The 139,650-nt window shown below is 56.0% G+C and overlaps 2 protein-coding genes across 4 annotated transcripts; both read left to right on the forward strand.

Moving 5' to 3' along the window:
• Positions 1-9,172: 9,172 nt before the first annotated feature.
• UTP25 (UTP25 small subunit processome component) lies at positions 9,173-20,871 on the forward strand. Its single transcript, XM_016191726.2, has 12 exons — positions 9,173-9,391; positions 10,147-10,186; positions 10,448-10,709; positions 13,617-13,790; positions 14,864-14,952; positions 16,190-16,609; positions 16,720-16,939; positions 17,138-17,340; positions 19,039-19,221; positions 19,302-19,414; positions 19,866-20,111; positions 20,424-20,871. Exons 1-12 carry the CDS (start codon positions 9,285-9,287, stop codon positions 20,665-20,667), a joined length of 2,301 nt encoding a protein of 766 aa, XP_016047212.2. The 5' UTR covers positions 9,173-9,284; the 3' UTR covers positions 20,668-20,871.
• A 23,454-nt stretch (positions 20,872-44,325) lies between these two features.
• SYT14 (synaptotagmin 14) lies at positions 44,326-118,060 on the forward strand. 3 transcript variants are annotated; one of them, XM_060178338.1, is made up of 9 exons: positions 44,326-44,503; positions 58,701-58,748; positions 76,577-76,741; positions 81,606-81,821; positions 104,644-104,915; positions 107,414-107,863; positions 112,815-113,004; positions 115,348-115,404; positions 116,591-118,060. In XM_060178338.1, the coding sequence occupies exons 1-9, from the start codon at positions 44,491-44,493 to the stop codon at positions 116,902-116,904; spliced, it is 1,725 nt and encodes a 574-aa protein (XP_060034321.1). In that variant the 5' UTR covers positions 44,326-44,490; the 3' UTR covers positions 116,905-118,060. The 3 variants fall into 3 exon arrangements, with proteins under 3 accessions (XP_060034321.1, XP_060034322.1, XP_060034323.1); XM_060178339.1 differs by lacking the exon at positions 115,348-115,404; XM_060178340.1 differs by lacking the exons at positions 115,348-115,404; positions 116,591-118,060 and adding an exon at positions 115,657-116,569.
• The last annotated feature ends 21,590 nt before the right edge of the window (positions 118,061-139,650 follow it).

Below are 139,650 nucleotides of genomic sequence, written 5' to 3' on the forward strand. Positions count from 1 at the left end.
CTGGCAGCCCTGTACTTCTAGAGCAGGGACAGGGGCAGGGGAGCCCCACGATGCAGCGACACCCCACCACTGCCCTCACGGCGGCTAAGCTCTGGATCTGGGGCCCACGTGTGAGCTGCCCTGCTTGGGGACTTCCTGTGGTCACAGATGACAGGGGTTTGAGGTTTGGGGAAAATAAACCCCAAGTCAGGTTCTAACCAGCATGAATGAGTGGAGAAGAAAGCAAGGTGGCATCCGGAGCAGAAGATATTAGGAGGTCTTGTCCGCGAGGACTGTGGTGAAGGCCGGCTGAGGCGATTGGGGCCTCTCCCTCTGAGCCCCAAAAGGCAGGCTGACCACTTCAGAAGACGAGCTCCATGGGCAGGGGCACCCTCAGGCCCCTCAGCGGCTGATGACCGGGGCCAACACACGATGGCAGATGCCACTCAGGGAAATGGCTGTGCTTTCTTGTAAAACTCCTATTTTAAAGCATCTTATTTTAGGGCAAGGAGACAGCACAGTGGCTCTGCAGAAAGACTCTCCTGCCTGAGGCTCTGATGTCCCAGGTTCAATCCCCAGCACCACCAATGGTTCTGTTTTTGTTTGTGTGTTTTAGAATCTTTTTTTATTATTATTTTAATGAGAAAGAGAGACCAGAGTCCTGCTCAGCTCTGGCTGATGGTGGTGCTGGGGATTGAACCTGGGACTTCAGAGCCTCGGGCATGAAAGTATTTTTGTATCACTATTTCTGTCTTCCCAGGACGCTATCTCTCTTTCTTGTGAAAGGACACATTCTCACTATTTTATGGGGGAGAGGCCAGAACTCTGTCTGGCATATGGCAGGCTCGAAATGAGCTGAACAGGGCTCTGGCTGGTATCTATCTATCTATCTATCTATCTATCTATCTATCTCATTAAAATAAAGTAAATAAAACATTTTTTAGGAAAAGAGGTAAGTTTGAAGGCTGTTGGGAGAACTAGAGTGGTTATATATGGGGGTCAGGATGGGAACACAGACCTCTGGTGATGGGAGTGGTGAGTGGGGTAAAAGGAGATGTAGTGATATTATCCACTATATTCTTCAGTGTTAATTGTATTTTAACAGTGATTTTTGAAACATAAGAACCAGGGCGTTGGATGGTGGTGCACCTGGTTAAGCACACACAGCACTAAGCGCAAGGACCCTAGCAAGGACCTGGGTTTGAGCCCCTGGTTCCCCACCTGCAGGGGGGACGCTTCACAAGCAGTGAAGCAGGTCTGCAGGTGTCTGTCTCTCCCCCTCCCTATGTCTCCTCATTTCTCAATTTCTCTCTGTCCTGTCCAATAAAGTGGAAAAGATGGCCGCCAGGAGCAGTGGATTCACAGTGCTGGCACTGAGCCGCAAGATAACCCTGGAGTCAAAATAAATAAATAAATAAATAAATAAGTAAATAAATACCAGATTAAAAGAGAAAAAAAGAGTAAACGATACTCTTGAAATAATGCAAAAAATTGTTTGTATAAAGGTTTTTTGTTACAATATACATGTAATTTACTTCCTATGTGCACTTGTTGGTTATTGTCAAATTGTGAAGCCCTGAAAAAAATTTAAATAAATATTTTTTTTAAAAAAAAGTAGGTTGTGATGTAGACCCTAGAAAGGAAGACTCCTTCTAACTGAAGCTTGTGCTCAGAGGAGGAAGTGTTCTCAGAAGGTGGCAGAGACAGAGACAGAGAGAGAGAGAGAGAGAGAGAGAGAGAGAGAGACCTGTGTGTGGACTCCGTGGCCTGGACATGTGGGGCAGCTCTCCAGCCATGTGACCTGCAGGGGGTGGGTGTCACGTGCTGAACTCCCCTCAGTGCAGCCCCAGCTGCTTCAGGGGCGAAGGGGGGAGCAGTTTCCAGAAATGCTGAGAAGAAAAAGGGCTTCTGGAAACATCTCTGGCTTCTTGGTGGCCTCAGGGATGGGCCTTCGGATGCAGACCCTCTCCTGCCTGGTCCCCTATGGTTCCCACATACCCTGGGCCGCTCCCCAGGCCCCACAGAGATGTGTTTTAGCCTCTGTTCTAGAACTCTCTATGCAGACTCCTTCTGCAGCCACTCTGCCCCACACAGAGCAGTTGATCTGTCAGGCAGGGCTGACGCCTGGGCTCTTGGAATCCAGCAGAGGTGCTGGTTTTAAATGTTCTAATAGGATGGGGTCAGAGGGACAGCGTGGTGTCAGGGCAAAAGCCTTTTGTGCCTGAGGCTCTGAGGTCTCAGGCTCAATCCCTGGACCCACCATAGCCAGAGTTGGGCAGTGTTCTAGTCAAAAGTAAATACACGGGGCACGAAGCACAAGGACCGGCTCCCCGGAAGGGGGTTGCTTCATAGGCAGTGAAGTAGGTCTGCAGGTGTCTGTCTTTCTCTCCCCCTCTCTGTCTTCCCCTCCTCTCTCCATTTCTCTCTGTCCTATCCAACAACAACAGCAGCAGTAACAGAAATAACAATAATAACAACAAGGGCAACAGAAATGGGAAAAAGTGGTTTGGGAGGTGACTCAGTGGATAATGCACTGGATTCTCAAACATGAGGTCCCAAGTTCAATCCCCAGCAGCACATGTACCAGTGATGTCTGGCTCTTTCTTCTTATCTTTCTCATGAATAAATAAATAATTTCTTTTAAAAAGGGGGGGGAAGTTGGGCGGTAGCACAGCAGGTTAAGCGCATGTGGTGCAAAGTGCAAGGACCAGCGTAAGGATCCCGGTTCAAGCCCCCGGCTCCCCACCTGCAGGGGAGTCGCTTCACAGGCGGTGAAGCAGGTCTGCAGGTGTCTGTCTTTCTCTCCCCCTCTCTGTCTTCCCCTCCTCTCTCCATTTCTCTCTGTCCTACCCAACAACGACAACACCAACAATAACAATAATAACCACAACAAGGCCACAACAACAAAGGCAACAAAAGGGGGAAAAAACAGCAGGAGCAGTGGATTCACGGTGCAGGCACTGAGCCCCAGCAATAACCCTGGAGGCAAAATAAATAAATAAATAAATACAAAAATAAGTAAGTAAGTAAGTGTATATGGCCTGTCCAGACCAGCCCGTGGGAAAACCCACAGTGTGGGCAGCGTCCACTAGAGGGCGGGCAGGCCTGCGCCTCCAGCCCCACTTTCTCCTCAGGCCGACTCAGGGTTGGGGGGGTCTGCCTCATGGCCACGCAGCGTGATTCATGGCCACAAATGGCGGCAGACATGCTCATTAGTCCCTGCACCGCCCATGGGGCTCCTGGGGGCTCCTGGGGGAGTCTGAGAGGGGTGTAGCTGACGCCTCTGTGGAGGCTCCCGAGCACCTGCAGGGCTTTCCTCTCACGGGCGCCCACCCCTTCCCGGACAAGAGGCGCCTGGAGCTTCTTGCTTCTCAGACACATGCCCCTGTCCACCGCCACACACTGTCAGCTTCCTGTCCTGCGGCCCTCTGCCCAGCCCTGAGCACACACACAGCCTCACACAAAATCTCTCTCCCACACAGTCACACACACACAGTCTCACACTCATCCACTCACACTCTTACACAGTCACACATAATCTTTCACACACAGTCTCACACACAACCTCACACTCATTCACTCACACTCACAATCTTACACAGTCACACATAATCTTTCACACACAGTCTCACACAACCTCAAACTCATTCACTCATACTCACAATCTTACACAGTCACACACCCTCACACACAGTCACACATAATCTCTCACACACTCAGTTTCACACAACCTCACACTCATCCACTCACACTCACAATCTTACACACCCACACACCCTCACACAGTCACACATAATCTCTCACACACAGTCTCCAAAAACCTCACACTCATTCACTCACACTCACAATCTTACACAGTCACACACCCTCACACACAGTCACACATAATCTCACACACACACACAACCTCACACAAAATCTCTCTCACATATACAGTCACACACACACACAGAGTCTCACACTCATCCACTCACACTCACAATCTTACACACCCACACACCCTCACACACAGTCACACATAATCTCTCACACACTCAGTCTCAACCTCACACTCATTCACTCACACTCACAATCTTACACACCCACACACCCTCACACACAGTCACACATAATTACTCACACACTCAGTCTCACACAACCTCACGCTCATTCACTCACTCACAATCTTACACACCCACACAACCTCACACACAGTCACACATAATCTCACACACACACAGCCTCACACAAAATCTCTCTCACATATACAGTCACACACACACAGAGTCTCGCACTCATCCACTCACACTCACAATCTTACAGTCACACATAATCTCTCACACACAGTCTCACACAACCTCACACTCACACTCTTACACACCCACACACCCTCACACACAGTCACACATAATCTCTCACACACAACCTCACACAAATTGACACTCACAGTCACACGCAGTTTCAAACACACAGTCACACCTGCTGTGTCATAAAATTGTTTATGAAATGAAACTATTTGTGAAACCCCCCCAGGGTCAAGGTATTGGCAAGGCAAACACTTCCAGTCAGCGCCTTTCCACTGCCTGCCCTCCCTGCCCTCCTCTCGGTGATTACCTCTTAACCTGTCTATTGCAATAAACTTTATTTTTTTTTAAGATTTTATTTATTTATTAATGAGAAAGACAGGAGGAGAGAAAGAATCAGACATCACTCTGGTACATGTGCTGCCAGGGATTGAACTCGGGACCTCCTGCTTTAGAGTCAGTCAGTGCTTTATCCACTGCCCCGCCTCCCGGACCACACCCAATAAGCTTTATAAAACCTTTGCCGCTTCCTGGTTCTCTCTCCCAGATCCCCTGGGCACGGCCAGCCAGAAGGAGGCAGAACATGACTTCAACACTCACCCACTCACACTCCCCAAACCACACAGCCTCACACACTCAGTCACACCCTCACACAGGAGGGCAGCGGGCAGCTCTCCCCAGCGCCCGCCCGAGGGCCATTCCCACACCTGGGCCGCCCAGTCTGTGTGGGAGAGAGAGAGAGGGAGAGGAGAGGAGAGAGAGATGGTTTTCATTCGGGGTGGGGGGGCGCTTTCACTCTTGGTGTGAGCAGACAGACCTCCGTGTCACAGACAGACAGGGCTCCTCAGGTAGGGCGGGGGGGGGGGGGGGGGGCTGTGCCGGCCACTGTGAGGGTGGCAGGTCCCAGAGGCCCCAGGGCTGAGGGGGTGGAGTGGGAGGAGTCCCCAGACTCCACCTGCTGAGCGCCTGAACATAGCTAATGGCTTCCTGCGAGCCGCCTGGTGCTGATGGAAAGGACTGTGTCTCTGATCTGGAAACAGAGGAGACAGAGGCCCGTTGTCCCGCAGAAGAGCCACTCCCTGGGGCCGGCGGGCTGGGGCGCTGGCATCCGCACTGCGGGCGTGAGGCGTGAGCACAGGAGCGGCCCCAGAGCCTGGCCAGCTCACACCCTGGGCACGGGTGCCGCTAGGATGAGTCCTTGGGTGGTTTCTGTCTTTTCCCAGCAGTGCGATCTGGGACTTGATGCCTGCGTGATTTCACTGCTCTGGAAGGACTGTTGTTTCCTTGTTTGAAGCCAGATGGTGTGAGACAGAGAGACAGAGAGGGTGAGACACAGAGAGGAGACATAGCTCAGCACTGGCCCCATGTAGGTGCCCCCATGTGGTGGCCAGGGCGGGTTCAAGCCTGGGTCCCTGTGTACGGTGACATGTGGGCTCTGCGGGGTGAACCATCTTCTGGCCCCAGCATTTTTTTAAAATAGACAATAGGCTTGTGTTGGTGCTAGGAAGCCATGTCTAACTCTGGACAAGGAAGCCCACACACTTTGAAATAGCCGTACAAAATACAGAGACCTTCTACATCTCCGTTCCTCGGGCCACCATCAGTCGCAGACTAACACAGTATTGGCCCCCAGCCCCGCCAGTCTGTAGGTCCTCTGTCCAGCCTGATGACCTGACTGCCCTGCACAGTGACAAGGTGACCGGTCCACTTGGCCGTCCAGCCAGAACCTGCAGCCCAGGCCTCACCTCCGCAGGCGCAGAGGCTGGCTCCGAATGCTTTGCAAGTCGGACTTCCTGCACCACGGGAGGCTGGGCCAGCCAGCGTTTTTCCTGACACTTTCTTCTTCCTTGGAAACGTAGAGGTGCAAATTGCCGGCCTTTCTCTCTGACACTTTTTCTTCCTTTCCTGCTGTTACAGCTCTGTGTGTCCGTAAACGTGAGTCTAGTTTTTCAAAAAGATTCACTCATCACATGTGCCAACAACTGCACTTACTGTCGGCTGTGAACCACTACTCCTGCCAATAAATTAATTAATTTAAAAAGATCCATTCAGAGAGTCGGGCAGCAGCGCAGCGAGTAAAGCGCAGGTGGCAGGAGGCTCAAGGACCGGCGTAAGGATCCCGGTTCGAGCCCCCGGTTCCCCACCTGCAGGGGAGTCGCTTCACAGGCGGTGAAGCAGGTCTGCAGGTGTCTGTCTTTCTCTCCCCCTCTCTGTCTTCCCCTCCTCTCTCCATTTCTCTCTGTCCTAGCCAACAACGACGACATCAATAACAACAAAAACAATGAAAAAACAAGGGCAATGAAAGTGAAAATAAATAAATAAATATAAAAAATAAATTAAATAAAAAGATCCACTCACATGAGAGAGACCCCAGAGCACAGCTCAACTCTGGGAATCAGTGGTGCCAGGGGCTGGTGGGGCCTGGGGACCTGGGGAGAGTCGGCAGGGGCTCCAGCAGGGGAGCAAGGAGCTGCGTGGGCTCATCTCCCTCGCTGAGGGACTGATTGCTTCCCTGCGTGACCAGAGTCCGGTTGAGCGGGCCGCAGACCAGGACCAGTGCTATTTGGCCTGGGGCTGTCCGCACAGTCTCCGGGCCATATCGTTCCTCTCTGAGGTCCACTTCTCTCCACCGCTGTCACCCACACACATCAAAGTCAGCTGCTTAGGGCTGGTGACATAACACAGAGGTTCTGCAAAAAGACTTTTATGCCGGGAGCACCAAAGTTCCCTGGGTTCAGTCCCCAGCACCATCACAAGCCAGAGCTGACCACTTCATTCATCATTAGAGAAATGCAAATTCAAATTATGCAGAGATCCCACCTCACACCTGAGAGAAGGGCTTCCATCAACACACCAGGGAGTCAGAGGCGTGGGAGAGGCTGTGGAGAGAAGGGACCCTGCTCCACTGCTGGTGGGAACGCAGACTGGGCAGCCCCTCTGGGAGACAGGTGCACGGCCCTAGACAAGTAGACATGGAGTTTCCTTGTGACCAGCAGTCCCACTGTTAGGCCTTTATCCAGCGGACACTGAAACACTAATTGGACAACCACAGAGTGGAAGCAGCCTGAATGTCCATAGGAAGTTATGGGATGCATATTCCACGGAATACTACTCTGTGATCAGAAAAAATGATGCTGTGTCCTCTGGGTCAGGATGGATGGAGCTGGAGGTGATTATGCCTAGGGAAATAAGAGAAGAAAGACAACTACTGACCAAATGGTTTCACTCCTATGTGGAATCTGGAGAGCTGATTCACATGAACTTGCCAAAACCAGAAAAAAAAAAAAAAAAAAAAACAGAAGCAAGCTGCTGGTGATCTCTGGGAGGTGGGCGGGAGGGGACATGGTGGAGGGTGTGGTGTAATCTTACAGTCTTGTAACAAACCATTATAACAAACAACAACAACAACAACAAGCCGGAGCAGAGCAGTGCTCTGGTAAAATAATAATAATGATGCTGATAATAATAGTATCCCTCTCCGCCTCTAGCACAGTCTAGGAGGTTGTGGTGACTGTGCCGTCACATACAGTGGCCACCGGGAGCAGGACACAGCTGCCGCCCCGAGCTGCTCAGCCGGTGCCGGCACAGGGTGCAGACCCCACCCCACTTTTGTGAATAAGGGGGAGGTTCAGTCCCCAGCACCTCCAGTGCTCTGCTCTCTAAGATAGATGAATCGCTTTAATTTTTTTACTTTGAAAATTTTTTGTATTATTATTATTATTTAATGTTTATTTTCCCTTTCGTTGCCCTTTTTATTGTTGTTGTTATTGTAGTTATCGTTGATGTCATTGTTGTTGGCTAGGACAGAGAGAGATGGAGAGAGGAGGGGAAGACAGAGAGGGGGAGAGACAGACAGACACCTGCAGACCTGCTTCACCGCCTGTGAAGCGACTCCCCTGCAGGTGGGGAGCCGGGGGCTCGAACCAGGATCCTTACGCAGTTAAATTTTTTTATATTTATTTATTCCCTTTTGTTGCCCTTGTTTTATTGTTGTCGTTACTATTGTTATTGATGTCGTTGTTGTTGGATAGGACAGAGAGAAATGGCGAGAGGAGGGGAAGACAGAGAGACAGGGGGAGAGACAGACAGACACCTGCAGACCTGCTTCACCGCCTGGGAAGCGACTCCCCTGCAGGTGGGGAGCCGGGGGCTCGAACCGGGATCCTCACGCCGGTCCCTGCGCTTGGCGCCCCGTGCGCTTAACCCGCTGCGCCACCGCCCGGTTCCCGTATTATTATTTTTCATTTTTATTTATTGGATCGAGACAGGCAGCAATTGCTAGGGAAGGGGAGAGGCAGAGAGACCCCTGCAGCCCCGCTTCACCCCTCGCAAAGCTGCCCCCTGCAGGTGGGGCCGGGGCTCGAACCCGGGTCCCTGCGCACTGTGCCGCGTGACGGGGCGCCCCCGCCCGGCCCCACGGATGAATCTTAGGCGGGGCTTCTGGGGCTCGGGCACAAGCTGGACCCCGCTCCGGGAGCTGGAGGGAGGCCGAGTGCGCAGGCCCAGACAGCAGCCGGGGCCGCCGCCAGCTCACGCGGGTGTCAGCCCCGCTGTCTGCGGTCTCTGCCACGGCCGCGCACGCCCCGCCCTCCACGCGAGGTCCCGCCCACCCGCGCACGCCCCGCCCACCACGCGCGGCCCCGCCCTCCCGCGCACGGCCCGCCCTCCACGCGCGGCCCCGCCCTCCCGCGCACGCCCCGCCCTCCACGCGCGGCCCCGCCCTCCCGCGCACGCCCCGCCCTCCACGCGCGGCCCCGCCCTCCCGCGCAGCCCCTTCCCGGAGCAGGCCCCGCCCCCTCCACCTACAAAAGCCCCGCTCCGTGTAAGCCCCGCCCCTCAGAGGCCGGCGTGTTCCAGTGCGCATGCGTGTGTGGCACGCCCCGCTTGAGGACGCGGCGGAACCGGAAGTTCCGCCGAAAGCTCTTCCCGCAGGACTTGTGGTATCTCGGCTTTACGGACGGTTTCCGCCGTCGAGCGCGGCGGCGCCCCCACGTGAGGCCGAGAGGCTCCGAGGGATCCGCCATGGGCAAGCGCGGTCGCCGCGGCCGCAGCCAGCTGCTCAGCTCGCTGACCAAGAAGCAAAAGAAGCATCTGCGGGACTTCGGCGAGGAGCACCCCTTCCATGACCGGTGCGCGCGCGCCCCGCGGTGGGGGACCCGGGTGTGAGGGGATCTGGGGGAGTGAGGGGACCCGGGAGTGAGGGGATCTGGGGGAGTGAGGGGACCCGGGAGTGAGGGGATCTGGGGGAGTGAGGGGACCCGGGAGTGAGGGGATCTGGGGGAGTGAGGGGACCCGGGAGTGAGGGGATCTGGGGGTGTGAGGGGACCCGGGTGTGAGGGGACCCGGGAGTGAGGGGATCTGGGGGTGTGAGGGGACCCGGGTGTGAGGGGATCTGGGGGTGTGAGGGGACCCGGGAGTGAGGGGATCTGGGGGTGTGAGGGGACCCGGGAGTGAGGGGATCTGGGGGTGTGAGGGGACCCGGGAGTGAGGGGATCTGGGGGTGTGAGGGGACCCGGGAGTGAGGGGACCCCATCTCATGGAGCGTTTGTGGGGCACCCAGGTTGTGACGGCACTTGCCGGATGTGCGGCTACTGGGGTTTGTGGGGGACGGGCTGAGGGGCGGCCCTGAGTGCGAGGCACCGGGAGGGAGTTGTTGGGGTCCCTTGCAGCGTCTTGGATCTGCTGGTGTGAGAGTCGGGGACCCTGCGCGAGTGCAGGCCGGGACCGTGAGGGATTCTGGGTGGTGTCCGGGCGGCAGGGTCAGGGGCTTGTGGGCCCCCGGGCGGGCGGTGGGCTGAGGCGGGTCTGACCCGGTAGCTCCCCGCACCCCTGCGGGCAGGGCTGTCACCCGGCGTTCCCCCACGTGCCCTGTGCCTCTTCGCAGGGTGCCCGGAGAGGACGCCAAGCCCCGGCTCTGCCGCCCGGTGAGGCCCGTCGTGTGGAGGTGGCTTTTCGGGGGCGCCTCCGAGGGTGGGAGTCCCGGGAGCCAGGGTCCCGCCGCCCTGCTGCCCCGCCTGTGGTGCGGGCTCCCTTGCTCTGCGGGCCTGCGCCTGCGGGGAGAGAAGCCAGAGCCAGGGCCGCTCGGGCCGCCCCTCCGGGTGGGTGACCGGGTGGGTGGGTGACCGGCGCCGGCGGGGGGGGGCCGCCAGGAGGCCCGCTGTGTGTGGCTCGCTCCTTCCCGTTAGCCGGAGAGTTCCGACTCGGCGAGTTCGGAAAGTGAAGGAGAAAACGCACCCGAACGCGTTTCTGGCTACCACCAACTCCTCGCCACGTTAAAGAGCGCTCCGGAGGACGAGGACGAGGACGAGGACGAGGACGAGGAGGAGGAGGAGGACGAGGAGGACGACGACGAGGACGAGGAGGAGGACGAGGAGGCGGCGGCGGAAGCGCAGGGCGAAGACAGCGGCAGAGCTAGTGACGTGGAGGAGTCGGCCGTGGCGCAGGAGGGTGGGTGTCCGCACCCCGTCTTGACTGCACTGGCCCGGGCGGCCCGGGAGTGGGGCCGTGTGCGCGCGCGTGAGCACGTGTGCGTGTGCGCGCGTGTGTGCGCGTGTGCGCGCGCACGCCTGCTGGGCGGGGCAGCCGGGGCCAGAGCAGAGGAGCTGTTCGCTTGCACCCCGTTGCTTTCGGGGGGAATTGCAGAATCTGATGAAGCAGAGCGCTTGGCTAGAAAAATGCACGAGTCCTTTCAGAGTTTCTCTGACCGGAAGAGGACTCTAGTTTGGTGTTCGCACTGCCCTTAGCCTGTTACACGTTACTGTTCTGCATTCCTCTCTCTATTGACTTTTTCCATTAAAACCATTTTTTTTAGTTACCAGAATTAGCCCTGGGGCTCAGCGCCTACATGACTGCACTGTCTCTCCCAGTGGCTGTTTGTCTTCTTCTTTTCTCTACTTCTTTTCTTTCTTTCCCTAGAGGGGAGAGGCCGAGACTGAAAGGAAAGACACCCTCAGCAGCAGCGATGCACGGCTTGTGAAGCTTGTCCCTGGTCTTTCATGGTGACATTCGTGCTGCCAGCGGCCCCTCGCGCCCCTTTAGAGAGTCGAGTCCCTTTAGATAAAGGAGCGTTAGTTACCGTGCGTGTTCTCAGATTTGTAGGGACTAGTTCGGAGGGAGGTGAGTCGAGGAGGTGTGGAGGTGAGCTGGCACTGGACGCTTAAAGGAGCGCTGTCTCCTTTAGACTTTCTGTCTCTGACTGCTTTGTTTGTCTATACTTGCAGGCCAATTTTATCGAGGTCCGGTTTGTTTATAATAAAGGGTGCTCGGGGAGTCGGGCGGTGGCGCAGTGGGTTAAGCGCACATGCCGCAAAGCGCAAGGACCGGCGTAAGGATCCCGGTTCGAGCCCCCGGCTCCCCACCTGCAGGGGAGTCGAAGTATTTAAAAATAATAATAAAGGGTGATCATTCTAAGTATATACTTTGATGAGTTAAGACCAGTACATCCATCTCTCACTGACCAGAGTAGTGACAGAACATTCCCAATGGGTCCAGAAAGCTCCTTGTCATTGTCCAGTGGATTTTCCACTGCTGGCATCCTTGCCATGCTCTTGTTCAGTAGATGAGACGTGTCTGCTCCCCACTCAGGTAGGGAGGGCAGCCCGTATATCCTGGCAGTTTTGATTCACTTGTGGTGTCCAGTGATTTCTTGGGTTTTTTTTTTTGAACATTTTATTTATTATTTTAAAAAAATATTTATTTTCTTTCTTTGCCCTTGTTGTTTTAGTGTTGTAGAAGTTGTTGTTATTGATGACGTTGTAGCATAGGACAGAGAGAAATGGAGAGGGAAGGGGAAGACAGGGAGAGACAGACACCTACAGACCTCCTTCACTGCCTGTGAAGCAACTCCCTTGCAGGTGGGGAGCCAGGGGCTTGAACCGGGATCCTCATGCCGGTCCTTGTGCTTTGCACCACCTGCGCTTAACCCACTGTGCTACCCCCCGACTCCCGATTTCTTGGTTTTTATTGCCGGAGTAGCATTCCATTGTGTGAATCCTTTTGGGTAATTGTTTTTTTTTTTCTTTCACTGTTTCCTGTTTTCCTTAAAGCTGTTTCTGTCTCATCTCTAAGGTGTCACACAAGTTGCTATAAAAATTAATTCTGCCTCTGCCTGGGGAGATAATATTGTGGTTTCGCAAAAGACCTTCATGCCTAAGTCATGCTGGGCATGGCACACCCGGTTGAGCACACGTTATAATGTTTAAGGACCGAGGTTCAAGGCCCTGACCCCCACCTGTAGGGGGAAACTTTATGAGCATTGAAGCAGGTGTTTGTCTTTTTCGTCTCTCTCTTTTATCTTCTCATTCTGTTTTTTTTTGTCTTTATCTGATCAATAAATTTTTTTTGAATTTATTTATGAGAAAGATAGGAGAGAAAAAACCAGCCATCACTCTGGTACATGTGCTGCCGGGGATCGAACTCGGGGCCTCATGCTTGAGAGTCCAAAGTTTTACCACTGTGCCACCTCCCAGACCACAATTAAAAAATAACATGAAATACATAAAAATATATATATTTTAGAATTTACTTATTCATGAGAAAGATAGGAGGAGAGAAAGAACCAGACATCACTCTGGTACATGGCTCCCGGGGATCGAACTCAGGACCTCATGGTTGAGAATCCAATGCTTTATCCACTGTGCCACCTCCCGGACCACGATATAAAAATATTTTTAAATCGTTATTTCAGGAGTAGGGGAGATAGCATGATGGTTATGCAAAAAGACTCATGCCTGAGGTTCCAAAGTCCCAGGCTCAGTCTCCATCACCACCATAAGCCAGAGCCGAGCAGGGCTCTGATAAAAATAAATAAATATAAATCATTGCTCTGATTAGAGTTGGTTTTTTAAGTTTTCTTATGGATTTTCAGACATGAAAAGTTCGGAAGAAAATGAAATTTGCTTTTTCAGTTACAAAAAAAGTAGCATGTGTTTACCGTGAGAGCATGAGGAGGGCAGCGTAGATACACGGTGTCCTCACTGCTGTGAGTCTCAGCTGCGTGTCGGGGAATGTCTTTGTGGGTGCAGGTAGGTGCAAGTGTGGGAGTCACCGGAATCACACGTCCTGTAATCTACTGTTTCCTTAGAATGTGCCACAGACCTCTGCAAGTGTGGGGTCACGTTGGTTTCCATTGTATTCTGTTGTGAGTGATTTCTGGTCACGTCCCTGTTCCTGTTGGTAGGAACCGCAAGTTAATTTTTCTGTTTCAGTGCTCGAGGTGACGAGCGCACATGTGCATTGACTTGGTGCAGGGCTGGGCCAACAGGCTGGTGGGGGGGGTGGGGTGGGTAGCTAGAATCTCTGCCTGCTTGGAAGTTCGGAAGGAGATCACTTTCATACTGTTTCTTAAAATTGCAGATAAGACCTTCCCTGATGACCCTGAGGAGGAAGCCGGGGCCGTCCCCACTGGTACCTCCCAAAAAGAGTCCCAAGAGGAGTTTACAGACGCAAAACATGAGTCACTCTTCAGCTTGGAAACCAATTTTCTAGAAGAGGAAAGTGGAGCCACCTGCTCTCCAGAGACGTCCCCAGGTCAGAGCACGGTGTGGTGCGTGCGTGCGTGCGTGAGTTCTGGGTGCTGTGGGCTGGCGCCTTAGTGAGCTGCAGTACAGACAGCAGCTGCAGCTAGACCAGAGCAGGGACAACTCTGCGTTCTGTTGCCAGTGGTCGCTCTTGGGGGGAAATGAACAGCTGGGAAAGATAGCAGGCAGCTCCCCAGCTTCACTTGTCAGGGCTGCCTTGGGAGAAACCATTTCTGAGGAGCTGTAGGGGACGCAGACTTGGTCTTCTCGCTCGGCCGCAGCAGGACTGGCCGGGTCTGGGAGTCAGGAGGCTGCTTCTTGTTATCAGTCAGCTGCCCCTGGGCTCCTGTCAGCATTGTGACCTCCCGACCAAGTGGGGTTCGGTCACAGCTCAGGGGGTCTTAGCTGGCTGCCAGGCGACTTGGCCGTGTCATGTCCTGTCCTCCTCCTGCCAGTTCCCCACGCCCAGCTGGAGCTGGGGTTGCAGTACCCACTTGGTTCTGCTGGCGGTGAGCCAGAGAATCGGGCACAGACCTGTTTCGGAGCCGAGACAGTGGAGTAGCGCTGGTGGCACAGTGACTGTCCTGCATGGCCCGTGAACGCCCCTCTACAGGCCTCATGCTGACAGCCCTTTGGCCAGCAGGGTCCCCTTGGGCCTCGCAGGCCGCTCCCGCCTGGCTCCTGGGGCTAAGGGGGCTGAGACCCACATGTGAGGGGTGCTTGAAGCGTCGGGGTGTGTTTAGACTTGGGATGTCTGTGAACTCTGACACCGTAGCTTCTCGGAGTCGAGGCCGACACTGAACTGACATTCATAAACAAAACAGGAGAAGAGAGACTCAGAGAAAAGCTGCCGTGCAGAGCTCAGCTTGGCGAGCTCCCGAGTCTCCAGACAGAAGCAGCTTTGAAGGTTGAGCTGGGAAGTGGGTGACCGGAGGGGCCCAGGGCGACAGAAGCTGCTGGGAGCCGCCCAGGGAGCAGAGGGTGAAGTTGGTGGAGGGGTGCTAATTTGATCCCCGGAAGCTGGGCCCCTATGCCCTCCCTGCCCTTGGTGCTGAGATTCTGCTGTTCTCTGTCCCGAACTAGATCCGTTTCTGCAGCACGTGAGCAAGAAGCTGAAAGAAAAGGACGTGCAGGCTGTCGCCACAAATCCCAGAACTACCCACGAGCTGAAAGTGAGTGCCGTGGCGTCCCCGGCGCAGACAGGAAGGTGCTGAGCAGTGCGGGGTCTCAGCTGCCAGCGCTGAGCTCCTGGTGGAGGCCCAGCTGTGACCGGTGCCCGCCTCTAGGGAGATCCTGCCTCTTTGGTCTCCATGGTTCTCCTCTGTTGGGAAGGGCGCAGGGTGCCCACCTCTGACACAGTGCTTGGAGGAGCCACAGCTACGACTCTGCGGCGGCCCACGGCTCTTTGCTCAGACGTGGAGCAGCACAGGCTCCTTCGGCTTTGTTCCGAGGCTGTCGGAAGAGCGGGTCGTGCTGTTCTCTGTTGGGTTTCCTGAAATGAGGATTGTAGCTGAGCTGTGAGAACTAGCACCGGGTCAGCCGAGCCAGCCATTGTCCTGTTGCCTCCTGGTCAGCCTTGCGGTGCCGCCCAGAGCTCCGTCACTGCCCCTGGGCTGTGCTCACTGCTCTCTCCCATCCCCTCATGGCCTGGTGCGGCTCCAGCAGCCCCACACACATCCTGTCTCCTGCCCTGCACCGCCTGCCCATCTCTTCCCCACGCCTGAGCCTGGTTGGCACTACTCTGCTTTCAGTTCAGATTGGCCCAAGTCCCTGGCGATGTGTTCTAGTCAACACGTTTCACCAGTTTGTCTTTTTTTTTTTTTTTTTTTTTTTTAAGATTTTATTTATTAGTGAGGAGAGTAGGAGAGAGAAAGAAAGAGCCAGACATCACTCTGGCACATGTGCTGCCGGGGATTGAGCTCAGGACCTCATGCTTGAAAGTCCAAAGCTTTATCACTGTGCCACCTCCCGGACCACACCAGTTTGTCTTTTTACCACTGAGTTCTGTGGTTTCACGGTGCAAAAAATACCAGGCTGATTTTCCACATTAGTAAAGCTGTCTACAAAGAATGTGTTTCAAGTCCAAAGAAATTTGGAAGCAACTGAAGTGGAGCAGTTGTCCCCGGGCTGGGCAGGGCCCTGCTGTCTAATGCACGTTGGGTGTGAACGTGAGTCTCTGCTTGTGCCGGTTGGTGGTGAACGAGACTGTAGCCCCTTCTCGAATGACCTCTGGCTTCCCAAAGGTCACGTATCAGCGTGGGCGGGCCCCCAGGGCAGTGGGAACTCAGTGTGAATTCGCACCCTGTGCTCCGGGGTCCTCACTTCCACTCCCACCTGTGCAGGGGGTCTGCATCACCCGAGCCAGGGAAGCCTCCACTCCTAACCTGCCTCCGCCTTTTTCTCCCCCAGTGGCCCGTCCTGGGACAGCTCGTCTTTTCTTCCAAGTTTCAGAAGCCAGAAACGTTGAAACCTGCAAAGGACATTGACTTGAAGTCACTTCACCTCCAGAAGCCTCTGGAGTCCACCTGGACCAAGGCCAATAGCCAGTTCCTCTCGGGCACCTCCCCGTCCGGCAGCCCCTTCACACCCCTACAGAAAGAGCTCTTCCTGCTCATGAACTCCTACCGGGACCTGTTTTACCCGGAGAGGACTGCCATGAAGAACGGGGAGGAGGTCCGCCACGTGTACTGCCTGCACGCCCTGAACCACGTCCTCAAGGCCAACGCCTGCGTGCTGAGCAACAACAGCCGGCACCGCAGCCAAAAGCCGCAGAAGTCGGGGGCGGGGGACGACGAGGACTTCCGGGACCAGGGGCTCACGAGGCCCAAGGTGGGCAGCCGCGGGAGGGGTCCTGCGGGTGGGTGGGCCTGGACTCGTGCTCGCCTGACGCGACCTCCCGCCTGAGCTGGAGCGGAACCCAGACTTGTCCCATCCCGCAGGTGCTGATCGTGGTGCCTTTCCGGGAGGCGGCCCTGCGGGTGGTGGAGCTCTTCATCCGCCTGCTGGAGGGTGACGGCAAGAAGAAGATCATCGTGAGCAACAAGAAGAGGTTTAGGGGGGAGTACGGCTCAGACCCTGAGGAGAGGCCCCCCAACCTGAAGAGGCCAGAGGACTACGAAGCCGTGTTCGTTGGCAACATCGATGACCACTTCCGCATAGGTGAGCGCATTTCTGGACTGCTAAGGCGGCCTCGCTGAGTGGGGTTCCCAGCCCCATAGAATGGGCTGGAGCCGAGTTTTGAGGGCAGCTGGCGGACCCCGGGCCAGGCGGGGCAGGTCCAGTCAGGTTGACACGCGGGTGGGCTGTGGCTAGGGGACGGACGGGGACCGGACAGACAGCCGAGGGGTCCTCGTGCAGGCGTGGCCATCCTCCAGCGGAGCATCCGGCTGTATGCCCCCTTCTACTCCTCCGACATCCTCATCGCCTCCCCGCTGGGCCTGAGGACCATCCTCGGCGCCGAAGGCGAGAAGAAGAGAGACTTCGACTTTCTGTCGTCCATTGAGCTGCTTGTCATCGATCAGGCCGACCTCTACCTGATGCAGAACTGGGAGCACGTCCTGGTAATGCCCTCAGGCCGCAGGGACGGGAAGCTGCTGGGCCGTGGGCCTGTGGGATGCCGCTTTGTAGGCAGACTCTTCTCTGTCTTTCTCCTTCTTCATTTTTTTTTTTTTATTAGAGCTAGAAATTGGGCGGGAAGGGGGAGGTAGGGAGAAAAAGAGACACCTGCAGCCCTGCTTCACCTCTTGTGTAGCTTCTCCCCTGCAGGTGGGCTGTGGAGGCTTGAACCCTGGTCCTTGCACATTGTATCGTGCCAGAGGAGGAGACAGCAGGAGAGGCTTCACAGCTCCACCCCAGCGTCCGCCTGTTGCTGCGGTGTCGCCATGCAGTGGCACGGCCCCAGCACTGGGTTTGAGTCATGATGTGACTGAATCCAGCTAGAGACTCAGTCAGATTGGAATCGGGGAGACAGCTTACATTTCATTCTGAAGATTATTTCTTTATTACTGGATAGAGACAGGAATTGAGAGGAGGTGGAGGGAGAGAGACAGACACCCACAGCCCTGCTTCACCACTCGTGAAGCTCTCCCCCCTGCAGGGGGCCTGGGGCTTGAACCCGGGTACTTGCGCACTGTAATGTGTGTGCCACCGCCTGGCCCCCGAATCTCTCTTTTGTAAAGGCCTCTTGTGCCCCCTGCTTCCTCCCACTGACTGACCAGTCACTGTCCAGGGCAGGGACGTTCCCGTCGGTGCTCCTCAGCCTCTTAGGAGGACTCGCTCCCTCAGACTTGCTGTCTCCCACATTGCCACACGGCCCCTTCCCGCATGCTCTGGTCTCGCGGGCAGCGGGGCTGCTTCTCCCTCCCTGTCCACACTCTGCGGAGCTGCCAGGTTTCTGGAGCAGCAGCTGTGGAGGAATCACTGTCACGAAGTTGCCGTTGCTTTTCTTGCTGCCTGTGTGTGAGTCACCCACGGCCTCAGCCCGCAGGGCTGTGCAGCAGACGCAGGCCACAGTGACGGCCATAGTGACGCCTTTCACTGACTGTCAAAAGTGAGTGTCTGGTGGAGGTAGATAGCATAACGGTTATGCAGATAGACTCCTGCCTGAGGCTCCAAAGTCCCAGGTTCAATAACTCCCCCCCCCCCCACACACACACACACATTGTCAGCCAGAGCTGAGCAGGGGTGGGGAGGGCACTCCTGGTTGAGCGCACAGGTTACAGCGCACAGGACCTGCGTTCGAGCCCCTGGTCCCCACCTGCGGGGGGAAGCTTCACGAGTGGTGAAGCAGGGCTGCAGGTGTCTGTCTCTTCCTCTCTGTCCCACCCCCTCAATTTCTGGCTGCCTCTGTCTGATAAAGAGAATAAAATTTCATAATTTAGAAGACAGTGAAAGCACCACCAGAGCACAGAGTGGCGGCCGTGGTTGATTCCCAGCTCCGACTTGGGGTGAGGCCCAGCCGACCTGGTGTCTCGTGTTCTGTTTCCCCTCTTGTGGGCCTGAGGGACCTGTGGTGACCAGGTGACATTTCAGAAGCTCCCTTAAACTATTCCTTTGTTGCCATCTTGATCCCTGAGGGATGAGGACAGAGGGGTGCACACTGGTGACCGTGGGTCAGGCTCTTCCAGCTAAGCTCTTTGTCACATTGGGGTCTCTCCCAGCTGGGCCCCGTTTTGCACTGGGGTGCTAGAGCAGAGTCCTGCTTAGTGACTCGCAGGGCAGCGGCTGGTGTGACTGCCCTGGGCCTGTCTCCGCCCCAGCACTTGATGAACCACATGAACCTGCTGCCGCTGGACGCCCACGGCGTGGACTTCTCTCGAGTGCGCATGTGGGGCCTTAACAACTGGTCCAGGTACTACCGGCAGACGCTGCTGTTCGGGGCCCTGCAGGACGCCCAGATCAACGCCGTGTTCAACAAGTTCTGCCTCAACCTGCAGGGCCAGGTGGGTGCTCCTGCCAGCTGTGGGGTCATGGCAGAGGGCGGCCCTGGCGCACGGGGGCTCACCTGCTGTCCGCCTGCCAGGTGACTGTGAGGAGTGTCCCGACAACGGGCTCCATCAGCCTCGTCCTGGTGCAGCTTCCTCACGTCTTCCAGAGGATGGAGGCCAAGGACCTCATGGCAGTCATTGATGCCAGGTGAGCCGCCCTCCCTGGTGCTGCCAGGTGCCCAGAGCCGGGCGGGTGTTAGTGGAGCCCCGATGGGCGACCACCATTCGGCTCCTGTCTGGTCAGCTGGAGGAGACGACCCCGGGAAGAGACGGTGGCACAGCCTTGTCCTCGGGCGCCCGCCTCAGTGGCGGGGCTGGTGCTGCAAGCTGGGTCGTCCCCAGAAAGGCTGTTTCTTGAGACATCTCACCTTCCCCTGGCTGCTCTCGGTTCACTCAGAATGTGGAGTGGGCGGTGGGGGTGTGGTGTGGTGTGGTGTCTTCCTCCCAGAAGAATCCTCTGGTGCTGAGGAAGGGTTAGACGTAACCCTCCAGGGCTGTCCCTATGTGGTCTGTGCTGCCTGCAAATCCTCGGGGAGGGGCGTGTCCTGGACCCCCAGCCCGGCCTTCACGCCCTGACCGCCCCGTGCCGTCCCGAGCAGGTTTGACTTCTTCGTGAACAAGGTTCTGCCTCAGTACCGCGACGCCGTCATGTCACACACGCTCATCTACGTCCCTTCCTACTTCGACTTTGTGCGGCTCCGGAACTACTTCAAGAAGGAGGAGCTGAACTTCGCCCACATCTGCGAGTACACCCGCAGGTCTGACGTGTCCAGGGCCAGGCACTTCTTTCGGCTCGGGGAGAAGCAGTTCCTGCTGCTCACTGAACGCTTCCACTTCTACAAAAGGTGAGGCCTCTGGGCTGGGCCGGCTGTCTGTCCTGGTGTCTGGCTGGTGGGCTTCTTCCCGGGTGGGCACTTTGGGCATAGCAGGACTGGATGAGCGGGGAGCTCGGAGTCTTGGGCCAGGTCCCCCCGCACCCTCAGCCGTGCACCCCCATAGACGCACCGAGAGTCAGACACCACCCGGCCATCCTCCCTGCAACGCCCAGGCCCGTCGGGCGCACGCAGCCCTCTCGAGCTGGTTGGTGTGGGTGCTCTCCCTCCTGCCCCTGCGACCCCCCCCAGCTGACTGCCCCCCCCCCCACACACACACACCAGGTACACCATCAAAGGCGTCCGGAACCTGATCTTCTACGAGCTGCCCACCTACGCCCACTTCTACAGTGAGATCTGCAACATGCTGCGCGCGGCTGGCGGCGGGGAGGAGGCGGCCTGGACCTGCACCGTGCTCTACTCCAGGTACGATGCCCAGCGGCTGGCCGCCACGGTGGGCGTGGAGCGGGCTGCCCAGATGCTGCAGTCCAAGAAGAACGTGCACCTCTTCGTCACCGGGGAGAGATGAGACGGCGTGGCTGGCTGTGCCATGTGGGTCCTGGTGTGGGCCAGGGGCAGCTCAGCACCACACAGACACCTCGTCAGAGTTGCCACGGACGCTCCACGCGGGGCTGCTGGGACTCGAGTGGCTGGAAGGAGACGTCCACGTGACCTTACTGTAAACTGGATTTCTTGTGCTTCGAATCTAACTTATTACACTGTCAAGATGTTTTCCGGGCTGTTTGTTTTGTCTAACCATTTTTTAACTGAGGTAACGTTTGGGACTGTATGTCACACCACGTCGCCACCTGCCCTGCCTGTCCCTCCGGTTCCGGGGTGCGGCGTGTGCGTGCATGTATGCAGCTCGCCGCACACTGGTGGCCGCCCGTCAGGGTCCTGTGTGCCTGCTGCTCCGCGCCCCCTTCCCGCGCCCTCTGCCTCTGCCAGTCAGTTTCAGTCCGAGGCAGCTGGACGCTGAGTACTGGCGCACATTTGCCTGATATCTCTCACTTGCTCATATTCTCTTCCGTTTCTCTGACTGGGGAGAAGTTCACAGACGGTGTCCTAGAACTCAGCACTTTCTTTGTCCTGTGTCTTTGTCAGAGGCTTCAGGCCCTGTGATTGTGTCATTACCGCCCCAGTTGGTGCCATGGTGAGAGAGAGCCGCCTGCACCCTCTGCATGTGACCGTCCAGGTCCCAGCACCGGACGCTGAGGAGACTTGCCTTGCTCAGCTGAAGGCTTTGGACTGCTCGTGAATTCCTTGTCCCGCGTGGGGTTTACTTCTGGGCTTTTGGTTTGATGCCACTCTGGCTGGCTCCTCCTCTGGTGCCGTCCCGGCTGGCACCCAGCTTGGCAGCCGGGTTTGAAGTCTGTAAACACTGCCCGGTGGTTTGGTTTGCTTTGGCTTTTCCTCAGGAGTGTTCTGACTACTCAGCGTCTTCTGCGATTTCATTCAAGTTTGGGGACACTTTGTTCTATTTCTGGAAGGCTGTCGTTGGGGACTTTGTAGAGATGACATGCAACTCATTAGCCTCAGGTAAAATAGCCGTTTTGATTGCGTTGCTGTTTCCAGTGTGCTTTGAAAAGCAGTTTGACTGGCGTTTTCCTCAAGCGAAACGTTACAGTTCAGAGCTTGGCCGTCTGAGAGTAACTGAGGCCTATCTGGAGACCGGCCCTCGTGTGGCCTCCTGTAGCTGGGACTCTGTTGAGTCCGGAGAGCAGCGCTGCTCGCGGTTACCCTCTCCCCACTGAGCCCCAGCCCGGTTCTTCCAGATCCCCCCATCCTCCGAAATGGGGACGTGCCTGAGACCGTGCCCTGTGAGGGTCGGCACCCCAGCTCTCCCTTGGCCTGCGGCCTTGGCACTTCGGTGTTTGCTGGCCCGTGACCGGCGCGGCTGCTTCCTGCGGCCGGTTCGCAGGTGTTTTGGCATTTGGGGCAGACGCGGCGGGGGTGCGTCTCCCGTGTCCTCAGGTCTCGGCGCGGGTGACTCTTCCCCCTCTTTTCCATTTGCGGTGGTGCCGTCACTGGGTCCCGCCCTCAGCCTCCAGTGAGTTCCAGGCTGGCTCCGGACACTTCTCCGGCAGCGGGGCCCCTGGTCTGAGTGCGGGGCCACAGGCCGAAGGACTCGGCAAGGAGACAGCTCCCGTGCGTGGAGCAGACCCGAGGGGCGGGCGAGAGTGGCCCCCTTCTGAGAGACACGGCTAACGTGACTTCCCTCCCCACTCTCCAGGGAGCCCAGCACCCTCGCGCCCCGCAGGCGACCGCACGGCAAGCAGTCGTGTGGCCCCGGGAAACAGCCCCGTGGTAATTCCAAGTCCCCCGCCAGCGACGGGCACCTGGCACTCTGCTCTGGGGCGGCCGGCTGTGCCACCTCGTGCGCCGTCGTGTCCAGGGCTGCGAGTCGCGTGCACACGGCCCCTGAGGCGGGGTCCCGCTCCCGCCCAGAGCCCGGTGGGCCGGGGACCCTAGCGGTGGGAGCCCTGCCCTGCAGTCGGCGGGCTTTCTGCTGGGCGGCGGCAGGACGCGAGGGCAGCGGACGAGCGCGCCTTCCTTAGAGAGCCGGACGCGGCCTGCGTGGTGGGCGACGAGCGGGGGGCCTGGGGTGGGGACCCGCCTTCAGGTTCCCTCGCGGGAGATATTTGTGACCTCGCCGCCATTCTGTCGCAGACGTTTTGCTCACAGAAGCGAAGCTTTTTCTGGAAGCATAGCTCAACAGCTGTAGGCTCACGCTGACTCGCTGGTCTGGAGCCGCTAGTTGAGGAGCAGAAGCGCCACAGGCGGCGGCAGTGGGAGGGGGGGAGCCTTTCCCTGAGGCCCGCTCCCCTCAGCTCAGACGGCGGAGGAAGCAGGAGCTGGGGGGACACCCAGCCGGGGTGGGGAGACTGCAGCCACACCAGCTCAGTTCACCATGACGTCTGCCAGCTGGGCCTGGGCCTGGGCCTGGGCCTGGGCCGCTGCCTCCCCTCGTCTGTCCGCAGCCAGTCCTGAGACTCCCCTCCTGGGTGAAGAAGCGCCAAGGGCGCGAGAGGAGGAGGAGGAGGAGGACTCGGCGCCCAAGGACCTTGGCCGAGTCGTGCGGGGGTGGCCGGTCAGGTCAGGGCGCTGTGCCTCTTCATCCAGGAGGAGACCGACCGGAAGCTGAGGACTGGCTGTGGGCTGAGCACGGCCCTCCTGCGAAGCCGTCCAGAGGTCTGTCTGGTCTCGTGGGCTCCCTGCAGCCAGGGCCTCCTGTGCGCTTGCTCCGGCATCTAAAAGCGCGTTTCCCGACACCCAGGAGAGAGGTGGCAGTCCTGGTTCCTGCCCCTGGAGCTCCCGTTAGAGTTTGGCCTCAGCGGAAAATCCCACAGGCGGGGCCGCAGGGACCGGCTCCCCACCCGCAGGGGGGTCGCTTCCCAGGCGGTGAAGCGGGTCTGCGGGTGTCTGTCTTTCTCTCCCCACCCCCCCGTCTTCCCCTCCTCTCTCCAGTTCTCTCTGTCCCGTCCAACAACAGCAATGACAGTAATAACAAGGGCAACACAATGGGGAAAATGGCCTCCAGGAGCAGCGGGTTCTTAGTGTAGGCACCGAGCCCCGGCGGTGACCCTGGAGGCAAACAAGAAAACCCCGGTGTGTGTGTGTGTGTGTGTGTGTGTGTGTGTGTGTGGGTGAAGGCCGGCTCCGGCCACGCCGAGTCCACAGAGACAGGTGCCCGGAAGCTGCACGGCTGGGTCTGCGAGCCTGTGCTCATAGGTGTCGCGGCCCCTGCCCAGGAGGCCGTCTGTCACGAGTCGCCTCCATCGGTGGCTTTCTGGGGAGGAGAGTGGCTTCCGGGGCTCTCGGTTGCTCCCCGAGGGAGCTGGTCTCAGTGAGGCCTTGAGCGCGGCAGAGCGGCCCTGCCCAGCGTGGGCCTTGCCGCCGCTTTTCTCGCCGGTTGCCTCGCTCTTCCTGCCCGTGTTTCCCGTTTCTTCTGCTCTCTCCCCTCCTTCCTCTTGCTGGTACCCAGCTCAGTACATGACGAGGCGCCCTGCTGACTGTCCGCGGGTACCAAGTACCCCCAACGAGACCCCGAAGCTCCCCTGCCGCCATCTGCCAGTTCTGTCCAGGGGTAGAGACCCGCCGGTCGGCAGCGTTCAGGGTTCGTGAGGATTCTCGTGACAGTGAGACGACGCCCAGGACTGAGTCAGGCACTGCCGTAAGCCCGTCGAGAGAGAGCTCTGAACTGACAAGAGACGAGGGAAGGTTCATGAAGGAGTTGGGGCTACGAGCCCTGCCTGCTGGAATTTGGGGCTTCTGAAAGCACCTTGGGTAGCCCGAGGAAGCCAGCGCGGACCCAGACTAGGGCTAAGCTGACTTTGTTCCCGGCGGGCGAGGGAGGCTCTCGGCAGCTTCCCGCAGGAAGCCCCAACCTGACGAGCCCGCCTCCTCCCCAAAGGGCTCGCCCCAGGCGGTGATGATGGTGTCCAGGGGTGCCGGCTGAGTGGGGGATCCCTGGGGGGCGAGAGGTCGGGTTTAGGGTCCTCGAGGTCACTCTGCAGGTGGGAAGGACCCCGGGTTCCGTCGCCGGAAGCACGAGAGCAGCGTGGACCGCACGGGGGCTTCACGAGTGACGAGGTGGTGCTGTGCTGTCTGACGATCGAGAATGGGGTATTGAGACGTCATCCCACGTGCGGGAGACCTGTCTCTCAGAGTGGCAAAATAAATCGCTTGCGGTTTTTGGTCTCCAGTTGTCAGAGGTATTTGAGCTCAGGGTCTGGACTCCGAGGCACAAGGCGGACGTTGGCTTCAGAGAAACAGGATGGGGCTGTTTGGGGCAGGGGCAGGATGTGCTCAGGACGTGGGGAGTGCCGTCCCGTCATGGGGTTCCGGTGGTTCCCCGGGCCTCCCACCCACCTGCACAAGCGGGGACACGCGGCCCTGCACAGACCTCCCTCGGCCTGGCGCCCTGTCCCAGAGATCACCCTTCCTGGGTCTTCGCTGCTGCGTCCCAGAAACCCCACCCCACACGTGGGAGGCTTGGCTTGGTGGGTCTGCAGAGGGGCGGGCTGGCAGGGTGCCCCCCTCGCCCCCGGCAGCGTCTGTGGACAGGAGCGAGCCAGGGCGCCGTACAGCTGGACGGCACAGCCGGCACTGGTGCGGTCAGCGTGCGGCCGAGCTCCTGCGGGAGCCGTGGTCCCAGGGAGGCTGTCGGGGTTCCCACCCTGCAGCCTGGAGCTAAGGATTCCGCCCCTCCTGGGGAGCACCCAGCACCAGGGAGCAAGCGGAACTGACACCCACCTCCCTCAGCTACCCTGCCGGTCAGCGACTGGACAGGAGGCCTCAGGCGGCGCTCGGGGAGCAGGGCCAAGCTCCGGGGAGGGCCTCGGACACCACTGCTCGCCTCACAGCGTCCTCCCTCCCGCCCAGCCACCGGCCTCACGAGCGCCCCTGCAGCAGGATGGGATTCCTGTGAGGCGATCTGATGGGAAGCGGGCTCGGGCCTGGCAGAGGGGACACAGACCTTGAGAAGCATCTGGGGCCAGGCCTCTTCCCTGTGGAGACCGTGAAGCCCCCCCCCTCTGTCCCTGGGGAGCTGGGGATCTAGGACAGCCTGACAGCCGGTCCAGTTCCTTCCTGCGGCGTGGGGGCAGGGGCGGGACAGCTCTCGCCAGTCGGCCCTGACTTTGTAGGAAGAGCCCACAAAGGAGAAAGGGGCAGGGCAGCTGGTGCTCTGCGCTGTGCAGTGACCGCGGGTGCCCACGACACTGCAGGGAGACCCTGGGCAGGGGTGTTGCTGGCCCCTCATACGCAGGGCCTAATGAGCTCTGAACAGACGCTGGCCAGAGCCTGCGAGCTTGACTGCGGGACGCCCCCGGCTCCGGGACTCGGGCCAGCAGTGACGGAACAAGGCTCCCGCAACCCCAGGGCTCAGCCCAGGGCCTGTGTGCTGAGGTGCTGGCTCTGCGAGGCTGTGGTAACATGATGTTCTTGGGGGGCCTAGGGACAGGCAGAGGCACCTGGCCCAGAGGAAGGAGCACGATGACCGTGGGGCAGGGCAGGGACTACACTAATGTCAGCTACGCGCACACACATGTACACGCACACGCACACACTGGACTGCTCCTGGCCACCAATGTCAGCTACACACACACACATGTACACGTACACACTAGACTGTTCCTGGCCACCGCTGTCAGCAACACGCATGCACATGTATGCGCACACACACACTGGGCTGCTCCTGGCCTCCACAGCTACGCGCACACACGTACACGCACACACACACTGGGCTGCTCCTGGTGACTGCTGTTAGCTACGCGCATACACATGTACACACATACTGGGCTGCTCCAGGCCTCCATAGTCAGCTACACACACACACACACACACACACACACACACTGGGCTGCTCCTGGCCTCCATAGTCAGCTATGTGCACACACATACACACACACTGGGCTGCTCCTGGCCTCCATAGTCAGCTACGCGCACACACATGTACACACACACACACTGGGCTGCTCCTGGCCACGGCTGTTAGCTACGCGCACACACATGTACACACACACTGGGCTGCTCCAGGCCTCCATAGTCAGCTACACGCGCACGCACACACACACACACACTGGGCTGCTCCTGGCCTCCATAGTCAGCTACGTGCACACACTGGGCTGCTCCTGGCCTCCATAGTCAGCTATGCGCACACACATACACACACACCGGGCTGCTCCTGGCCTCCATAGTCAGCTACGCGCACACACATGTACACACATGCGCACACACTGGGCTGTTCCTGGCCACCGCTGTCAGCTACGTGCACACACATGTACACACACACACACTGGGCTGCTCCTGGCCACCGCTGTCAGCTACGCGCATGCACATGTACACGCACATGCACACACTGGGCTGCTCCTGGCCACCAATGGCAGCTACGCACACACACATGTACACACACATGCACACACTGGGCTGTTCCTGGCCACCGCTGTCAGCTACGCACACGCACATGCACACGCACATGCACACGCACACACTGGACTGTTCCTGGCCACCACTGTCAGCTACACACACGCATATGCACGCGCACATGCACGCCCAGGTCTTCTGGGATGCAGGTACCAGCCTGCTTCTTCAGAGCACACCTTTTGTCTGCCTCCGGATTCTGGGGATGAGAGAGAACGTTGCCTGTGAGACCCCTGTCTCTCCCCAGTTCACACTCTGGGGAAACCCGTCCCCGTAGGGCATGGCAGTGCTCCGGCTGCTGATGCTAGAGCCACCCCCATGATGTGCACCACAGAGCTGCTGGTGGAGTCGGACTGATTTGTCAGTCTGCATGTAGACGCTCACAGAGGCCCTGAAATTACACGCCTTGGACATGTGATGATCTTTTAATGAAAGAAACTAAGCAAGGAAGATAAAGTGTTCTTCAATGAATAACATGGCTTATACCTCAAACAGTGATTTTTTTTTTCTTCAGTGCTGGGGAATGAACTTGAGTCTTTCGTGCCTGTGTGTGGAGGCCCTGGGGCTGAACTCCTCATTCTTTACTTTGGAGCCAGACCAGACTGCTCAGCTCTGGCATGAGCTGGTGCCAGGGACTGAACTTGTGACCTCTGAGCCCTCAAGCCTATAAACTTCCTGTGCTGGAGCTCTGAACTAACTGACCTGACTCTCGTCTCTCCAGTCTCTCCTTCATTTCTTTCTTAGCTTTCTCCTACCCACTCCCCCTTCCCCTCTCCCCCCTCCTCTTCCTCTGCCTCCCCTTTTTCCTCTCCCACCTCCTCTCAGGGGCTAGGGAGCAGAAATGCAGGCACAACCACTTGGATATACACCCTGTCCTTCACACGCGCACGCGCACACACATGCACGCACACACGCACACACGCATGGCAGGGAGAGAGGGAATTCAGAGCCTCATGCCCACGCGCGCGCACACACACACACACACACACAGGCATGACAGGGAGAGAGGGAATTCAGAGCCTCATGCTCACGCGCACACACACACACACACACACACACAGGCATGACAGGGAGAGAGGGAATTCAGAGCCTCATGCCCACGCGCACACACACACACACACACACACACACACACACACACACACAGGCATGACAGGGAGAGAGGGAATTCAGAGCCTCATGCCCACGGACACACACACGCACACACACACATGCATGACAGGGAGAGAGGGAATTCAGAGCCTCATGCTCACGCGCACACACACACACGCACACACAGGCATGGCAGGGAGAGAGGGAATTCAGAGCCTCATGCTCACGGACACACACACACACACACACACACACGCATGACAGGGAGAGAGGGAATTCAGAGCCTCATGCTCACGCGCACACACACACACGCACACACAGGCATGACAGGGAGAGAGGGAATTCAGAGCCTCATGCCCATGCACACACACATACATGCACACACACACACACACGCATGACAGGGAGAGAGGGAATTCAGAGCCTCATGCTCACGCGCACACGCACACACACACGCATGACAGGGAGAGAGGGAATTCAGAGCCTCATGCCCACACACACACACATACACGCACACACACACACACACACACACACGCATGACAGGGAGAGAGGGAATTCAGAGCCTCATGCTCGCACACACACACACGCACACACACACGCATGACAGGGAGAGAGGGAATTCAGAGCCTCATGCCCACGGACACACACACACACGCACACACACACACACACGCATGACAGGGAGAGAGGGAATTCAGAGCCTCATACCCTCGGGCGAACACTAGCCCACTGAACCTGGGACCGCCAGCTCATCCCCATCACTTTGGCTCATGTCTCTGCCAGCTGGGCTCTGAGCCTCAAGTCCGAGGCCCTTGGCCGCTTCAATCATTTCTGAATGTCTTCTGCAGAAGCGCTGTGCTCTCTCCCCGGCGCTCCACCGCATTCCGGCTCCCGGTCGCCGCGACGCCTTTCTCAAAGAAGGCTCTGGTCACTCCGTGTGAGACGGCTGCCCAGGAGAGAGGGGTGCACTGCAGCACTGCCCCGGTGCCTGCTGGGAGCGGCACGCAGCGCCTCCCCTCTGCCCGCCGAGTTCTGTGGAGAAAATGATGGAGAAACTGTGACTGGGAAGGTTGGTTCCCAGCAAGAGGCTGTGGGCCAGATGGCCGTCTCAGTCACTTTGGAAGCCCTTAGGATCTGCAGCGAGACAGAATGAAGAGTCCAGGCCGTCTTTTCAAGGTTTACCCTTGGCAATGACAGAGGAGGAGACAGAGAGAGAGAGAGGAGCGAGTACTAGGGCAGTGACAGAGGAGAGAGAGAGGAGTGAGTACTAGGGCAGTGACAGAGGAGAGAGAGAGGAGCGAGTACTAGGGCAGTGACAGAGGAGAGAGAGAGGAGCGAGTACTAGGGCAGTGACAGAGGAGAGAGAGAGGAGTGAGTACTAGGGCAGTGACAGAGGAGGAGAGAGAGGAGTGAGTACTAGGGCAGTGACAGAGGAGGAGAGAGAGGAGCGAGTACTAGGGCAGTGACAGAGGAGAGAGAGAGGAGTGAGTACTAGGGCAGTGACAGAGGAGAGAGAGAGAGAGAGAGAGGAGTTAGTACTAGGGCAGTGACAGAGGAGAGAGAGAGAGAGAGAGGAGCGAGTACTAGGGCAGTGACAGAGGAGAGAGAGAGGAGTGAGTACTAGGGCAGTGACAGAGGAGAGAGAGAGGAGTGAGTACTAGGGCAGTGACAGAGGAGAGAGAGAGGAGTGAGTACTAGGGCAGTGACAGAGGAGGAGAGAGAGGAGTGAGTACTAGGGCAGTGACAGAGGAGAGAGAGAGGAGCGAGTACTAGGGCAGTGACAGAGGAGAGAGAGAGGAGTGAGTACTAGGGCAGTGACAGAGGAGAGAGAGAGGAGTGAGTACTAGGGCAGTGACAGAGGAGGAGAGAGAGGAGCGAGTACTAGGGCAGTGACAGAGGAGAGAGAGAGGAGCGAGTACTAGGGCAGTGACAGAGGAGAGAGAGAGGAGTGAGTACTAGGGCAGTGACAGAGGAGGAGAGAGAGGAGTGAGTACTAGGGCAGTGACAGAGGAGGAGAGAGAGGAGCGAGTACTAGGGCAGTGACAGAGGAGAGAGAGAGAGGAGCGAGTACTAGGGCAGTGACAGAGGAGAGAGAGAGGAGTGAGTACTAGGGCAGTGACAGAGGAGAGAGAGAGGAGCGAGTACTAGGGCAGTGACAGAGGAGAGAGAGAGGAGCGAGTACTAGGGCAGTGACAGAGGAGGAGAGAGAGGAGCGAGTACTAGGGCAGTGACAGAGGAGGAGAGAGAGGAGCGAGTACTAGGGCAGTGACAGAGGAGAGAGAGAGGAGTGAGTACTAGGGCAGTGACAGAGGAGAGAGAGAGGAGTGAGTACTAGGGCAGTGACAGAGGAGGAGAGAGAGGAGCGAGTACTAGGGCAGTGACAGAGGAGAGAGAGAGGAGTGAGTACTAGGGCAGTGACAGAGGAGAGAGAGAGGAGCGAGTACTAGGGCAGTGACAGAGGAGAGAGAGAGGAGCGAGTACTAGGGCAGTGACAGAGGAGAGAGAGAGAGAGAGAGGAGTGAGTACTAGGGCAGTGACAGAGGAGAGAGAGAGAGAGAGAGAGAGGAGCGAGTACTAGGGCAGTGACAGAGGAGAGAGAGAGAGAGAGAGGAGTGAGTACTAGGGCAGTGACAGAGGAGAGAGAGAGAGAGAGAGAGAGGAGTGAGTACTAGGGCAGTGACAGAGGAGAGAGAGAGAGAGAGGAGCGAGTACTAGGGCAGTGACAGAGGAGAGAGAGAGGAGCGAGTACTAGGGCAGTGACAGAGGAGAGAGAGAGGAGTGAGTACTAGGGCAGTGACAGAGGAGAGAGAGAGGAGCGAGTACTAGGGCAGTGACAGAGGAGAGAGAGAGGAGCGAGTACTAGGGCAGTGACAGAGGAGAGAGAGAGGAGCGAGTACTAGGGCAGTGACAGAGAGAGAGAGAGAGGAGCGAGTACTAGGGCAGTGACAGAGAGAGAGAGAGAGGAGCGAGTACTAGGGCAGTGACAGAGGAGAGAGAGAGAGAGAGAGAGAGAGAGAGAGGAGTGAGTACTAGGGCATCGCTGGTAACGGGGCTGCTGGGGTTTGAACTCGGAACCTCCCGCTGAGATCGCAGCTGGGCCGTGAGCCTGGGCCTCTTAGTCAGCTGAGCTGCCGCTTGCTACCCGAGGGCCCTGGAGCTCGGGCGGCTTTGCTCTCCCCTCATTTGCTCCTGTGACAGGAACGATGTAGCGCCACGGTGCCGGGCCGGGGGTGACGCCGTCGGGGCCGGGCGCCTGAACGGGCTCATGTGAGGGTGAGCCCAGAACCCGGGCCCCAGGGGCAGACCGTTGAGGCCGTGGCCAGCAGGAAGGGCACAGACCTGGGCCGTTGCCCTGCCGCACTGCCCTGGGCTCCGGGTTGCCGCACACGGCGGGGCGTTGTCTGCCCACAGGGGCGGCTTCTGGAGCCTTGCTCTGTGACGGGCGGCCTCTTGCAGGTCTCTGGTGTATAAGCGTGTTTGCTGGAGGGCTGTGAGCGCCTGTGGCGTGCGGAGAGCAGGACTGAGCACCCACGCACCATTCCCTCTGCGGCGTCGCGTAGATGCTGAGGACGCGACCGGGAGGCTCCTCCAGGAAGCCATCTGCACGGCAGCCAGGTAACTGGAGCATCTCCCGCATGGGGAGCAGCCCTCCCAGGCCGACGGCTCCCCAGTAACCTCTCTTCCTCTCTCCGTGCTGTTTGTGGGATATTTCTTTTCTTTCTTTTTTTAAAAATTATCTTTATTGGGAGTCAGGCGGTAGCGCAGCGGGTTAAGCACGTGCGGCACAAAGCACAGGGACCGGCGTAAGGATCCCGGTTCGAGCCCCCGGCTCCCCACCTGCAGGGGAGTCGCTTCCCAGGCGGTGAAGCAGGTCTGCAGGTGTCTGTCTTTCTCTCCCCCTCTCTGTCTTCCCCTCCTCTCTCCATTTCTCTCTGTCCTATCCAACAACGACGACATTAATCATAACCACAACAACAAAACAAGGGCAACAAAAGGGAATGAATAAGTAAATATTTAAAAAATCTTTTTAAAAGAAGTGACAAAGGGTCTTATTTTACGAGAGCAGAGAGAGTCCAGAGCACAGCTCTGGTACCTGCAGCATCGGGGATCGAACCCAGAGCCTCGCACACTCACACACTGTGCTCCACCCACCGAGCCACCTGTCTCCATTTCCGCTCTGGTAAGACTGCACCTACTCGAGCAACTGGTTCTCACGCGTCCGCACGTGCGCACGCCCAGCACTGAGCGCTGGGCCAGCATCTGCTACAGTGGCGGTGACCCTGGCTTCACGCACACAGGCCGTCTGAACACCCAGCCCCAGACGTCAGTCCAAGGAGTGACCTCCTCCTCTCCAGTATATGCGTGTGGGCTGCTGAGTCTTTGTTTCTGCCTCCAGGTTGCTCGCTGGGGCTCCGTGCCGGCTCTGTGAATCCACTGCTCCTGGCAGCCTCCCCCCATTTTACTGGAGAGGACAGAGAGTGACGGAGGAGGGGGAGACAGAGAGGGAGGGAGTCAGACACGCGGATCCGTGCTCGCGCTTAGTGCTGTGCGTTCAGCCAGGTGCACCCCACCCGCGCCTTGCCTGCTCATCTTTATTTTTTTACTCCTGAGAGAGGAGGAGGAGGAGGAAGGGCCAGTGCAGTGCAGGTGCCTGGCCTGTTCGTGAACTTGCCCTCGCGGCTGAGGGCCCGGCCTCTGTGTCCTGCGCCCCCTCCCCACTCACACTTAGTTGTGACTTCGGATTCCGCCGTGTTTTTTTTAAATTATTTATTTTGTATTTATTTATTTATTTATTTTCCCTTTTGTTGCCCTTGTTGTTTAACATTGTTGTGTTTACTGATGTTGTTGTTGGCTAAGACAGAGAGAAATGGAGAGAGGAGGGGAAGACAGGGAGGGGGAGAGAAAGATAGACACCTGCAGACCTGCTTCACCGCCTGTAAAGCGACTCCCTTGCAGGTGGGGAGCTGGGGGCTCGAACCGGGATCCTTCTGCCTGTCCTTGCGCTTTGCGCCACCTGCGCTTAACCCGCTGCGCCACCGCCTGACGCCCGGATTCGCCGTTTTTTGAGTCACTTCGGACTCACTGCCGGTGCCTCCGATGAAAGACACGCATGGTAGTAGCGACCAGTGGACTTGGGGCGCGGCTGGGGAGGGAGCCGGAAGCTGCTCCCGACTGCAGGTGGTCTGTCTCCAGCTCCTCTCCTGGCGTCGGCCTCACACCCACCCCACACCCCTGGCGTTCCCACGGGAGTTCCCTCAGGACTCAGTCTCGGCCCACATTGCGCACGGTGGCATGCATGGTGGCAGCACTTTCGGCACGGGGTCCTGTGCCCTGTAGCCACAGGACACAGGATGATGAGGACTCTCCTGTGGGGGGGTGTTGGAATCTCACTGGACCGGGGGAGGGGGGTTGTGGAGCAGAGAAGACAGCTGCAGGAGGGAGGGGGTCGGGACACGCAGAGCGGACACAGCAGAGGGGACGTGGGGACAGAAGGCGGGAGACAGACAGCCTCCCTCCCGCCTGCCTCCCCAGGCCTGTGAGCAGGGCTCTCTCCCAGCAAGTCCGCTTACTGTGGCATAAATCCAATTACCCAGCACAGTAGAGCCGGAGGGCTCAGTGGCTTAAGACATGATCGCCCGGGGCCAGGGCTGTGTGCGGGCTGCCTGCCCCCCTCCAGAGAGGGCAGAATAAGCTGGAAGCTTTTGCTCTGGTCACATCCGCCAGATACTTGCAATGGGCTACTGCGGGACCCTGGTCGGGTCCTGCACAGAGAAACAGTGTCAGCCTTTTTTATTTTTTTTGCCTCCAGGGTTACTGCTGGGCTCAGTGGCTGCACCACAATCCACTGCTCCTGGAGGCTATTTTTTCCCCTTTTATTGCCCTTGTTGTTCTATCATTGTTGTGTTTATTGTTGTTATTGTTGGATAGGACAGAGAGAAATGGAGAGAGGAGGGGAAGACAGAGAGGGGGAGAGAAAGACAGACACCTACAGACCTGCTTCACCGCCTATGAAGCGACTCCCCTGCAGGTGGGGAGCCTGGGGCTCGAACCAGGATCCTTAGGCCGGTCCTTGCGCTTCGCACCACGTGCACTTAACCCGCTGCGCCACCGCCTGGCCCCCACAATGTCAGCTTTTAACGTCCTACCGAGATTGATCAGAAAGGTCTTGCCGTGAGCTTCCCATAGGTCTCTCAGCCAGGCTGAGGGTGCTTTGTGGTGACAGACAGAGATAGACAGACACCCAGCTGTGGCCGAAGACCTACTTCACGCACAGAGATTCCACTACTCTGAGGAACTAAGGGCTTTCTACTCACATCCCTTGTTTCTTTTTATTTTATTTTATTGTTTCTTTTTCTAAGAGTATTTATTCAGCGTGAGTGAGGAGAGAGCTGAAGCGTCACTCCGGTACGTGCAGCTTTCAAGAGGGTTAAACCGGGAACAGCTGCTGGCTATGATAACATCACCCCAGAACTCATTCTTAACCTGGGCCCCGCGGCAAAGAAGTGGCTCGCTTCATTCCTGTCCCACATCTTGGAATCTGAGTCTGTGCCCAAAGTTTGGCGTCCTGTGAAGATTATAGCGGTTTTGAAACCAAAGAAAGACCCAACACTGGCCGCCAGCTATAGACCAATTTCTCCCCTCTCCGTGTGTTACAAACTCCTTGAGAGGCTGCTTCTGTCACGTATTTCTCATCTTACAGAGAAATTCCTATCACCCGCCCAAGCTGGTTTCCGCCCAGGAAGATCTACCTGCGAACAAGTCCTGGCCCTCTCAACTTACATTGAAAATGGACTCCAGAAGAATTTAAAGATGGGTGCTGTCTTTGTTGATCTCACAGCAGCCTATGACACGGTCTGGCACCGTGGTCTCCTAGTCAAGATCTCAAGATGCCTGCCTCCATGGGGGGCCAACACTATATCGTTTCTTCTCCAAAACAGAAGATTCCGGGTGCATCTGGGTGACAAGTCTAGCAGATGGAGACTTGTCTCAAGTGGCCTCCCCCAGGGCTCTGTTCTGGCTCCTACGCTATTTAATATTTACATCAATGACCTCCCAGAAACTTCTTCAAGGAAGTTCATCTACGCCGATGACATCTGCTGTGCAACTCAGGCATCCAAGTTCGACATCCTCGAGGAAACACTCACAAAAGACATGTCTCTGATATCTGATTACTGTAAAAAATGGCGACTAATCCCTAGCACTGCAAAAACGGTATCATCTGTTTTCCATCTACACCATGCCTCGGCCTCGCGTGAGCTTAATGTGCAGCTTGGCGATACGAGAATCCGGCATGAAGCCCAGCCAGTCTATCTCGGCGTTACTCTCGATCGCACCCTGTCATTTCACGAACATCTCATAAAAACTGCAGCAAAGGTGGGCGCGAGGAATCACATCATTGCAAGACTGGCCAGCTCCTCATGGGGCGCGAGCGCTTCCACACTGCGATCATCCTCTCTGGCATTATGCTATTCCACTGCAGAATACTGTGCCCCAGGATGGTTCCGTAGCCCCCATGTCCACTTGGTCGATTCCAAATTATATTCCTCCATGAGGATAATTTCTGGAACCATCTGTTCCACCCCGGTTCCATGGCTGCCAGTCCTTAGCAACATCGCCCCGCCAGATATTCGTCGGGATGCGGCATCATCTAAGTTCATTTCCCACGTCTACGCTCGACCGGACCTGCCAATATACGCGGATATCTTCGCCCACCCTGTCCAACGCTTGACGTCTCGTCACCCAATCTGGTCCCCTACGCTTACACTGAACTTCTCTGTTCCAGACTCTTGGAAACAGAGTTGGCAGTCAGCTGAGGTCAAGAACAAACACCTCATCACAGACCCCTGCGAGCGTCAACCCGGCTTTGACCTAGCACGTTATGATCGGGCCCTCCTCAATCGCTATGGAACAGGCCATGGCTGGTGCGCCGCTATGTTCCATCGCTGGGGAGCCAGAGACGACCCGAACTGCCCCTGCGGCTCCAGACAGACTGTGACCCACATAGTCAATGACTGCCACCTCTCCAGATTCAAAGGAGGTCTCGAAACTTGACATCAGGCTCAACCTGACGCTGTTGACTGGCTACGGAAGAAGGGCAAATGCTAGAAGAAGAAGAAGCGTCTGGACAGTCAGAAGCAGATGCTTGCAAGGCTCCTGCCCTACCACTCAGCTCTCTCCGGAATGCGGCCCTTCTGTGGGCAAGGTATTTTCATGACAGGTCGGGGGCCAGCTCACTGCTCAGCTCTGGCATAGGGTGTCCTGGGGATTGAACATCGGACCTCAGACAGGCAAGCCCCATCCCCACCCCACGCTGACCACAGAGCTACCACCCCCACCCCCGTGTCGCCTCTGACCGAGATCCTCTCTGTTCCATTTCTGTTTGTTGGAGAACAGTCGCCAGGGTTTGTTAATGAAACACATCTCCAGTAACGAGGACCCAGCGGACACGGAGCAGTGTCTCTGCTCTGGGACCCACGAGGATGCGGGACCCGGGCTGGGGAGGGGCGCAGGCCGTGCTCAGGTGTGGGCAGTGTAAACAGCAGTGCGGTGTTGGGCAGAGTCCCTGCCCTATCCCCTCGGGCTCAGTGCCCTGGGAGTTTGATTTTTCCGTCTTTTTAATTTATTTCTTATTGGCTAGAGGCAGAGAGAAATTGAAATGGAGAGGGGAGGATGCCGTAGGGAGGGACAGAGACACCTGCAGCCCTGCTCCACCACTCGTGAAGCTTCCCCCTGCAGCTGGGGGCAGGGGGCTTGAACCCGGGTCCTTGCGCACTGTAATATGAGCGCTTCACCAGGTGCGCCCCCACCTGGCCCCAGGTTTAACGTTTTTCTGTTCTCCCACGTGACCCTTCAGGCAGCTGGGGAAGGAAGAGTCCGGAACACGGCCAGGTGAGGGAGGCGAGAGTCCAAGATGGGCTCCTGCGCCTTCTGGGGGGCACGCTGTAAGGACGGGAGGTGCCTGCGAGCCAGCCCGCCCTGGCTGGCGGTGTTTGTGTTCGGGGCTTCTGTGGGCTGTGGGTCCTCGACACCCTTGCCCAGCTCAGTCCTAGAACCCCTCCCCCCGGCTGCCGGCACGGTATCTTGGTGTCGTCCTGTCAACTGCGTGTGGCTCTAGGTGAGAGAGAACAGCGCCTGCGTGTTCTGGAGGTCGGTGGCAGGTGTGTGCAGCGAAAGTCACGTTGCCACCTGGGCTTTACTGGGACTTTACACCTGCTGATTCCTCTGCTCCTGCCAGTCTCTCTCTTTCCCCTCCCCTCCCCTGCCCTCTCTTCCCCTCCCTCCCTCCTGTCTTTCTCTCCCTCTCAGTCTCTCACCCTCTGTCTAAAACATCATGAAATGTCTTTGAGGAGCAGAGGAATCTTGCCAGCACAGAGCACTCTCAGTTATCCTGGTAGCAAAACAGAAAGAAAGAAAGAAAGAAAGAAAGAAAGAAAGAAAGAAAGAAAGAAAGAAAGAAAGAAAGTCACAAAGCCCACACCAGTGGCCTGAGGGACCCAAGCCCTCAGCCTGCACCGTCTGTCCCTGAGCAGGTCGGGGGCTGTCCTTTGGCCCTGAACCTTGTGTTTGGTGAACAGAGACAGTGAGCAGTGAGCGTGTGGATGTGCCCGTAGGGACTCTGCACCTCAGAGAGTCACACCACACGGCAGGCAGATTCAGAGGCGGGAAGGGCATCTCCTCGATTCCTCCCGTCTCGACTCCTTCCTGCAGAAGCTCCTTGCAGCCCTCCGCCAGCTGCCACGAGTGGCACACGAGTGGCCACTCACTAGCTGCGTATCTGGGTTGTGGAGTGCCTCTCCCTCCCTCCCTCCCTCCCTCCCTCCCTCCCTCCCTCCCTCCTTCTCTCCCTCCCTTCCTTTCTTCCTTTTTTATTTTTAGTTCTTTCAGCAGAGCCCTGCTCAGTTTGGCTCTGGGGCACCATGGATTGAACCTGGGGCCTCAGAGTCGCAGGCAGCAGAGTGGCGGGTCGCTCTGCCCTCCCTGTCCTGCAGGTTTTCCTTTTGCGTCTGAGTGAAGGCTGAGAGCTGTCACTGCGCACTGTGGAGACACCTGGCCGGCCGTGACAGTGCAGCCTGACTAAAGCCAAGAGCCCCCAGAGCAAGACCACGTACTGCTTTGCTGTGAGCGAGAACGTCCTCGCAGGCGCTTGCCGGGCATCTCGCTCTGTGCGGCAGCCCCCACAGTCCCGACAGCTCCCTGTCCGTGCTTTCAGCCACGAGCAACACGCAGTGACCAGGAGGGAGTCACAGGGGCCGGAAGTTAGCTCACCTGGGCGCTCGGCTGGGGTTCAAGCCCCGGCATCACATACAGTGGCGCTGGGGAAAACTCAGGTGCTGTGGATTCTCTCCCTCCTCCCCTCCCTCCTCCCTTACTCCCTCCTCTCCCCTGCTCTGTCCTCCTCTCCCCTGTACTAAGGATCAAACCCAGGCCTTGTGTAAGCTGAGCATTCACATCACCACTGAGCCTCTCCCCAGCCTCCTGATTTTGTCTAGTTGGCCGCTTCACCAGGAGGCGACTGTGCGTGCGGTGTGCGTGCGCGATCACCAGACCCTGAGACATGGTCCTGCCCTGAGAGTGGCCCCAGAAGTGTTTCTCAAGCACCATGTGGCTCCTAGCTCTGAGACCGTGCCGTCTGACACAGGGGACACAAGTGCCCTCGCACTGCTCAGCACAACACAAGCCTGGCGACTGAGTGGCCTCCTCCAGGCAGGCTCCCCTCAGAGATTCCTCAGGGAGGCCGCCCGCTGCGCAGGGGAGGGAGAGCTCGGAGGCAGAGGCCATGCTGGGGCCCTGTAACGCTCTTTCTGATTACTTCCCGTTTTCATCGAGTCTGTTCACGTGCAGTTGTGCTCTCTGGCAGTTCGCGGGATAAAGAGCTAGTGCTCTGTTTCCGTGGCGTTAGGATGCTCGGAGAGGGTGTGGGATTCCTGTTTGATGGCACAGTGGGCTCCATCTCGCCAGGTGGCCGCCATCGCCAAGACTGCACACAGACACAGAGGCCCCTGGGTAGCCCAATGTCCAGAGGTAGCTGACTTTCTTAAATTGCTTATTTGAGAGAGAGAGGGAGAGGGAGAGGGAAAGGGAGAAGGAGGGAGAGGGAGAGGGAGAGGGAGAAGGAGGGAGAGGGAGAGGGAGGGAGAGGGAGAGGGAGAAGGAGGGAGAGGGAGAAGGAGGGAGAGGGAGGGAGAGGGAGAGGGAGGGAGAGGGAGAGGGAGGGAGAGGGACAGGGAGGGAGAGGGAGAGGGAGAGGGAGAGAGGGAGAAGGAGAGGGAGAGGGAGAGAGGGAGAGGGAGAGAGAGAGAGAGAGAGGGAGAGGGCGCCTAAGCGTCTCTCTAGCAGATGTGATGCTGGGGATTGAACGTGAGACCTCGCACATTTGACCCTTTGTTCTGTCACTGAACCACTCCCCCAGCCACAAAATATCATCACCGGAACCGGCTGGTGGCCCACCTGGCTGATTGCACATGTTACAATGCACAGGGACCCGGGTTCAAGTCTCCAGTCCCCACCTGCAGGGGGAAAGCTTTGCAAGTGGTGAAGTAGGTCTGTGGGTGTCTGTCTGTCTCTCTCCTTCTCTATCTCCCCTACCCTCTCAGTTCCTGGCTATTTTCGTTCAAAAAATAAAGATAATAAAATTTTTAATATAATTACTATTTTAAAAATTAATTTGAATTTTTTAAAAAAATCATTTATGAGAGGAGGGTCACCAGAGCGCCTCTCTGGCATATGTGATGCCGCATGAGCTGGGCCCTCCTGACGGGATCACCCTTCCGGGCCGTGACGTGGCCCTGTTTTGAATAGGCAACTTGTGCCCAGTCCCCTGATTATGTAGAGCTATGTCCTCTGATTATGTAGATTATTGTTGAATTCCATCTTTAGGCATTCAGCTGTGAGGTGCGGAATTGTAGCCTTTCGATTATCTTAGTAACTTTTTCCTTTTCAGTCCAGCAACTCAAAGGCTCCAACTCTAGGAGTCATCTATTCTTTTTTTTTTTTAATTTTTAATTTATTTTTTTTAACCAGAGCACTGTTCAGCTCTGGCTTATGGTGGTGCGAGGGATTAAACCTGGCATGACAGTCTGCTTGCATAACCATTATGCTATCTACCCTCTGCCCAGGAGTCATCTATTCTGTTAGCGTCCACTGTGCTGCTGTCAAGTTCAACTCTGCACCAAGGCCGCACCTCTGCTGACAGCGGCGGTCAGCTGTTCTGGACATCCCATAGCTGCCCGGCCAGTGTGGGCGGGACGGTTCCCACTGTCCACTCAGGGGTCTCCTCACCTGTTCACCTGCAGGGCTGAAGCAGCAGACCGCTCAGGGGAGCCAACTTTGCAGCCTTCCTGGAAGTCAGTATCCTTAAGCGTTTCTAGCACTTGGGAGACAGCGTTGTGTATCTGCAAACAGACTCTCCTGTCCGAGGCTCTGAGACCCCAGATGCAGCCCCCAGCACCGCCGCCTGCCAGAGCTGAGCAGGGCTGTGGTAGCAAGAACAGAGTAAGATATAATCAAACACAGTTCTATGAGACAAGGAGACAGAGCTTAAGTCACCAAGAGCCACATTTCTTCGCCACAGGAAGGGACCTCGGGGCCTCCTCCACCTGAGCCCACAGCTTCCGTGCACAGCACACGGTGGGCAAGTTAGAACCAGACTCGCTGTGGGCTCACAAACTTGTTGCTAATTCTTAGCACAGAAGGCTGAGAAATTACCATCTTGAGCCTCTCAGTGTGAAAGGTCTGTCAGCTAGGAGAGTCTAGCGGTAGAAAGTCAAAATCATAAAAGTCATAAGAAACGTGAAACATTTAGATCATGAGTAATTAAATGACAAACACAGGAGTCAGACGGTAGCGCAGCCGGTTAAGCGCAGGTGGCGCAAAGCACAAGGACGGGAGTAAGGATCCCGGTTCGAGCCCCCCAGCTCCCCACCTGCAGGGGAGTCGCTTCACAGGCGGTGAAGCAGGTCTGCAGGTGTCTGTCTTTCTCTCCCCCTCTGTCTTCCCCTCCTCTCTCCATTTTTCTCTGCCCTATCCAACAATGACGACAATAATAATAACTACAACAACAATAACTACAACAATAAAACAAGGGCAACAAAAGGGAATAAATGAATGAATGAATGAACGAACGACAAACACCAGACCCACGGAGGGCTTTAGGGACAGTGTGTGTATGGACTCAACTATGACCCAGGTGCCTCCAGGTGAGTTCCGGAGCCGAGAAGCCAGGTGGTTCTGGCCAGTGGGTCTCAGAAAACCGGCAAATAGTGTTGAGGGTATGAATTCTAGTCCAGGAGGCGGGGTGTCACCAGTGTGGAGTCATCTTGCCTCAGATCCCCAGACCGGACACATTGGTCCTCAGCTTCACTACAAGGACATGGTTTTTGTTGTTGCTGCTGTTTGTTTTTGTTTTAGAACATTTAGTTTTTAAATTATTGTATAAAGACAGAGAAATTGAGAGGGGAGGGGTAGATAAAGAGGGAGAGAGACACCTGCAGCCCTGCTTTGCCACTCCTGAAGCTTTCCCCCTGCAGGTGGGAACTGGGGGCTTGAACCCGGGTCCTTACACACAGTAATATGTGAGCTTAACCAGGAGTGCCTCCACCTGGCGCCGAGACGCGTTCTTCAATGAAAGCTGCGGACTGGCGGAGGTAGGTAGCAGAAAGGTCATAAAGTGACTCTCAGGCTTTGAGGCTCCAAAGTCACAAGTCAATCCTCCCACACCACCATCAGCCAGAGCTGAGCAGGGCTCTGGTAAAAATTTTAAAAAGCTGTGGACTGCTCACCTGGCTTACGTGGCCATGTTCAGAGTAGCGTGTAGTTGCAGGGGAAAGGAAGACTGTGTTTTCTGCCCCTTTTGTGCCTCCTTAGTTACTGCTGGGACTCAGTGTCAGCACTATGAATCCACTGCTCCTGGGTGCGCCCCTGTCCATGGCCCCGGCTCCCCAGCCGCGGGTCCCTCACACTGGGTGCGCCCCTGTCCATGGCCCAGGCTCTCCAGCCGAGGGTCCCCCACCCTGGGTGCGTCCCTGTCCATGGCCCGGGCTCTCCAGCCACGGGTCCCTCACCCTGGGTGCGCCCCTGTCCATGGCCCCGGCTCCCCAGCCACGGGTCCCTCACCCAGGGTGCGCCCCTGTCCATGGCCCCGGCTGGAGCCTCGGGTCCCCCACCCTGGGTGCGTCCCTGTCCATGGCCCCGGCTCCCCAGCCGCGGGTCCCTCACCCTGGGTGCGTCCCTGTCCATGGCCCCGGCTGGAGCCGCGGATCCCTCACCTAGGGTGCGTCCCTGTCCATGGCCCCGGCTGGAGCCGCGGGTCCCTCACCCTGGGTGCGCCCCTGTCCATGGCGCCAGCTCCCCAGCTGCGGGTCCCCCACCCTGGGTGCGCCCCTGTCCATGGCCCCAGCTCCCCAGCCGCGGGTCCCCCACCCTGGATGCGCCCCTGTCCATGGCCCCAGCTGGAGCCGCGGGTCCCCCACCCTGGGTGCGTCCCTGTCCATGGCCCCAGCTCCCCAGCCGCGGGTCCCCCACCCTGGGTGCGTCCCTGTCCATGGCCCCGGCTCCCCAGCCGCGGGTCCCCCACCCTGGGTGCGCCCCTGTCCATGGCCCCGGCTGGAGCCGCGGGTCCCTCACCCTGGGTGCGCGCCTGTCCATGGCGCCAGCTCCCCAGCTGCGGGTCCCCCACCCTGGGTGCGCCCCTGTCCATGGCCCCGGCTGGAGCTGCGGGCGGGTCCCCACCCTGGGTGCGCCCCTGTCCATGGCCCCGGCTGGAGCCTCGGGTCCCCCACCCTGGGTGCGCCCCTGTCCATGGCCCCGGCTGGAGCCGCGGGTCCCCCACCCTGGGTGCGCCCCTGTCCATGGCCCCGGCTCCCCAGCCGCGGGTCCCCCACCCTGGGTGCGCCCCTGTCCATGGCCCCGGCTGGAGCCGCGGGTCCCCTACCCTGGGTGCGCCCCTGTCCATGGCCCCGGCTGGAGCCGCGGGTCCCTCACCCTGGGTGCGCCCCTGTCCATGGCCCCGGCTGGAGCCGCGGGTCCCTCACCCTGGGTGCGCCCCTGTCCATGGCGCCAGCTCCCCAGCTGCGGGTCCCCCACCCTGGGTGCGCCCCTGTCCATGGCCCCGGCTGGAGCCGCGGGTCCCTCACCCTGGGTGCGCCCCTGTCCATGGCCCCGGCTCCCCAGCCGCGGGTCCCCCACCCTGGGTGCGCCCCTGTCCATGGCCCCGGCTGGAGCCGCGGGTCCCCCACCCTGGGTGCGCCCCTGTCCATGGCGCCAGCTCCCCAGCTGCGGGTCCCCCACCCTGGGTGCGCCCCTGTCCATGGCCCCGGCTGGAGCCGCGGGTCCCTCACCCTGGGTGCGCGCCTGTCCATGGCGCCAGCTCCCCAGCTGCGGGTCCCCCACCCTGGGTGCGCCCCTGTCCATGGCCCCGGCTGGAGCTGCGGGCGGGTCCCCACCCTGGGTGCGCCCCTGTCCATGGCCCCGGCTGGAGCCTCGGGTCCCCCACCCTGGGTGCGCCCCTGTCCATGGCCCCGGCTGGAGCCGCGGGTCCCCCACCCTGGGTGCGCCCCTGTCCATGGCCCCGGCTCCCCAGCCGCGGGTCCCCCACCCTGGGTGCGCCCCTGTCCATGGCCCCGGCTGGAGCCGCGGGTCCCCTACCCTGGGTGCGCCCCTGTCCATGGCCCCGGCTGGAGCCGCGGGTCCCTCACCCTGGGTGCGCCCCTGTCCATGGCCCCGGCTGGAGCCGCGGGTCCCTCACCCTGGGTGCGCCCCTGTCCATGGCGCCAGCTCCCCAGCTGCGGGTCCCCCACCCTGGGTGCGCCCCTGTCCATGGCCCCGGCTGGAGCCGCGGGTCCCTCACCCTGGGTGCGCCCCTGTCCATGGCCCCGGCTCCCCAGCCGCGGGTCCCCCACCCTGGGTGCGTCCCTGTCCATGGCCCCGGCTGGAGCCGCGGGTCCCTCACCCTGGGTGCGCCCCTGTCCATGGCCCCGGCTGGAGCCGCGGGTCCCCCACCCTGGGTGCGCCCCTGTCCATGGCGCCAGCTCCCCAGCTGCGGGTCCCCCACCCTGGGTGCGCCCCTGTCCATGGCCCCGGCTCCCTGGCTGCTTCAGGCCTCCCTTGCGATCCGGTCCCGAGCCTCCTGCCCGGCCCGATCCCCTGGGCAGGCCGGGGTTCGAGTCCCGCGCGAGGCGGGCGGGGCGCGGCAGGGACGTGCGGTCACGTGCGGCGGCCCGGAAGGTTCCACCCGGCGCCGCGCTGCCGGCCGCCCCCCGCGCTCGGACCCCGGCCCTGCCCGGCCCCGGCCACCCCCGGCCACCCCGCCGCTTGGTGCGGTCCATGGCGGCGCATCATGGCGATCGAAGGTAGGTGGCGGCGCCGGGGACAGGCCGCGCCGGAGGGCCGCCCTCGGACCCGGGCCGGGGCCGCACCCCGTGTCCACACCGCAGCCGCCGGCGCCTGGCTGGACCCGCGGGGGTTGGGGCGGGTCGGCGGTCCGAGGCCTGGGGGCTGTGTCCGCAGGGTCCTCTCCGCCCGGCCCCCGCGCTGCCCCCGGCTGTGTGTCCCTGGTCCCCCGCCCTGGCAGCCCGGCCCACCCATCCCGGGGCCCCTGCACCCTGTGGGGACCAGGACCCTGAGGGTGCGGCTGGTGTCGCCGCGCGCTCTCCCAGCAGCAACAACTGCCTTTCCTGTCCCTGGAGTCCTACCTCCTCCCAGCAGACCCGCCGCCTGCTCCTGTCACCTCGCGGTCGGTCGCCTGTCCCCGGAAGCCGGCTCCTGGCTGAGGCGCCTGGAGAGCACGGAAGAGTTTCTTGGGTTCCCAAAACACGTCGCCGGGAACCAGGTGTCCTGACTGTGTCTGTGCCAGAGGCCTGAGGGCTCGTCCCATGGGGCTGGCGTGTCGGGGTGGGAGATGCCCCCTTAATTCACAGGAAGGGAGCAGTTTGCAAAGTTTCCCTGTGTGTGTCCCTGTGTGTGTGTGTGTGTGTGTGTGTGTGTGCACCTGTGTGTGTGTGTGTACCTGTGTTTGTCCTTGTGTGTGTGTGTCCCTGTGTGTTTGCACCTGTGTGTGTCCTTGTGTGTTTGCACCTGTGTGTCCTTGTGTGTGTGCACCTGTGTGTTTGCACCTGTGTGTGTGCCTGTGTATGTGCACCTGTGTGTGTCCCTGTGTGGGTGCACCTGTGTGTGTGTCCCTGTGTGTGTGCACCTGTGTGTGTGCCTGTGTATGTGCACCTGTGTGTGTCCCTGTGTGTGTGCACATGTGTGTGTGTCCCTGTGTGTGCACCTGTGTGTGTCTCCCTGTGTGTGCACCTGTGTGTGTGCACCTGTGTGTGTACACCTGTGTGTATGTGCACCTGTGTGTATCCCTGTGTATGTGCACCTGTGTGTGCCCCTGTGTGTGCACCTGTGTGTGTCTCCCTGTGTGTGTGCACCTGTGTGTATGTGCACCTGTGTGTGTCCCTGTGTGTGCACCTGTGTGTGTCCCTGTGTGTGCACCTGTGTGTGTCCCTGTGTGTGTGCACCTGTGTGTCCTTGTGTGTGTGCACCTGTGTGTGCACCTGCGTTTATGTGCAACTGTGTGTATGTGCACCTGTGTGTGTCCCTGTGTGTGCGCACTTGTGTGTGTGCACCTGTGTGTGTCCCTGTGTCTGCACCTGTGTGTGTTTCCCTGTGTGTGTGTCCCTGTGTCTGCACCTGTGTGTGTTTCCCGGTGTGTGTGTCCCTGTGTGTGTGCACTTGTGTGTTTGTACCTGTGTGTGTCCCCCTGTGTATGTGTCCTTGTGTCCTGTGTGTTTGCACCTGTGTGTGTGTCCCTGTGTATTTGTACCTGTGTGTGTGTCCCTGTGTATTTGTACCTGTGTGTGTGTCCCTGAGCAGGGCTGATGGCACATTCGCATCAGGAGTCCAGTTGTCTGTGCTCCCTCCCTCCCTCCCTTCTTTTCTTTCTTTCTCCTTCCCTCTCTTTCTTTTTTTTTTTTTGTTTACCTTTTTTAAAAATTTTATTTATTTTCCCTTTTGTTGCCCTTGTTGTTTTATTGTTGTAGTTATTGTTGTGGTTATTGATGTCGTCGTTGTCGGATAGGACAGAGAGAAATGGAGAGAGGAGGGGGAGACAGAGAGGGGGAGAGAAAGACAGACACCTGCAGACCTGCTTCACTGCCTGGGAAGCGACTCCCCTGCAGGTGGGGAGCCGGGGGCTCGAACCGGGATCCTGACGCTGGTCCTTGTGCTCTGCGCCACATGCACCTAACCCGCTGCGCCACCGCCTGGCCCTGGCCCCTGCTTCTTAGATCTTACCCACTGTCTGGCTCTGCAGAAAGACTTTGGTGCCTCAGGCTCAATCCCCCACCACTGTGGGTCAGTCACAGTGCAGACATAGGATGTCTGCTCCTTGAGGCGCCGAGCGGGAAGAGAAGACGGGTGCCGCCGGTAAACTGAGAGGCAGCCCCGGTGGGGTGGCAGCAGGGTGTGGGCGGCCCTGTGGGTCTGTCTCCGCACTTCAGTGACGCTGGCACAGACCCACAGCTTTGTGATAAGAAGTTTGAAAACTGCACACCTGAGGAAAAAGAGCGAGCAGGTCTTGTCCATCCTCTGCACCTAGCAAGCACTCAGGGAAGGCCGAGTCCCCACAGCCACCCTGGACAGCGTCTCGGGGACAGCGTCTCCGCTCAGACTCCTTCTCTCCGAGTCTCCGCACACAGCACTTTGTGCCTTCGGTTCGTCACCACTGCTTCTGGTAGCCATTCGTTTGAGATTTTTCCCATTTCTTTTCAAACAGAGACAGAAATAGAGAGGGAGGGAGGGGAGGAAGGAGAGAGAGAGAGAGAGAGAGACAGTGACAGCCCTGCCCCACCACTTGTGACCACCACTTATGCACCTCCCCCTCTGCAGAGGGGGCTGGGTCTTGAACCCCGGGATTTGTGCTGCCTGCCAGCCCCTCCCCTCGGCAGCTCTTTATCTGCTCACAGCGGTTCTGTTTCCTGGAGGAATAAATCAAGCCCAGCAGTTGAGGAGCTGAAAGCGCACAGGCGTCCGTGCCCAGCTTCCGTTTCCAGAGAGGTGGAGTGCCCGCCCGCAGCGGTCCCAGGGCGTTGGTTTGGGGACACTTGGAATGTCCTGAGTCCGTCTCCGAGCCAGGAGCCCACTCCATGCAGAGGTGCGTGTGAGTGGCTTCCCAGGAAACAGTCATCTGAGGGTGTGTGGGGACCAGCGGGTCAGCCTCGTCTCACCCTCACCGGCCCCGTCCAGCCCACAGGCACTGGGTCCCGCCGCCCTCACAGTCTGACCAAGGAGGTCAGCGCTTGTGTCTTGGTCTCGCTGCCTGCCTTCTGAAGCTTCTTTCCATCCTGTTCCGGGTTCTTGCCTGCTGTCTTTGGAAAATGCCAATCTGAGAGATTTTAAACCTCAGGATAAAGTTGGCCTTCAGTCATCTGCTCTCTGCCATCCCTCAGCCAACCCCCATTTTTAAAAATTATCTTTATTTATTGGATAGAGACAGCCACACATTGAGAGGGAAGGGGGTGATGGAGAGGGAGAGAGAAAGACACCTGCAGTTCTGCTTCACCACTCACAAGGCTTTCTCCCTGCAGGTGGGGACTGGGGCCTTGAACCTGGGTCCTTGTGCTTTGTAACATGTGTGCTCAGCCAGGTGCGTCACTGCCCGGCCCTGCTTGTGAAGCTTTCTCCCTGCAGTAGGGACCGGGGCCTTGAACTCAGGCCCTTGTACATAGTGACCTATGCATTCTACCAAGTGTCCCACCACCTGGCCCCAAAACACTTTTTATTTCTTGCTCCCAGGGTTATTGCTGGGCTCGGTGCCTGCACCACGAATCCACCGCTCCTGGAGGCTACTTTTCCCCCCTTTTGTTGCCCTTGTTGTTTTATCATTGTTGTGGTTATTATTATTATTTTAAAAACATTTTTTTAAAAGATTTTATTTATTTATTCATGAGAAGTTATAGGGGAGAGAGAAAGAACCAGACATCACTCTGGTACTTGTGCTGCCGGGGATTGAACTTGGGACCTCATGCTTGAGAGCCCAAAGCCTTATCCACTGTGCCACCTCCCAGACCACAGTTATTGTTATTGTTGTTATTGGTATTGTTGTTGGATAGGACAGAGAGAAATGGAGAGAGGAGGGGAAGACAGAGGGGGGGAGAGACAGACAGACACCTGCAGACCTGCTTCACCGCCTGTGAAGCGACTCCCCTGCAGGTGGGGAGCCGGGGGCTCGGACCGGGATCCTTCCGCCGGTCTTTGTGCTTTGCGCCACGTGCGCTTAACCCGAGGCGCTACTGCCATACTCCCCCAAAACACTTTTTAAAAAATGTATTTATAAGATAAAAATTAAAGATATCAACAAGACCATAGAATAAGAGGGGCACAGTTCCACACGCTTCCCACCACCAGAGCTCCGTATCCCAGCTCCTTCCTTGGCATCTTTCCTATTTCTTTATCCCTCTGGGAGTATGGACTCTGGATCATTATGGGGTGCAGAAGGTGGGAGTTATTTTTTATGTAATTTTTATTTATAAAATGGAAACTCGGGTCAGGCGGTAGCGCAGCAGGTTTGGTGCACATGGTGTAAAGCGCACGGACCGGCTCAAGGATTCCAGTTCGATCCCCGGCTCCCCACCTGCAGGGGAGTCGCTTCACAGATGGTGAAGCAGGTCTGCAGGTGTCTGTCTTTCTCTCCCCCTCTCTGTCTTTCCCCTCCTCTCTCCATGTCTCTCTGTCCTATCCAATAATAGCAACAGCAATAACAATAATAACCACAACAATGATAAAACAACAAGGGAAACAAAAGGGGAAAAGTATAAATAAATAAACAAACAAATAAATAAATAAATAAAAGGAAACACCGACAAGACCAGAGGATAAGAGGGGCACAACTCCACACAGTTCCCACCACCAGAACTCCGTATCCCATCCCCTCCCCTGACAGCTTTCCCATTCTCTATCCCTCTGGGAGCATGGACCCAGGGTCACTGTGGGATGCAGAAGGTGGAAGGTCTGGCTTCTGTCATTGCTTCCCCGCTGAACATGGGTGTTGACAGGTGGATCCATACTCCCAGCCTGTCTCTCTCTTTCCCTAGTGGGGCAGGGCTCTGGGGAAGCGGGGCTCCAGGACACATTGGTGGGGTCGTCTGCCCAAGAAAGTCCAGTTGGCATCCTGGTAGCATCTGGAACCTGGTGGCTAAAAAAGAGTTAAGATATAAAGCAGAACAAATGGTTGACTAATAGGAATCTAAAGGCTGGAATATTGCAGATGAAGATTTGGGGTCTCTGTTTTGGAGAAAGCTAGTAGGTCTATTTTAGGTCTATTCCAAGGGCCCATGACTTTACTAGTTTTTGCCTGAGCCTGACAGCTAACATGCAGGTGGACCCAGGTTATTGTCTGGGGAGATGATGTCATGGCTGGAAAAAGGCCCAGAAAGCTGGATCAGAGAAGAGAGTAGCTCCCTAATATGGGAAAGGTGTATAAATATTGTTGACTGTAAACCCCATCGATGTGATCTGGGGCCCATACTCAGCTTAGGAGCCTGTGTGACCTCTGCATCCCTGAAGATCTGAGCTCACACTCTGTGGTCATGAGCAGGAACGTTCCAAGCTGCCCCAGTTTCAGGACCATCTTCCTCAGGTGGTAGGTAGAGTGTGTTATCCAACCTCCCTTCAGAGAATGGAACAGTCTCTACCACTACTGATCCACATTGAGAGCAAGAATGTCCAATAGGGGCCCACAAAGGGCTCCACTATGTGTTCCTGATGGAGATGACCAGTGACAGTGGAGAGAGGGATCTGTCAGAGGTCTAGGCCCATCATGTCTGTGTGGGAATCCCAGGGCTCCCCAACTAGGGCCCCGGGTGATGGGGTGGCCTGGCAGTGACTAAAGAGTCATCATGAAAGTCTGCCAGTCTCTCACCCTCACTCAGCTTTTGTCGTCCTTACTTTGTCTGACAAGGTTAGCTTTGGAGTGACTGAGGGAAGTGTAATAGAAAGTAGGTGAGGAGGGGAAGGTGGGAGTTCTGGCTTCTGTCACTGCTTCTCCGCTGGACATGGGTGTTGGCAGGTGGATCCACACCCCCAGCCTGTGTCTGTCTGTCTTTCCCTAGTGGGGCAGGGGTCTGGGGAGGGGAGGCTCCAGGACACAGGGGTGAAGGCGTCTGCCCAGGGAGGTCAGGGTGGCATCATGGTAGCATCTGCAACTTGGTGGCTGAATAACATTAAGATATAAAGCAGGACAAATTGTTTAATAATCAGGAACCTCAAGGTAAGAAGAGAGCAGATGAGATTTGGGGGGTCTCCATTTTGGAAAAAGCTAGGAAGTCTATTTTAGGTCTATTCCAAGGGGCCCATGACTTTACTAATTTTTGCCTGAGCCTGACAGCTAACATACAGGTGGACCAAAGGTATCGTCTGGGGAGATGATGTCAGAATTGGAAACAGGACTAGAAAGCTGGATCAGGGCAGAGAGTAGCTCCCAAATCTGGGAAAAGATTATAAATATTGTTAACTGTAAACCCCATCGATCTGATCTGGGGCCTCTATTCCGTGCAGGAGCCTGCGTAACCTCTGCAGGCCTGTAGGTCTGAGCTCGCATTCTGTGGTCATGGCCAGGAACATTCTAGGCTTCACTCATTGCAGGACCCGTCTTCCTCGAGTGGTAGAGGATTTTGGCCCAACTTCCCTTCAGAGAATAGGGTAGTCCTTACGATTACTGCTCCACATTGAGGGCAGGGTCCTGTAGGGGCCCACAAAGGGGTCCATTATGTTGTTCCTGGTGGAGATGACCAGTGACAGTGGAGAGAGGCATCTGCTAGAGGTCTAGGCCCCTCATGTCTGTGTGGGAATCCCAGGGCTTCCTGACTAGGGCCCCGGGGCGATGGGGTGGCCTGGCAGTGACCAAAAGAGCCATCATTAGAGTCTGCCCTTAGTCTCTTGCCCTCACTCAGCTTTTGTAGTCCTTACTGTGTCTGACAAGGTTAGCCTTGGAGTGACTGAGGGACGTGAAGTAGAAAGCAGGTGAGGAGGGTGTCTAGGTCTAAGAGAGACTATCTGATCAGGTCCTTTATGGCGTCTTTTTATAGAGCTTTCTCCATGCTTGCTGCACGTTTTTGGTCACCACAAACCACCACACACTTCTGCTTTAAGCTGCGTTTCCCCCTAACTTACGGACACATGTGCACATGTGCGCTCTCTCTCTTGGGCCCTGGTTCGTCCGAGGTGCTGGGGCTTTGTTAGGAAGGGCACCGCTCGAAGTGGAGTGAAGCAGTCCTGCGAGCTAGGAACGGTCTCATCAGAGTGCTGGAACCCTGGAGGGCTGGCACTGCAGGCCTGGCGTCTGCGGACACAGTCTGAAGTGAAACGTGCCAAGGTGGTGCTGGTCGCGTTGGTGAGGTTGCGATCGGCAGATGCGGGGTCAGCTGGTATTGGTTCGAGGGAAGCCTGCTGGGAAGTGAGCCCTGTCGCAGATGTCCCAGGACTGGGAGGAATGTGGGTTTTATAGAGAGTGGGGAGCATTCCTGCTGCCTTAGAGTTTAAGAAGGCAACAGGTAGTTATTATTTTAAAGATTTTTAAAAAAATTATTTATTTATTTATTTTCCCTTTTGTTGCCCTTGTTTTTTATTGTCATTGTAGTTATTATTGTTGTTGTTGTTGATGTCGCCATTGTTAGATAGGACAGAGAGAAGTGGAGAGAGGAGGGAAGACAGAGGGGGAGAGAAAGACAGACACCTGCAGACCTGCTTCACCGCCTGTGAAGTGACCCCCCTGCAGGTGGGGAGCCGGGGGCTCAAACCAGGATCTTTACGCCGGCCCTTGGGCTTCGTGCCACGTGTGCTTAACCCGCTGCGCCACCGCCCAACTCCCAGGCCGTTATTATTATAACCAGGTTATTTGGACATTTGGTTGACCTTGAAAGTCTCATTGTTAGTGAGTGTTTTCTGTATCGTACGAGACCTCACCGTGATCTATGTCATTTAACGCTCTTTACGCATAGCTGGGTAGTGATGCAACCTGTTGCTCCTGGTCTCTCTTGTCTAAGGTTATAGGTGATTTAATTACTTCAAAGAAAACACATTATTGGAATGTATTAACAGTTTAATCCCACTGTTAAAATTCAATCAGTTTACCAATTTGAAGCCTTAAGTGCTTAGATTAAAGGAAGATACACTTAGAACTGGGGCCTGTGCATCAAAAACTTTGAGTCATTGTCTGTTTTCCCCTCTCCTGTTGATTGAATAGCGATTTATAAGACTATCGGTTAATAGGAGTGTATATTAACACCATTCCCACCACCAAAGGTCTGTGTGCCCCCCGTGAAGCTGGGCATCTACCCTCACCCTCCATCCAGAGATTCTTACTTTGGTGCAATACTCCAAACTCAGTCCAATTCTGCTTTGAGTTTCTCTTTCTGTTCTTCTTTCTCAACTTCTGTTTATGAGTTCAGGATCATCCCATACTCGTCTTTGTCTTTCTGACTTATGTCACTTAACATAATTCCTTCTAGCTCCATCCCGCAAGTGGTGACGTCTGCATTCTGCTGGTGGGCTGTATTTTAGCCCCTGACTGAGGCTTAGTAACTACTCGGCTGTGGGTGCACCTGGCTGAGCGCACATGTTACAACCCACAAGGACCCGGGTTCAAACCCCCAGTCCCCACCTGCAGAAGGGAAGCTCCTCCAGTGGTGAAGCAGGGCTGCAGGTGTCTCTCTCTCTCTCTCTCTCCCTCTCTGTCATCTCCTTCCTCTCAGTTTCTGGCTGTCTCTATCCAATAAAGACATAAAGATAATAAGAAACTAAAGAAATAAATACTTCCCTGAGTTGTTCAAGCGCCATGGCAGACAGTACAGAGGGGCCTCCAAGCCTTTCAGGCGGAACTGCCCCTGAACTACTAGCTGCACTCCTGGGAAGATGCGCTTGTGGGGAATCAAACAGCGGAGCAGGGGACTCGTGCATCTGCTCTCACTGAGACGTCAGTCACAGCAGCAGAGGATGGATGGACAAAGAAGTGGGGGGGGGGGCAGGGGGGCTCAGTCTTAGTTCTAGAAAAAGTCCAGACTGGCCGCAAGTCCTACCTCAGCAGGCTTCAGTTCAGACTGTGTCCAGAGACGTCAGGCGTGGAACGTCAGCCCTTCAGCCTCATTACTCGGGTGAGACCTTTCCTTTCATAGGATTCTCTAATTCCATTCCAGGTGGTTCACTTCCTAACAAAGTCCCCAGACCTAGATATAGACCAGGTCCCGTGAGCTAGGGTATATGTTCACACCTATCCATAAACCAGGGCAAAATATACACCTGAAAGCAAAAGTACACAATAGTCTGCAGTGAGTCAGTTTGAAGTTCATAATGAAATAGTGTAGGGGCTGGGTGGTGGCACACCTGGTTGAGCGCACATATTACAGTGCACGAGGACCCGGGTTCAAGCCCCTGGTCCTCACCTGCAGGGGGAAAGCTTTGTGAGTGGTGAAGCAGGGCTGCAGGGGTCTCTCTGTCCCTCTCCCTCTCTATCTCCCCTCCTCCTCTCAATTTCTGGCTGTCTCTATCCAATAAATAAATAAAGATAATTAAAAAATTAAGAGAAAAAGAAATAGTGTCTACTTAGATCTAGATACCCTCCTCACCTACTTCCTGTTTCACTTCCCTCACTCATTCCCAAGCTATCCTTATCAAAGCAAGGACCGCAAAAGCTGAATAAGGGCAAGAGACTGGCAGACTTTGATGATGACTCTTTAGTCACTATCAGGCCACCCCATCAGCTGGGGCCCTAGTCGGTGAGTCCTGAGATTCCCAAACAGACATGATGGGCCTAGATTTCGAATAAATCCCTCTCTCCATTGTTACCAGTCATGTCTATCACAACACAATAGACCCCTTTGTGGGCCCCCACAGGACCTTGCCCTCAACTTGGATCAACAACGGTAGAAAATGTTCCATCCTCCGAAGGGAGGCTGGACAACATTCTCTATGCGACACCTGAGGAAGATGGTCCTGATATTGGGGCAGCTTGGAACGTTCCTACTCATGACCACAGAATATGAGCTCAGATCTACAGGGATGCAGAGGTCACACAGGCTCCTAAGCTGAATATGGGCCCCAGGTCACATCAAATCTATGGGGTTTACAGTCAACAATATTTATACCCTTTTTCCATATCTGGGAGCTACTCTTCCCTGATCCAGCTTTCTGGTCCTTTTCCAGCCATGACATCATCTCCCCAGACAATAACTTGGATCCACCTGAATATCAGATTTCAGGCTCAGGGAAAAACCAAACCAAACAAAACAAAAACACTAGTATAGCCGGCCCTTTGGAATATAACTAAAATAGGCCTACTAGCTATCTACAAAATGGAGACCTCCCCAATTCTTCAACTGTACTACTCCTGCCTTTAGGTTCATGATTAGTCAACAATTTGTTTGGCTTTGTATGTTAACTCTCTTTTCAGCCACCAGGTTCCAGATGCCAGCATGATGTCAACCAGACTTCCCTGGACAGACAACCCCACCAATGTGTCCTGGAGCTCTGCTTCCCCAGAGCCCTGCCCGACTAGGGAAAGAGAGAGACAGGCTGGGAGTATGGACCGACCAGTCAACACCCATGTTCAGTGGGGAAGCAATGACAGAAGCCAGACCTCCCACCTTCTGCAACCCACAATGACCCTGGGTCCATGCTCCCAGAGGGATAAAGAATAGGAAAGCTGTCAGGGGAGGGGATGGGATACGGAGTTCTGGGGGTGGGAACTGTGTGGAGTTGTACCCCTCTTATCCTCTGGTTTTGTCAGTGTTTCCTTTTTATAAATAAATAAAAAGAAAAAAAAAGTACTACCAAATAAAAAGAAAAAGTCCGGACTGGTGACATGACTCCCACTAAGCTGTCGCCATCGCCTCTCGCCTGCCGCCTGCAGAGAATGAGCCTTAGCCGTGTGCGATGAATCCTCAGTCCCCGAGAGGCGAGGGCAGTTGGCCTGGGCACTTTGTCCTTGCCTGACTGCCGCTTCTTACTCCATGTGGTCGGGCCGCTGTGACTGCAGGAGCCTTGGGACCTCCTGACCAGTCCTCGCAGTCAGGGAACGAGCACCTTCTCCCTCTCTCTCTCTCTCTCTCTCTCTCTCTCTCTCTCTCTCGCCTTGCTGGCAGCTGCTGCCGTTCCCTCTCATTGCTCATGGGTGCTTTGCTCCGTCACCCCTCCCTTCTCTGAACCACCCCGAGCGAGCGAGGTCTCCCTCATGGAGCCCGCCTTTGCGATGAGTAGGGAGGCTGGCTGTCGCTTGCAGGGCCAGACTGACTGGGGCTCTAACCTACTTCAGGGGCAGAAGGCGGAGTCTCCAGTTACCTAGCTTCTCAGATGACCTGCTTTTCTGTAAAGTAGATGTCGTGGTTTTAATTTCTCATTCTTGCCACAGACAGTTGCTTTTTTTTTTTTTTTAAAGTAATCTACCTATTCGTAATAAGTGCTTGAATGAGCTGAGCAGATGAAGTATCCAGTATTTCCACTCTGAAGTTTAAGAATAATTCTCAGCACAGTAAGGTGAGGTGTAGGTAAAACAGTCCAAAAATCTCAGCCTACATTCCTTTATTTATTTATTTCTATTTTTGTTATTTCTTTCTCTTTTTTAAAAATTCATTTAATTATCATCAACAAGTCCGTAGGGTAAGAGGGGTACAATGCCACAAAGTTCCCACCACCTGAGTTCTGCATCCCATTCCCTCCATTGGAGGCTTTCCTGTTCTTTATCCCTCTGGGAGCCTGGACCCAGATTCTCTATGGGGAGCAGAAGGTGGGAGTTCTGGCTTCTGTCATTGCTTCTCCACTGGACATGGGTGTTGGCAGGGGGATCCACACCCCCAGCCTGTTTCTGTCTGTCCCTAGTGGGGCAGGGCTCTGGGGAGGGGAGGCTCCAGGACACATGGATGAGGGCGTCTGCCCAGGGAAGACAGGGTGGCATCATGGCAGCATTTGTAAAGATATAGAGTAGAAAAAATTGTTTAATAATCAGGAACCTCAAGGTAAGAAGAGAGCAGATGAGACTTGGGTTTTCCATTTTGGAAAAAGCTAGGAAGTCTATTTTAGGTCTATTCCAAGGGGCCTATGACTTTACTAATTTTTGCCTGAGCCTGACAGCTAACATGCAGGGGGGCTGCGAGTGGGGAGATGGTGTCAGAGTTGGAAATAGGACTGGAAAGCTGTGGGGCTGGTGGTGGCACACCTGGTTGAGTTCTCATGTCACAATGCGCAAGGACCCAAGGTTCGAGCCCCAGGTACCCACCTGCAGGGGGGAAGCTTTGAGAGTGGTGAAGCAAGGTTGCAGGTGTCCCTCTGTCCCTCTCACCCTCTCTGCCACCTGCTTTCCTCTGGGTTTCTGGCTGTCTCTATCCAATAAATAAATAAAGATGATTAAAAATATTAGAAAGCTGGATCAGGGAAGACAGTAGCTCCCAAGTATTGGAAAAGTATATAAATACCCTCAACTGTAACCCCATCGATCTGAGCAGGGGCCCATATTCAGCACAGGAGCCTGCGTGACCTCTGCATCCCTGTAGGTCTGAGCTCACTTTCTGTGGTCACAGCTGGGAACATTCCAGGCTGAGCCCATTTCCGGACCTGGCTTCTTTGAGTGGCAGAGTATGTTGCCTCACTCTGACCCAGACAATGGACCACTCATAAGCATTCCTTTATTTTTTATTTTCTTTGAAATATTTATTTATTTATTCCTCCTTATTGCCCTTATTGTTTTATTGTTGTAGTTATTATTGTTGCTGTTATTGATGTCGTCGTTGTTGGATAGGACAGAGAGAAATGGAGAGAGGAGGGGAAGACAGAGAGGGGGAGAGAAAGACAGACACCTGCAGACCTGCTTCACCGCCTGTGAAGCGACTCCCCTGCAGGTGGGGAGCCGGGGCTCGAACCGGGATCCTTCTGCTGGCCCTTGTGCATGGCCACATGCGCTTAACCCGCTGCGCTACTGCCCGACTCCCACATTTCTTTTTTATTTTCTTAAATAATTTTTGTTATTCTTAGTTTGTTACAAGATTATAAGATCACAATGTCTAGTCCCACACCCACCACCAGAGTTCTGTGTCCCCATCCCACCCCCAGAGATCGCCACCAGAGTTCTGACAAGTCTTACACTTTGCTTGCTTCTGTTTTGTTTGGATTTCTTTTTTAGGAATGTTCATGTAAATCAGGTCTCTAGATTCCACATGCGTGAAACCATCTTTCATCTCTTTACTGACTTCACTAGGCATCGTCACCTCTAGTTCCATCCATTTTGTCCCAGCGGACACAATACCATCCTTTTTGATTGCAGAGTAGTATTCCATGGAGTAGATATGCCATCACTTCTTTTGTCAGTCATCTGCGGATGGGCATCTTGGCTGAGCGCCCAGCCTACATTCCTGTAAGGCTGGGAGTGGCAGAGTGTTTTAGCGTGAAGATCATACCTGTTTCTGTAGTAACTAGTGAGACATTGATCTTTTGATGAATTAATCTTTGACCACCCGAGGATGAAAAAGCCTGAGTTCTGGTCTACTTGAGACTGATGAGCGTGAGGGGCCTGCCAAGCCCACTCCCCTGGACAGTGTCGGCTTTGCCATCCAGGTGCCAGGCTCCAGCTCGGCCCCATGACACTGGAGGGAGGTTGGTGCTGTGGTTCCCCCCCCCCGATCGCCACCACCCGTTTCTCTCTCTCCCTCCCTCTCTCTCTCTCTCTCTCCCTCTCTCTCTCTCTCTCTCTCTCTCTCTCTCTCACTTGTTCTCTGTCTCAACAAGTCAGACTGGGGAGAGCAATTTCAGGTCCTGGTGCAAGTGTTTTGCAGAAAACTGAGAAATATCACACATGTACCAACAACTGTATTAGCGTAAGCCATGAATCCCGCAATAAACAAAACAAAGCAAAATCAGGCTGCGGGAGGTCAGCCCAGGTGATGGCACAAAGACAAGCGTGGGGCATTAGAGAGCGGGGCTGCGTCTTCTTCCTCTCCTTGCTCTGAGGGTACAGGGACAGATGTCTTCTCACCTGTGCTTTCTCTCTCGCGTTTCCTTCCAGAAGGTGTGAAGGGGGCTGGGAATGGTGGGTAATTTCCCGTTAGAAAGTGCGCTGTTGTTTTATTTTTTTAAAGCTCTTAGTATATACATTATTTACTTATTTATTGGATAGAGACAGGGAGAAATTGAGAGGAAAGGGGGAAGACAGAGGGGGAGAGAAAAAGAGAGACACCGGCAGCTCCGCTTCACTGCTGAAGCTTCTTCCCCTCTAAAGGTGGGGGCCAGGGGCTCGAACCGGGGTCTTTGCGGATTGCAATGTGCGCTGTTAACTGGTGCACCCCCGCCCAGCTCCCAGGCAGCTTGGCCCCTGAAAGTGCGTTACTCCGCTGCATTTCTTCAGGGCTTTCTAACGCCCTGACTCCGAGCCCCGGGGAAGTTCTGGGCGTCTGTAGTGTTCGTTCAAAGAGAGGAATCAGGAAAAGTTGCGAGGTCAAGACTAAACACAGCTTTGTTCTTTTTTAAACAGTCAGCTCAGGTCATTTTGTCTTTAGCTTCTGTTATCTCTATTTTTGCCAGGTGGAGAAAGAACCTGTGGCGTGCACGAGCTCATCTGCATTCGGAAAGGTAAGTGGCTCCGGCGGTGGCTCAGGGACACGGATTGAAGTGGGGACAGGTTGAGAGACGTCAGAACACCACTCCACCGTCCTGCAGACCGTGCACAGCGCTGACACGGATTGAACCCAGGACCTCACGTGTGGGGTGTGCACTCCCCCTGCTGCCCAGCCCCCAGACCGCTTCTGCCAGGCAGGACCACGGTGATGAGCAGCCGGGATTCTGGGAAAGTGGTGTCCTGACATCACCTGTGACTACTTCTTTTTTAAAATTTATTTTCCCCTTTTTTGCCCTTGTTGTTTTATTGTTGTTGTAGTTATTGTTGTTGTTGATATCGTCGTTGTTGGATAGAAACAGAGAGAAATGGAAAGAGGAGGGGAAGACAGAGAGGGGGAGAGAGAGACAGACACCTGCAGACCTGCTTCACCGCCTGGGAAGCGACTCCCCTGCAGGTGGGGAGCCGGGGGCTCGAACCGGGATCCATACGCCGGTCCTTGAGCTTGGCATCATGTGTGCTTAACCCGCTGCGCTGCTGCCTGACCCCTCACCTGTGGCTTCTTTTGACCTGATTGGTTCCTTCTCAGTCACCTGTGCGGCCTCTGGACACTGGGCTGCCCTGGGGTCTGTTCTGGCCTTGCTTCATCCCCCCGCCCCCGTTTGCTTTGATCTGATTCTGTTGTTTCAGACGCCACACACCTCGCTGAGTCAGCTCTTGTCATCCTCATTCGCCCCGTCTGCCTCGCCGTTCCTCGCCGATTCTTCCCGGAGTCTGAGAGGCTGGCAGCCTGACGTGTGTCTGAGGTGTAATCCTTGTTTTCTGCCGCCCCTCAGATTCCCCGCTCAGCCAGCCAGGGGACAGTCACTGGCTGTCCTCCCCGAGGAGACAGACGCCTATGTTTCTGGGACCCCAGCTCCTCTCAGCTCTGCCCGGGCTCGGAGTCTGAGTCTGTCCTCTCTCCTCCTGCGGCCTGAGTCTGATCTGCCCCTCTGCCCAGATCACCGGCATGGCTCCCCGCTGCCATCCTGCCTGCAGGCTGGTCGCACAGCCTCTGCCAGTGACTTTTTTAGTTTTGACTGGAGCACTGGCCAGCACTGGCTCCCGGTGGCCCTGGGAGTCAAACCGAGGCCTCTTGTGTGCCAGTCCTGGGCTCTGCTGCTGCTCTGTCTCCCTGGCTCTCCGCCAGTGAGCGGTCACTAGGATGTACGTCGGGTCGGGTCACCTTGCTCCTGTGGGTGTGCATGGCGTCTGGAATGAAGTCGGACGCCTTTTTCTGGTATAGAAAGAGTTCCTCGGGGCATCTGCTCAGAGTCCAGAAGGCCTTCCGAATTCCAGCTTGCAGTCTCCTCACACCCATTTCCATCAGGTGTGGCTGCGCCGTGGCTCCCGGCCGTCCTGGCTCCCCTCGTCTCCATCTGGAGATGTGGAGCCAGCCCACAGGCTGCCTGTCCTCAGAGTGTGAGGGTGGCATCAGAGGGCAGTCACCCCAGCACGAGGACACGGGTGGGGGGCTGTTGCTAGAAGCAGGCGGTCCTGAGAGACACTGGCCTGGGGTGGAGCTTAGGACCTCACGCCTGAGGCCCCGGCACTGTACCCACTGTGCCACCCCCCAGGCTGCCACACGCTTTTGAGGTCCAGCTGGGAGGATGGTGCCAGGTGGCTGGGGAGGGCTGTGCGTGGCTGCAGCCTGCAGCCTGCTCTGCTTACAGACGCCCCCGGGCCTCCTTCCTTTCATGAATGTGCATGTGCGCGTACACGTGTGTGGCTGTGCGTGTATATAATCTATCCGTGTGCCTACACGCAGAGTGGTCCACCAGCCCGCGTCCTGCCTGTGGGTCTGCGGGCCTGAGACTGTCAGGCTTCCCGCCAGCCTCTGTGTGGCCTGAGGATCCGAGCTGTTAGACAGGAGGCTCTGCTTTGAGCTTCTGCTTCCCATCTGAGCAGGGCGTGAGTCAGGCCTCAGGTCTACAGGGCCCTGGGCACCAAGTCTTGGAGTCTTGCTCAGGCTGGGGCTGGGGCTGGGGCTGGGGAGGCGCTGGGGAGCTCAGAGCAGCCCCCTCCGGCAGAATCCCTGGTCTCAGCACCACTCGCCATCTGGACCAGCTGGGAGCCTTCCAGATCCCCAGGACCTCCTGGCTTCTCATTCTCCCCCTGCCTCCCCGTCTCTCTCTCCCCTTTCACGTGTCACCCGAGGAGCAAGGAGAAGCTAGGCCTCCCCGTCACGTGGAGATCTGAGCTGATCCCCAGGTCCGCGGCCTCGGCTCCGGCTCTCTGTGCAGCCCGGGCTCAGTGTCCGCAGCCCAGCTGGGCGTCTCCACGCAGCCCGCACGTCCTCCATACCGGCCTGTTCCACTTCCTTGCCAGCGGGGCAGGGACTGTCCACGGCTCTGTAGGCCTTTTCAAGTCTCTTCCTCCTCCTCCTTACCCTCCTCCTCCTTTTTATTGTCCCCAGGGTCATCGCTGGGGCTTGGTGCCTGCACGGCGAATCCTCCACTTCCAGCTGCTATTTCTCATTTCCCCCCATTCCTTTTCTATTTTATTTGACAGGACAGAGAGCAATTGGGGGGGGGGCAGAAAGGGAGAGAGACAGAGAGACACCTGCAGCCCTGCTTCACCACTTGTGAAGCTTCCCCCCCGCAGGTGGGCACTGGAGATTTGAACCCGGGTCCTTGCGCACGGTGACGTGTGTGCCCGGCCCCCTAATTTATTTATTTATTTATTTATTATTTTCCCTCTGTGTGTGGTGCTTGGTTCTCTTAGAGCTTGAGTGGCTTCTCCAGTCCCAGGTCGCGCCTGCATTCTGTTTGTTTTGGAGAGAGAGAAGTAGAGTCACCGTCCAGCAGGCCTCCCCCAGTGCCCTGCACCACCTCGTGGTGTTGGGACTCGCACCTGGGTGCTGTGCCTGGCGAGGCCTGCACCCTGCATGCAGTGCTGTCTCCCGGCCCTCTGCAGGCCTCTAGGTGCTGGCTGGCTGGCTTCCTCGGCCGGCCGCAGAGTCACCGGCTCCACACTGCGCGCAGCCTTTCCCATCACGCTGAGTTTCCTCCGTCTCCTCAGGCGCGGGACCTGTTGCCGAGCGCTCTGTGCTGTTGGGCGCCTGCCTCTGTAGCCCCCTCACCCTGCGGCCCTTCCCCCAAAGCTGCTGTGACGTCTGTGCCCTCTGGCGACCTTGGAGCCCGAAGCCCAGCGTCCTCCCTCGCTCGTCTCTGGGGGCTAGCGGGCTCCTCCGTCCTCCGCACCCAGGCCCTGCTCCCTCCTCCCTGCGTCCTTCTGCTCCACATCCTGGTGCCGAACAGCTGGGCTTGGTGGTGCGGTTCTCAGGGGTTCTGCTTGGTGTCTACCCGTCACTGAGCGGCTTCTGTCACGAGCGGACAGGATTTCTTTTATCCTTCCCCTCAGCAAAATGTGTTGTAGACGCCGCAGAGCCTGCCTGACAATCGCAGTGTAGGGCACGCCGGGTAGACGAGGCCCCGGCCGTGCCCTGGCTGCTCTGTGCCCACTGGGCTTTAGGGACATTTACTGAGCTAAACACTCAGCGTGGACGTTACTTGCTTTCTGGCATCTCGCCAGTGAAGTGTGGCCGGGTGAGGCCCTGGCGCCGCCTCCCTGCCTGTTTCCTCAGGCCTGTTTTTAGGTCAACTCTGAAGGCAGTTACTGAGTCAGAATAATTCTCACAGAATTGCATTTCAAATTGCAGATTCTCATCCCTGCACCACACCACCAGGAATGTGTGAGCCCACTGCTCTGCCAGGGTGTCTCATAGTTTGGATCTTTAAAAGACCTGGGAGTGGGAGGCGGGTGGTGGCACAGCAGGTGAAGCACACATGGCACAAAGCACAAGGACCGGTGTAAGGATCCCGGTTTGAGCCCCCGGCTCCCCACCTGCAGGGGAGTCACTTCAATTCACAGGTGGTGAAGCAGGTCTGCAGGTGTCTGTCTTTCTCTCCCCCTCTCTGTCTTCCCCTCCTCTCTCCATTTCTCTCTGTCCTATCCAACAATAACAATAATAACAACAACAACAATACTACAACAATAAAACAAGGGCAACAAAAGGGAATAAATAAATAAATATTATAAATAAATAAATAAATAAATAAGAGACCTGGGAGTGTGGGCAGGGGTGATAGCAGAACCACTGATGGAGAGGCTCCCACCTGAGACTCCAGAGCCAGAGCTGAGCAGTGCTCTGGAAATAATCGACAGACAGACAGACAGACAGCACGAAGTGAGCACCGAGGCCCAGTACAGCAGCTCTCATTTCTCCCGGCAGTGAGGCCGAGCTCACCCACGCCAGCTAGCAGAGTCCATGTCCTCCAGGGGACCCTGCTGGTGCTCCCTGGCGTTTGCAGAAGTTAGGGTCCACGTGATGGGTAGAAGCTCCTGCAAAGTGTGTCCTGTGGGGAGGCAGGTGGGGAGTCACGCCAGGCCCCAGCATCTCGGGAGGGCACAGGGCGGACTTGCCTCCTGGTGCTCTCGGGTTCCCCGGGGGGATGGTGGGCCCGAGCCCTGGGGGGCAGGGATAGTGGGCCGGAAGGCTTGGCACTGGGAACCACCCCAGGTCAGGCCTGCACAGGACGCTGTCACACGAAGCCGTGACTGGTGAGATGTGGCCACAGCAGAGGGGCCACCGCTGGTGAAGGTTTCTTTTTATATTTATTTTTCCCTTTTTGTTTCCTTTTTAAAAATTATTGTTGTAGTTATTATTGTTGTTATTGATGTTGTTGTCGGATAGGACAGAGAGAAATGGAGAGAGGAGGGGAAGACAGAGAGGGGGAGAGAAAGACAGACACCTGCAGACCTGCTTCACCGCCTGTGAAGCGACTCCCCTGCAGGTGGGGAGCCGGGGGCTGGAACCTGGATCCTCACTCTGGTCCTTGCTCTTTGCACCACGTGTGGTTAACCCGCTGCGCTACCGTTACCGCCAACTCCCGAAGGTTTCTTGAAACCACGAGGGTCAAGCCAAGCCCTGGGAAGACCCCCTTCAGCCTTGTTTCTTAGCTGTGGCCAGTGACGGGCTCTTTCCCCAGCGCATCAGCTTCAGCTCCTGGCCTGCGATGCCGCGCCGTCTGGCTTCTCCTTGGTGCAGCGCCCTGACTGCTAGACAGAGCCGCTAGCAGGTGCCCTTGGCCCCAAGGACTAGCAGGGCTCGGTGACCTCCTCGGTGGAGTCCATTTTCTTCCGGCCATCTCCAGCGCTTCCATACTCAAGGCTGACTTTTTCAGAGAGACAGACAGACAGACAGACAGACAGCATCAAAGGTGTTGGAGACCTGGTCGTCCCTACTCAAGTGAACTACTCTGACGGCGGCCCAGTGTCCTGCGCAGGCCGCGTGCGCTGGCCAGCCGGAATGGGGACCAGCTCCTGGTCCTTGTGCCACGGGAGTGGAGGGTCTCCCCGGGGCTTGGCCTCAGCTCCCTCTGGCTGAGGTTTATGACGGCAGGCTCAGGAGGACGCTGAGCTGGGCCGTGGGGGCACACGTGGGGCCTGCGCCTCTCCTCGCCGCTCCTCGCCCTCTCACCTCTCCAGCACTTGTCTTCTCCTGCCCTCCTTCCCTCCCTCCCTCCCTCCTTCCATCTCCCCCCCCCCCCTCCTCTCTGTCTTTTTCTCTCCCACCGGGGCTTTTGCTGGGGCTTCATGTCTGCAGGATCCCACTATCCCTGACATTTTTGACAAGAGAGCGCCAGCCCGCAGCACTGCCCCACCGTCTGAAGCCCCCCAGGTGCTCCCATGTGGTGGTTGGGGGCTTGAGCACAGGGCCAAGTGTGCTCTCTGCCGGCTGGCCTCTCTTCCCCCGACCTTTTTTAAGGTAGCCGTTCTGACAGGCGTGAGCTGGCTTTGTTGTCACTGAAGGCTCCCTACTCTGGGCCCACAGAGGGGCGTCAGAGGGGGAGAGGCACCGAGGTACCCAAGCTTCCCCTGTGCCCCGGGGCAGCGGCTGGGCTGAGGTGGCACTGGTGGCTTCGCTTGGTTTATCTTCCCCACAAGGGGCTGTTGGTCAGCTGTTTCTTGGCCACCTGTCTGCATCTCTGGGAAAAAGCTCTCCACATCCTCTGCCCAGTTTTTAAAGTAGGTTTTAAAATTTTATTATCTTTATTTATTGGATAGAGACAGCCAGAAATTGAGAGGGAAGGAGGAGGTAGAGGAGAGAGAGAGAGAGAGAGAGAGAGAGAGACCTGCAACCCCGCTTCACAAAGCTTTCCCCGTGCTGGTGGGGACCAGGGACTTGAACCCGAGTCCTTGTGCGCTGTGACATGTGCACCACCACCCGGCCCCGATTGTTGGGTTTTTCCACTACTGATTAGCAAGTTATGGTCTGCACTTTTTTTTCTTTTCTTTCTACCCATAGGTGGCCTTTTGCTTTCATGGTGGGCACTGCCTTGCTCCGGGTCTGGCCTGGTCCCTGTTTCCCTCAGGCCTGGTGGGGAGGTGCTTTTCTCAGCCCCAGAGCCGCCTGCCGAGGACACGGAGCTCGTAGGCGGGCGGTGGGTGCAGGTCAGGCTCCCTCTGCGCAGCCTCTGGAGTCAGGCCCCTGCTCCTTGGTGCTGCCAGCTCAGCTCCTCAGCTCAGGGCTCGGGGCTGCCTGTCCATTCTCCGCAGCCTCCCCGCTCTCTCTCTCCGAGCTGGAGGGAGGGAAGTAGGAATTGCCCACTTCTTCCCAACCCGCCTCGGAGCCCCTTCCTGGGCCCTGCCTAATAGCTGCGTGTTTCGGGGTGGATCCTGTGTCCCCTGCCTGGGTCACTGTGTGGTGAGCTGTCCTGAAGTCTGAGCACAGAGCTGCAGACACAGACCGGAAACTAGACATGGGGCAGAGGCCCGGGGGCAAGGCTGGTGAGACTCCGCTCAGCACTGGGCCACCCGCAGGCACGCGGGCCCTGGACAAGCAGCTCGTGGGCGAAAGGCGGCACCGAGGGAGACCACCAGGGAGGGCTGGCTTCATCCCTCTGACATCCTTCATCCGCTGACAGGAGCACTTGCTCTGCTCCCGGACACCGGCCCTCTGGTGAACCGTTGTGGGGTGTTTTAGGTTGGTTTCTGAATATTTCCTAAATTGTAATGGCCAGAAGTGCTGAAGCAAATGTACTTGCATGAGTTTACTTACTTTAAAATTCAGACATTGGGAGCCGGCTGGTAGCACACTCGGTTAAGCACACACAGTACTAAACTCAAGGACCTACGCAAGGTCCCGGGTTCAAGCCCCCGGCTCCCCACCTGCAGGGGGAAGCTTCACAAGCTGTGAAGCAGGGCTGTAGGTGTCTCTCTGTCTCCCCTCCTCTCTCAAGCTCTCTGTCCATCTAATAAAATGGAAAAAATGCTCACCAGAGCCTTGGACTTGTGGCTCTGGCACAGAGCCCCAGCGGTAACCCTGGAGGCAAAATAAAACAAAATAGAATTTAGATGTTATCCTTGATTAACGATACTGTGTATCATATTTGCTTAAAAATCAAGCCTACTGGGAGTCGGGCGGTAGCGCTGTGGGTTAAGCGCAGGTGGCGCAAAGCGCAAGGACCGGCGTAAGGATCCCGGTTCGAGCCCCCTGGCTCCCCACCTGCAGGGGAGTCGCTGCACAGGCGGTGAAGCAGGTCTGCAGGTGTCTGTCTTTCTCTCCCCCTCTCTCTCTTCCCCTCCTCTCTCCATTTCTCTCTGTCCTATCCAACAACAGCATCAATAACAATAATAACTGCAACAATAAAACAAGGGCAACAAAAGGGAATAAATGAATAATTTTAAAAAAGGAAAAAAATCAAGCCCACTTTATGGTGTTGGTGTTAACACATAGAAGTTTGAGGTACCTGTGGCTATGGTTATTGGTGGGTCCACAGCGCCACCTAGCGGCAGCCAAGGTGACACAACTCTATTCAGGCACTGAAATCAGGTCTCATTTCATCTGCAGCACTGGGCACTCGCCCGCACTACCCTTGGAGGCCTCGCCACATGGCGCATGGGCCCACATGTAGCGTGTTCTTGTCACTCTTGCTGTGCGACTTGCTAAGGACCTGTATGTTTTGTTTCAGCCTGCACACACAGATGTGGGAGAAGCTCTTCGATTATTCTGTTGGTTTTATCTAACGTACTTTGGCCGATGTCTTTTTAGCTTTATCCGTTCCTCTCACTTTCTTTCCCATTTTTTGTTTCCACGGAGGCCCAGAGGCCGAGGGAGTGAGAGGAGCCGCACTGACGAGCTTGCTTCGCTGTGGTGGAGGCCGGGCTCGAGCCTGGGCTGTGTGTACGGCTGAGCCAGCCCTGCCCGTCCTGGGCTTCTGCTGGGCTGTTTTGTTCTTTTTAAACTTTTGTTTAAAAGAGAGGTTTCAGGCATGTTATTTTTTAGATTTATTTTTATTTGACAGGACAAAGAGAAATTAAGAGGGAAGGGGGAGAGAGAGACAGAGAGACAGACAGACACTAAGGTCCACAGCCCTGTTTCACTGCTGGCGAAGCTTCCTCTTCCAGATTGGGACCAGGGACTTGAACCTGGGTCCTTGCACATGGTAACAGGTGCACTTAGCCAGAGGCACCATTGCCCAGCCCCTTGCCTCTTAAACTTTAAATTCATAAATGTCTTGTGATCTCCATTCTTGTGTGATCATGATGGTATTTAAAAACTGCATTATGTTTTTTTATTATTTTTAAAAATTTCTTTATTGGGGAATTAATGTTTTACATTCAACAGTAAATACAGTAGTTTGTACATGCACACCATTTCCCAGTTTTCCATGTAACAATACAACCCCCACTAGGTCCTCTGTCATCCTTGGACCTGTATTCTCCCCACCCACCCACCCCAGAGTCTTTTACTTTGGTGTAAGACGTCAATTCCAGTTCAGGTTCTACTTGTGTTTTGTTTTGTTTTTTTCTGATCTTGTTTTTCAACTTCTGCCTGAGAGTGAGATCATCCCACATTCATCCTTCTGTTTCTGACTTATTTCACTTCACATGAATTTTTCAAGGTCCATCCAAGATCGGCTGAAAACGGTGAAGTCACCATTTTTAATAGTTGAGTAGTATTCCATTGTGTGTGTGTATATATATATATCAACTTGCTCAGCCACTCATCTGTTGTTGGACACCTGGGTGGCTTCCAGGTTTTGGCTATTACAAATTGTGCTGCCAAGAACATATGTGTACACAGATCTTTTTGGATGGGTGTGTTGGGTTCCTTAGGATCTATCCCCAGGAGAGGAATTGCAGGGTCATAGGGTAGGTCCACTTCTAGCCTTCTGAGAGTCTCCAGACTGTTCTCCACAGAGGTTGGACCCATTGACATTCCCACCAGCAGTGCAGGAGGGTTCCTTTGACCCCACACCCTCTCCAGCATTTGCTGCTGTTACCTTTTCTGATGTATGACATTCTCACAGGAGTGAAGTGGGATCTCATTGTTGTCTTGATTTGCATTTCTCTGACAATCAGAGACTTAGAGCATTTTTTCATGTGTTTCTCGGCCTTTTGGATCTCTTCTGTGGTGAATATTCTGTCCATGTCCTCGCCCCATTTTTGGATAGGGTCATTTTTTTTTTTCTTGTTGTTGAGATTTGCAAGCTCTTTATATATTCTGGTTATTAGCCTCTTGTCTGATGTATGGCATGTAAAGATCTTCTCCCATTCTGTGAGGGGTCTCCTGGTTTGGGTAGTGGTTTCTTTTGCTGTGCAGAAGCTTTTTAATTTGATGTAGTCCCATAGGTTTATACTTGCCTTAGTCTTCTTTGTAATTGGATTCGTTTCATTGAAGATGTCTTTAAAATGTATGCGGAAAAGAGTTCTGCCAATGTTTCCCTCTAAGTATCTGAGAGTTTGCTGAATTATGTTTTGATTAGCCAATCAGCCTTTCTTTCCTTTCTTTTCTTTTTCCCATCCAGGATTATCTCTGGGGCTCGGTGCCAGCACTATGAATCCACTGTTCTTGGTGGCCATTTTTTCCCCCATTTTGCTGTTATTGCTGTTTTTGTCGTTGTTGGATAGGACAGAGAGAAATCATGAGAGGAGGAGAAGACAGAGGGGGGGAGAGAATGATAGATACTTGCAGACCTGCTTCACCGCCTGTGAATCGACCCCCCCCCCCCATAGGTGGGAAGCCAGGGGCTCGAACCCGGATCCTTACATGGGTCCTTGCGCTTCATACTATGTGCGCTCAACTGCCCCCCCCTTGTCTGGCCCCCGGTAGCCCATTTTCTTATCTTCACAAATGGTATTTCTGTACTAGCTTTTGAATGTCATTAAAGATCATTTTCTTTATCTTATTTCAGAGTGTTTTGTTCCAGGCTGTGGTAATCCAGGCCCTTCACAAACTCAGATCAACACCCCATGCATCTTCTTCTCTGGTAGAAAATCGCACTGTTCGCAGGGGGACTTTGACTGCATATGCGGTTAATAGATAGTTGTTTCCTTGGACCTTCTACTGTTATTTCTACTTTGTTTCTTTTTTAAAATCTTGACTTTTTTTTGAGGCCTGAGTTATGCACGGAGACCCCTCTGCCAGAGGAGCCTCCCTCAGTCTCACACTCAGTCTCCAGCACCACCATCGGGCAGAGCTGAGCAGGGCGCTGGGCAGAAAGTAAAGCAGAAAACTGCTGTGATTTCTCGTGGGTCACAAGATGCTGGCGCGACCAGATCCAGCTGCATAGCGCACCCCCAGCAGAGCTCTGCGCCCCACCTCCCAGCTGCTCGGTCAGTTTGTCCTGAAGTCGGAGACAGACTGCGGTACTGATGGTGTCTGACAGTGCAGGCCCAGGCTTGGTCTCACCGTCAGTAACTACACGGCAGCTTTTTGTTTGACTTGTATTATATCATTACTTTATTACTTCTCTCTCTCTCTCTTTTTCCTGACACAACAAATTCATTGAATTACTCCAGTGTTGGTCCCGCCACTCAGGTGATCTTGAGAGGATCCATGTGCACTGCCATCAGAGCACCGTGTGCAGCTCTGGGCCTGTGGGGAAGCAGCCTGCCTTCCACAGCCTCCCGGGGCTCTGCTCCGTCTCTCCGTGTCTCTGCTCTGTCTCTGTCTCTGCTCTGTCTCTCCGTGTCTCTGCTCTGTCTCTCCGTGTCTCTGCTCTGTCTCTCCGTGCCTCTGCTCTGTCTCTCCGTGTCTCTGCTCTGTCTCTCCGTGTCTCTGCTCTGTCTCTCCGTGTCTCTGCTCTGTCTCTCCGTGTCTCTGCTCTGTCTCTCCGTGTCTCTGCTCTGTCTCTCCGTGCCTCTGCTCTGTCTCTCCGTGTCTCTGCTCTGTCTCTCCGTGCCTCTGCTCTGTCTCTCCGTGTCTCTGCTCTGTCTCTCCGTGCCTCTGCTCCGTCTCTCCGTGTCTCTGCTCCGTCTCTCCGTGTCTCTGCTCCGTCTCTCCGTGTCTCTGCTCTGTCTCTCCGTGTCTCTGCTCTGTCTCTCCGTGTCTCTGCTCTGTCTCTCCGTGTCTCTGCTCTGTCTCTCCGTGTCTCTGCTCTGTCTCTCCGTGTCTCTGCTCTGTCTCTCCGTGCCTCTGCTCTGTCCCTCCGTGTCTCTGCTCTGTCTCTCCGTGTCTCTGCTCTGTCCCTCCGTGTCTCTGCTCTGTCTCTCCGTGTCTCTGCTCTGTCTCTCCGTGTCTCTGCTCTGTCTCTGTCTCTGCTCTGTCTCTCCGTGTCTCTGCTCTGTCTCTCCGTGTCTCTGCTCTGTCTCTCCGTGTCTCTCCTCTGTCTCTCCGTGTCTCTGCTCTGTCTCTGTCTCTGCTCTGTCTCTCCGTGTCTCTGCTCTGTCTCTCCGTGTCTCTGCTCTGTCTCTCCGTGTCTCTGCTCTGTCTCTCCGTGCCTCTGCTCTGTCTCTCCGTGCCTCTGCTCTGTCTCTCCGTGCCTCTGCTCTGTCTCTCCGTGCCTCTGCTCTGTCTCTCCGTGTCTCTGCTCTGTCTCTCCGTGTCTCTGCTCTGTCTCTGCTCTGTCTCTCCGTGTCTCTGCTCCGTCTCTCCGTGTCTCTGCTCCGTCTCTCCGTGTCTCTGCTCTGTCTCTCCGTGTCTCTGCTCTGTCTCTCCGTGTCTCTCCTCTGTCTCTCCGTGTCTCTGCTCTGTCTCTCCGTGTCTCTGCTCTGTCTCTCCGTGTCTCTGCTCTGTCTCTCCGTGCCTCTGCTCTGTCTCTCCGTGTCTCTGCTCTGTCTCTCCGTGCCTTCCCTCTGTCTCTCCGTGTCTCTGCTCTGTCTCTGTCTCTGCTCCGTCTCTCCGTGTCTCTGCTCCGTCTCTCCGTGTCTCTGCTCCGTCTCTCCGTGTCTCTGCTCCATCTCTCCGTGCCTCTGCTCCGTCTCTCCGTGTCTCTGCTCTGTCTCTCCGTGTCTCTGCTCTGTCTCTCCGTGTCTCTGCTCTGTCTCTGTCTCTGCTCTGTCTCTCCGTGCCTCTGCTCTGTCTCTCCGTGTCTCTGCTCTGTCTCTCCGTGTCTCTGCTCTGTCTCTCCGTGTCTCTGCTCCGTCTCTCCGTGTCTCTACTCCGTCTCTCCGTGTCTCTGCTCCGTCTCTCCGTGTCTCTGCTCCGTCTCTCCGTGTCTCTGCTCCGTCTCTCCGTGTCTCTGCTCCGTCTCTCCGTGTCTCTGCTCCGTCTCTCCGTGTCTCTGCTCTGTCTCTCCGTGTCTCTCCTCTGTCTCTCCGTGTCTCTCCTCTGTCTCTCCGTGTCTCTGCTCTGTCTCTCCGTGTCTCTGCTCTGTCTCTCCGTGTCTCTGCTCTGTCTCTCCGTGCCTCTGCTCTGTCTCTCCGTGTCTCTGCTCTGTCTCTCCGTGCCTTCCCTCTGTCTCTCCGTGTCTCTGCTCTGTCTCTGTCTCTGCTCCGTCTCTCCGTGTCTCTGCTCCGTCTCTCCGTGTCTCTGCTCCGTCTCTCCGTGCCTCTGCTCCGTCTCTCCGTGCCTCTGCTCCGTCTCTCCGTGTCTCTGCTCTGTCTCTGTCTCTGCTCTGTCTCTCCGTGTCTCTGCTCTGTCTCTCCGTGTCTCTCCTCTGTCTCTCCGTGTCTCTCCTCTGTCTCTCCGTGTCTCTGCTCTGTCTCTCCGTGTCTCTGCTCTGTCTCTCCGTGTCTCTGCTCTGTCTCTCCGTGTCTCTGCTCCTACTCTCTCCTGTCTTTGTGTCTCTGCTCTGTCTCTGCCTTCTGTCTCTGCCTTCTTTCTGTGTCTCTCTGTCTTTATGTCTCTTCTCTGTCTCTCTGTGTCTCTCCTCTGTCTCTGTGTCTCTTCCTCTTTCCCTGCTCTCTGAATAAAAAATGGGAAAACTGAGCCTGGGAAGCTATTCTTGCCACGGCTCCACTGGAAGACGGCGAGTTCAAACGTCAGTGTAACCCCCCCGCCCCCCCGCCCCCCTCACAGCCATGTGTATCCCTTTCCTGATTTACCCGTCTTTGTCCAGGTCTGCATCATTGTATGTTACAAAATTCTCAGGGGGACTTTCGGGGGTAGCGCCTGGATGTCACAGATGGAAGCTGAAGCACATGGAGTTTGATCTGTTACCTCCTGCATCATTTCTTGGCATCATGAATCGATTCTGTTTCATACCTAAGGTCCGGAACAAAAGAAACGGTGTCGTTTCCCAGTTAGCGTCTCAGAAACACGGAGCCTACCAGTGGGAAGCAAATACCGGTCTCTAAATAAAAGAGTTGGCTTCTCATATAGCCCACGTTTTGTTCAAGCGCTAGAGTTGCAGCGACGAGATGAATTATTCACGCCTGCCCGGCTCGCGGTCTGTGGGGAGACGCGGGTTCCGCACGGCGGGACCGGTCACGCGCACAAACTGTCAGTCGGCCTCTCTCCTCTGTTAGGACGAGCCCAGGGCCACAGCCGCAGGGGCTCCCTGCTGGCCTCCCCTCTGCCCCTCGGCCTGTGTCTTCTCCTTACCGGAGGACACCTGGAGAGATGAGAGGCACAGAAGAGTCTTGTCAAACTGCTTTTATGATCAGTATGTTCTGATACGAAGGCGTTGTATCGCCAAGAGAGCTGTACTGCACAGGTCGACTGACACCAACAGAGGCTGACCAAAAAGTAAGTCACCTCTCATTTGTATGTACTTCCTGGAATTTTTCTCATAAACTTTATATACACAATGTTCTTCTGTGACAAAGTGGAAATAAGAATTCTCCACTGCTTCCTTTTTGTACTTTTATTTCATGGGACAAAGAGAATTTAGAGGGACAGAGACCCACAGAGACTGAGACAGGCCTGCAGCACTGTTTCACTGCCCGCAAGCTGCCCGCCTGTGGGTTGAGACCGGAAGCTCAGATCTGGGCCCGTCTCCACTCCTGTCAAAGTAAAGGTGGACTTGCTCTTGCTTTTAATATGATTTTATCCCTTTCCCAAGACCGGCTGGCCTGTAGCAGTGCAATGAATTTTCACCAGCTGTTGAACCTGGTTACAGCCCTTCCCTTGTGTGAGTGCAGATCCATACTTGTTCCTGGGGGGTCGGGCTGTAGCGCAGCGGGCTAAGCGCAGGTGGCGCAAAGCACAAGGACCGGCATAAGGATCCTGGTTCGAACCCCGGCTCCCCACCTGCAGGGGACTCGCTTCACAGGTCTGCAGGTGTCTATCTTTCTCTCCTCCTCCCTGTCTTCCCCTCCCTCTCTCCATTTCTCTCTGTCCTATCCAACAATGACAACAACAACTACAACAATAAAACAACAAGGGCAACAGAAGGGAATAAATAAATAAAATAAATATATATATTAAAAAAAAGAGACTTCCATACTTGTTCCTGGTCAAGTGGGATACAGCCTGGTGTTTCATGGCCTGAAAACACTTCGCGCCAACGGGGCTGAGTGAGCAGGGAAGCTTGTCATTCACTTGTCTTTCTGATGCCGGTGCCGGTGCCGGTGTCCGCTGCATCACGAGCTGACACCGTGAACATTGGATCCCGAGAGGACCGCAGTGCTCACCGGCGTCTTCCTGCTGCTTTGTCTTAGAGTGCCGCTCAGTGCCTGCCCTGTCTTTCTGGCCTGAGTCCTTATTTTCAGTGACTGCGGACGTGGGTGGGACAGAACGGGAGCTGTGTAAATGGAGACCAAGCTACCAGGTATCCCCGAGAGTCTGACCCCCGAGCTGTGGATGGGGCTTGGCCGACGGGAGAGAGGATGCCCGCCGTCATTGCCGAAGCCTCACCGACACTGGGTGAGCTGGGGCACGCAGCCAGGCCTCTCCCCGAGTTTTCAGCGTCACGAGACCTGAGGGCTCAGCCTCACGCTTCACTCTGCTGTGCACAGACTCGCCGGCCCCGAAGCCCAGGGCCAGCACCCCAGGGCCTGCCCAGGCGACCCGCCATCCTCAGCTCTGTGTCCGGGCCACTTGGCGTTTCTCCCTCCCCACCACCACCCTGGGGACCCCTGCCTGTTTTGAACCCCCACCTGGCCTTCCTCTTGCCCTTGTACTTTTTTTTAAAAAAAAAATCTTTATTGGGAGATTAATGGTTTGCAGCCAACAGTGATACATAACAGTTTGTACACACGCGACATCTCCGCGTTTCCATTCCTCCCTCCAGGTCCTCCTCTGCCGCCATGTTCCGGGACCTGAACCTCCGCACCCCAGAGTCCTTGACTTTGGCGCAGTGCACCAGCTCCTGTCCGAGTGCCGCTTTGTGTTATTGTTGAACTTTTTTTTTTTTTTTTGTAAATGGATTCGTTTCGTTGAAGATGTCTTTAAAATTTAGACGGAAAAGCGTTCTGCCAGTATTTTCCTCTAAGTATCTGATAGTTTCTGGTCTAACACCCGAGGGCTGGTGAAGTCCCTGCTATTTCTGTTAGCACACTGCGGTGGCCCTTTCAGTGGTGACTGGTGTCTGTAGACGGCCTTGCCTTGGGCGCATAGGTGTAAGAACCGTTCCGTCCTCTTGATTGACCGACTGTTGTGCTTTTTGATGAGTGTTATGACCGGTCACTCAGGCTAGAAGTGTGGCGTCCCCCCCACGTGTCTCTGTCCTCGTCCTCTGCTGAGCAAACTCACCCCTTTTCTTCCACCAGTGCTGCCACCCCCACCTGCTTCAGGAGCCCCCTGCCCAGCCACCTGGCCGCAAGGCTCCTTGGGGGAGGGGAGGGTGCCCTCCGCCCTGCCCATCTGCAGGGCCTCTGAGGCCCGCCGTGGAGCCTCCCGGTGTGTGGTTTCCGTGCCACCTGCTTCCTCCAGGGCCTGCAGATGGGGTCCCCACCCAGCCGCCCCCCAGGTTCAGTTTAAAACTGGGGGGGAGACGAAGGAAAGATGGAGCAAAGGTGGAGGTGAGGGGAGCGGCCGGGACAGGCGGCCGAGTAGGGGACAGCAGGGTCACAGGAGGGTCGTCGGACTCCGTGCGGCCGGGGACGGGGGACACTGTGGGAGCTGGGCTCTCCGAGGCTCTTCTGACAGGGAGATGTGCGGTCTCTGGCCCCCAGCCCCGTGCTTACGGAGGCCATGGCGCTTCTGGCATTTGGGCTGGACTGCTTGCTGCCAGCAGAGTGGCACTGGGCTCTAAGTGGCGGGGCACCGAGCCTCTTCAGAGCTGAGCTGCACCCCCCCCCGGGCTGCTGGAGTGGCACCCCCAGCCTTCCCCTCCGCGCCCCATTGGTGCCACACCCCAGCTCCTCCCAGAAGGCCCCTTCCTGAGGGTGTCTGGGTTCTGAGGCAGGAGGGTCCAGGTGGGGCCTCCTCCCTCCTCTCTGCTCCCTCTCTGCTCCACAGTCCTCACCCTGCCTGGGAGGGGCTGCCCCTCCCCCGGAGCCTGGCCCACGTCCAAGGACCCACGCTGATCCCGTGGCCGACTGGGAAAGTCCCGGATCACGTGGGGGAACAGGGGGCGCTGGGGTGGGTGGGCAGCTGCTCACACTGGGTGTCGCTGGCGTGGCTCTGTGAGCAGGGGTGTGGTTCTGGGCGGTGGTGGTGTGGCTGATGACACCGACGCTTCCAGGGAAGCGAGGTCTCGGGGGCTGGAGAGACCTCTCTCTGGGGGGCGCTTCTGTGCCCCCCCCCCGTGAGTTACCCTGGGAGGCTGCCTCAGGTTCCTCCCTGACTCAGGGGGTTCCCCGTGGCCCTGGGGTTCACGGCACGAAGCTGAGCCTGCGTCTTGGTGCCCGGAGGTGGCCGGTGTTCACTCATTCTAAGGGGAGTCAAAGAGGCCACCCCTCCGAAGGTGCCCGCCAGCTTTGGGCACCGGAGCGGGTGAAGTGCACCGTGGGCGTGGCAACATCTCACACCGTCTCGATGAGGAAACGGGGGGGGGGCACTTGGCATCGGGTGAGGGGCAGCTGCTCCCACAGTCCACCTCGGCTGTGTGGTCAGTGGGCTTCGGCTCCCAGGAGACTGTTGTTTCCGGGCACAGGAAAGGGGCGTAGAGAGGTGAGGTGCCCGGTGCCTGGGTCCTGCGTCCTGCGTCCTGGGTCCTGGGCCTCAGGCTTTGGCCTTAGTGTGATATCAAAGAGAGGTTGAGGTCAGAAGTTCAGAGTTCGCTTAATAAAAGAGCCACCCTGAAGGGCGGAGGGTGGATGACGGCATAACGGTCATGCCAACAGGCTCTCCTGCCTGAGGCTCTGAAGTCCCAGGTTCAGTCGTCCCCCCCACACACACACACCAACTGGAGCTGAGCAGGGCTCTGGTTAAAAGAGAAAGCGCACGCCATGCTCAGAGATCAGGGAGGCTGGTGCAGGCACCCGCCAATCCGACTAAGCCACGCGGCCTTTCCTAATTCCTGGAATCCTCTTCCGGGGACTCAGCCCATGTTTCCTGTTGTATAATTCCTGCCTGTGGAGATCATCCCGGTACGGTTCACAAGGAAACTGAAGAAATGAGTGAATGAATGAATGAATGAAACCCACACTCCCTGCAGATCCTCACTCTCATGGTGGCTCTGCCGGGCGCGAGGGGCCTCGTTAGCCGAGAGAGGAGCCAGTGCTGACGGCCTGCCTTTCCTCCCCGCAGTCTCTCCAGAGGCGGCCGGGTTCCTGTCCGCCGTGGGGGTGCTCATTGTCTTGCTGCTGCTGCTGCTTCTCTACATTAATAAGAAGTTCTGTTTCGAAAACGTTGGCGGGTTTCCCGAGGCTGGGTCAGGATACAGCACGAGGAAGAACTCACAAGAGACGCTTTGTAAGTACCGTATCCTCACCGCGTTTTTTGCCTTTCCTGTTTCATTTTCAAACACGCCGACAATAAAGAGGCTGCTTCCGCAGACCAGACGCACACTCACTCACTGTTCTGTACGAATGAGATCTCTGAGGTAAGTCCTGTCGCCGTGAGTCCCTAGACAGGTGGACTGTAAGCCACCCACGCGGCAGGCGCCTCTGCGTCCACACGCGCGCTGAGTGGGGACTAGCAGCAGGCGTGATCGGGGAGAAGGGGCCGTCGTGGTCCTTCCCTCGGCTCGATCCGCGCCCAGACTGCCCTCCAGGGTCTGTTTCCCACGAAGCAGACTCCTTCTCCGGGCCCGCTGGGGAGCTCAGCGAAGGGCCTGGCTCAGCGGAGGACGCGTCTCCCCACCGGCGGGTGCTCAGAGGCTGCTGGACTGGAAGCCCCGGGGCCGCCTGCTTCTCAGAGCGTCCGGGTGCCGGGAAAGAGCAGGACCGCAGCCTCCCCATGTCTCCCGTGGGAAACTTCCTCGGAGCACCTCAGAAGCGGTGCCGCAGAGCTTCCTGCAGACGTCGGTCAGCCTTCGGAGGATGAGCAGAAATTCTGAAGGCAGCTGGGGAAACGGTCGCGAGAGGCTGTTCCAGCCCATGTGCCGACGCTCTCCTGCTTCAGGCCCCGCGGAGCCTCCTCCTCTGCAAAGACTTGGCGGCTGGTGGATTGGTGTGTCACGTGGTGGTTGATGTGTCACGTGGTGGATTCCTCAGGCCCTCGCAGTGGGGACATTGGTGTGTCACGTGGTGTTGACCCGTTCTCAGTTGAAAGTCCATTTCCCACACTTCCCTACAGCACGGCCCAGCTCTGCAGGTTCGGTCCTTCTGCTCTGATCTGGTCTCATGGCCCCTTGCCACCCTGAGCCCACCCAGGACCCCAGAAGCGACTGCTCACGTCAGCTCTGCTAATGGCTGCCATGTCACAAAAGGCGACAACATTTCCATCAGTTCATCTTGAAAAAGGTTACCCGTAAGGCTGTTATATGTCAATCTAAACATTCTGACTTTGGAAAAAGAGTGATGTTTCTTGGAAGTGAAGAAGTGTCAGGGTAAAGTGACACTGTCTCAGGTCGCTGTTCGTCTCCTCGGTGGCCGGCAGGGCCGGCAGGAAGAGCTGGGCCTCACCCCTGCTTCTGCGCAGCCTGCCAGGTGCCCTCTGGAATATGCCCAGTGTCCACCTGTGAGGCAGGGAAGCACCCCGGCCGTTAGAAACAGCACTGCGGCCGCAAGGAGTGTTTTTTATTTTGTTTATTTATTTATTTATTCCCCTTTTGTTGCCCTTGTTGTTTTATTGTTGTAGTTATTATCGATGTCACTGTTGTTGGATAGGACAGAGAGAAATGGAGAGAGGAGGGAAGACAGAGAAGAGGAGAGACAGACAGACACCTGCAGACCTGCTTCACCACCTGTGAAGCGACTCCCCTGCAGGTGGGAAGCTGGGGGCTCAAACCGGGATCCTTTTGCGGGTCCTTGAGTTTGGCGCCACCTGCGCTTAACCCGCTGTGCCACCGCCCGCCTCCCAAGGAGTGTTTTTTGACTGTCTGTCTCGCCCCCGGGGTTTAGTTCCAGCACTACAGGTCCACTGCTCCTGGCAGCCATTTTGTCCCCATTTAATTGGACAGGACAGAGAGAAATTGAGAGGAAAGGGAAAGAGAGGGAGAGAGAAATATGGACACCGGCAGACCTGTGCACTGCTTGCGAAGCGGCTCCCCTGCGGGCGGGAGCCGGGGTCCTGCTCTGGCCCTGCCCTGTCTGCCCTGCCCTGCCCTGCCCTGCCCTGCCCTGCCTGCCCTGCCCTGCCCTGCCCTGCCCTGCCCTGTCTGCCCTGCCCTGCCCTGCCCTGCCCTGCCTGCCCTGCCCTGCCCTGCCCTGCCCTGCGCCTCGCACCGTGTGCGCCTGACCCGAGGAGTGTTCCGAACGGTCCTGAGGCTTAGTGCTTCTCGTTCCCTCCTGAGACTGAGACTGAGACGGGAATGCCTCTGACCCCGGAGCCCCGTGACGTGGGCGAGCGCGCGTGTCGGGTGTGGGGAGAGGGCCGCCCGCCGCTTCAGTAGCTGTGCGCGGGCAGGGTCCTGGCACCTCCGCCGCCTTCTGGCCGCGCCCCGGAGCTTTGCACCGTCAGTCTCCCCCGCTGTGTTTGCAGAAGGAGGAGGAGGCACCTGCAGGAAGAAGGCCGGCCGGACGTGGCGTTTCTCAGAAGCCTGCAGCAGAGCCTGAGGCCGTCCGTGTCCTCTCCGGTGGACGCGATCGGCGGCGCCGTGGAGGACCTGACGGCGGCCGTCGGGGAGGCCGGCTGTGCGCTCACGGACTCCGTGGCCGAGCAGGTGACCGGCGCGCTGCACGGCTTCGGCTTCCGCGCACAGGAGGGCAGCCCAGCCGCGCCCGCCGCCCGACACGCGGCCCCGGAGGCCCTCCCGGCGGCGGCGCACACCTCTGCGGCTGCACACGCTGGCGGCGGGCGGCCACCTCTGCCCCGGTGCCTGGACCGCGGGGCCGTGGGATCCCCTCCTCCGGGACAGGAGGCCGGGGCCGGGCCCACCGGCGGAGACCCCGGTGCCGCCCGGTGCGGGAGAGCGGAGGCGGCATTGGAGCGGGCGGCCGGCCGGGAAGCTGAGGGACGCGTGGCGGGTCCGGGACCCAGCGGGCCGAGCGTGGGGGCTGCGGGCCGGGCGCCGGGGAAGGCCGGAGCCTGGGAGAAGAGCCACAGACAGGGCCGGGCAGTGCCCCGGGCCGGGAAGAAGTGAGGCGAGTGAGTGGGTGCGAGCTTCTCTTGCTTTTGCAAGTTGCGGAAACACGGGCCTCGCCTCCCGAGCTTTGCGGCGCCTGTCCCTCGTTCCACGGCCCGTCTGTCCTCGCTGCCACTCGGGGCCCGTGTGCCGGGGCTCTGGCCTTTCTGACTCTCCCGCCCCCCGAGGTGGTCTGCATCCTTCACTTGGCGTCTGCGTGCTGTGCGGTGCTGGGATTTAAGAACGGGTTGCAAGAAACTCTCACATCCTGTCCGTGACGCTGCTTCTCAGAATCACTTTCAGACGGCAGCTGCTTTTCCTGACGCTTCCTTTCACCCCTTGTGCGTTCACAAAGGCCGCGCCTGAGCATCTTGTCGCCCCCGTGGGTCCTTGCCGGAGACTCCGGCCGAGCAGCTGTCCCTCTCACCGGTCTTTGTGACAGTTCTCAAAATTGGCAGCTGCTGGTTGCTTGCTTCTGTTTCGGGATGTGGGGAGTTCCTAGTTCTGGGCAGCCCCTCAGCCTTCTCTCAGCTGATCTGGTCACAAGGACTTTGGCTTTTATTTGTTCAAAGCACACCTGGGGGGGCTGGGCGGTAGCGCAGCAGGTTAAGTGCATATGGCGCAAAGCGCAAGGAGTGGCATAAGGCTCCTGGTTTGAGCCCCCAGATCTCCACCTGCAGGGGGGTCGCTTCACAAGCTTTCTGTCCACCTCTCTGTCTTCCCCTCCTCTCTCAATTTCTCTCTGTCCTATCCAATAACAGCAGCTACAACAACAATAACAATAATAACAACCACAACAAGGGCAACAAAATGGGAAAATGGCCTCCAGGATCAGTGGGATCTTAGTACCCCTGGGTCTGCCGGCACTGTCTCGGCACTGAGTCGAGGGCCCAGCTCTCCATCCTCTCAGAGGCTCCTCACGTTGCTTCTTCATAGTGAGTCCCAGATGGTGCAGTTTCAGGATCTGTACCTTTAAAATATAAAGGAGGCCTGGCAGCGGCACACTCAGCAGAGCACACTCATCACAGCGCACGAGGACCCAGGTTCAAGCCTCTTCCCCACCTTCAGGAGGGAGGCTTCATGAGCGGTGGGACGGTGCTCCAGGTGCCTCCCTCCCTCCCTCCCTCGCTCTGTAACAGAGACAGGGAAAGAAATGGGCACTGGAGTGGCAGAGCTGTTGTACAGGCGCTGAGCCCCAGCAATAACCCTGGAGGCAGAAACAAAATAAGTCCAAACAGGGTAGTAGCTAGTTATTTTTAAAATAATATAAAGTCTGTCTGTCTGTCTGTCTGTCTGGTCTATCAGTAGATTGATCAACCTACCCGTCTACTCTCCTATTAACCTATCTTTCTACCTCTGGAAACTGTTTTTGAAATGTAAGCACATTTAAGTCAAATTTCCTTAGACATTCTACAGACCAGAAGTGTCAAGTTTGTTGTGTGTTCTACCAAACACTTCCTTTTATTTATTTTTAGTTATAAAATGGAAATATTGACAAGACCATAGGATAAGAGGGGTACAATTCCACACAGTTCCCACCACCACAGCTCCATATCCCATCCTCTCCACTGGGAGCTTTCCTGTTCTTTATCCCTCTGGGAGCATGGACCCAGGGTCATTGTGGGGAGCAGAAGGTGGGAGTTCTGGCTGCTGTCATTGCTTCTCCACTGGACATGGGTGTTGGCAGGTGGATCCACAGCCCCAGCCTGTGTCTGTCTGTCCCTAGTGGGGCAGGGCTCTGGGGAGGGGAGGCTCCAGGACACATTGGTGGGGTCGTCTGTCCAGGGAAGTCAGGATGGCGTCATGGTAGCATCTGGAACCTGGTGGCTGAAAAAGATTTAAGATCTAAAGCAGGACAGATTGTTGACTTCCAGACGTTCCTGTGTGCATACAGGAACACAGGCTGCACATAGATGGATCTCGACCACGCAGACATGAGCATGGGCTTTCTGTAAGACTGAGAATACAAGAAGCCTTGCGTTTCGGCAGCCTCTCTTTGCTGTTTTTTCTGTTACTGCCATCTTGTGGCTACTTCTTGCCTGTGACGCGTGCGTGCGTGCGTGTCTGCCCCGCTCTGTGCCTGACATGCTCCCTCGTTCGTCCCCGCAGATAATTCCCACCTGGACAGAGACGGGCAGGGCTCATCCTCTGAAAGCGAAGATGAGGCTCTGGGCAGATATCAGGAGGCCTTGTCCAGGACGCACCGTCCCAGGCTGCCCCTGGGGGGCTCGAGACACAAGCTGTACGCCTGGGAGACCAGACAGAAGTACAGCCCCCTGTCCGCCGAGTATGACAGCTACGGCAGCGAGGCCTCGCTGGACGAAGGTGAGTGGCCGGCACGCTGAGCAGGCGGTGGCGGAGTCCAGGAGCCCTTGGTGGCACTGCGGACAGAGGGCACGGGCAGCAGAGCCCCGTCTCTGGGAATGTAGTTTATCCCAGCGCACCTGCTGAGCGCCAACCCCCGAACGGCCGGTGCGGCCCCGGGCCCTTCCGCTGGAATCGTGTGGATCCCTGTAGGCAGAATGCATGCGGGCCGGCAGCACCTGCTCCCGAAGGCCCGAGACAGGCCGGACACGGGTCCCAGAAACAGTGTGCAGACACTGGGCTCCGGAGAGCAGGCACGTGCCTTTACACTCACAGGAACCGGATGCTCCGGGCGGGCGGCACATGGAGGGAGAGCGCCGGGGGCCGCAGAGAGCAGCCAGGCCTCCGAGTCCCTCACACGGGACACGGCGCGAGTCCGCCCCTGCTCACACCCAGGCTGCAGCAGACGGCACCGCCTTCCACTTAGGCTTCCCCTGGCCTGCGCTGTCCTCTGTCCACAGCTGCGGACTCTAGTCCGGCCCCTGAGCTGCTGCAGAGCCTGCCTGAGGCCCGAGTCCTCGCTGCTGTATCCCCTCAGTGCCCACCCAGCGGCCCCCTTCCTTTTTATTTATTTATTTATTTTGCCTCCAGGGTTCTCACTGGGGCTCGGTGCCTATACTTCAAATCCACTGCTCCTGGAGGCCATTCTTTCCCCATTGTTGTTTATTATTGTTATTATTGTTGTTGTTGGATAGGACAGAGAGAAATGGAGAGAGGAGGGGAAGACAGAGGGGGAGAGAAAGACAGACACCTGCAGACCTGCTTCACCGCCTGGGAAGCGACTCCCCTGAGGGTGGGGAGCCGGGGGCTCGAACCGGGATCCTGACACTGGTCCTTGGGCTTTTTGCTATATGTGCTTAACCCGCTGTGCCACCGCCCGGCTCCCTTTCATTCTTGCTGGTACACAGGCACAGGGAATGTCTGTGGCTGGCAGAGCACAGGACTCACCTGGTGGGGGCTCCAGTTCAGTCCTGGACGCTTTGTCCACCCCTGCCCCCACACCCCCGTCCCATATAAAATAAAAAGTACCATTTTAAAAAGAGAAATTGAGGGGGTGAGTGGTAGCGCAGCAGGTTAAGTGCACATGGCATGAAGCACAAGGACCAGCGTAAGGTTCCCGGTTCGAGCCCCCGGCTCCCCACCTGAAGGGGAGTCGCTTCCCAGGCGGTGAAGCAGGTCTGCAGGTGTCTGTCTTTCTCTCCCCCCTCTGTCTTCCCCTCCTCTCTGTCCTATCCAACAACAAGTACAACAGCTATAACGACAATAACAATAAGGGCAACAAAATTCAGAAAAATGGCCTCCAGGACCAGTGGATTCGTAGCACAGGTACCAAGCCCCAGTGATAACCCTGGAGGCAAAAAAAAAAAAAAGAAAAGAAAAGAAATTGAAGGTTTATCATACTGTTTGAAATGCTAGAAATAAAAAAAAAAATTGGGGGCTGGTATGGTAGGTGGCTTAATGGATAAAGCACGGGACTCTCAAGCATGAGGTTGAGTTCAATCCCCGGCAGCACATGTACCAGAGTGATGTCTGGTTCTTTCTCTCTCTCCACCTATCCTTTTCATGAATAACCAAGTAAACAATCTTTTTTATAATTTTTAAAAATTTTATTTATTTATTTTCCCTTTTGTTGCCCTTGTTGTTATACTATTGTTGTAGGTATTATTGATGCCGTCGTTGTTGGCTAGGACAGAGAGAAATGGAGAGAGGAGGGGAAGACAGAGAGGGGGAGAGACAGACAGACACCTGCAGACCTTCTTCACCGCCTGTGAAGCGACTCCCCTGCAGGTGGGGAGCCGGGGGCTTGAACTGGGATCCTTACGTCGCTCCTTGTGCTTTGTGCCACCTGCGCTTAACCCGCTGTGCTCCCGCCCGGTCTCCAAAAAGTAAATAATCTTAAACACACAAACAAACAAAATCCCAAATGCCTGTTGGGCATGGAAGTCCCCCTCAGAAGTAGCTTGTTAGCGTAGAGAAAAGAATGAGGCTGTTCCAGAGAGAACAGTGTGTTCAAGAAGTGGAGGTCACCTCAGCTTTTGGACCACCCTGCTCCAGGCACAGCCCTCAGCCCGGGAACAGCCCCCAGCCCAGCCCTGTGTCCAGGGAACCTCATGTCTCTGCAGCCCTGGGACCCTATGTTGCTGGAACCTTGTGTCCCATGAACCCCGTGTCTCTGGGACCTTGTGCCCTGGGAAGCCTGTGACTGAGCTGCCTGTCTGGGTACCTGTAGCCAGAAAGAGCTTGTGTGGGGGCCCGTGACCTATAGGGGTCTGTCCCCATCCCTGTCCCTGTCTCTGTCCCTGTCCGTCTTCTCTAAGTGGCCATGTTAGCTCAGTTTGGGGATTCCAGAGAAGTGCTTTCTGGGGGAAATAAGCGTGAAAGTGATCCACCACGTTGACTGTGCACAGCTTCACGTCTACTAAGTTGATATTAACGGTAAGGTCATTTCCCAGAAGCCCCGTGTGCCAAACAGTCTCAGCTAAAGGCAGGTTGTGGGGCCCTGGCTGCATTCGTGAGGCAGCGCAGCCTCTGACTGCACTCACAGGAAAGCCTGCGAGGGTTTAAACAAAAGTCAGTCTGCTGTGGCCCAGCGGAGCTTCCTTAACTGAGAGCTCTGAGAGCTTGTTGCTGTGGCTGCTCCGAGCTGAGGACTCTCCCCGTCCTGGAGTGAGGTGGTGCTATTGAGGCCAGATGTCTGGGGGGCGGGGGCAAGCTTACTTCAGACGTAGAATAATTTCCAGCCCTTCTAAGGCCCTGGGGTGTGGGGATCAGGTAATGCCGTGGTCCTCTGTCCTTCCTTCCTTGCTGCCTGCAGGCCCCGCATGGTTTATTCTGATCGGACCTTCAGTTTGGGGCCAGGAAAATAGTTGTCTCACCTTTTAGTTTAAATCTGAGTTTAGGATTGATCTGATACTTGAGAATGCCTGTGTTTTCCTTAATCACATGTTCTGTTTATTAAGTTGTTTTCTTAATTCCCACACTTTCTTTGTGAAGAGGGTAAGTACCTCAAATTCTATATTTTCGGTTGGACCCGACACTGGAATGGACTGATGTCTGAAAGCAGTGAATGTGTTTGACAGACAGACAGACAGACAGACAGACATCATGGCTTGTTTTCATTCCTGGTGAATTTATTTATTTTATTCTGTCTCCAGAAGAATTCTTTACCGGGTATGTGTGTGTCTGTCTGTCTCTGTGTGTATGTGTCTGTGTGTGTGTCTGTGTGTGTGAGTGTGTGTGTCTGTCTGTGTGTGTGTGAGTGTGTCTGTGTGAGAGTGTGTGTGTGTCTGTGTGTGTGTGTCTGTGTGTGAGTGTGTATGTGTGTCTGGTGTGTGTGAGTGTGTATGTGTGTGTGTCTGTGTGTGAGTGTGTGTGTCTGTCTGTATGTGAGTGTGTGTGTCTGTGTGTGTGTGAGTGTGTGTGTCTGTGTGTGTGAGTGTGTGTGTGTCTGTGTGTGTGTGTCTGTATGTGTGAGTGTGTGTGTGTCTGTGTGTGAGTGTGTGTGTCTGTGTGTGTGTGAGTGTGTGTGTCTGTGTGTGTGAGTGTGTGTGTGTCTGTGTGTGAGTGTGTGTGTCTGTGTGTCTGTGTGTGAGTCTGTCTGTGTGTGAGTGTGTGTGTCTGTGTGTGTGAGTGTGTGTCTGTGTGTGTGAGTGTGTGTGTGTCTGTGTCTGAGTGTGTGTGTCTGTGTGTGAGTGTGTGTGTGTCTGTATGTGTGAGTGTGTGTGTCTGTGAGTGTGTGTGTCTGTGTGTGAGTGTGTGTGTGTCTGTATGTGTGTGTGTGTGTCTGTGTGTGAGTGTGTGTGTCTGTGTGTGTCTGTGTGTGTGTCTGTCTGTGTGTGTGTGTGTGTGTGTGTGTGTGTCTTTTGCACATGGCCAGTCTGGGTACTACTGGAATGGAGTCTGTGTCAGTTCTTTATTTTTGCAGAATTCTTTGCGTGACTCTTTGTCATAATTTCATTTCTTATTTTAGCAGCTAACCTAGTTTTCTTGAGCGAGCTTCTTGGAATATCATGAGTTTTCTGTGAAGCATCTATTGTTTCTAAAAGGTCAGTTTGTGTGAAGCAAATTATCTTGCTTAGCTTGTCTTGGTTTCCTGGCAAACAGCACGCACCAGGGGGGACAGGGCCTTGCTAGTTTCTATGTAGATGGTAACTTACTAACCTCAACCTGCGTGCCTTTGATGTGAACCACATGACCTCGGTATTCACCATAGATGCCCGTAAGCGGAAGGGGGGGTCAGTAGGGGGTAGTTGGCCCGGTCCCTTACACTTTGGGGAGAGCACAGTCTCCGCCTAGTCTATCAGCTGCCCAAGGCGCCCTTGTGCCGTGGGAGGAGCCCAAGGTTCTTGTTCTCCTGTGTCTGTTCAGCCAGTTTGGTTCTGTACTTGTGACAGGCTGCCGTCCAGCCCCAGCAGCCTCTGCTCCAGCTGGGTGAGGCCGGGCGCCCGCCTAAGGGTGGGTCACCGGGCGTGGTGTCCGAGCCTGGGCTCGGTGCAGGCAGCAGACCTTGCTGTCTCCCTCCCTGGACGCAGCCGCTCCATGTCCCTGCGGCCTCAGGCACCGCCCCCCCTGCAGAGCTGCAGAGGAAGGCCGGCCCTCCCCCCCCCCCCACTCAGGCCCCAGGTTCTAAGAGGAGCCGGTAACCGTCCTCTGCGTGGTGGCCGTGATTCTGCACGTGCCTTGTCGAGCGCGCTGTAAAGAGCTTTACCCGACAGTGCTGCCTCCATGCTGGTTCACGGTGCAGGAAGGTTCTGGAGCACAGCGCCTCCCGTCTGCGTGTGCACGTCTGCGCCCCGGGCGAGCTCCAGTGCCGCCTCTTCATAGAAGACCCTCCCCCCGGCTCCTGTGGCCTCCCCTGCCCCCCAGTGGCACCATGCAAAGACACCCCCCCCCCCCGGCTCCTGTGGCAGCCATGGCTACTGTTAACCCAAGCTCTTGATACAGTTCTCGTCTTAATGGGTGAAGATGCCTCGGTGTGTCCACTCTGTCATCTGAACTTCAGTTCAGACTTTGCGTCTCTCCAAGAACACTGACAAAACCTGGGTTCTCTGTCTCCCCTGGAAGGCCTTCCCTGCCGTTCCGGTATCTCTGGAAGGCAGGCCGGCCACTTAGTCTCTTCCCACCTTCTCAGACACTTCCCACCGAGTCCGTCCCGCCGCCCCATCAGCCTCAGCCTTCCTGTGGCTGTGCCTTGACACCAGTGGGCCGTCACTGTGGAGGGCACTAAGCTGGGCTTGTCTGTAACAGTGAACAGGACTAATGGGAAGTTTTCGTAACTGAGTCGAGTTGCCTGAGCAGAGACGTTGGTCACATCTGGAGGCTTCTTTATAACGATGAGTCCAAGGTGAAGTTTCCGAGAGGAAAACTTATCAAAATGTACTCGCTTACTGACTCATCAGTCCCGTATCACTTCTGAAGCTACTAGTCAATACTGACTCTTAGTAGCCTCAGGACAGACCATCGCAGGCTAAGACCATGTTTTTCTTACTTTTTGGAAAAAGAAGCCAGGCTTCAGTGTGGAGTTTGAGAGGCTGGAGCTTGGTCTCGTCAATATTCTGGGTCGTGTCTTGACGCGCTTACCTGAGAAGACTCACTTGGACTTTGATAGACTGAAGCGATCACATCCACAGACACTACTTGCTATAGGCAGCCAGCACGGGAGTTCTGGTTTAAGGACCTCAGATGAAGCCGGCTTTGCGGATTCCAAAGCAGGGTCTGAATCTGGTGCAGAGTGGAGCCTGCAGCCACGGTTGGACTCCTGCCTCGCATCCTTGACTCTGGCTGGGCGCGCTTCCCGCAGGTGGGCCGGTCCCCCTCTGATCAGCTGCTACTGTCTGCACTTTGCTCTTTGAGTGTGGCTCAGCCTTATCTCTTTCACTTAGAATGCATTTTCTAAGAGTCCCTGCAGTTGCCTTATTTATTTTTTCAATTCTCTCTTTTCTCAGTAGCATAAAGCTCTATTATACGGCAGCTTTTGTGTTCCCGGCATTCCACTGTAGAAAGTATCAGTTTGTCACATAAACGGGAAAATGAGATCCTCTTTCTCCCTGGCTTTGCTGAAGGCGGCTCTGAGTGAGCGAGGCAGCCCGAGGACACCGATCTGAATATGCATGGCTGTCTGGGTGCCGCTGCACTAGCTGCCGGGAGGTGACAGAGACGTGCTCTGAATTTTAAGGCCCTGACAGTAGCTGAGTGGCAGGTTAGAAATAGCACTAATAACCAAGTGCGTATTTGGAGATTTGAGTTTTACAGCGTGAGCCTACAACGAGGATGTCTGCACATGCTTGACTGCCATGCTTGCATTGTGTTTCCAAATTCAAGAGACGCCATCTGATAAGTGCGCCAGGCCAGAGATTTTTTTTTTTCCCTAACGTGTTGGACTCTTGACAGTAGAAAACAAAAAGTAATGTGGACATGAACGAGGGGCCTGAGAGAGAGCAGACTGTGAGCGCATGCCATTCCCTCGCGAGGTTTCTAAAGACAGACAGGAAGCGTTAGTCACAGTGCCCGACCGTCAGCAGATCTGGTGTGAACCCTGGAACGGCAGCGGCTGCAGCCAGACGTTGACGCGCAGATGAAGTTTGGCATTCCAGTGCCCCAGAAGCCTTTGCCTCTCACGCCCATGGGAGCGAGCGAAAAGCAGCCAGCTCTCCGTCATCTCTGTGTCCGTGATACCTGTGATTCTTTCCACACTGGACTTTTCTCTACAGCTGCCTCTCACTGTGAACGCGCCAGCTAGTTCTAAGGTTTGATAGTAAGTGTCTTGGTTCCTGAAGCTGACGTCCCTGTAATAGGGGTGAGGGGACGTTGTTGTCTGCGACTGACGGCAACTTTGACTCCTTTCTGACTCGCTTTTTCGTTTGAACCGTGGAGGCAGGAGGACTGCTCTCACTGTGTGCAGAGAATGTCTTACAGCTGTTTACTGTCTGTCATGGACAATAATTTTCCAACCCAGAATTTTATTTTATAGATTAGGATTTTTCTTTTCCTTCTCTCTTTTTTGGCATCTCAGTTTTATTTTATTCACAGAAAGGCCTTTCCTATTGTGAGGTTTGGGAAAATTGTGTGTTTTATTCTAGTATATTTGGGGTTATATCTTTCACATGCTTAGCTGTTTGTCTTGTTTTGTTCAAGTGACATTGACTGTTACCATCACACAGGTTCCAATGTCCAGACTGCCGGTCAGTGTCAGAACTCTGGTGTCCGTCCATGTCATCGGGCCCTTGAGCCCACTCCCCGCCCTGCCTCCTTCCAGCTGGGGTTATTTTAATGTCAAGGCCAGAGAAGTCGAGACCTAGTTGGTTTCTGCTCGTGAAGTACCCCACTGTGCTACTTACTGAAAATGAACCTTTTGTAAGTACTGCTTTGAGGTGCCACTTGATCACAGACTAGCTTTCTTTTTGGGCTGATTCCTCAGCTTTGTCTTCTCTTAGTTACTTCCTCTTGTACCTTCTCCAAGGATATGCCATCAGACTGTATTCTCTGTCAAGTTGTGTTCGCTTTTCTACGCCGCCTCTCCCGCCTCTCCCAGGAGGATGTCAGCACAACTCTTGGCTGTTTATAGTGGGGTCCTGCTGACCTTAGCAGTCAGGGCATGTCCTCACGGCCCTAATTTTCACAGCCTGATCTCTGGTGTGACGTTGGAGGGGACGTCCTTCCGTCCCCTTATTCAGACTTCCCGCCTTCTTCCTTCTCGGCCTGTGTGTTAGACACCAGTTCCGCCCTCAGTGTAATGTGCAGGTGCTCACTGGAACCGTGCTGGTGTCTGACTTTCTAGATGCCCCGCCGTCACTCCAAACCCTCCGCCTAGCCCGGGCCGCTTTTGTTCTGTCCCTGCCAGCATCCTGAGGTGGTGCTTAGGGAGAGCGTGTGGCGGGCAAGTCTCTGTACCTCGTGGTGTCTGTCTGTATCTCCACAGATGTCCTCAGTAAAAGAATAATTTCTAAAAATATTTTTCTTTGTCATTGATAGTGGATTACAAGATTCTAAAATGACATAGGCCTAGCCCCACAGCCCCACAGCCCCACAACACAAAGCCCCACAGCCCACAGCCCACAGCCCCACAGCCCACAGCCCCACAGCCCCATAGTCACAACCCCACAGCCCCACAACCCCACAGCCTCAAAGCCTCAGATCCCACAGCCCACAGCCTCACAGCCCCACAACCCAACAGCCCCCACAGCCCTCAGCCACACAGCCCACAGCCCACAGCCCCGCGGCCCACAGCCCACAGCCCCTACAGCCCCCACAGCCCACAGCCTCACAGCCCCACAGTCTCACAGCCCCACAGACACACATCCCCACAGTCCCACAGCCCCACAGTCAAAGGCCCACAACCCCACAGCCCACAGCCACACAGCCACAGCCCCACAGCCCCACAGCCCACAGCCCCACAGCCCACAAAACCACAGCCCGGCAGCCCTCAGCCCCACATCCCCACAGCCGACAGCCCCACAGCCGACAGCCCCACAGCCCACAGCCCGACAACCCCACAGCCCCAGAACCACAGCCCCACAGCCCCACAGCCCCACGGCCCACAGCCCACAGCCCACAGCCCCACAGCCCACAGCCCCACAGCCCACAGCCCACAGCCCCACAGCCCCACAGTCCCACAGCCCCACAGCCACACAGCCCACAGCCCACAGCCCCACAGCCTCACAGCCCAAGTCCCCACAGTCCCCACAGCCCCACAGCCCCACAGCCCACAGCCCACAGCCCCACAGCCCACAGCCCCACAGCCCACAGCCCCACAGCCCCACAGCCCACAGCCCCACAGCCCCACAGCCCACAGCCCACAGCCCACAGCCCCACAGCCCCACAGCCCACAGCCCCACAGCCCCACAGCCCACAGCCCCACAGCCCACAGCCCCACAGCCCCACAGCCCCACAGCCCACAGCCCCACAGCCCACAGCCCCACAGCCCCACAGCCCACAGCCCCACAGCCCACAGCCACACAGCCCACAGCCACACAGCCCACAGCCACACAGTCCCACAGCCCACAGCCCCACAGCCCACAGCCCACAGCCCCACAGCCCCACAGCCCCACAGCCCACAGCCCCACAGCCCCACAGCCCACAGCCCCACAGCCCCACAGCCACACAGCCCACAGCCCCACAGTCCCACAGCCCACAGCCCCACAGCCCACAGCCCCACAGCCCCACAGCCCCACAGCCCACAGCCCCACAGCCACACAGCCCACAGCCCCACAGCCCCACAGCCCACAGCCCCACAGCCCACAGCCCCACAGCCCCACAGCCCCACAGCCCACAGCCCCACAGCCCACAGCCCCACAGCCCACAGCCCCACAGCCCACAGTCCCACAGCCCCACAGCCCCACAGCCCCACAGCCCACAGCCCCACAGCCCCACAGCCCCACAGCCCACAGCCCCACAGCCCACAGCCCCACAGCCCACAGCCCCACAGCCCACAGTCCCACAGCCCCACAGCCCCACAGCCCACAGCCCCACAGCCCACAGCCCCACAGCCCACAGTCCCCACAGCCCACAGCCCCACAGCCCCACAGCCCCACAGCCCCACAGCCCACAGCCCCACAGCCCCACAGCCCCACAGCCCACAGCCCCACAGCCCACAGCCCCACAGCCCCACAGCCCACAGCCCACAGCCCACAGCCCCACAGCCCCACAGCCCACAGCCCCACAGTCCCACAGCCCCACAGCCCACAGCCACACAGTCCCACAGCCCACAGCCCCACAGCCCACAGCCCCACGGCCCACAGCCCCACAGCCCACAGTCCCACAGCCCCACAGCCCACAGCCCACAGCCCCACAGCCCACAGCCCCACAGCCCCACAGCCCCACAGCCCACAGCCCCACAGCCCCACAGCCCACAGCCCACAGTCCCACAGTCCCACAGCCCCACAGCCCACAGCCCCACAGCCCACAGCCCCACAGCCCACAGCCCACAGCCCCACAGCCCACAGCCCACAGCCCACAGCCCACAGCCCCACAGCCCACAGCCCACAGCCCCACAGCCCACAGCCCCACAGCCCCACAGCCCACAGCCCACAGTCCCACAGTCCCACAGCCCCACAGCCCACAGCCCCACAGCCCACAGCCCCACAGCCCACAGCCCACAGCACACAGCCGACAGCCCCACAGTCCCACAGCCCCACAGCCCACAGCCCCACAGCCCCACAGCCCACAGCCCACAGCCCACAGCCCCACAGCCCACAGCCCACAGCCCCATAGCCCACAGCCCCACAGCCCACAGCCCCACAGCCCCACAGCCCACAGCCCCACAGCCCCACAGCCCCACAGCCCACAGCCCACAGCCCACAGTCCCACAGCCCCACAGCCCCACAGCCCACAGCCCCACAGCCCCACAGCCCACAGCCCCACAGCCCCACAGCCCACAGCCCCACAGCCCACAGCCCCACAGCCCCACAGCCCCACAGCCCACAGCCCCACAGCCCACAGCCCCACAGCCCCACAGCCCCACAGCCCCACAGCCCACAGCCACACAGCCCACAGCCACACAGCCCACAGCCACACAGTCCCACAGCCCACAGCCCCACAGCCCACAGCCCACAGCCCCACAGCCCCACAGCCCCACAGCCCACAGCCCCACAGCCCACAGCCCCACAGCCCCACAGCCCACAGCCCCACAGCCCCACAGCCACACAGCCCACAGCCCCACAGCCCCACAGCCCACAGCCCCACAGCCCCACAGCCCCACAGCCCACAGCCACACAGCCACACAGCCCACAGCCCCACAGCCCACAGCCCCACAGCCCACAGCCCCACAGCCCCACAGCCCCACAGCCCCACAGCCCCACAGCCCCACAGCCCCACAGCCCCACAGTCCCACAGCCCCACAGCCCCACAGCCCCACAGCCCCACAGCCCCACAGCCCCACAGCCCACAGCCCCACAGCCCACAGCCCCACAGCCCACAGCCCACAGCCCACAGCCCCACAGCCCACAGCCCCACAGCCCACAGCCCCACAGCCCACAGCCCCACAGCCCACAGTCCCACAGCCCCACAGCCCACAGCCACACAGCCCACAGCCACAGAGCCCACAGCCCACAGCCCCACAGTCCCACAGCCCCACAGCCCCACAGCCCCACAGCCCACAGCCACACAGCCCACAGCCCCATAGCCCCACACCACACTCAGCACCAAAGTTCAGTTTCCCCACCCTCCCACCTCCCAAAGATCATCGCTGGAGTTCTCACAAGGCTTAGAAATAGTTTGCTTGCTTCTGTTTTGTTTTTTTTTTTTTTTGGAAAGTTCATGTAAATCAGATCTCTAGGGTGAAGCCATCTGGCAGTTGTCTCTCATCTCTTATTTCACTAAGCTGAATCACCTCCAGTCCCATCCATTTTTGTTCCAAAGGACACAATATCATCTTTTTTGATTGCAGAGTAGGGTTCCATGAAATCTGTACCCCATAACTTCTCTAGCCAGTCATCTGCTGACGGGCATCTAGGCTGCTTCCACTCTTTGGCTGTTGTGAAAATGCGGCTGTGAGCACAGGGCTGCACACGTCCCTTGGAACGAGTGTTCTGAGTGTCTGCTAGATAAATGCCAGTGAGAGGTTTGCGGGGTCAGAAGGTGATCCCAGTTTTAAGGACTCTCCAAACAGAAAGAGTAATTTAAAACTTCAGCAACTCAGAAACTTTCAACTAGGGGAGCCGGGCGGTGGCGCAGCAGGTTAAGTGCACGTGGCGCCAAGTGCAAGGACCAGCATAAGGACCCCAGTTCGAGACCCCAGCTCCCCACCTGCAGGGGAGTCGCTTCCCAGGCGGTGAAGCAGGTCTGCAGGTGTCTGTCTTTCTCTCCCCTTCTCTGTCTTCCCCTCTTCTCTCCATTTCTGTCTGTCCTATCCAACAATGACGACATCAGTAAAAACAACAATAATAACCAACAATAAAACAAGGGTAACAAAAGGGAATAACTAAATAAATATTTAAAAGAAAAAAGAAAATCAAGAAAAAAATTTTAAAAAAAGAAAGAAAATCAGCCTGTTGGTGGGTGTGGTCCAGGTGGTGGCGTGCCTGGTGAAGCGCGCACCTCACAGTGTGCCAGGACCGGGCTCGAGCGCCCTGCCCCAGCGCACAGCGGGCAGACATGGCGCTGGCCTCTGAGCTCCGAGGCCGTGGGGAGAGAGGCCGGTAGGGGGGAGCCATTCCCCCAACACTTCTGCATTCAGCCAGGGCCACTCGAGTTGGTTTCTTCCACACTGTCCTCCTTATTGCTGAGACGTTTCCTGTGAGTTCTGCTAGAATCCTAGAGAGGTCTGACTTCTCCCTCAAGTGATTCTGACTTCAGTTGGTATTCCCACTTCTGTCTAACTGTCTCTGTGGTTTCTACTTACTATAGGATCTTATTGTACCTTTTCTGTAAAACACCCCAAAGGTGTTTCCCCCCAGAGATAAAGAAATTGGGGCTTGAAGATGCTGTGTAGCGTTCACGGTGGCGACTGGGTTTGCGTGTGAGCCTTCCCGCAGCAGAGCACACGCTCACAGCCCGCGGCGGCCGCTGCCTGCCCGCCCCCATCTCACTAGAAGGAGCACTGCGCAGCGTCAGGCCGGCGCTGCTTTTCGTTGCTTTGCTGTCCAGATAGAGACGGAGCAGCGGAGAGAGAAGAGAGAGAGACCACAGCCCTGAAGCTTCCTGAAGGCGGCGGGGCGCGCCGGCCCGGGCCGCTGTTGGGCCATCGAGGAACTTGGGGTGGCAAGTGTCCCTGGAAGGACACGTCTGTCCGCACGCGCTCATCGCTCAGGCGAGTCCTCCTGTCACGTGAATGGCGTGTGCACACCTGTTTTGGAAAGCCAAACCACAGACCTCTGATGGGCGTCTCTCTCACTGCCCTCGTCCTCCACAAGTTTAAAGATGGAAGTCGTGGAAGGTGACGCTGAGGATACTTCTTTGTTGCTCAGTTCTTGTTTTTTTTTTTTTTTTTTCAGAAGGATGCTTTATTTAAGGGTTTTAATTAATTAAGAAAATCTGGGTTGCCTCAGTAAGGGAGGACAGAGCGTTGGCACAGTCGGTGCTGTGGTCCATGTCCGTCCGTCTCCTGAATGTTTCGGCCACATCACAGCGCCCGTCCCGTTAGTCAATGATAGCGTCACCGCCAGCAGCTACGCTTGAACACCTCTGTGTTCTCACAGCCGAGTTCTGAAACTTCTTTTTCAAAAATTTCTTTATTGGGGGATTAATGTTTTACAGTCGACAGTACATACGATAGTTTGTACATGCATCGCATTTCTCAGCTTTCCACACAATACAACCCCCACTAGGTCCTCTGCCATCTTGTCTGAAAATTCTTATCACGGGATGAAAGCATATTCCTAGGAGATGCTGTTTTAATGTGACCAGAAGTTCTCGGTACTGAGCTTCTCAAAAGCTAAGTTGATCTGGGGCTGTGGGCTTTACTTTGGACCCTAGAAGTCCCTGGCGGGATGCGGAGTTGATCTCGCCTCTGTCCCTCTCCTCGTGTAATGCCCGGAGCTTTGACATCTGTCGGATTTCCGAGATGACTTCCCGATCAGCTGGCTTCAAGCGGAGAGGGGCGTGTGTACGCAGGGAGCCAGGCGTGTCCCAGCCTGGTGGTGGTACGTGCAGGTCGGAGGCGCAGCTGGCTGGCTTGAGCCCTGCGAGTCAGTGTTCCTGAGCTGGGAGCCTGGGAAGCTCCTCACGGGTCTCCATGGTAACCGCAGACACTGGCCTCAGATGGAGGCTCACAGTAATAAGCCTCATTATAAGGGCAAAACACATAAAAGGCTCAGGCGTAGGCTTGAAATGAGTTTCCAAGAATAGCTCGAACCTCGGGGGACGCCGTGACACATCCTGTCCCACCCTGAGAAGCAGCATGGGCAGCACTAGAGGGGGAAGGTGGACTCTCTTTGACCAAAGCCAGAGGGTGACACAGCAGCGCCTCAGTGGCGGGGTCTCCTCACGGCAGGGCGTCTGGCTGGGCGTCCCTGTCCCTGTCCGACAGGAATGTGGCCCCTGCCTGTTGTCCCGCGCTTAGCACTCCAGCACAGCTCCTCAGGACGCCCCCTCTGGCTTTTCCTTGTCGATCTGAAAGCCCAGGAAGCAGACTTCCTGCCGGCACATACGCATCGAGGAGTTCCAGCCTTTTTATCATCACAGGCAGATAGGACAGTAGCCAAACTCCTGACTGTTCAGGGACATTACACTCTCCAGTCCCACTTAGAGCATACTCAGATTTGGATGAGCTGAAGCAAGATTCAGGGGAAAGTGGCCTGGAATAATTAAGCATTTTCTGTTAGAGAATTATGATGGAGAAAAGATTAGTCGCTCTTCCGAGACCAAGTTCTTTCAAGATTTCTTTTGGAATTGCAGGCCGCCCGAGAGTCCTCCTGACTGGATGCCATCCCGAGGTATGCCTTCCTGTTGCTATGGAGACCGATTCTGGTGCAGCTCTGACTGCTAATCAGAATTACAACCTTTCCCCCCGAGTGCTTCATTTTATTTTTAGTTAAAAAATAATGAATTTAAATAGTGCACAACAATGGCCAAAGCATTAACACAGAGGTTTTTTGGTTTTGTTTTGTATTTTTTTTTTTTGAGCCCTTTTCTCTGGCAATGAAGATATCTTCCTACTGAACATCTTCAGTCCAAGTAGCAGGCAAACAAGGCCCTTGGCTGATGGCAGAGTCTGCAGAGGCTGCCTTACCTCACCACTGGAGGCGCCTCACTGCTCCCCAGTCCGAAGTGGTGACTGTTCCAGCCATCTATTTCTGAGGAGTCTGGCTACTTGGCGCTGTAAGATAAAAAAAATGAAGTCTCTCAACACAAAGTGGGGTGGAAGCCACTTATTGCTTTATCCTCAAAAGCTGAGGTCAAGGCCCCAGTTGATGTCACAAGTGGAAGCTAGTTATTCGTGGCCATTCTTATATTTATCAGGATGTGACCTCATCACCACCCTTCCCCAAACTGCTGGCATCACTAGGAATCCGGGCATTTTGCAGGTCAGAACTGGATGTTTCTTGTCTTTCTAAGAATATTACCTCTATTCTGTTGCATAAAACAATCCATGCAAAAAATCCTCCCACTATCACAGCAAAATATGTGACACATAAGCTCAGCAAACCTTACACAGAGTGGATTACCCTTACTAATCAGAATTAAATTTTGGCATGTCTTAGAGCATGAATCACAGCATTTTGGTGTATGTAGTACTTACAAAACTTTGTTTGCTGATTTGACACATAGAACAAGGCAAGTGATGGTGAACTTGAACACTCCGACACAGAAAGAAAACTACTGTTGTCGCCATTAGTGGGAGACATGTGCAGCTGGAAACACCACACGCCCGCTTAGCGCAGTACCACTGACCCCTTTTTTGTTTTTGTGTTCGCCTCCAGGGTTATCGCTGGGCTCGGCGCCTGCACTACCAATCCACTGCTCCTGGAGGCCATTTTTCCCCATTTTGTTGCCCTTGTTGTAGTTGTTATTGTTGTCATAGCTGTCATTGTTGTTGGATAGGACAGAGAGAAATGGAGAGAGGAGGGGAAGACAGAGAGGGGGAGAAAAAGACAGACACCTGTGGACCTGCTTCACCGCCCGTGAAGCGACTCCCCTGCAGGTGGGGAGCCAGGGCTCGAACCAGGATCCTTGCTCCACCTGCGCTTAACCCGCTGTGCTACCGCCCAGCTTCCAGCATTAACTCTTATCTTCACTTACTGAGGAAGAGAGGTCGGAGGTGTCAGCTGACGGGTGTCCTCAGGTCCTGGGAGACGGGAAGACTAGACACCCGCGCTTTGAGGTCACCTGTCTGTGATGCAGCCTGAGTGACAGATGTGCGGCTCCCCGGGAGCTCAGTCCTCCGGCACGAGGGCTCGGATGCGGCTTTGGTGCAGACCTCTCTGCTCTCTCTCTGGCACTTGCTGTCACAGGGTCAGTAATGGCACACCAGTGTCAGAGTGTCAGCAGGCAGAGCCAACGTGGGAGCCATGGCTTTAGAGGCCAGTGCAGACACACGGAGCATCTTGCCGTGTGACTCTTATGTAGACGGTTGTTCTACAACCTGCTGTTTGACTGATGAAATGCCTCTTTATTGGGAGCTGGGTGGCTGCGCAGCGGGTGAAGCGCAGATGGCGCAAAGCGCAGGGACCGGCGTCAGGATCCCGGTTCGAGCCCCGGCTCCCCACCTGCAGGGGAGTCGCTTCACAGGCGGTGAAGCAGGTCTGCAGGTGTCTGTCTTTCTCTCCCTCTCTCTGTCTTCCCCTCCTCTCTCCATTTCTCTCTGTCCTATCCAACAATGACATCAATAACAACAACAATAACCACAACAATAAAACAACAAGGGCAACAAAAGGGAATAAATAAATATACATTTTTCTAAAAAAAAGAAATAACCTCTATTTATTTGTGTTACCAGGGTTATCACTGGGGCTCAGTACCTGTGTTAGTCACTGCTCCCAGAGGGCCTTTTTCCTTTCCTCTAGATAGAGGGTGAGAGAGACAGAGGGAGAGAGAAGGAAAGATGCCATCACACTACTCCTTGTGGCCTCGTATGAAGCTGAAGTCAGGTGATAAGGTACTTTGTATTGTTTAACAAAAAGAATTCCTACAAAATTCATCTGAAAACAGTTAGTAGTCCTGTTGGTGTTTTTCTTTTTCTTATGATCTTTATTTATTTATTGAATAGAGACAGCCAGAAATCAAGAGGGAAGGGGGAGATAGAGAGGGAGAGAGACAGAGAGACCCCTGCAGCCCTGCTTCACTGCCCGTGAAGCCTTCCCCCTGCAGGTGGGGACCGGGGGCTTGAACCCGGGTCCATGCGCACTGTAACATGTGCGCTCAACTGGGTGTGCCTGTTGTTTTCCTCAAGAACACTGCGTTAAGAGTTGTCAGTGTTTGGAGGGCCGGGCGGCGGCGCACCTGGTTCAGCATACACATCGCCACGCACGAGGACCAGGCTTTGAGCCCCGCTCCCCACCTGCGGGGGTCCTCTTCATGCGTGAAGCGGGTCTGCAGATGTCTCTCTTTCCCTCTCTATCTCCCATCCTCCCTCAATTTCTATCTGTTCTAGCTTTAAAAAAGAAGTTAGAAAACAAAGGAAGCAAGAAAAATGCCTGCCAGGAGAGTGGTGTCATCATGCTGGCACCGAGCCCAGCAAAAAAAAAAAAAAAAATACTGGCGGCAATAAAAAATGCTAGTGAGTTGTCAATTTTGGGGTGATTAATTTATCCCTTCTGAGTCTAGCCTGACTTGTGGGATCACTGTGCTAGTCTAGAAGCCGCCACAGAAGCAGTGCTTCCTACTCCCTTGGATCTCTGCACTAAGCACGGAAAACCGTGCCTCAGTCAGCCCTCAGAATCTCTGAGGGTGAGGCCGGGCGGTAGCACACCTGGCTAAGTGCACACATCACACTCCCCACCTGCAGTGGGAAAGCTTCACGAGAGGTGTCTCTCTGTCTCCTTCCCTCTCTATCTCACACCTGAGCTTCTCTCTCTGTCTCTAGCCAATAATAGATAAATGAAATACATATTTAAAAAAATCTCTGAGGACCGGTGCTCCCACAATTCCTGGTCTACAGATGCGGGGTGAGGGCATCTGCGATCAAGTCACATGGCGACTCACTGCAGGGGTGGAGTTAGGAGCAGTCTGCCCAGGTACTGAGGCCAGGGGCTTGCACCCGGGTCCTTGCTCATGCTAACACGTGCACTTGACCAGGTGCCCCATCGTCTCCACCCCAACCCCTTTTAATTTTTTGTTAATAAATACAACATCAATAAAAAAACAACAAGGGCAACAAAAGGGAAAATAATAAATATAAAAAGAATTTTTAAAAAGGATCATGAAATCAAAGCAGTGGCTCTTTGCAAATATGAAAAATGAAATTGTGTCTAATAGATGCATTTGGTGCGACTGCCTAGTGGAGCTCCCTCATGGGCTGTGTGGGCACAGACTCAGGAGCGGGAGCCCCGTGCGACTGGCCAGTGCACCTTGAAGGACACGAGGACTGGCAGCAGGCCCGTAACCTGTGCTCAGAGCACGTGTCCTAACCACTAGGCTGCCAGAGGCCCACTGCCTTCCTCTGTGAGAGTCTGGCACATGCACGAACACGTCAGGCTCCAGGGGATGGCGTTTTTAATCACTGGGTTTTTTTAGCCTTAGCAGAATGGCTTGTCAAACTAGATCTACTTCCCAGCCTTTTCTTTCATTGTTGTATCTCCACAGAGACGACATTAACTTAATTTCTCTGTAACAATGGGAGAGACACTGTACGGGTAAAGAGTTGGTTAGGTAAGGCTAAGTTTTGGCAGACCACAAAATACCAAGTTTTTAGTTCATTATAGACCTTTTGTGTGTATCACTGTCCCAATTAAGAATACATGATCTAATTTACTTCCAGTTTGTTTAAAATTAAAATACTTAGCATATCCACTTTAACCCACAGAGGAGTTTAAATAGTGTGATAGGACTCTTTCCTGCCTTAACTAATTCTAACACCGTAGGAAAAGCATACAAGGGACAGCTGGCTTGAGTCAGACAGAGGGCAGAGGGGGCAGGCTCATGGCCCACCAGAGGGGACACCGGGAGGAGCCAGTGCCACCTGACCCCGTGGTTTGTCTCAGGGTGGATTCTAGGCTGCAGCACAAGGGGGAGAAGCAAGTGGAATCTCGAGAACCAAAAAGGCAGAAGACACAGACTGGCATCTACAGAGACGGAGGAAGACAGCGTGTGTGATGTGAGAGCAGGAGCGGAGACAGCACAGTGCTTCTGCAGAAAGACCCTCTTGGTCTTAAGTTCAGTTCCCTGCACCGCCACCAGCCAGAACTGAGCAGGGCTCTCTCTCTCTCTCTCTCTCTCTCTCTCATTAAAACAAAATGAATTTTAAGAAGAGTTTATTGTGCAGTGTTGGAGAAGGGAAGCTCCCGCTGATACTATGGTCTACTTACACAGTCATTGTTTTGCCTGAGACCCACCCTGCCTGCAGGGTATTAATTAATCCTACCCGTTAAAACCTTCGCAACAGTTGCAATGGAAGCGTTCTACCTTCCCACTCTTTCCTTTTCTCCGCCCCCTTTCCTAGCCGTTTCCTTTTCCGACTTGCCACTTCTGGTTCAAAATATATAAAAGCGTTGTCTCTGATCAATAAAGACACATTGCGTTCCCGCTCTGCCTCGAGTTCCTGGTCTCTCTCCTGCATCGCTGAGTAAGCAGCAGCCCAGTCTGGCTCCGGTCGAGTTCTCTCCAACCCAGAAATCACATGCCCGGGAAGAAACACCCTCACGCTAGCCCGGCACCCCAGACCTGCAGCGGAGAGACCCTGGAACGCATGCGCATCCTGGCTGTCTGCGGGTGCTCCGAGTGGGGCTGCGCTGGTGCCTGAAGGGGGAGCCCAGCGGCCTGAGCCCCAGCCTCCCAGCTCAGTGCCATCAGGTGCTGAAAGACGTCAGTTGTGGCACGAGGCCCACGGGGTGCTGTGCTGGGAGGCCTCAGGGAGACACCCCCCTTCCGCAGAGTAACAGCGAAGGAAAGAAGCAGGCAGCCGGGGTGACTCCATTCACCAGGCTCTGCGGGGTGTCACGTTAGTGGAGATTCCAGCGGTGTTGCCATCCAGCTGATTGGTCAGGAGGGGAAGGCGGGGGCTCGATGGCGTGGCGACTGTCAGCACAAAGTGTGTTTGGAAGATCCACTCTCAGTGACTGAGTCTGGGTTGACAGCCTGGACTTGTCTCAGACATGCCAGAGGCGAGGCCACTAGTGGTGTCCTGACACCTGACTATCCCTCATATCTCTGTCTTCCTCACCAGCTCCCTTTCTCAGCTCCTTACCTCATGGTTACAAAGTAGCTGCCAAGCCTCCAACCAGGGAACGGGGAAGGCCCCAGGACATGGGGCAGGTGACTGAGTTGATCTGTTTGTTGCCAGGAAAACAATTTGGACTCTCCTCTCTGAAATCTGGGGTGCTATTATTTTCTTTACTTCTTTTTATCTATTTATCTTTCTGATTTATTAATTGGACAGATAAGAGAGAGAAAGAACCAGACATCACTCTGGTACATGTGCTGCTGGATTTAAACTTAGGACGTCATGCCTGAGAGTCCAGTGCTTTATCCACTGCGCCACCTCCCGGGCCACTCGGGTGCTGTTTTCACTGGCTGCTCCTGGCAGTGCATCTGCTGACCCTCCTGCAGCTCCGCCAGCGTCAGTTCAGTGACCTCCTGTCTCTTAAACTGGGCCTGTTCTGCTCTGCTCAAGAGGAGAGATATTCTGCTGCAGAGCCAGGACTTCTGAGCACAGTGAAGATCTGTGCTAAGGCCATGCAGGTTGACGCTTCTCTTTTGAGCCAGCCTCGGTGAGAGTTCTAAGATGAGCTTTGTAGTTCCCAGGTAAAGTGTTTTCTGTCTCAGGCAGAACAGAAGGCTTTGTCAGAATAACCGAGGCCCATTGTGTGAAAGGGGCTTCACAGGCCCTTAAGAGGAAAAGGGGGTGGGGGGGAGTACAGGTCCTGGAACAGGACGACAGAGGACCTAGTGGGGGTTGTGTTGTTTGTGGCGTGGAAAACTGAGAGATGTTATGCATGTACAAACTAGTGTATTTGCTGTCGACTGTAAAACATTAATCCCCCGATAAAGGGGGGAAAAACAACAAAAAGGAAGCAGAGTGTGAAGAGGGAGACAGCACAGCTGCCTCAAGGGCTCGTCTGACGCCGTCACCCACTCAGACCTGAGCTCAGCACCCTCCTCCTGGTGTTTCAGCTGTAAGCACCAATAAACTCCCATTTGGACAAAAAAAATAAATAAATAAACAAATGAATTATGACTGTGTTAAAATGACAGTGATCACCATAAAAAAGTGCTAAAATGGGAGTTGGGCTGTGGCGCAGTGGGTTAAGCGTCCGTGGCGCAAAGTGCAAGGACCAACGTAAGGATCCCGGTTCGAGCCCCCGGCTCCCCACCCGCAGGGGGGTCACTTCACAGGCAGTGAAGCAGGTCTGCAGGTGTCTGTCTTTCTCTCCCCATCTCTGTCTTCCCCTCCTCTCTCCATTTCTCTCTGTCCTGTCCAACAACGACGACAACAATAACAATAGCTACAACAACAATAAAAAAAAAACAAGGGCAACAAAAAGGAAATAAATAGATAAATAAATATTTTTTTAAGTGCTAAAATGCAATGTTAGAAAAAAAATAAGAGGAAAAGGGAGGCAGTGTTCGAATACCATGTCAGGATACTATGTGTGGACTTTTTTAAAAGATTTTTTTATTTTATTTTATTTTTTGCCACCAGGGTTATGGCTGTACTGCAAATCCACTGCTCCCAGACATTTTTTTTTCTTTCTGTTGCATTTGATAGGATAGACAGAAACTGAGAGGGGAAGACAGGGAGGGAGAGAGCAAGAGAGACCCTGCTTCACCATGCTTGAAACATTCCCTGCTGCAGGTGAGGAGCGGGGGCTCGAACCCGTGTCCTTGCACACGTAATGTTTAGACTCAACGGAGCGCACCGCCGCCCAGCCCCCCTCATGCCCCCGTGAGGCCCATCAACTTGTTCCTTTATGGGGAAGAGAAGTGGGTGTCACTCGGCGTGCGCTGGCACTAAAACTTCCCGGCCTTGTGTTCTCTGACTGCGGCCGCCCAGCCCAGGCCACTGGGAATGGGAGACAGGACTCTGCTCCCCACCTCACCCCACCCCCGTCCCGGTGACGGGCTTCTACGCGAGTCTCATTGTTGAGATGACGCGTGAAGGTAGCAACTCGGGAGTCATTCTTTGGGAAGGAAACACAACTCGAAGGTCACCATGGAGCCGCTGCCTGGTCTTCTGGGAGGGGGACGCCGCCGTAGGCCGTGGGCGGCAGCACCGTGTGGCCGAGCCGAGCAGGGACGGGCTGGGTGCTGACGTGGGCCCGTGGCTCTCACGGGGTAGCTGGAGGCAGGCTCACGTTCGTCTGAGTTTCTGAAGAAACCGGGTCTTGGGGGCCGGCTAGTGGTGCACCTGGTTAAGTGCACATAATGCAAAGTGCAAGGACCCGGTTAAGGATCTGGGTTCGAGCCCCTGGCTCCCTACTTGCAGAGGGGAAGCTTCACAGGCGGTGAAGCAGGTCTGCAGGTGTCTGTCTTTCTTTCCCCTTCTCTGTCTCCCCCTCCTCTCTCCATTTCTCTCTCTGTCCTATCCAAAAAAAGAAAAAATAGCCACAGGAGTGGTGGATCCATAGTGCACTGAGCCCCAGTGATCATCACCCTGGAGGCAAGAAAGGAAGGAAGGGAGGGAGGGAGGGAGGGAGGGAGGGGGAAGGAAGGAAAGAGGGAGTCGGGCGGTTGTGCGGCGGGTTAAGCGCATGTGGCGCCAAGCGCAAGGACCAGCATCAGGATCCAGGCGGTGAAGCAGGTCTGCAGGTGTCTGTCTTTCTCTGCCCCCCTCTCTGTCTTCCCCTCCTTTCTCTATTTCTCTCTGTCCTGTCCAACAACAACAAGAAAACAACAAGGACAACGAAAGGGAATAAGTAAGTAAGTATTTTTTAAAAGAAAGAAAGAAACCAACTCTTGTTCGTTTTGCCCACCCCGATTCACTGCTTTGGCCAGGGAGGCCACCTACCCGGGTTGGCACGAGCTGGTGAGGCCCTCACGGCTCAGCTGGCTTCCAGAAAGAATGGGTGACCGCACGTGTGGACGGACAGACGGCCTGTTTGCAGGACACGCCTGCCCCCTGTGCCTGCAGAGCTGGTTGCCCTCACTGCACCTGCCGGGGTGGGAGGAACTCAGGCCCTGTGGGGCGGCGTGGGGCCTCCTGGCACTGCCGTCGGCCGGCCTGGCCCCGAGTGACCGCCTCTCCGTCCTCCAGGGAGCTGCGTGCAGAGGGTGAGCAGGACGCCCCCGCTGGACGAGCTGCAGCCCCCACCCTACCAGGACGACAGCGGCTCGCCACACCTGTCCTGCACGCCGTCTGAGGTCGGGGACAGCAAATACGACTTCTCCCACTCCGGCAACAGCCCCCCGCACTCCTCCACCAAGTGCCCGAGTGAGGGCAGCACGGGCCCCGACACGGACGGCTTCCACCACAAAGTCTGTGAGGACGACGTCCTCAGCGACAGCACGGCCGTGCTGAGCCCCGAGGTGAGCGGCGGGCATCCGGGCCGTGGGCGGCGGGCGGCTCGGCACCAGCCATGTGCCCACCCACCATCCGCAGCAGGCGCGGGGCTGTCCTGGCCCCTTGCTCCATGGAGGGCAGCGGCGCACGTGACCCTGGGCCCCGGGCTTGGCCCCCACCTTTCAGCTGCTCCCATCTGGAGTTGTCACATAAAACTCTCTGTAATGTCTACCCTTCTCTTTTATCTTGGAATTCTTGCTTGTGTCTTTTTTTTTTTTTTTTATCTAGTTTTATCTATTCTTGGATAGAGACGGAGAGAAATCCAGACGGAAGGGGAGATAGAGAGGGAGAGAGACAGAGAGACACCTGCAGCCCTGCTCCACCACTTGTGAAGCTTCCCCCTGCAGGTGGGGACCGGGGGTTTGAACCCGGGTCTTTGCGCACTGTAATGTGAGCGCTTAACCAGGTGCACCATCTGGCCCCCTTTGTGTTATTTTTTTTTAACCATTTCATCGTGATTTTTTTCCTTGGTGGAAAGTTGCTCCGCCCTGCTGTGCAAGTCACAGATGTTAAAGACCTGGCCTAGCACTTACCCCTCCCAGGAGCGGGAGGGCTGAGGCTGCACCTCAGAGAGAGCCTGGCACTATGAGGGCTGAGGCTGCACCTCAGAGAGAGCCTGGCACTATGAGGGCTGAGGCTGTGCCTCAGAGAGAGCCTGGCACTATGAGGGCTGAGGCTGCGCCTCAGAGAGAGCCTGGCACTATGAGGGCTGAGGCTGCGCCTCAGAGAGAGCCTGGCACTATGGCCTCACCCTTGGGCAGGGCAGCCGGTGTTTTCCTCTCCAGCACAGAGGTAAATGCATCAGAAAGGAGGTGTGGAATACTCTCGAAGTCTTGCGGTGTCTGAAAGTACTTGTTTGATCGTCTGTGACTTGGTGAGAGTAGATATTTTTCTGTCTTTCTTTCTTTTTAAAGATTTTGTTTATTTTCCCTTTCATTGCTCTTGTTATTTTATTGTTATAGTTATTATCATTGTTGTTGTTGGATAGGGCAGAGAGAATTGGAGAGAGGAGGAGAAGACAGAGAGGGGGGAGAAAGACAGACACCTGCAGACCTGCGTCACCGCCTGGGAAGTGACTCCCCTGCAGGTGGTGATCCGGGGGCTCGAACCGGGATCCTTAGGCCCGTCCTTGTGCTTGGCGCCACGTGTGCTTAACCCGCTGCACTGCCGCCCGACTCCTGAGAGTAGATATTGTTTTGCTTCCATTGGACGGTGGCGATGGGGAGGCCAGGATGGGGGAGCCTGGCCAGCTGTGAGCTTCCAGTTCTTCTGAGAAAGGCCGGCGGGCGGTGAGTCAGTGGCAGTGCTCAGATACAGCTTCCGAGCCAGGCGTCGACAAGCCGGTCCGGGCTCTGAGTCCAGAGAGATTGCAGACAGGGAAGAGCCTGGTCCCAGAGGGCCAGCGGAGAGGCGGGCCGGCAGGAATGGCGTGATTCCAGGCAAAGGGCTCTGGAATCTCTTCATCTCATCAGTCCGCTGTACCATTTCTGTCTTTCTCATACTTTAGAAAAGTGTTTTCTGCCACTTGCAATAATAGTGTTAAGAAACAAGCGTCGCTGAAATCTGGTTTAAAGTGTCATGAGCAGTGTGAGACCTTAATGTCTTCACTCTTACTTTCATTTCCTTTTAAAAACATTTACTTATTCTTACGAGAGAGAGAGAGAGAGAGAGAGAGAGGGGATAGGAGGCAGAGTCTTGCACAGCTCTGGCTGATGGTGGTTCTGGGAATTGAACCCGGGGCCGTGAACTCTCAGACACACCAGCCCTGTTTCCTGGTCTCCATTGGCTTTGGGTGGAAAGATGCCCATCTTCTTGTATAGAGGGGCATTTCAGGGGCAAATTGCATGTGAGGCCACGGCTTTAACAGGCCCAGACCTTCCTTTATGCTGTCTGTCTGCGCCCTGACCCTGAACGGCCAGTTGCCTTGTTCCCGACCCTGGCTGTGAAATCTACCAGTTTCCTGCAAAAGGAACGGAGATGCGTGGAAGTATTTCCCCTTCTCCGTTTAAAAGTGTCTGTCCGCCCTCCTCAAAATCATGGTGCTGAATATTTAATTCCAAGTATGTGTTTATGAAAAGTTTATGCAAACACTTAATACAAAAAGCGTCTAAAGCTTTTATTTTAATGAGATCCCGAGAGAGGGCAGGCAAGGAAAGGACTCCTCTCTGGCACACGGTGGCACCAAGACAACTGGCTTCTGAGCCTCAGGCGTGACCGTCCGGTGCACCGTCTCGGTGACTCGCTTCACAGCCACGCGCGCGATCCTTTTAGTCCCGTTTCCCACTCCAGTGGCTCCGTCCCCAGAGCAGGAGCAGTGTCGCTTTACTTGTTCATTGCTACTTTGCTCGTGGCGGTGAGTCAGGGTGGTCTTCACCTCTTCATGGGGTAGCGGGCAGGTGCTTACCGACGTGCCACGCTCAATAACAGAGCCAGAAGCTGAAACATTCAAATTTGCTTCTCGTAGGACATGTCGGCTCAAGGCTCGTGCTCACAGCTTCCTAAGCCTTTTGGTCCCGAACCAGAAGCTAAGTACGGCACCCTGGATGTGACTTTTGACTATGACTCGCAGGAACAGAAGCTCCTGGTGACAGTCACAGCCGTCACAGACGTCCCCACATATAACAGGACAGGTGGCAGCTTGTGGCAGGTACACCTGGTGCTTCTGCCCATCAAGAAGCAGAGAGCAAAGACCAGCATCCAGAGAGGGCCCTGCCCCGTCTTCACAGAGACCTTCAAGTTCCACCACGTCGAGTCCGAGATGATCGGAAACTACGCCGTGCGCTTCAGGCTGTACGGGGTCCACCGGATGAAGAAAGAAAAGATTGTGGGGGAGAAGATTTTCTATTTAACAAAGTTGAACCTGCAAGGGAAGATGTCACTGCCGGTGACACTGGAGCCTTCCTACAGCCATTCTGTGAGTATCTCGTCGGAGAGCACAAGGCCTGTGGTCCATGGATGAGATATGCACTGTTTTATTTGAGTCGTTTATTTTTTAATTTTTCTTGTATGGAGAGATTAGTGGTTTACAGTCTACAGTAAAATACATTAGTTTGTACATGGGTGACGTTTCTCAGTTTCCCTACCTAGGTCCTCCTCTGCCATCACGTTCCAGGACCTGAACCCTCCCCCAATCCCCCCAGAGTCCTGGACTTGGTGCGATACACCAAACCCGGCCCAAGTTCTGCTTTGTGTTTTCCCTTCTGATCTTATTTCTCCACTTCTGACTGCCAGTGAGATCATCCCACACTCATCCTTCTCATTCTGACTTATCTCACTTAACGTGATTCCTTCAAGCTCCATCCAAGATGGCCTGAAGAGGATGAAGTCACTATTTTTAACAGCTGAGTAGTTTTCCATTTTGTATATAGATCACAACTTGCTCAGCCACTCATCTGTTGTTGGACACCTGGGTTGCTTCCAGGTTTGGGCTATTACACATTGTGCTGCCAAGAACATATGTGTACACAGATCTTTTGGATGGGTGTGTTGGGTTCCTTAGGATCTATCCCCAGGAGAGGAATTGCAGGGTCCTAGGGTAGGTCCACTTCTGATATACACTATTTTTAAAATTGGTGGTTGACCCAACAACGTTTCCAGGCTACTGTTTACCTAGTGGCCTTGTCATTACACAGTGTCTAGAGCCTGGGTAGGCAGGCACAACTTTCTCTCATCTACAACAGTCACCCTGGAAGGTCATATCTGCTGTACTCCCTGTCTCTTACTGAACCCTTCGAAGTCTAACCTAGCACCTCGCACACTTGTTCTTCTGAAAGACACCTACTAGGCCACTGGCGATGACATCACCTGAGCTCCTGAGAGCACCTGCTCCCCTTCCAGGTTAAAGGTAGGTGGCCCATCAAGAGCATCACCCCACCGCCTCCGCAGCCCCGGCAGAAGTGACTTGCCCTCGTGGTCACTTTGCTGATACCTGGTCACGCTTCCTGACCTTCCCAGAAATGCACTGAGTGGTAAGCCCAGACAATATATGGCTTCATTGTCCCTTCCAGCCTTTGCTAACCAGGGATGTTCACAGCGTTTCTGGGGTCATACTCAGGTTCAGGGTTTGGGATCTATGTCTCCTTACTTTTCCCAGCTTCTAGTATGTCTCGCTTGCCACATTTTAACTAAATTCCAGCAGCGCTCTGCATAACACAGATGAGCCGCACTGTTTATTGTGGACAGAGATTAAAATATCACATTTACTGTATAATAGCACACAGTTGGGGGCTGGCTGTTGGCACACCTGGCTGAGTGCTCACCTTATGGTACACAAAGACCTGGGTTCAAGCCCCTGACCCCCACCTGCAGGGGGGAAGCTTCATAAGTGGTGAAGCAAGGTTACAGGTCTCTCTCAGTGTCCCTTTCTCTTATCTCCTCATCTCTCTAGGTTTCTGCCTCTATCCAAAATAAATTTTAAAAATATCACAGTCATTTAGATCACGAGAAAATACAAGATATACCTCTATGTAGGGTTTGTTCCTGAACATGTCATACAGGGCCAGCGAGATCGTTCACCTGGACAGTACGCCCACATCTGCAGCCCAGGAGTGAGCCTGGCCCCCCTGCACTGAAGGAAGCTTGGTGCTATGGCATCTCTCTCTCTCTCTACCCCCCTTCCTATTTCCATCTAAAGCACATGTGAATACAAAAAGTTCAGACTCGACTTCTGTTTTCCAGTGAAGCTGTGCTGTCTCTGGGTTGTTTTTGAGTCTTAAAGACCCTTCGAGCTCCACGGCTGGAGTCCTGATTCAGAGCTGGCGGCTGGACAGAGCAGGACCTTGCCACCCTGAACCAGGCTGCTCGGCAGGCGGCTCCAGCACCTCTTAGAACCGAGTCGCCCTCAGCCCTCACATGCGAGCTGGGCTCGGAGAACGAGATTGAGTCCTTCCTGGTAGAAGTGACAATGCGTTTTAATTTTAAGTTTCTGACTTATTATTTTGGGGAAAGGTGCCAAGAACCGTTTAATAGGAGAGAAAAATAGAAAACAGAGGGATATTTCAGTGGGAAGAGACCAGTGTCGGTAAATGGAATGCTATCCTTCAGTTCTTTTTAATATTTCATTCCTTTATTGATTATTGGATAGAGACAGAGAGAAATTGAGAGGGGAGAGAGAGAGAGGCACCTGCAGCCCTGCCTCACCACCTATGAAGCTTTCCCCCTGCAGGTGGGGACCAGGGACTTGAACCTGGGTCATTGTGCACTGTAGTGTGTGCACTTAACCAGGTGCGCCCCCGCCTGGTCCCCTATTCCATGGTTCTTAATGTGACTTCTCAGTGTTCTCACACTCGTCCTGACTGTCGCGCTGTTCTGGGAAATAGCTCCTTGTGTGGAGACAAGTGGCTGGAAGGGGAGGGGCCGCCGTATCACCCACTGGCCTGTGCTTTGTACACTTCCCTTGCTTCTAGTCACCTGTGCCTACTCGACCGCCTGTTTCCTCATTCCACAAGCAAAGTGAAGAAGCCCTGGCAGGTGGTGTCTCTGGACGTCAGCAGGTCCGAGCGAAGCCCACCTCCTCCAAGACTGGGGAAGGGCGTTGCTGGGCCCCAGGCCCGGTCACACTGCCAGTGGGCATCAGAGTCTGCTTCCTGCTCTGCTTGGCGCTCGGCGCCTGCACAGTGCCACTGCTCCCAGCGGCCCTCTCTCTCCTTTCCTTTAAGTTAATTTCTTTTTTAAAAAATTTATTAGTAATTTAATAATGATGAAGAAGATGGTAAGATAACAGGGATACAATTCCACACAGTTCCCACTACCAGAGTTCCCTGTCCCCTGCCCTCCATTGGAAGCTTCCTTATCCTGTTCTCTCTGGGAGCAGGGACCCTGGGTCTTTATGGGGAGCAGAAGGTGGGAGTTCTGGCTTCTGTCATTGCTTCTCTGCTGGACATGGGTGTTGGCAGGTGGATCCAAACCCCCAGCCTGTGTCTGTCTGTCCCTAGTGGGGCAGGGCTCTGGGGAGAAGAGGCTCCAGGGCACACTGGTGAGGGCGTCTGCCCAGGGAGATCAGGGTGGCGTCATGGTAGCGCCTGCAGCTTGGTGGTTGAACCTTTTTTCTTTTCTTTCTGTTTTGAGAGCGGGTGAGTGACAGGTTGGTGGGGACCAGGAGACACCTGCAGCTCTCTTCCATTGCCCGTGGAGCTTCCCCTGTAGGTAGGGACAGGAACGTGACCCGTGGCCGACGTGTGTGTGGATGTGCGCTCTGCTGGCTGCGCCACCGCCCGGCCCTAACATTGTGTATATACGCTCACAGAGGGGCTTCTTTCTTCTTCTTTGGTGAGAGAGGTCTGCGCGCGCATGACCTCATGGTGCCCACAGTGCATTTCCAGTTGCGATGAGATAGTGTGGGTGTGGGGACGTTTTCATTTCTGTAGAAAGACAGAGAGGCCGCAGCTCCGGAGCTGACCCACGTGGTGACACCCTGTGTGGCTTCAGGACTTGAGCCCGCCTAGGGGCTGTCCCTGTGACGTAAGGGAGGTGTTTTTGATGAGGAAGACGCTCTGGTACAAAGTGCCTTCCCGGAGCTCACACGCTGCGGGGAGCCAAGCGCTGTCTGTTAGTGTCTTGCACAGCAGAAGCTGGTCGAGAAGACACACCAACCTTCTGAAACAGAAAGAAAAACAGTATCCCTTTTGGTCCTGAAAGGGCCCATTACCATGTGAGTTAGACCATGGGAAGTTGTCCCCTGACGCTGAGGGGACAGTGCTCTATTTTTTTGCACTTTTCTGTCTTCTCCCTCCTCCTCCTCCTTTTTCTTCTTTTTTTCAGATTAGACAGATTTTTTTTTAAATAAAGTTTCTTTTTTCTTATTTTTTTCATCTTATAGGGATGAAAGAAATTCGAGAAGAAGGAGAGAGAGAGAGAGATCACAACACTGAAACATCCCCTAAGGTGGTGGAGGCAGGGCTCAAACCGGGGTCAAGGGACAGCAAAGCAGGCACCCTCCCGGATGAGCCCTGCCGGCACCCTTGTTGGTGATATAATTCAGTTTATTTTTCATGTGGAAAGTAGTTTCCTCTCTGGTTCTTTCAGACAGCTTGCTTGTCTCTCATCTTTTGCAGAACCACTGTGCTATCTTCCCAGTCTTCTTCCTCCTCCTATTATTATTATTACTATTATTATTATTTTCCCCAGAACCCTGCTGGCTGATGGTGGTGCTGGGGATTGAACCTGGGACCTCAGAGCCTCAGACAAGAGAGTCTTTTGCAGAGCCACTGTGCTGTCCCCTAGCCCCTGAGTCTAAATCTCTTGTCAACCTCTTAAGGTTGGTCAGTCTCTAAACAACATGTTATTTCACAGTCTGAAAATAGCGCACTAATGCCTGTGAGCTGAGAGGCGTGCCTTCTCCGATTTGCACCGAACAGACAGCGGTCAGGAAGCCACCTCTCAGGAGTTGGGCGGTGGCGCAGCGGGTCAAGCGCACGTGGCACAAAGTGCAAGGACCGGCATAAGGACCCAGGTTCGAGCCTCCCGCTCCCCACCTGCAGGGGAGTCGCTTCACAGGCGGTGAAGCAGGTCTGCAGGTGTCTGTCTTTCTCTCCCTCTCTCTGTCTTCCCCTCCTCTCTCCATTTCTCTCTGTCCTATCCAACAACGACAACATCAATAACAAGAACAATAATAACTACAACAATAAAAAAGGGCAACAAAAGGGAATAAATAAATTAAAAAATAAAAAGGAAGCCATCTCTCTGTCACGTCCTCAGCTGCTGGGTGACAAAGAGGCCCAGGGCTCAAGCGCTGAGCCAGCATCTCCAGCCGTCCGGGACCTGGGCCCTGCCGCCTGTGCCGCCCCTGCCGCCCCTGCCACCCCTGCCTGACTCCGGCAGCCTCCCCCCCACACACACACACTCTATTCTCGCCCCTTGGCTTGCAGGGCTGCGACTCTCAGGTGAGCGTGTCAGAGGCGTCCTGCAGCGGGAGCACGTCGTCCTGCCAGTCCCTGGAGCGTGGCGCGGTCCCAGAGATCCTGGTCGGGCTGCTGTACAACGCCACCACGGGGAGGCTGTCGGCGGAAGTGATCAAAGGAAGCCACTTCAAAAACTTGGCGGCCAACAGACCACCCAGTGAGTGGAAGCCGGCTCTCTAGCCTGGCCGGTGCACGGGCGGGGGTCTGGGTGGCAGGGCCCCCATCTCACCATGCAGCCTTAATCGTTGAGAAGGAGCGGGCACCCCAGCTCAGTCCCGTGGTCTCTGCTCTGCCGCATTTGGGAAGCAGGACAGTCGGACACCCAGTGTCTTAGAGCTGAGGCCACAAGACTTGCACTTTCCGTGTATCTGCCCAGTGAGTGACCTCTACCAGCCACTGTCCCCAGTGCCAGCGGGACCTGTGTCTCTGTCAGGTCGGGGCACTGACTGTTCAAGCACGAGTAGGGCCAAGCAGACCCAAGTGTCCTGTGCGCACAGTGGCTGGGGCCAGTCTGGAAGCTTCTCCACTGGTCCTTCCTTCCTCCCCTGACGAGGGACGAGGGGCTCAGGTGTCTTTCTTTCACACCGTCCTCCTCTGAGAAGCCACTGCTGCCTGCGGTCTCAGTCATTTTTCTTTCTTTTTTGCCTTCAGGGTTACCACTACGACTTGGTGCCTGCACTACTCCTGCACTAATCCACTGCTCCTGGTGGCCTTTTTTTTTTTTCCCGATATTTTGGATACGACGGAGGGAAATTGATAGAGAAAGAGAGACAGATACCTGCAGACCTGCTTCACCGCTTGTGAAGCAACCTCCCCCCCACACAGGTGGGGAGCCAGGGGCTCGAACTGGGATCCTTGTGCCAGTCCTTGCACTTTGCACTATGTGCCTTAACCTGGCGTGCCACCATCTGACCCCTTCGGCAGTCTTGTCGTAAGTGGGGAGTGAATTCCTTTCCCAGGTGGTGGAGCAGAGCCCGCCAGGTCCCTGCTGTGGGGAGGCTGGCCTCCACCCTGGCTGTGGGCCTCTGCCCCTCCCCCAGCTGGGTCAGGAGGACCTGGGAGGGCAGCGGGAGGCGCCCTTGATGCTGTGAGACAGAGAGCTGGAAAGCGGTGGCAGGTGCTTGAACTTCCCTAAAATGAAACAAAGATGTGAAGGAGACCGCACGTCATGGCGGACACCTTAAGTCTGCTCAGAGACTTCTCCTGTCTTTGCTGTGAGCCTCCAGCTGAAGGGGGCAGCTCCAGCCTAGAGTCAGCCTTACCGCTCAATGTCCAGAGAATCCCCTTGCAGCCAAGGACATGAGATAGCCTGGTTTTTCCAGAAGTGGGGCTGGAAACCTAACTTCTTACCTCACGGAATGTCTGTGTCCCAGAACTGGAAGTCAAGAGGTCGGAATTCTGTTCCTATGTCTGACCTTGAAAAAGTGACCCTGCAGCCCGAAGCCTGGTGGCCCATTTGTCGTAGGAAGGTCATGTCTGTCCCAGGGTAACCGTGAGATGCAGATCAGATGCATCGCATGAATGAGGGGCAGGTAGATCCATGTCCACTCTCTCCTTCCAGAAGGGGGGTGCAGAGGGAGGCAGCAGAAGCAATGCAGAGAAACAGGCTGCAGGCGTGGCTGGGTCGCCTCCACTCAAGCTCAGAGGGGCAGGGTGGCTGTACGCAGAGGACTTCACACAGGCCTGCTGAAAATGAGGAGAATACGGTGGTTTCCCTTTCGGCCCTGCCCCCCCCCACTCTGCTCACACGGGGCAACTGTTGAGTGACGGGCAGCCTGGGCATGGCCGAGGACAGACAGGTGGAGGGAGCTTGGCCCTCACGGCTCAGAGCGATTTCCACGCCATTAGAACAGGACCTTCCCCAGAGGGGTTGACGGTGCCAGCGGGTGGCTAGTACCTGAGGGTTCGTCGACACAAACATTTTAGTCCCATTTTAGTGGCACGTTCACAAAGTAGGATTTGACAGCTTTCCGGCTTCTCCGTGCTGCATATGTTCTGTAAGATTGTGAGCCTTCAAATAATCCAAGTGTGGGACTGGCCAGATCATCCAGCTTTGAACCAGAGAAACAAGGTTGCTTGATGGTCTTGATAGCCCATTTTACTTCTGCAAACCTTGATTTTGTAGACGGCAGTGGGACAGATGAAGCCACTGATGTACTGAGTATTCCATGGTCGAGCAGAACTCGGCACTAGACCAGGACTCCGTCAGGACTCCTGCTCGCTCCCTGGTAGCCGGAGAATGTGTGTGACCCTGTGTTCAATGTGCTTTAGCCCGATGGCCCCCTGAAAACAGTTCTCTTTAAGTTCACACAGCGAGCTTAAAATCGCTCACTGCGTGAGACTTACCCAGCGACCCTGTTGCACCCCCACCCCAAATTAAGATGTCCTCCCACTCCCCTGAACAGTGTTCCTTCTTTAATTCTGACCTGTGACCCTTTTTCACCCCAAAATTGACATCTGGTCATTGTTTCTTTTACTGCTTTCCACCCCCTGTTGTCAGACGGACTGTTCTGTTGTCTAAAACACTTGATAGGTGGACAGGTTTATATAATCCGAGGTGAGTTTCTATAGAGGCTAATTGGATGTTGTCTTTTCATGCAAAAACAAAATCCCCTAAAACGTGCCAGCGGTGAAGCTGCCCACCATGTTGGTTTCTAAAGAATGTGCATCTGTTCTCTGTGGCACTTTGACTACAAATGACCGAGAATCTATCTCTGATTATGGATGGTGGTGTCCCAAGTATTCACAAAACAAGCCAAACATCTGAAATGAAAGCTCTCACTTTCCCTTCATTGCATTTGACTCATAGAGCAGACGTAGCTATTTCCTGAGCACACAGCGATGTTCACTAAGACGGATTGGAGCTCTGCTGTGACACACAGGATGGAGCGACACGCTGAAGGTCATTTGCATGAGGCCAAAGGACTGAGAGCACAGTCGTTTGAGGAGAACGTGTCTCTCCCCCGAGGAGACAACCAGGACAGTCGCGTTCCCCTTCTCACACTAAGCATCACACCGATCCCTTTACGATTCATAAAACACTGAACATACCATACTTACGACTTCTCACTAAATTGTGCCCCAAAAGAATCCTCTGTGATTTATTCCAACTCTGCAAAGAGCACGTTAAATGTATTTTTGCATGAAACCCGGAGAAAGTCGGACTTGATTCGCTAAACTCCGAGCCCTGCGTGCACTTGGCTTCATTTGGCTCTTGGATGCTTGTGGAGCAGATCTGAAACCACATCCATGCAGAGACTTTTCGACCTTCCATCCTAAGCTGTTTCCATGTCACCTTGCATTCTCGTGTCCCTCCCCCCCCCCCCCATCGGCCTCATCACTGTCTGTTGGTTCCTATTCTCTGGAAACACAGTGGAATGCTTGCTGGTGTTGTGGCTACCTGAGCTTGCTAAGTGTCTATTACTGCTATGACGTCCTGCTCAGTGGAGCTGAGGGGGGCACAGAGGGCGGTGGGTGTGGGGGAAGGACTGTGGTATACCTCCAGATCCCAGCCGCCCTGAGCACACGGCCAGGTGGATCCGCTCCCCCGCCCCCAGATTGCCCTTGTCCTTGTCACAGTCTGTGAACACCCTCCTCAGAATGGAATTCCTTGGTTTTCCATTCGGCACGGTATACACCATATCCCTTTCCGGGACAGACCCGCTGTCCTCTGCACGCGTGGCAGCAGAGAGGCTCCGGCCTGTCCCCGCTGACGCTCGGCGTGCTGTCCTTTCTCTCTGCAGACACCTACGTCAAGCTGACGCTCCTGAACTCCATGGGGCAAGAGATGTCCAGGTGCAAGACGTCCCTGCGCCGCGGGCAGCCAAACCCCGTGTACAGGGAGACCTTTGTCTTCCAAGTGGCCCTGTTCCAGCTCTCGGACGTGACGCTCATCCTGTCGGTGTACCACAGGCGCAGCCTGAAGAGGAAGGAGATGATTGGCTGGGTCTCGCTGGGTCTCAACAGCTCTGGAGAAGAAGAGCTCAGCCACTGGGTGGAGATGAAGGAGTCGAAGGGACAGCAAGTCTGCCGGTGGCACGCCCTGCTGGAGTCCTGAGGGCCGGAGGGAGGCAGCTGCGCCAGGTGGCCCGCCACCCGGAGGCCCGTCCTTTGAGGAGCCGGCTCCAACCTCCTTCCGAAATGCTTTCGATTCCGGGGGAAGAGCGCCTCCCGCTGGTAGAAACTCTGGTAGCGCTTTTCTGGAACAGGGAGAGGAGGCTGGGCGTCGACCATCGGCCCTCGCAGCTCTGGGGCAGAAGAGCCAGTGGCGTCCACAGGAGATGAGCGTCGAGATCTCAGCCAGAGCTCGAGGGTCCTGCGTGGGATGCTGCTCACGGGTGGGTCTCCACGCTGTCAGGAGCTCGGTCGGCCGGCTCTCCCAGGCTCGCAGCGCAGAGTCCCAGTGCAGGAGAGGCTCCTTGGCAGGAGGGAGGCGCTTTTGTGTGTTGTTTCGAAAACCACAAAAACAAAAACCTCAGACGAAGGTCTGCCTCTGCCTCCGCCTGGCCCAGAGAGTTCGAGTCCCTGTGCTGGAGGAGACGGGAGTTCCGTGCACTGGCGTGGCTGTCAGAAGCGCTCCCTGCACTCTGGTTTCCAGTGTCGGGGCTGGGAGAGCGGGGCCTGATTTTCACGTTTCTTTCCAGCCTTTGATTCTCGGAAACTGTGGTTATGGGGAAACTCGTTTTATTTTTAAGAAACAAAAAGGCAGGTGAGCAGCTGAAACTTGAGAACAGCTCAAGTGAAAGGGAGTTTTCTCTGTGTCTGTGTTCCGAGCGCTGCGGTAGCTGGCTGCGGGAAGCGGCGGCACCAGGTGGGAGGCCTCCATGCCCACTACCGCTTGTGCTTGTGCTGCCTGCCTGCTGAGAGCAAGCGGAGAGTCCGTGCTGGCGTGCTCTCCACCGTGATGTCATCTGTGCCTTTCAGTCGGAGACAGTGGCTCCTACGGCTCCAAGCTGTTCGCAAAACTAGGCCTTCAATTTTTATAAATGCGCAGACTCCTCAGAACAGGGTCGCGAGATCCTTCCCGTCCTCTCCAGTCTGTCGAAGCCGTACGGTGTGTTGGTTTTGTAAACGGCAAAAGACGTTTTCATTTGTTGTTTTCATACGTGGGAACTCTGATTGACCAGGAATATCATGCCGTTCCTGTTTGATTTTGCTTCTTACCTGATATATAGTTTTATGCATATACTTTATTAAATAGAGTATGTTTTACACATATGAAAATATTTTCTTTTTTCCTCTTTCTACTCTAGTGGAATCTCGACAGAAATACTATTTACCAAAACTGAGAAGCAGTAGACGGCTGCTAGTCCCAATGACACAGCCTGCTGTCAGCCTGCCCTTGTTACCTCATAGCAAGAGGGCCTTGCATGGCTGGTCTTGCGGCCAGCGTGGCTGTCCGGAAAGGCCTAAACAGAAACCCAGACAGTGAACCCTTTTATTGTTGTTTTTAAGAATATTCTTTTTTTTATTTATTTAAGAAAGGAGATATTAACAAAACCATAGGATAAGAGGGGTACAGTTCCACACAATTCCCACCACCTGATCTCCATATCCCACCCCCTCCCCTGACAGCTTTCCCATTCTCTATCCCTCTGGGAGCATGGACCCAGGGTCATTGAGGGTTACAGAAGGTAGAAGGTCTGGCTTCTGTAATTGCTTCCCCGCTGAACATGGGCGTTGACTGGTCGGTCCATACTCCCAGTCTGCCTCTCTCTTTCCCTAGTAGGGTGGGTCTCTGGGGAAGCGGAGCTCCAGGACACATTGGTGGGGTAGAATAGTCTTTTTTTTTTTAATCTTTATTTATTTACTGGATAGAGACAGCCAGAAATCGAGAGGGATGGGGGTGATAGAGAGGGAGAAAGACAGAGACGCCTGCAGCCCTGCTTCACCATTTGCAAAGCTTTCCCTCTGCAGGTGGGGACCAAGGACTCAAACCAGGGCCCTTGCGCCTTGTAACATGTGCGCTCAACCAGGTGCTCCAGCACCGGCCCCGCCAGTGAGCTACTAATATCTCAAGTTAAAACAAGCAGCCCGGCAGCTGTGTCCCCACACGCAGGCCGTGGGCAGAAGGCGGGTTTCTGGAGAGATTCTCTCTGAGCACATACTGCTCCGAGCGCCTCCCTGGCCGTGAGACGGCCGGACAAGGGGAGCTGCCGCTGGAAGTGGCTGTGGCGCCTCGGCGGGCAGGCCGGGACACCCGCTAGGTGCTGCCCGCGGCGGCGGCAAGGAGGAGGCCTCCCTGGCTGCTGTCTGTGGGCTCTGCCTTTCCCTGGAAGAAGGGAGGAAGGGGGAGGGGAGGGGATGTGTGCAGGCCTGTAAGGTTTCTGTGGTGTACGTAGCAGGTCCAGCGTGGTCTCAAAATCGACAGCCAGGGGGCCGGGTGGTGGTGCACCTGGCTGAGCGCACATGTTAGAATGCACAAGGACCCCCGGTTCAAGCCCCGGGTCCCCACCTGCAGGGGGAAAGCTTTGTGAATGGCACAGCAGGGCTGCAGGGGTCTCTTGTCTCTCTCGCTCTCTATCGCCCCCTTTTCTCTTGATTTCTGACTGTCTCTGTCCAGTAAATACATAAAGGTAATTTTTCAAAAAATCGGGCAGGGATAGATAGCATAATGGTTATGCAAAGATACTTTCATGCCTAAGACTCTGATGTCCCAGGTTTAGTAACCTGTACCACCATAAGCCAGAGCCAAGCAGGGCTATGATAAAGAAAGAAAGAAAGAAAGAAAGAAAGAAAGAAAGAAAGAAAGGGAGAAAGAAAAATTAAATCCATAACCAATGAAGACTTTCTTCAGTGGAGATCCCACCCCCCACTCCAACTGCCAAGTCCTCAGAGATAATGGATTTACTGGTGTGTGTCTACACATAGAAACATCCCATGCTACACGCATACGTGGCCATACATGGCAAACGGGCCTCAGCCCTGGCTTCCCCCAGATACTGACTAGCAGCATGGTGACCAGACCCCTGGGTTCCTTTCTCCTCTCTGTGGTGACTAGGAGCTGTATTTGGTTTGGGGTGTTGTTACTTCCTGCCATCCTGCACAGATAGGAAAAGTGTATCTTCTTATTCTGTGGATTGACACGACTTAGGGTAATTACTCCAAAATCTTGTCTCTGCTTTTTTGAGAAGGATTAAATGGGGCTCAGGAGACCCACTTCGCGCCGCTGAACCGAATGTGCCAGACAGTTTGCTGCTCTCCTGTGAGCTCGAGTTTGCGTGACAGCTTAACGGCAACGCCCCACGTCGCAGTAATTACAGCAGACGAGGCCCACCGGTGGGCAGCGGTTGTCGGCTTGGAAACCTGAGAAAGACAGCCCACTTCCTTTTTGTTCATTCTGACTCCCCCAAGCCTTGTAAGAAAACAAGATGGGCCAAATGTGGCAGCGGCTGGCACCCTCGGGGCTCGGGGGCCTGGAATCGCAGGCTCTGTCTGTCTCCCAAGTGAGCTGCACAGCGCAGCTGCGTATCACTGTCCAGAAGACAGGTGTCCAGATCAGCCAGGACCGCGTCTCACCTGAACCCTCCCACCCTCCCAAGCTCGGCCTCCGATCCTGTGTCTCAGCCTGGCCTTGTTTGCTATGAAGCCTGCTTGCAGATTTTCTCACTCTGCATTCAGAGAGCTCTCAGCAGTGCTGTGTTCAGTGGCAAAAATAATAGATGGAGCACAGTTTAGAAAAAAGGGGAAAGAAATGAGCCGATAACCTCAGTTCTCCTGATGAATGAGTTAGGTGCGGCGCCGGGGAGGGCTGCTCCGCCATCCAGTCAGGCCCCGGGCCGTGTGGGCTGCCATCACCATTCCACTTCACTTAGTGCAGACAGCACTCGCCAGGGAAGGTGGCAGAGAGGCTGTCTGTGAGAGGAGCCTAGAGATGGAAGCTGTCATAATTTTTCATGAGAGCTGAGAGAGAGAGGCTCTTGGAATTGTATATTTTAAATCAACGAATGGTACTCACCGCCATTTTCCCAAGATCTATACCCCAGCGTAAATAGAAAGGACATAGACTCTCTTCCGTCAAAGTGGCTTTGTCTACCTAGACTCCATGCTCTGCTCAGAGAGGTTCCTGTCACTTGGAATCACCCCGCTGGCCGCTGTTTGCCTCCGGAAGCGTACATGGACTCCTCCCTTCTTCGACCTGTCCCGGTTCATCCGCGGCCTGCCTGGGATGTCCTGCCCCACAGGCCGAGCTCAGGGCCTAGCACCAGATGGCAGGCACATCCGAGACCTTTCGAAATGAGCGTCAGGAAACGGCCGCACGCAGCCGAGTGTGCGAGGGTGGTGGCAGCAGGAGCCACCGCGCACGGTGAGTGATGCCGCTCTTGGCTACGAGGCCGGGTTCTCACGCCAGGCTGAAGAAAGGGGGGTCGGCAGCACCCCACGGGGGAGGAGACGAAAGCGCGATGTCAGGCTGACCCGCCCGTCGGGGAAGGCCCTGGCTCGAGGTCAGGCGGCAGCCCAGAAGCTGGACTGCAGGTGTGTTCGCGTGTCCAGCGCGAGTCGAGTAGAGCACACTTGCCGGGGTTCCCAGCTGAGGTTGACTGAACAGCAAAGCAGGAAAAAGAAGAAGCAAAAAAAAAAAGCAGGATTTGGGGAGGAGATACAGGGCAGAGAGGGGCAGGTCTGGGGTGCTTTCCTTCAAGGCTGTGACCGGGTCCCCTTCTGCTGCGCTATGCCAGCTCAGCCCACGCCCACTTGTCCTCAGAGGGTGTGTCACTCAGCTTGCCTGCTCCTCACACACGCTGGGGGGCTCCAGGCACCTTAGTTCCTTGTGAGGCCCCTCGGGAGAGTGTCCCCTCACTCACACCGCGTCGCCTCAGCGGGGAGAAAACTTGCCTTCCTCCCTGCTATTCCTATTCTCACACCCTCTTGCGGGCTCGGCTGGGGCTTAGCTGCATGTGTCTCTCCTCACCCCTTGTCTCATCTCTGTGCCCTCTGGCTCACGGGAAATGCTCAGTAAGTACTGAGCCCCCCCCCCCCCCCCCGGGAGAATCGGTAATACTGTGTTCATCCAGTCCTTGTGTTTATAATTCTCGGGTTAAGTATGGGTTCATATCTTCCTTCACTGTAGATCTGTTTTTTAATATTTTTTATTTGTTTATTTGTTATTGATAGACACAGAGATTGAGAGGGAAGGAGGAGGGAGAGAGACAGAGAGACCCCTGCAGCCCTGCTTTACCACTCGTGAAGCTTCCCCATGCAGGTGGGGACCGGGGGCTTGAACCCGGGTCCTCGTGTGCTGTAATGTGAGCGCTTTTTGCTTAACCAGGTGCGCCTCCACTTCAGATCTACTTGTAGGAGGGCGGCTGCATGCCGCGGGCTGCTGTGTGCTCCAGGGGCAGGAGCGATGCCTAGAGGCAGGCAGAGGCTTTGCCTCGTGGAGCAGCGTCCTGTGGCGGGCAGAGCCAGACCGTAGCCGGGTGGCGCCAGAGATCCCTGAGCTCAGCAAGGTTTTCCCGGAGGACACAGCCTTTCAGCTTTTCTTTTGTTTGTTTTGTTTCTTTTTTTTTAAAAAAAATATTTATTTCTTTATTTATTCTCTTTTGTTGCCCTTTTTTATTGTTGTAGTTATTATTGTTGTCATTGTTGGATAGGACAGAGAGAGATGGAGAGAGGAGGGGAAGACAGAGAGGGGGAGAGAAAGACAGACACCTGCAGACCTGCTGCACCGCCTGTGAAGCGACTCCCCTGCAGGTGGGGAGCCGGGATAGAACCCAGTTTCCCCGCACGGGTCCGGTACTTAGTACTATGTGCGCTTAACCAGGTGCACCTGCCCAGTCCCTCCGACTGTATCCTCTGCCGGGGGAAGTGTGAAGCCCGGGCTCCCAGGCCAGGCTCTACTTGAGGGTCGTTCTGAGCAGCTGGGGGTGGGACAGTGGGCCAAGTGCTGGACTGCTACCAGGGGTCCAAATCCACGCCCAGCACCCCTTGTGCCAGAGTGATACTGCCCCTCACTCTCGCTCTGTCTGCTCTCTCCCCCTCCAATAAAAAATAGACACATCTGGAAAAAAAATAGGATTATTTTGAGAGTTTTTTTTTGTGTGTGTGTGTTCCAAGCCCTGTGTTGTCTGATCTGGCCTGGGGGCAGGAGCAGGAGCCTGTCTCTTCTGCCTCTCCCATGTCTCCCGTCAGCTCTGACGCCTCCCTGTGGATGAGACCTTCGTGGGTGAACGCACTGAGGGGAGGTGCTCTTGACCTCTTGTGCGTCTGGATAAAGAAAGACCGGCGGAGGTGAACAGCTAATTCTGTCTAATCATGAGCTCCCATCTCCACTCTCGGCGTGACTTCAGCGCCCTTGGCGTGACCCCGTCTCTCTGCGGTTGCAGAGCCCTTAGCTCAGTCAGGTCATTGTTCGAATGTCGCCTCCCTGGCTGTCTTCGGTGATGAGTGTGAGCTGCTATTTCCCTGTCAGCTCCACATTGGTGCTGAACAGGGCGGCCTCCAGGAGAGCGCAAGCCCTCTGCCAACTCCTGCCCATGGGGACGCTGCTGTCACCGCCTGAAGGCTGCATTGTCACCTCTCCTGGGGGCGCCGCTGCTGCCTCTGCTCTGCTCCCTGGATCAAGGCTTTGTTCCTCCTCAGGAGCCTTTCATTTCCTCAGCACCTCCCCCGGCAGCGGCAGCGCAGGTCTCCCTCTCCCTCTTCCTCCACAGCCCATGTGAGCAGAGGGAAACCCGAGTGCCTTTGTCCTCCGTGCAAATGCAAGGCACCTCCCCTCTGGGGTGGCTGTAAAAAATCATTACCTTTATTGGATAGAGACAGCCGGAAATCAAGAGGGAAAGGGGAGACAGAGAAGGAGAGAGACAGAGAGACACCCGCAGCCCTGCTCCACAGCTTGCAAACCTTTCCCCCTGCAGGTGGGGCCAGGGAGCCCGATCGTGAGTCCTTGCGCACTGTGACATGTGCGCTCAGCCAGGTGCGCCACCACCCAGCCCCTTGGCGTGGCACTTTCCACAAATATATTTCATTCTGTGGCGGTATTTTTTTTATTGTTGTAGTTATTATTATTGTAATTGATGTCATTGTTGTTGGCTAGGACATAGAGAAATGGAGAGAGGAGGGGAAGACAGAGAAAGACAGACACCTGCAGACCTGCTTCACCGCCTGCGAAGCGACTCCCCTGCAGGTGGGGAGCCGGGGGCTCGAACCGGGATCCTTACGGACGTGGTTTTCTTTTGTTGTCGCTGCTGCTGTTCTTGTTTTCCCCAGTGAAATTCTGCCACTAGCCCCCCGAGAAGTGAGGCTGTTTGACTGAAATGCTGTTGCTGTGGGCGCGCCCAAGAGGCCTGGGGCGTGTTTGCGGGAGTGGGGAGTTCAGCTGTCACCTGCAGGGAGCATGGTTCTTTTGCCACCTGCCTGCCCAGGCAGCTTTGTCACCCACTCCTTCTTCCCCGCACCCCCCTATCCCCCAGTCCCCAGTCCCCAGTGGCCGAGCTCCTGGGAGCTGAGGAGGGCACAGTGCAAGGCTCGCCCACCTCTGAGTCTGGCCAGAGGACTGGGCGGCAGGACTGGCCTCAGTGCATGGCTGCTGATGTCTTGGTCCCCATGCTGCTGTGACAGGCCTAGTCCCACTCCGTGTGGGGAGAGGAGGGAGAGTCACTCACTGCCAGGCTGGTGTTGTCAGCACGTCACTGCACTTCACTGCAGCACATCAGCCCCTCAGAACATGGGTGTCTGGGCCAGGCGGTGGCGCACCTGGTTGAACACACGCAATGTAGTGCACAAGGACCCAGGTTCAAGTTTCTGGTCCCCACCTGCAGGGGGAAAGCTTCACAAGTGGTGAAGCAGGGCTACAGGTCTCTCTCTCTCTCCCACCCCTCTCAATTTATCTCTGTCTCTATCCAATAATAAATAAAACCTTAAAAAGCACACGGACGTTCTAAGGACCCATGAGCACATTCACTGCTGTGGCAGGAGCTTTGATGGGGTTCCAGGCTCCGTCTGGCAGACTGTATCTTCTTTCATGAGCCAGGGCCCTCTTCACTGTCCTCTTTATTATTCTGATCACCCCTGGGTATTTGATCACCCCTGGGTATCGTAAACATTCAAGACCCAAAAGGAAACCCTTAACACCTTCCTGTGTTTCCCTTCCTGGTCTCTCCTGGGCACAGTTCTCAAAGTGAGCACCCGGTAGGTGAGAGGGGCACCTCTCTAGGCCCTGCGAATCATTCCCTGAGCTCTGTTGATGTATCCAGAGAAGCCGGAGCGCCTGTGTCCGTGGGCCAAGCAGCCATTAGTGAAGACGCCCCCTTTGTTTCATGAGAAATTAGGGACGCCCCCCACCTCTGAGATTCCCCGCTTTTCTCTGCGGCTTTCACCCCTGCGCGGGGCAGTGGACGCCTCCTCGGTCCTCCCTGTATCCGCTGGGTGTCACCATCTGATCCGGGTGGTTCGATTGTCAGAGCAGACAAAGCTTTGGTCCCCGCGGAGCCGGTGCCCCACAGCCACTCCGCCCCCCGCCCCGTGTTGGTGGAAGGGTCTCACCAGCACAAGGGGAGGAAGGACCCCCCTCGGCCTCGGCCTGGCCCACGACGTCCCTTCCGCACGCGAGTGTGACGTCCTCCCAGACACGGACGGGGTGAAGCCGGCTCCTGGAAATAAGGCTTCCATCTCATTGCCCCAAAGGCTTCTGCTTGGGTTTGGTCTCCTCCCTTCCTCCCCTTGCCCGCAGACTCTTCCTTTTTCTTTCTTTCTTCCTTCCTTCCTTTCTTTCTTTTTTTAAAGATTTTATTTATTTATGAGAAAAGATAGGAGAGAGAGAGAGAGAAAAAAAAAAAAAAACAGACGTCACTCTGGCACATGTGCTGCCAGGGATTGAACTCGGGACCTCACGCTTGAGAGTCCAAAGCTTCACCACTGCGCCACCTCCCGGACCACGACTCTTCCTTTCCTTTTCTTTTCCCTTTCTTTCTTTCTTTCTTTCTTTCTTTCTTTCTTTCTTTCTTTCTTTCTTTCTTTTTTTTTTGCCTCCAGGGTTATTGCTGGGGCTCGGTGCCTGCACCACGAATCCACCGCTCCTGGAGGCCATTTTCTCCCCCTTTTTTTTTAATCATTGTTGTGGTTCTTCTTGTTGTTGTTGCTGTTGTTGGATAGGACAGAGAGAAATGGAGAGAGGAGGGGAAGACAGAGAGGGGGAGACAAAGATGGACACCTGCAGCCCTGCTTCACCTCTCGTGAAGCTTCCCCCCTGCAGATGGGGACCAGGAGCTTGAATTCGGGTTCACGGTCACTGTAATGTGTGCGCTCAGCCAGGTGTGCCACTGCCTGGCCCCTGCATTTTGGTTCTGTAAGCCCCGCTTACTAGCCGGCTCTGTCAGGAGCGCTGGCCTGGATTTTGAGAGCCAAGAGTAAAGTGGCGGCAGCTGCAATGCTTGCGGCTTGCAAGTGAGGAGGACTTGCTAACAGCGTGAGGAAGGACCAGCTGGGCTCCTGGTGGCGGACAGGGTGGGGGGATCTCAGGAGGGTGGCCAGTGCCGTTCCCTGTGTGGGCCAGGAGTTAGCACCCCATGTGGGCCAGGCCAGGTGGGCTGTTAAACACAGGCAATGACGTGCAGACTGTCAGCGCTGCTGACGGGGGGGGGGGGGGAGTAGAGGGGGCTGGAGGAGTGTACATTCTCACTGCTGGACTTTGATATATGAGGGGTTTTTTTATTGTTATATTTATTTCTTTATTGGATAGAGACAGCCAGAAATCAAGAGGGAAGGGGATGATAGAGAGGGAGAGAGACAGAGAGACACCTGCAGCCTTACTTCACCACTTGCAAAACTTTCCTCTGCAAGTGGGGACAGAGGGTTCGAACCTGGGTCTTTGAGTATTTTGTGCACTCAACCAGGCATGCCACAGCCCGGCCCCACTCCCCTCTGTCACCTTCTTCCTTCTTGATTTCTGACTGTCTCTACCCAATAAATAAGTAAAGGTAATAATAATTAAAGTAAAAGTAAAGGAAGAGAGGGCTGGGCGGTAGCACAGCGGGTTAAGCGCACATGTGCAAGGTGCAGGGACCGGCCTAAGGATCCTGGTTCGAGCCCCCGGCTCCCCACCTGCAAGCAGGTCCCTTCCCAGGCGGTGAAGCAGGTCTGCAGGTGTCTGTCTTTCTCTCCCCCTCTCTGTCTTCCCCTCCTCTCCATTTCTCGCTGTCCCATCCAACAGCAACAGCAGCAATGACAATACAATATAAAAAAAAAGAAAGAAAGAAAGAAAGAAAGAAAGAAAGAAAGAAAGAAAGAAAGAAAGGAAGGAAGGAAGAAGAAGGGGTGGTGTGGTGCACCAGGTTAAGCACAAGGACCTTCACAAGGATCCCGGTTCGAGCCCCGGCTCCCCACCTGCAGGGGGGTTGCTTCATAAGCGGTGAAGCAGGTCAGCAGGTGTTTACCTTTCTCCCCACTCTTTGTCTTCCCCTCCTCTTTCAATTTCTCTCTGTCCTGTCAAAAAATCAAAAAAAATGGCCACAGGAGCAGTGGATTTGTAGTGCAGGCACCAAGCTCCAGCAATAACCCTGAAAGCAAAAAAAATAATAATAATAATAATTAAATTCAGTTAAAAAGAAGCTGGGTCACAGTCCATCCCCATGAGCACAGAGATGAAGAGGCTCCTCACAGAAAGTGAAGAAAGGTGATTCTGGCCCACGCCAAGCACAGGCACATATTCTCTGGGAAGTTAGAGTGCCCTTGAAGTCTCCTTGGATGGGTAATGGTAACAGGTTCTCACATACTTGACACACAGGCCAGTCGTTTCTCTGTGCAGGACAGCTCTACAGAAGGGCCCAGAGACAACTGTGGGAAAACACAGGACAACAGAAGGCTCACGCACTGTGCCCCTGCGCCCCGCGCCCCACGCCCTGCATCCTTGCACCCAGACCCAGAAGCTGCTCACACCCCTGCAGCCCTGCTTCAGCACTTGTGAAGTTTCCCCCTGCAGGCTCCCCCTGCACTGTGAAGTTTTCCGTCCTTGTACGTGGTGACACATGCACTCAACCAGGTGCACCGCCGCCCGGCCCCCCGACTTCTCCGACGACACACAGCACCTAGTCCTGGTTCTGCCCATCTGCACACAAGGGTGACTAGGGTGGCTGCAGCAGACAGGAGGAGGGCAGAGTCAGGCAGACGCAGGCCGGGTCTGCGTGCGAGTGTCCTGCACACAGAGCTCAAGTCCAGAGGATCCTCCTTTAAACGTGCTTTAAGACACCGTCCAGGTCCCGGGGCCCCTTCCTTGCCTTGACCTTAACTGCCGTCTGATCTCCAGAGAAAGCAGACAACAGACAAACGTAAGCATGTTAAACGTTCCTTGGAAAAGTCACAAATAAATCAAGAATACAGCTAGGGCGGAGAGCACCAGCAGACAGCCTCTCCTCTCTGCCTCCACTCTGGCGAAAAAAAAAAGACGGCGGCCTTGTCCCCGGAGCAGTGAAGCACCTGGCGCGAGGCCCTAGCAGCGCAGGACCGGAGTGTGTGGTGCCCGCCTGAGTGCGTACAGGCACCAGCTACTTTGCCACCTGACGTGAGTTTGTCTCAAGTCACATCAGTGTTGTCCTCCTGTCAGAAAAGTCACTTCAAGGGGCCGGGCGGTTGTGGTCCGGCAGGTGGCAGGGTGGCTAAAAGCACTGGATTCTCAAGCGTGAGTTCAATCCCTGGCAGCATATATACCAGAGTGATGTCTGGTTCTTTCTCTCTCTCTCGCCTTCTGTCTTCATGAATAAATAAATAATTTTTTTTAAAAAAGGGAGGGGGGCAGGCGGTGGTGCACACTGTACTAAGCACATGGACCCGAGCAAGGAGCCAAGTTTGAGCCCCCGGCTCCCCACCTGCAGGGGCGACATTTCACAAGCAGTGAAGCAGGTCTGCAGGTGTCTCTCTGTCTCTCCCCCTCTCTGTCTCCCCCACCTCTCTCAATTTCTCTCTGTAATATACAGTAAAATGGGAAAAAAATGGCCTCCAGGAGCAGTGGATTCATAGTGCCAGCACTGAGCCCCAGGGATAACCCTTGAGGCAAAATAATGATAATAATAATAATAATTTCATATTTGGCAGTGGTAGTTTATTGATTCTTCTTCTTTTTATTGTTATTATTCAGTCACGGCAGTGTTTCCCAAATACCTTGAATGTGGGCATTTTTCCAGTCTCATCACCTTGTCCAATTTCCTTCCAGCAACAAAGATTTATAACAACAGACATACTAAGTACCATTTTCTATCTTGTAAAAAAAAAAAAGAACTTAAACTTTTGGGAGCTCTGAAGTTGATAGGACAAAGCTGTGAAGTGACCTAGTCTCTGACCACCGCTGGGTCTAGAGCTTCATGAGCTCACGGGAAGCCATTTTTAGCAGCCGTAGTCAAGAAGAACACGCCAGTCCCCAGCGGGCATGGTCTAGCTTGTCTCCTTTCTGTGGAAGTTGTGTCTACTGAAAAAACAGAGACCGTGAAACGCTCCGTCTACAGTCCGTGTCTCCGTGATTCAATCTCCTGCCTCCTTCCCACCAAACCCCAGGCTCCCCCCCCACACACACACACTCGACTTTGCACTCTTAAGACATTCAAGGTTGAGGAAGCAAAAATAATGGACTTGCTTATGAGAGAAACAGGCGGTGAAGCAGGTCTGCAGGTGTCTGTCTTTCTCTCCCCGTCTCTGTCTTCCCCTCCTGTCTCCATTTCTCTGTCCTGTCCAACAACAACGACAGCAATAACAACAATAATAATAACTACAACAATAAAACAACAAGGGCAACAAAAGGGAATAGATAAATATTAAAAAAAGAAAGAAAGAAGGTGTGTTCTTGGTTTAGGGAGGTGTGTCCAGGAGAAAACCTCCCACATGATTCCTTTTTGGTTTTTTGGTGTCACTGGGACCTCTCATGTGTGTGATTTCATCCTTGCAGGCCAACTTTTTAGACACAGGAAGAGACATACCAGAGAAAGAGGGAGATAGGGAGGGAGAGAGACAGACACCTGCAGTACTTTCTGTGACACATTTTCAATGACCTCTTCGTCTGTGAGATTCACCCTTCACCCACCGTCTGTCTGGGGCTAGAGGATGTTTGAGGACTTCCATAACCACTGCTTTTAACTTTTGAATCACTGATGACTGGGGATCCCATCGCAATGATTTTACAGGCCTTAAAACAAGGTGAAATTCTTGAGACTTGCTCCCAACCACTAGGAAGTGTGCTGCCACATTTGCCCTCAAGTCTCGTGCACACGGCCACCAGGTGAGCCTCACAGCCTGCGAACGGAGGTGGCTGTCCTCTCGGGATGCTCTGGGGCCTGACAAGGCGAAGCTTGTCAGTGTCAGTGGGGATCATCCTTTGATGACTCAGGCATACCCTCCAGGATCCATTAGGAACAGCGGCTTGACAAGTGGCACTCAGCTTTCTGAATGTATGAGAGGGAGGGAGAGGGAGACGAGGGAGAGGGATAGAAAGAGGGGGGGTAGAGGGAAAGAGGGAGGCAGAGAAGGGGTGTAGGGAGAGAGAGAGCCGAGGAAGAGGAGAGAGGGGGAGAGGGAGAGAGACCCCTGTGGAAACCCTCATGCTTTTCAATGGATGTTAACCGTTTCTGTCCTTGCTCTGGACCACAGGTGTCCAGAGGTGGAGAGCAGAGAAGCTGTCGGGGACTTTGCTCCCTCTCTCACGCAACCCACCGGCCAGTCCGACACCTGCTGTGTGTAGGGACCATGTCCACCTCACAAGTGTCGACAGCTGAGGACGGGCAGGGCAGGTGGGGCAAGAAGGCAGAGCCTGCCCACCTGGTGAGAATGGTCAGGGCAGGAGGGGCAGGGAGGCCGGAGTCTGCACCACCTGCTAAGGATGGGCCAGGGTGTGTGGCCGGAGGCCGTGCTGCCCGGCTGGGGCTGTCACTGTCACCCGGGGGAGGGACCATGGTGGACACTGGAGGATGCAGTTTTGGAGGGCAGAGGAAGAAGCTCACTGTATTTCGACCACCCTGAGGAGACTTGGAGGGCGGCTCCAGAAAGGAGGGACTCAGAGCTCCACCGATAGGCTGCGCTGCTACAGCGTCTCAGGGCGGAGGGCGTGCAGGAGAGGAGGAAGGAGCAGGGACAGCGCAGGTCTTGGTGACTGAGGGGCAGGCGAGGGCGTGGGGAGGTGCCCAGGGCCTGGTGGGGGGCTGGGCAGTGGAGCTGCTGCCTGCTGAGGGGAGGGCACAGGAGGGCAGGCGGGGGAGGACGCCGAGTGGTTTTGCTTCGGGCGGCTGTGGGGTGCCCCCAGGAGACCCTCGTGACTTTAGTGATCTTTGCCTGAGTCTGATAGCTTACATGCAGGTGAACAAAAATACTGTCTGGGAAGACGGTGTCAGTGCTGAAAATAAGGCTAGAAAGTTGGATTAGAGCAGAGAGTAGCTCCGAATCTTGAAGAAAAGTTGTGGATACGATGAACTGTCTACCCATCCACCTGCCCCAGGGCCCACGTCTGTTCACATCCAGCTCAGTAGCCCGTGCGCCCTCCGAGTCCCCGTCAGTCTGAGCTCGCAGTCCGTGGTCACAGCTGGAACATTCCAGGCTGCTCTCAGGTCAGGACCCGTCTTCCTGGAGGGGCAGAGCAGGCTGACCGGCCTCCGTTCAGAGAGCGGGGAGTCCCGCCATGGCTGCTCTGCAGTGAGGACGGGTCCTGAGGACATGTGCTGACGGCCTGATGCGAGTGAGCAGGGATGGTGGAGGGGGGTCTGTAGGAGGTCTAGGCCCATCCTAGCTGTGGGGGCTGCCGGTCTCTTCAGACCGAGCGAGTTCCCTCCCGTTAGAGGGGCCGGGGTCAGACTGGCTGAGGTGTGCTGGAGCCCTCCTTTGGCTTCCCAGGGAACTAAGGTCCGTCTCCACTTGTTTCCTCTGCTGAGTGCAGACGGCTTAGGGCTGACGTCTGCCCGCTGCTGTCAGATGTCGTCAGCTGAGCATCTGCCCGGATGCCACGGCCCTCAGACTCGCCAGTGAGGCAGGTGTGCACATGGGGGGGGGGTCGGAGATCACAGTGGGTACACCCTAAGTGCACGGCGGATGTCTCCAGGGCAGGTGCCTGGGACCACTGCTCTTAGCGTCGCAAAGATGGACCAGTGTGCTCAGAGCAGAGTGGAGGGCAGTGCTGCTTTGAGGTAAAAACATTTTCTTTGCTCCCCTGGCCATGGGCCAACACAGGAGCCGAGTGTGTGGGCTGTCACCAGAGTGGGCTCTGCAGTCACCGTCCCCTTTGCTGAGGAAAGTGTGACCTGAGCCTAGTGTGCTGTCCCCTTGCCGTGCGCCACGTCAGAGCCTTGCCGGAGGGGTAGGAGAGAGCTGGCCCGCTGGAGAGAGTCTTGCTGGAATGTTCCAGAGCCTGTCCACAGAGTGCAGAAGGAGAACAGTTGCTTTTAGTTCAAGAGAACGCCGCCATTCACCTCAGTGGACGGGTTAGACTCTGAGGCAGTCCAGTTCTCTTGCCAGCCTGCCCACGCACCTGAGGAAGGGGTCTCATGGGCTTTCTGTAGGCCCCCCTGGGAGTCCCGGCAGGGGAACAGCTGCCCAGGGAGCCCCGCCTGCTCCCTGCCCCGTCTGAGCAGCTTCCTCGGAGTGTGGCGCCTCCCCTTGTCCTGAGCGGGCCTCCCCGGCACTGGGACTCACTTCGGCACGATTCAGAGGTCCTTGCTCCCCCATGCCCCTTCTTGTCCTATGGCCACCCTGACTTAGTCGTGGCTGTGAGGGCTCCTTCGATCCCCCTGTACTGGGATGGCCCGCAGGTCTGAGGGGTGACGGGTTGGAGGCAGCCCTGGCTTGGGGTGAGCCTGTGGCTGCGCTGAAGTGCTGGGTGTGGAGAGGAGCCTGCAGGGGAGACTTGCTGCATTTCTGTCCTGAGCCAAGAAGGAGCAGCAGTTGCCCTGAGGCATGGAGAAAGACCTGGCTCAGCCCAGCAGGTGGAGGGGTGGCAGCCAGGTGGCTCACAGGCCCTGATGGCAGAGAGACAGACCCCAGGACCGGCTGAAACCCAAGGTGTGGGTGGAGGGAGCTCACGGGAGAGTGCGCCTCACCCTGCAGCCCCGGTTTGGTCCAGGCCTCCCCCCTGCCAGAAGGAGCCAGGGCCACACTCCCGGCCTATGCTGTCTCCACCTCTGTCTCTCCCTTCCGTCTGAGTAAGGTGGCCTGGGCGTGGTGAGGTTATGCACGTCATGTCTTCCTCCACTCACACCGTGGGAGCCACTCCGGGAAACTCGAGGGGCACCAGCACAGTGCAGGGCAGCTGGCCCCAAGTCTCTGCCCGGGTCCTCCCGGCCGAGATGACGTGCGGGGGGGCCACACTGCTGAAGGTGGAGACGCGGGACTTGTGCAGATAGCGCCCGGCACGCGGAAGCTAGAGCCTGGTGCTCCTTGTCACCCAGAGGGACTAAGTCGTGCACCCCAAGGGGTGCTGGGACTGTCTCTTCTTCCCCACCTGTCCCTCTGTCCCTCCACCCCTCAACTCATTCCCGTCTGCTCTGCTGCATTCACAAGTGTCGCCCTCCGCGGCCACCCGCCTGGTGACAGAGCTGCCTCCCAGGCTGGTGGGAGGCAGAGAGCTGGGGGACGTATTCTGCCCTCCCTCCCCTCCCACCTCGAGCGAGCATTTGCTTATTTCAGTGGCTGCTGGGCCATCGCTTCACATCGAGGGTGGTGGCGTTTGGGGACAAGAGTCTATGAATAAGTCATGACGGAAGAAGTCAGCCAAGCTGGGGGCAGGGAGCCGGCATTAAAAATAGCAGTGCTCCTTGCTTCTTCTCGCAGCTCTGCCTCCTCAGCCTTTTCCCAGAGCGGAGGGCAGGCAGACTCCGGAGAGGGGCAGAGCATGGGGCAGCCACAGCTGGGTGTCTTCAAAGCAGGTCCCCAGAGTGACAGGCGCCAATCACATGGGTTAAAGCGAGGCTACAGCATATGGGGGGGGGGGGCTCCAGCTCTGAAGGCTCAGACCTGCCGTCATTCTCCCACCCTGTCCGTGGGTGGCCACGCCACACGGGCGGCCGGGCGTGGGGGATGCCCAGAAGAGGCCAGGTTGGGCCAGGAGGAACCAAGAGCCAGGGTGAGGACCCCAGCAGCCGGGCCCGGTGCACCTCACTGTCTAGGGGGTGGCACTGAGCCTACCTGCAGGCAGGGACCCGCCCGGACAGCAGGCTTGGACTCTGAGGCCCAGTACCAGGCGGGCAGGGCCCAGGGAGGCGTCCCCCTCCTGCTGCTGAGCTGAGCAGATGCCCACCCCTCCCTCCGGCCTATCACAGCCGGCAGCTGAGGGCAGAGCTGCGGGAGAGGAGCCGCCCACCCGGCACAGGCACAGCGGGCCGCCTGCCGCCTGCGGGGCTCCTGGAAGCCTCGCGCTGCTGCCTGCCGGAGGGAAGGAGGCTCGTGGGTGCTCCCATCAACAATGAAACTGTCAGCGCCGGTGCCCAGCCGGGGCAGGATGGTAATTTGCTGCTCAGGTGGCGTCTGCTCCAGGCCCGTCTGTCTGTCTCGCTCCCCCACCCCACCGTACGCCCACCCCTCACGTGATCCTACAGGCTCGGCTCCCCAGTGGCGCACGCCGCCGCTCCAGGCAGGAACTGGAGACGCCAGCACATTCGATGCTGCCGGAGCCTAGAGGACAGACAGACGGACGGACCAATGCTCCCAAGCGCTGTGTCAGGCGTGCTCCGCACCTCTCCCTCTGGCTTCGCCAGTCTCACGTCCCTGCCTCCACACTGCCCGTGTCCCGCTGTGTGACGTGTAGCAGCAGGCTCACCCCGGAGAGGCACACACGCTTCTCGCCTGGCGCGGGCAGTCCAGCTGAGAGCACAGACCACTCCGGTCAGGCCTGGTTACAAGTCACAGCACGGCCACGCTAGAGTCTGCGCCTGACAGTGGGAGGCTCCACCAAAGGCTTTGGCCTGCTACCAGGATTCCTCTCCACCTACTTAAAAGGCTGAAGACACAGAATAGAGGAGCCGCGGCAGAGAGGAAGAGACGTCCGGAAATCACGGACGTGGGTGGTCAAGAGTGAGCCCGGGGAAGGGCCACCTGCCACCTGCCAGCCTCAGAAGAACCAGGCGGGGGGTTCTCTGCATGCCAGGGCCCCACATGCCCTGCTGCTGTGACACTCGCCTCAAAGCTGACCTGCGTCCCGACACATCAGTCTAGTAACTGCAGGCGGGGAGCCTGAGGCTAAGGCCCCGCAATGGCCACCCTCTCTGGGGTCTTTTTACTTGATTCATTTTTTTTAATTTTGTTTTTAATTATCTTATTCATTTACTGGACAGAGACACCTTCTGCTCCCCAGACTCTGCTCTGCTCTGCTGTGGCTTCGGGAAGCCCAGGGGCTGCCTCAGCCCTGAGCACCCCACACGCGCCACCTTCCCGTGCCCAGGGCACCCCTGCCCTCCTACAGGCCTTCTCTAGCACTGCCTGTGGTGGAGCCCAAGCACCGCCCGACAAGCACCCCACACAGCTCACACTCTGCTGCCCCTCACTCCAGCCACGGCCATCTGCTCCGTGTGCAGAGCGTGTCCCCCGACAGCGGGGCTGCCTGGTGCCTCCTGCAGCTTCCTTCACTTCCTGTGCCCCGGCCCGCTGAGGACCCTCCTCCCCTTTACTGCAGACTCTCCCTCGGGTGCCCTGGCTGGGTGGGCCCTGCTCCCCCACAATGCACTGTAGGCCCAGAGCCTCTGTCCGCCTCCCCCAGACGGTCACCAAATACTGTGTCTGTGTCTACCCCCCCACCCCAGTCTGGGGACAGTCTCCCTCAGGCTGGCCTGGACACGCTGTTGTCACTGGAGCTCTCAGGGTGAGCCTGGAGGGTATAGAAGGTGGCAGGGCAGCTCCTGCCCTCTCAAAGGGGGCTTGCCAAGAGGAGACACTGTCATTTTTCCATTTTTTACTGGTGATTAATAGAGGGTTACAAGACTGTAAGCTGACAGCTCCACACCACACCCACCACCAGAGCTCTGTGTCCCCACAGATAACCACCAAAGTTCTCACAGAGTCTTTGAGACAGTTTGCTGGCTTCTGTGTTGTTTGTCAGTTTCTGCAAGCTCATGCCACCAGTTCTCTAGACTCCACATTTGAGTGAAACCGTCGGGTCATTGCCTTTCGTCTCTTTTTCGCTAAGCAGAATCAGCCCCGCTCCATCCGTTGCCCCAAAGGACACAGTGTTGGTTCTTTTGCTTGCAGAGTAGTATTCCAGGGAGGACAGATCCTATGACTTCCTCCACTCTGGCTGTTGTGAATAATGCAGCTACGAACATGGGTGCCTGTGTCCCTTCTGATCAGTGTTTGTCTGTTGGATAAAAGCCCAAGAGGGGCACTGTGATTTGAGGGACAAACAGTGTGGGGCTGGCATCTCAACAGTGAGTGAAATCCTCGTGGGGGGAAGGGCACCTGTATCCCAACCTGGCACCGCGTGATGGGAACTCCCTGGCCAGCAGGCAGCATGGAGCCCTCGGGCCTGGAGACGAGTCTTCGGGGCCTGGGATGCTGCAAAACGGGATGCTGACGGGAGAGAAGCTCCTAGAAGCGACGCGTGTGGCTGGCAGGATGTTCTGTGCTTCTCTACCGGGTGCCTATGAGGCTAGTGCTGGGCTTCTGTCCACGTGTGGACTCCACCGATCCACAGGTTTTCACCAGGCCACTCACTGTCTGCTCTGAGGACAAGGAGAGAGGAAGGCAGACTGGCAGGAGCAGCGGCCCGGCCCCGGGAACCCTGCCGTCCAGTGGGAGGTGAGCAGCAGTCGTGAGGAGTGGAGCTGAGGGGCAGCCAGCCTTGGGGACAAGAGACCCGGCCTTGAGGTGTCAGGGTGCAGACTCTGACCTGTGCAGCCCCGAGGGAAAGAGCCTCCCACCAAGGGGGAGTCGGTGCCCCCCAGGCAGGAGCACTGCTGGCACATGAGCCAGAAACCGAAGGTGGGACCCCAGCAGCTGGGGTTCCTGCAAGGCCATGGCTGCCCCTACGGAGAGCTGTAGGAGACTTCCGCAGGCCTCCTGCTGCAGAGTCACCCTTTGCCAGCACCACGGGGGAGAGGGCTGTGGGTTGGGGTGGGGGTCTGGGTCCAGAGAGGCTCCAGGGGCCCCTCTAGGGCTTCCCGAGGCTGGTGTGAAGGTGCAGAGGCTGGCCCGCCCAACTGGGTGCACAGCTGGTTCCGGACCTCTGGCTTCTGGACAGTGTGAGGCTCCCAGTGAGGTCTGGTGGCCGAATATGGCCGTGTGTGTGCACGTGCACTTGAGCTGTCCAACCCACTGCTTCCCGGCTGGCCGTTTGTAACTGCTCTTTCAGTGAGAGTGGGAGAGGCGAGGACAGACCCACTGCGCCGCCCTGCCATCCAGGAAGCTCCGTGTGGAGTTGGGGTTTGACCCGGGACCAGGCCCCGCCGGGTGAGCCGTCTCCCAACACCTCGCGAGAGCAGCTGCTTATTTGAAGCTCAGGTATGTGCGCACTGAGGTGACAGAGATGGAACGGGGGCCGGGAAGTAGAGAGACCAACCGAGGAGGAAACACTAGGGAGGGGGAGCCTACAAGAGTCCACAGGAGGAAGTGTCTGGTGCCTACCCTTCCCACGCCCACTCAAGGGCAAAAGCCATTCCCAGAGGCCACAGTGCGGAAGAAGCAAGACAGCCAGCACCTGGAAAAAGGCCACACCTAACAGCCAGTACTCAGACATCTCTAAAACAGTTTCAGCATCTATTTACTTGATAGAAATTGAGAGGAAGGGGGAGAGAGAGAGGGAGAGAAAGAGACGCCTGCAGCCCTGCTTCACCACTCACAAAGCTTTCCCCCCTGCAGGTGGGGACCGGGGGCTCAAACCCGGGTCCTTGCATACTTGTGATATGTGCACTCAACCAGGTGCACCACCACCAGCCCCTCAGACATTTTAAAAAAGAATTTCTTTTGCATGTATTTATTTATTTTGGATAGAAACAGAAATGGAGACTGGAGAGGGAGACAGAGAGGAGACAGACCCCTACAGAACTGCTCTCCCACTCATGAAGCCGCCCCCCTGCAGGTGGGAGGCTTGAACCTGAATCCTTGCGCACTGTGATGTGAGCGTTTAGCCAGGTGCGCCGCCACCAGCCTCCTGTGACTCAGAGGTCTTATGCGGGTCTTGTGTCCACAGCTGTCTGAATTAAGTGCCGTTTTACTGGAGAAACTCCCCTTTCAAATGGCATCCCGTGCTCATAGGATGGGTTTGAGCAGTCTGACACGCCCTGCCAGCAGGAGACAAAGCCACCGTCTCCAGTGGCTTCACGGCTGAAGGTAGTTTGAGTCCCGTCTGCACATACCTGTGCTGGGACGCCAGCCACATGCAGGCGACATCACAGTTCTCGGGGTGAGAGCACAGCTCATCTAAGTCAGGTCCCCTCGTTCCATAATATTCTCCGGTGATTACAGCCAGCTGGCCCCTGCACCGACCCCGCCGCTCGCTCTCAGCTGCGAGCCGGCCCTTCTCGCGACGTGGGCATGCCCCCATAGGTGGGCGGCTGCACCTGGTGTCACAGCCGGGCCCCGGTTCTCAGAAGACAGCACGTCCAAGCTGGATGGAGACAGGGCCGAGGGGACCGTCCACCCCCCCCCCCCAGAACCACAGAGTGCTGGTAGCATGGCTGCCTGGGGGAGAGGCCCTTGTGCTGAGCCAGCCTGGAGCCTGGCCGGGCCCTCAGGACCCTCCCTCAGGTTCAGCATCCAGTGCTGACGCCGCCCACGCTGACACTGAGTCTCAGACTCTCTCTCTCTCAAATGTGCCTTTGATCAGCCCCTCTGGGCTCCATGTGCTCTGGCTCAGCCGAGTGTGTGGGGGTTTCCCCACGGTCCTCTAAACACCACAAGACCTCCATGCAGGGAGAGCAAGACAGCAAGAGGCCTGGCCTCGAGCCTCACACTTGACACACCAGTTTTGGAAGCTGACTGGCTTTCCAAGTCCTTGCTGGAGTCAGAGGCTCTGGGCTCTGCTTGTCTGCATCCCCACCCCCCTGTCTCCCCCCCCCCCCCCATCAACCATCTCCTCAGCCTGAGCAGACAGCACCCAGCCCACACCAGCAGCCCCCCCATCAACCATCTCAGAGACCCTCACAGGGGCCTGAGCCCACAGTGGAATGTGGGTCAGCATGGAGCCAAGATGGGGCCAGCTCCAGGCGGGCAGGCAGCCTCCAGACATCTCCTGGGAAATATGAAACCGTCTGTTTTCAGCAGAGCAGCCTGCCTGCAGCGCCCCAGAACCCCAACACCCTGGAGAGTCTTTAATGTACAAATTTCAGCACAGTGCCGTCAAACACAGGGTCCCCATCAAGCTGACGTCTGTTTGCCGCCTTACTGAACGAAGTGCTGGCTTTTCACTTTACTGTGCGCCAGTCACCAGAATCCCAAGTGTCCAGATGAAATGGAAACATTTATCACACAAATTTAATTATAGTTCTAAGGAATAAACATGCAGATGAGTTGGGGTTCAGTTTGCAGATGCTAATCCTGCCCTGTACCCCCCTCCCTCCTTCCTGGGGGGCAGCGGGACCTCTGGTGGGGAGGTTGGACCCAGTCTGGGAGGCGCCAGGCCGGCAGAAGTGGGTGCTCACTCCGGGAAGGGATGGGACACCGCCGCCACCCGGGTGGCTGTCTGGGCCCTGGCGGCTGTCCCCAGGCTTTGGGGGGTGGGGGAGTTCCCACTTCTCGGGGCCCTGGCAGCCTCCCCAGACTCCCCAGCCAACAGTGAGGTCAAGTCCAAACCGGGCGGGGGGGGGGCTGTCCCCCACTGACTGGTGGGACATGTGTTTCTCATCTTTGCTGCTGGGATTGTGTCCGCAGGGTGGGGGCTGCTCCCAGCGTCCCCCTCTCAACAGTATGGCTGGCTGGT

This window comes from Erinaceus europaeus, chromosome 19 (assembly GCF_950295315.1).
Source record: "Erinaceus europaeus chromosome 19, mEriEur2.1, whole genome shotgun sequence".
In the NCBI taxonomy this organism is placed as follows: Eukaryota; Metazoa; Chordata; class Mammalia; order Eulipotyphla; family Erinaceidae; genus Erinaceus; species Erinaceus europaeus.

Bases quoted from the DNA above. Each gene is read 5' to 3' on its own strand.
- UTP25 (XM_016191726.2), top strand. From the start codon at position 9,285: ATGGGCAAGCGCGGTCGCCGCGGCCGCAGCCAGCTGCTCAGCTCGCTG. The intron at 14,953-16,189 runs GTGAGTGCCGTG...TTTCTCCCCCAG, and splicing joins GAACTACCCACGAGCTGAAA to TGGCCCGTCCTGGGACAGCT. The intron at 16,940-17,137 runs GTGAGCGCATTT...GTCCTCGTGCAG, and splicing joins CGATGACCACTTCCGCATAG to GCGTGGCCATCCTCCAGCGG.
- SYT14 (XM_060178338.1), top strand. The intron at 81,822-104,643 runs GTGAGTGGCCGG...TCCGTCCTCCAG, and splicing joins CGAGGCCTCGCTGGACGAAG to GGAGCTGCGTGCAGAGGGTG. The intron at 107,864-112,814 runs GTGAGTATCTCG...CTTGGCTTGCAG, and splicing joins AGCCTTCCTACAGCCATTCT to GGCTGCGACTCTCAGGTGAG.